At 41.8% G+C, this 144,179-nt stretch overlaps 3 protein-coding genes across 3 annotated transcripts; 2 read left to right on the top strand and 1 right to left on the bottom strand.

Moving 5' to 3' along the window:
- The first annotated feature begins 12,095 nt into the window (after window positions 1-12,095).
- LOC139411608 (proprotein convertase subtilisin/kexin type 2) lies at window positions 12,096-90,371 on the top strand. The gene is made up of 12 exons (XM_071158185.1): window positions 12,096-12,540; window positions 17,061-17,165; window positions 31,832-31,945; window positions 32,382-32,490; window positions 34,543-34,580; window positions 43,140-43,216; window positions 47,160-47,248; window positions 47,863-48,038; window positions 62,125-62,340; window positions 64,069-64,169; window positions 66,240-66,467; window positions 89,054-90,371. Exons 1-12 carry the CDS (start codon window positions 12,346-12,348, stop codon window positions 89,538-89,540), a joined length of 1,935 nt encoding a protein of 644 aa, XP_071014286.1. The 5' UTR covers window positions 12,096-12,345; the 3' UTR covers window positions 89,541-90,371.
- A 1,339-nt stretch (window positions 90,372-91,710) lies between these two features.
- LOC139417263 (filensin) lies at window positions 91,711-107,827 on the bottom strand. Its single transcript, XM_071166526.1, has 8 exons — window positions 107,276-107,827; window positions 106,560-106,620; window positions 105,604-105,699; window positions 96,112-96,204; window positions 94,873-94,986; window positions 93,676-93,896; window positions 93,142-93,233; window positions 91,711-92,712 (listed from the first exon to the last, which is right to left on the bottom strand). The coding sequence occupies exons 1-8, from the start codon at window positions 107,644-107,646 to the stop codon at window positions 91,784-91,786; spliced, it is 1,977 nt and encodes a 658-aa protein (XP_071022627.1). The 5' UTR covers window positions 107,647-107,827; the 3' UTR covers window positions 91,711-91,783.
- An 18,790-nt stretch (window positions 107,828-126,617) lies between these two features.
- Window positions 126,618-140,852, top strand: LOC139417275 (prokineticin receptor 1b). Its single transcript, XM_071166535.1, has 2 exons — window positions 126,618-127,087; window positions 140,141-140,852. The coding sequence occupies exons 1-2, from the start codon at window positions 126,618-126,620 to the stop codon at window positions 140,850-140,852; spliced, it is 1,182 nt and encodes a 393-aa protein (XP_071022636.1).
- Window positions 140,853-144,179: the final 3,327 nt, after the last annotated feature.

Genomic DNA, 144,179 nt, shown 5'->3' on the forward strand with positions numbered 1-144,179 from the left:
GTTGCGTTTCAATTTTCTGTTCAGTATACTGTACATGGTCTAATTGATCAATGCTGTTCGAGATTCTGCACAGATTATTACAACAGTTGTGACTTGTGATGACCTATGCATGCTATCTTGAACATGCATGCTATATATGAGTACATAATAACAGATGTATAGTTACAGTAACTTAAAAATATGGCCATGGATGTGTTGATCATTGTAGGGTGGGGTTATATCCTTCCTGTTTGGCCCTGTCCGGGGGTGTCCTCGGATGGGGCCACAGTGTCTCCTGACCCCTCCTGTCTCAGCCTCCAGTATTTATGCTGCAGTAGTTTATGTGTCGGGGGGCTAGGGTCAGTTTGTTATATCTGGAGTACTTCTCCTGTCCTATCCGGTGTCCTGTGTGAATTTAAGTGTGCTCTCTCTAATTCTCTATTTCTCTCTTTCTTTCTCTCTCTCGGAGGACCTGAGCCCTAGGACCATGCCTCAGGACTACCTGACATGATGACTCCTTGCTGTCCCCAGTCCACCTGGCCGTGCTGCTGCTCCAGTTTCAACTGTTCTGCCTTATTATTATTTGACCATGCTGGTCATTTATGAACATTTGAACATCTTGGCCATGTTCTGTTATAGTCTCCACCCGGCACAGCCAGAAGAGGACTGGCCACCCCACATAGCCTGGTTCCTCTCTAGGTTTCTTCCTAGGTTTTGGCCTTTCTAGGGAGTTTTTCCTAGCCACCGTGCTTCTACACCTGCATTGCTTGCTGTTCGGGGTTTTAGGCTGGGTTTCTGTACAGCATTTTGAGATATCAGCTGATGTACGAAGGGCTATATAAATACATTTGATTTGGTTTGATTTGATTTGATTTAGGGTTGAACATTAGTTTGTAAAATAGGCTTAACTTCAGGTTATTTACTGTATTAAAAAAGTAATATTGAATTGTGTTTGGTTGACAACACAGCCACATATCAACATTTTAAAGGATAGGTTGCAACAAAGCATCCTTCACTCATGCTGCCAAACATACCCTCGTAAAACTGACCATCCTACCGATCCTCGACTTTGGCGATGTCATTCACAAAATAGCCTTCTACTCAACAAATTGGATGCAGTCTATCACAGTGCCATCCGTTTTGTCACCAAAGCCCCATATAGTACCCACCACTGCGACCTGTACACTCTCGTTGGTTGGCCCTCGCTTCATACTCGTCGCCAAACCCACTGGCTCCAGGTCATCTACAAGTCTCTGCTAGGTAAAGCCCCGCCTTATCTCAGCTCACTGGTCACCATAGAAGTACCCACCCGTAGCACGCGCTTCAACAGGTATATCTCACTGGTCAACCCCAAAGCCAATTCTTCCTTTGGCCGCCTGTCCTTCCAGTTCTCTGCTGGCAATAACTGGAACAAACTGCAAAAATCACTGAATCTGGAGACTCATATCTCCTTCACCAGCTGTCAGAGCAGCTCACAGATCACTGAACCTGTACATAGCCCATCTGTAAATAGCTCATCCAACTACCTCATCCCCATACTGTATTTATTTATTTATCTTGCTCCTTCGTACCCCAGTATCTCTACTTGTACATTCATCTTCTGCACATCTACCATTCCAGTGTCACATTGCTATATTGTAATTACTTCGCCACCATGGCCTATTTATTGCCTTACCTCCCTTATCCTACCTCATTTGCACACACTGTATACAGACTTCTTCTACTGTATTATTGACTGTATGTTTGTTTACTCCATGTGTAACTCTGTGTTGTTGTGTGTGTCAAACTGCTTTGCTTTTTCTTGGCCAGGTCACAGTTGTAAATGAGAACTTGTTCTCAACTAGCCTACCTGGTTAAATAAAGGTGAAATACATATACAGTATACACTTCAACTATATATATATATATATATATATATATATATATATATATATATATATATATATATATATGTATAAATGGTATCTACTGCTTAGATAGTTCTGTCTGAGCCAATGTCTTTATTCCATTATTTAACTTTTATTTTTGATTGAGTTGGAGACGTGAATCCAACATATCATTTGGTAAATTTTTGACAAGTTAATATGCTATGTATTGTATTTCAACAGTGATATTGAATTGTGTTTGGTTTTCAATATCAATCAACAATAACAATCCAAGCAGAAGATACTCCTTCAAATGTTGATATTTACATTTAAATCAACCAGAGCTTGAAACACTAGGCCTATTTTTTGCCTATTTTTAGTTGAATTCAGGGTTGAAGTGAAACAATAGCTGTTGATGACTTTGCAAATGCTATGTAGGCCTAAATAACCATCATTGATTATATATGAGTGACAAAGTATGGTCACATTTCTTTATTTTTGATAAGATTATTATTATTTGTTTTTTTTACAACACATAACATACAAACGACAACATCACACAAACAGTAACATCACACCTGCCCAGACCCACATGCTCACATCTCTAGTTCCCGCATTACTCTCTGCCATATGGCCTCCATTGTGTTAACGACAGATGATTGGTTGATTTCCAGTTTTTAAGTATACCTTTTTTCAAGATGGTTGACGAGAAGAGCATCGTCCAACCCATCAGATATCTCACTTCACCCTTATATGCCATGTCTTGAAATATACAGACAGATGGGATTAAAATAAAATGTACATTGTAATACTTTCTAACTCCGCCCATAACTTTTGGAACTTTATATAATTCCCAGAAGGCATGGATCATTGAGTCATTGTTCGTTTTACACTTAAGACATGACTCTGGCGTTGTGCTGTAGAATTTGAGAATTTTGTCTCTTGTATTATACATTCTATACGTTATTTTATACTGGATTAAGCATACATTTTAGTTAATTGTAATTGTATTATTTATGTTCCAACATTCCCTCCATCTTGTGCCAAAATCAGTTATTTTAAATTCTTGGTTCCAAAAGTTTGTATTTGTTTCTAAGAGATAGTCAGTTGGATAGGCTCTCTGCAAGATTTTGTATAGCTTACCTATCATATTAATATCATTTTCTGACTCAAATAGGATTCCTTGAAGATTGCTCTGATGTCCGAAAGATTTCAAATCGACATTATATCGACATCGATATAACATTTTTAAGTAGCTTTTTCCTGTTTCTCCAAGTTGCATGTATTTTGAAAACATCTACATTGTTCAATCCAAAATGGCTTATTAATGCTCTCATGGAAATAAATTAATTTCCTATCACCAAAATTATGGGTGAATTCAGAAAAGCTATCCAAGGATTGTTCCATAGGGTTATGTTTAGGGAGTGATATTGGTACTTGTACAATATGTTGGATTTTCTTCCATGTTGTAATAGTGTTCTCAACTATGAAGTTATTCATGTTCTTATCTTTATCCTTTGAAAATAGATGCATGAAAACATTCTGGGGATGATCATGCGCATCTTCATTAAATACCCATTGATCCTCTTCAGTGTATTTATCTATATGTCACAAGTAAAAGCCTTGGGCGGCGAGTTGATACAATTCCAAGACTGGAAGGTCACATTTCATTTGCTCTGTTACCTACCCTTTGGAATTATTTTGATAGCAACAGTGAGCAAATCTATTTACTTTTAAAGCGGCGATCTCTCAACAATAATTCTCACGCTAGCACATTGGTAATAGTCAGTGACAACCGACTGGGCACACACTGGTTGAAACGACATGGTTCAAAAATAAACATATCCAGGTGTTAGAATGGCCAAGTCAAAGTCCAGACCTGAATCCAATCGAGAATCTGTGGAAAGAACTGAAAACTGCTGTTCACAAATGCTCTCCATCCAACCTCACTGAGCTCGAGCTGTTTTGCAAGGAGGAATGGGAAAAAATGTCAGTCTCTCGACTGATAGACTGATAGAGACATACCCCAAGTGACTTACAGCTGTAATCGCAGCAAAAGGTGGCGCTACAAAGTATTAACTTAAGGGGGCTGAATAATTTTGCACGCCCAATTTTTCAGTTTTTGATTTGTTAAAAAAAGTTTGAAATATCCAATAAATGTCGTTCCACTTCCTGATTGTGTCCCACTTGTTGTTGATTCTTCACAAACAGTAAATACAGTTTTATATCTTTATGTTTGAAGCCTGAAATGTGGCAAAAGGTCGCAAAGTTCAAGGGGGCCGAATGCTTTCGCAAGGCACTGTATATGTACTATCGGGGATACAACCATCCCAGCTCTGCAGATTTTGCTGCGAAGAGACAGAATCATTAGACCACTTGTTTTGGTACTGCCCATATGTAGCTTGTTTTTGGTCGCAGGTTCAGAAATGGCTATTAAAATGCAACATTTACTTGGAGCCAACTCTGCAATAGCACTGCTGGGTGATTTGATTAGTCACTGTCAATCGATCAATATTATAATAATACTCTTAGCAAAGGTTTTTTATCTTTAATTTACAATCTGTAGAAACTATGAGAATAGAAAGGTTCTGAACTTTTGTGAAACATCACAGCACAGAGGAACAATATATGACAGCTAGAAATCAAAACTGTATGGTCTTCAGAGATAGATGGGAGGGGTTGAGGGTAGCTGAAGGCTGGGACTAAAAACAAACAAAAGGCAACTAACATAAAATACACTGTCAGTGTGTGTATAAGCTGGAAGTCTAAACCTAAGGAATCGATGTCCGTTTGTTTATTCCAATTAAGGGAGGGGTAGTAGGGTTAGGAGAAAATAATAAAGAAGGAAAATATATAACAAAAATATATGTTAAATAATATATTGACAAAAAAATATATACAGGGGACTGAAAATTATGCAGACGATTACATCGACAGAAGCCACAATCTATCTAAAATATTAAAGCTGATCCACCCATAGAAAATAAATAAACAAAATAATAAAGAACAGTCTTGGAGAGCTGCAGGCTAGGCAATCAGTTAATCGAGGTCTTTTTGATTTAGTTGAATGAGTTGACCACTGATCTAAAGGCTCCTGTTCTGTTGTTGCTCCTGGACACTGTAGTAGTTAATGACTATGTCATTGTCAGATGCAATCTTAGCCACTAGTAGCAACTGAACTCCCATCGTTTTTTGTTCATCTTTGCTTATGCCTCCTTTCTAGCTGACAGTCATAATGCACTTTCATCTGGGTACTTTTATTTTTGGAGGGTTATTCATGGTTTCTCAGGCAACAGAAATGAAACAGTTTGATTATTTTGACTTCTCTTTGGTGTGTTAGGTTCTTTTCACTATGAGTTCAAACAGCAGTCAGTCATGTCTGTATGAAAAGCAGAGAGGCAGAAAACTCATAATATGGGGTGTAGAAGCTATTGGTAAACTTCCATTTAAAATATATATCCTTTGGTGAAGACTTAGCGACACCTTGTAGATAGACAGGTAACATTTGAGAGTTATTTGTGATATTGAAATAATATTTTAAGTGTTTGATGGAGTAATGTCTGCTTTTTAAATCACCCATTCAAACGTAATTCTCGATAATCGAGAATTTCAATAAGCATTTCTCTACGGCTGGCCATGCTTTCCACCTGGCTACCCCAACCCCGGCCAACAGCTCTGCACCCCCCGCAGCAACTGGCCCAAGCACCCCCCGCTTCTCCTTCACCCAAATCCAGACAGCTGATGTTCTGAAAGAGATGCAAAATCTGGATCCCTACAAATCAGCTGGACTAGACAATCTGGACCCTCTCTTCCTAAAATTATCCGCCGCATTGTTGCAACTCCTATAACTAGTCTGTTCAACCTCTCTTTCATATCGTCTGAGATTCCTAAAGACTGGAAAGCGGCCACGGTCATACCCCTCTTCAAAGGGGGAAACACTCTAGACTCAAACTGTTACAGACCTATATCCATCCTGCCCTGCCTTTCTAAAGTCTTCGAAAGCCAAGTGAACAAAGAGATCACCGATCATTTAGAATCCCACCGTACCTTCTCCGCTATACAATCTGGTTTCCGAGCTGGTCACGGGTGCACCTCAGCCACACTCAAGGTCCTAAACGATATCATAACAGCTATCGACAAAAGACAGTACTGTACAGCCGTTTTCATCGACCTGGCCAAGGCTTCGACTCTGTCAATTACCGTATTCTTATTGGCAGACTCAACAGCCTTGGTTTCTCTAATGACTGCCTCGCCTGGTTCACTAACTACTTCTCAGATAGAGTTCAGTCTGTCAAATCGGAGGGTCTGTTGTCCGGACCTTTGGCAGTCTCTATGGGGGTGCCACAGGGTTCAATTCTCGGGGGCGACTCGTTTCTCTGTATATATCAATGATGTCACTCTTGCTGCGGGTGATTCCCTGAACCACCTCTACGCAGACGACACCATTATGTATACATCTGGCCCGTCTTTGGACACTGTGTTAACAAACCTCCAAACAAGCTTCAGCGCCATACAACACTCCTTCCGTGGCCTTCAACTGCTCTTAAATGCTCGTAAAACGAAAGGCATGCTCTTCAACCGATCGCTGAGATTTGACAAATCAAGCCTGGGAGTTGTTTGGAAGTTCTGACTTAGAATATATGGACAACTATAAATACCCAGGTGTCACGGCTGGCTACATTGTAAACTCTCCTTCCAGACTCACATTAAGCATCTCCAATTTAGAATCGGCTTCCTATTTCGCAACAAAGCCTCCTTCACTCATGTTGCCAAACAGACCCTCGTAAAACTGACTATCCTACTGATCCTTGACTTCGGCGATGTCATTTACAAAATAGCCTAAAACACTCTACTCAGCAAATTGGATGCAGTCTATCACAGTGCCATCCGTTTTGTCACCAAAGCCCCATAAACTACCCACCACTGCGACCTGTATGCTCTCGTTGGCTGGTCCTCGCTACATATTCGTCGCCAAACCCACTGGCTTCAGGTCATCTATAAGTCTTTGCTAGGTATAGCTCCGCCTTATCTCAGCTCACTGGTCACCATAGGAACACCCCCGTAGCACGTGCTCCAGCAGGTATATTTCACTCGTCATCCCCAAAGCCAACACCTCCTTTGGCCGCCTTTCCTTTCAGTTCTCTGCTGCCAATGACAGGAACGAATTGCAAAAATCACTGAAGTTGGAGACTTATATCTCCCTCACTAACTTTAAGCTGTAAATAGCCCATCCAACCAACTAACTGCCTCATCCCCATATTTAGTTTGAGTTTTTCTGCTCTTTTGCACACCAGTATTTCTACTTGCACATCCTCATCTGCACATCTATCACTCCAGTGTAAATTGCTAAATTGTAATTACTTCGCCACTATTGGCCTATTTATTGCCTTACCTCCTTACTTCATTTGCACACACTGTATACAGATTTACCTATTGTGTTTTTGACTGTACGTTTGTTTATCTCATATGTAACTGTGTTGTTGTTTTTGTCGCACTGCTTTGCTTTATCTTGGCCAGGTTGCAGCTGCAAATGAGAACTTGTTCTGAACTGGCCTACCTGTTTAAATAAAGGTGAAATAAATATGTATATATATATATATATATATATATATTTTTTTTTTTTAAGTGGCAGTCTGCAGTTCAAACAATTGGCCAACCCACTAGTATATTGCTTAAACACTGAGAGATTGAACTGGAGAAATGTCAAATTCATAGACAAAGCTAAATATTTGAGGACTGACCATCCATGAAATAAAAATTACAGTTTCAACCGTGTTTTGAGGCTATATATGGTTTGTTTACAATTGCATTGTTAACAAACAATGGAGTAAAGCTCATATTTTGTAAGTTATATTCTTCACGAGTCAGTGGGGATATATTGTTATGGTTTTACTAGAGCATTATGTCATCTAGAGATAGCATCCCATTTAGATGACAACTAATACTTACAGGAGGCGCAATATCACACGACAATGTAGTATACTAACACAAATCTATGTTTTTTTTTATATACCCTCACTTCTACAGGCAGGTGCTGTAACTCTAGCACAAAGGGACATTATCCACCATCATGCACTGCCATGCGAGCATAATTTCACCTTCATTCAGTCGGATAACAACTCTCCCAGATAGGATACAGTACACAGATAGCAGACATGAACACGTGTGACCTATGACTGTAACATATCATTCATTTAAAAGTAAAAAAATGTGTGTACCAATTGTAGATTGCTCCTTTAAAAAAATGACTGTGTGTACCAATTACAGATTGACCCTTTTAAAACGATCTATAGTCTGTCTGAAAGGTCAAACCTGGAGGGTTCCAGTCTTGAAAACAACAGCAGGGGTTTTGGTGTGTGTGTAGTGTGTTTACTGTGTGTGTGTGTGTGTGGTGCAGGTCTGAGGCAGTGCTCTTCCTGACGATCGAAGGCCAGGATTGCCAGGGTGAGACTTCCCCCCCACACACACCACAGACGCACGTACAAACACACACATGCGCGCGCACAAACACGCACACACACATGCACACATACAGCTCCACCAAATACAGCCATGCACCAGAGCTAGCATCTGAAGTGTTGTTCTGAGGGATGCCATGCATTTCAATGACCTCATACAAGTTGTATGATCTTTTTGGAATGACATGGGCCGTGTTGAGGCTACACCCAGTTAATAGGCTAGGGTTATAACCGTGCAATGTTCATACAATGCTCTCTAATGGAACAGTAAAAAGGTGATGACTGAGTCATTAGATAGCATTATATGTTCTGCATTATCTTCTCTATGACGACATCGTTGGCATGTTTTATGCATGCTTCAGTATGCATAAAACGTCTCTTTGAGGTGGTGAGTTTATTCACAGGACTGAGTTCTCTGGGGAAGGCTGCATTAGCCCCCCAGCTCAGCTGGTCTCCGAAAAACTATAGCCTTTTGAGACTTAGGGCCCGATTCAATCCGTAGAGCTGAAGTTCAGTATTATAGTGCGATTGAAATGTAACGGTTGATCCAAAATATCCAACGTTTACCGTGAACGCATTCTCCGCTGACGTGGGAAGCCAGGAACATTGCCTTTTCATTTCTATCGCCCTGTAGTTCAGCGCTTTTTATCGCAATGGATTGAATCAAGCCATTGTAGTATATGTAACCATCACACACAGTAAGAGAAAGCCATTTGTCCTACCTAGAGAAGAGGTCATGGTATACTGACGTCATCCTCAGAAACAAATGTATTCCTAGAGGTGGCATGAGAGAGGATTTGAGAAAGATGAGAGAACTAGGCTGTCATGTGTTATGTGACTGAGGCTTTGCATCCATGGGGATGACGTCTTATCTTCACCTTGATTAGACATGAATGAACACCCCCACGCAATGTTAATTGAACACTGTATTGTTGTCATTATAATCAAATAGCTTTTTTAATGAAAGGATTAAGGGATTTCATTCATCGATTCAGTCTTTTAATGAGAAATAGACTGACATTTTGTGAGACAAAAGAGTCAAAGAGTTGCTATTTCAGACCTACAAAACAGAATGTACTGTACTCTCCCTGGCAGGTTTGTCAACACTGGCTTGCAGCTGCCTGGTGTGCCTAGTGTGTAACCAAAAGTACAAGAGGATGTGCCAATCAAAATGGAAGTGAGCATCAATCAATGAGGAAACCAAGCAGGGGGGGTTTTGCCGCAGGAAGAAGTAAGGAGGTGTAACGGAGTGCGTACTGGCCGCAGAGAAGTCAGGCGCAGGAGAGCAAAAACTGATTTACAACGGTGTCATTTAATAAACATAAAATCCACCGTAAACAGAACAATCAATGAATGGGTCAAACAAAACCCGGTATCTACCAGCATAACGTACACAAGCACTACAAGAAACAATTCCGGACAAGGACATGGGGGGAACAGAGGGTTAAATACACAACATGTAATTGATGGGATTGAAACCAGGTGTGAGGGAAGACAAGACAAAACCAATGGAAAATGAAAGGTGGATCAGCTGATGGCTAGAAGGCCGGTGACGTCGAGCGCCACCCAAACTAGGAGAGGGACCGACTTCGGCGGAAGTCGTGACAGGAGGCTTATCTTGTCTGGCTAAATAAATCATTGTCTCACCAATGTAAAAAGGCAGGTGTGTGGAAGGGAGTCTGTAGGGATGATGGAAACACTGATTAATGGAGAAGATCCTATACTGTATATATATATATATATATATATATATATATATATATATATATATATATAAAATAAAAAAATGAGTAGGATCTAGTTCTTTCCCTATGATGATATCAGGCCAGTCTCTGTCTAGGACAATACTGCATAGGTATTCTTTTTCATGATCCATCATGCCAACCTTTATGTGATATGTTGCTTTTTAATGGTATCTACTGAAATTGCCACAGCTTTACTTTAGGTGATCGATAGAACACCTGTGTGATGATGTAATAGAAAGTCAAAGAAATAAGATTATAGCAGTCCAAGATGACACATGTCTGGTTTCCTCTGTATTGATTCTCAGATAGCCTACACCTTTGGGATGAGGTCACTGTACCTGAGAGAAATACTGCTACAGATATCATGGAATCATTCAATTGAGAATCATGACACACATTTCGGGTTGTCCTTATTTAAGATTGCGTCTGCGAATTGTAATGAGAGAAGTAATCATTGGGTAAGCTTGCAGAGCATGAAAACCAATCGCCATTCGGCGTGCGCTCAACTCCAAATATCCCCAAACATGCTCAGCAGATAATGCTCTCTCTTTGAGAAAATCGACTTTTCCATGGGCAGTCACATTGTAAGATGTGGCCAATTATAAAGCAGTGTGGAATTTCGCTGATCTACGGCATGTCGTGTACAACACAGCTCTGGAATAATGTGCAAGATATGGTGAAAAGATTGCTTTGACTGTTTGTTGTGATGTTGCAATTACATTGTCTCCATTCTCTTGTTGATTCCAATGCAAGGCCAAAGGAGCACCATTTTGTCTGCTCTGGGCTATAAAGAGTCAAAGACCTGATATGCTCTATCGACCGACAAGCCTCCTTTCAATGACATGTAATGAAAACAACCACATTTTCATGGCTGGTTTTATATGATTCACATCATCTTGTCATTGCAATGAATTGTCTACATGGTATTGTGTTATGGACTCAAAGACCTGTACCCTGGTTTGTTTTGGGTCCAGACCTAGAATCAATGCCCACTTTAGAGAGCTGAATGACCAGTTGTGGTTCATATCACACAGTAGAAGATATAGCCTGGGACCCATCACACAGCAAGCAGAGAGAAAGGGAAATATCATCAGTCTGTATCTGGGAGCCCAATCACAAACACACATTCACAAATCTCCTCCACAAGTACTTGCACTCATATCTACAAAGAACGTTGATACCAGATGGGCTATGTATTTCATAAAAACAAATTTGATCATATTTTTTGTTGTTGTATCCTTTTGCCTCTCATTGCAGTCTTCTCTTCTCTGTTCCACCATTTTCATTCCTTCCTCTCTGGTGCTCAGCTGCAGGAGAAGCTGCCATGTTCCCCTGTTTCTAAGAACCAGCTGCTCACATAGAGACCACAGCCCTTCACCATATTGCAGTAAAATATGTTGTCCATTCAAGTATAGGCTACAGTCTACATACTTGTGCATAAGACAAATAATTGAGGCACTACCTATTTTATAACCAAGGCTACTTGGGATAGTAGCCTAGCAGTTAAGAGTGTTGGGATAGTAGCCTAGCAGTTAAGAGTGTTGGGATAGTAGCCTGGCAGTTAAGAGTGTTGGGATTGTAACCGAAATGTCACTGATTCAAATCCCAGTGCCAACTAGGAGAAACATTGTCGATGTGCCCTTGAGCAAGGCACTTAACAGTAATTGCAGCTGTAAGTCGCTCTGGATAAGAGCGTCTGCTAAATGACTAAGATGCAGCAAATGTTTATGCCTGGCGCTGTACTTGGACACTGGTATAATTTTCTGCACACCAGGGGTCTAATAAAGCAAGGAATCATTCACAAAGTTATTTAAGGAGGACCATGTAGAACTAGTTGCTGTAGGTGTTTCTATTCAGGGATTTCCTACCAGACTTTTCCTACTTAGGTATTCACCACCAAATCTGACCAGAGAAGGAATTCTCCGGTGTCCTGGAAGTGTCCTACTCCTCTCCACTAAGACTCGCTAGAGCTGAGAGAGAGGAAGAGAAGAGGGAGACACACCCGCCGGCGCCGATTGGTGGAACGTCACGCGGAGAGGACCTGAACGGAGGAGCTGATAAATGATAGATGAAGAAGGAGAGAGAGCTGAGGATGCAGGTTTGGTCTGAAACACAACCACCCGTCGACTGGTCTCGTAGCATCGCCCACACAGCAAAGAGACGCTAAAACCCGAAGGACGGTCCAACTTCCACTAGCCCTCAGCAGCCGAGGAGATGTATCCCCAAAAGGTCTGATTCAGACATCTCTTCAGAGGAGCATCCCGCCCGAAGAATTCACTCCGACAGGCACCCTGATACATGCCAGACATGATGCTCGGATCTCTCAGATATGGGACAGCAGTTGGATTGATATTACTAAACTCGCTGGTTCTTGCAACACAAGCCACGGAGGAAGGGATATTTACAAATCATCTCTTGGTTCAATTGCATGAAGGCGCACACGATGAAGCGCACCAACTTGCAACGGAGCACGGGTTTCAAAGCTCCCGGAAGGTAAATCGTAACGTTATGTGCAGAAAATTAGGATTATGTAGGCTAATTCGATTTTCATTGATGAACATGCCCAGTTTTTGTCGCTAAACTCCACTTGAAAAAAATAATATTCTTATTGTTATTTTTCTTTTCTAAATGGCCTAGAATATTATACATATTATTTGGGCTATTATTTTAGAAACATACATATTTGTTTTGACTTCAGTTACATGTTTTTAATTTATAGCATATTATTTGAATTATGCCTAGGCCTATTTGTTTTGTTTTTCAGACGACCGTCAATTAAGTTGATCTCGATAATTTATTTGGTTACATAATATATCGGTTTATGTCGCCTAATCTTCATATTCGATACATAAATATGTCTTGAGCCCAAATTGCTGCTGTAATCTAACATTTTCTTCGAATGCTATCACTGAAACTGTCAATCAGTTACATTTGTTCCAAAACTGCCACCATATTGCCAGTACATTTCTTGGTCCCCAGTAATTTTGGAAATTATAAATGTGGCCTGAATAGATTATGTGAATTAGGGCAGGCTAATAGCAGCCTAACATCAGTAACACTGGGATCATCCTTGAGGACTCTGCCCACTCAAGACATCATTGAAAACTAATTTGGTTAGTTGATGACCTGTAGCCTCAGCCTAAAAATATAGTTGTTGTCAGTTCCTAAATATAGGTCTCTGTCAAACACTGTAATCAATCGATCACTCAATCAAATGTATTTATAAAACCCTTTTTACATCAGCTGATGTCACAAAGTGCTATACAGAAACCCAGCCTAAAACCCCAAATAGCAAGCAATGCAGATGTAGAAGCACAGAGGCTAGGACAAAACCCATAGAAAGGCAGGAACCTAGGGAGAAACCTAGAGAGGAACCGGGCTCTGAGGGGTGACCAGTCCTCTTCTGGCTGTGCCGGGTGGAGATTATAACAGTACATGGCCAAGATGTTCAAACGTTCATAGATGGCCAACAGGGTCAAATAATAACAATCACAGTGGTTGTGGAAGGTGCTACAGGTCAGTTGCATAACTGAATTCATTTAAATGAAATCAAATCAACATCAAATCAAATTTATTTATATAGCCCTTCGTACATCAGCTGATATCTCAAAGTGCTGTACAGAAACCCAGCCTAAAACCCCAAACAGCAAGAAATGCAGGTGTAGAAGCACAGTGGCTAGGAAAAACTCCCTAGAAAGGCCAAAACCTAGGAAGAAACCTAGAGAGGAACCAGGCTATGAGGGGTGGCCAGTCCTCTTCTGGCTGTGCCGGGTGGAGATTATAACAGAACATGGCCAAGATCTTCAAATGTTCATAAATGACCTGCATGGTCAAATAATAATAATCACAGTAGTTGTCGAGGGTGCAGCAAATCAGCACCTCAGGAGTAAATGTCAGTTGGCTTTTCATAGCCGATCATTAAGAGTATCTCTACCACTCCTGCTGTTTCTAGAGAGTTGAAAACAGCAGGTCTGGGACAGGTAGCACGTCCGGTGAACAGGTCAGGATTCCATAGCCGCAGGCAGAACAGTTGAAACTGGAGCAGCAGCACGGCCAGATGGACTGGGGACAGCAAGGAGTCATCATGCCAGGTAGTCCTGAGGCATGGTCCTAGGGCTCAGATCCTCCGAGAGAAAGAGATAATTAGAGAGAGCATACTTAAATTTACACAAGACACCGGATAAGACAGGAGAAGTACTCCAGATATAACAAACTGACCCTAGCCCCCCGACACATAAACTACTGCAGCATAAATACTGGAGGCTGAGACAGGAGGGGTCAGGAGACACTGTGGCCCCATCTGATGACACCCCCAGACAGGGCCAAACAGGAAGGATATAACCCCACCCACTTTGCCAAAGCACAGCCCCCACACCACTAGAGGGATATCTTCAACCACCAACTTACCATCCTGAGACAAGGCCGAGTATAGCCCACAAAGATCTCCGCCACGGCACAACCCAAGGGGGGGCGCCAACCCAGACAGGAAGATCACGTCAGTGACTCAACCCATTCAAGTGACGCGTCCCTCCCAGGGACGGCATGTGTGTCTTCCTCATTTAGACCACCCCATCTGAATCAGAGAGGTGCGGGGTGCTGCCTTAATCGACGTCATCGGCACCCAGGGAGCAGTTGTTGGAGGTTAACTGCCTTGTTCAAGGTCAGAAAGTCAGATTTATCCACCTTTTTGGCTCCGGGATTCTAACCAGCAACCTTTTGGTTATGGGCCCAAAACTCTAGGCTTCCTGAGCTGACACACACCCAAAAATGTTGTAGAGTTACTGACTAACGGAGGGTAGCTATAAAAAGAAAGAAAGAAAGTTTCACGCTCTGAATATGCTCTCAACAATTTAATGGGTACACCTAACCACCGTATCGGCACAGAGTGCCTTCTTCAGGGTTGAATAAACATACGAATATTATCCAAGGAATACACATAAGGATTCTGATGAGGTCACTATGTTCTCACACATGCACACCTGCTAACAGAATATGCAACACTTTTTTGGGATAGTCCATCTGTAGATGCTCTACAGACCATCAGTAACATTTCAACTAACTATCTACTAACCCTAACCGTAACCCTCATCCCAACCCTAAACTTAACCCTTACCCTAACCCAAACCTTAGTCTTTAACCTTATTCTAAACCTAACCCTAACCGTAATCTTAGCAAGCAGTTGCTTATCAAAAAATAGTTTGTTGACCGTATCACCATCTGTAGAGCATCTACGTATGGAAAGTCCGGACTATCCAAATAACGTGTGACCACAGAAGATCCTTTCACTTGCTATGTGAAAGCCTGAGTAAGTTCTTATCCTTGAGCCCATTCATTGAGCGTATAGTGCACACACATGTTCAATTGCTTGGGCACTGGTGCTTTGTTTTGGAATTACATGCCAAGGTGTCAAGCACGCCTACACTGCATTTATGTGTCTGTTCCATACATTTAGACCGAGCATTGTCCGGGTCAGCAAGATGATCTAAATAAGAGTCCGTTTCTAAAGTCTGTATACTCTTCATACACTTTATCATGAATCAATTCACTGAATTCTCAATGTAGAAAACAATTTGATCAGAAACCAGCAGAATACTTTGTCTTCAGACATGGCAGTTTATACTTATCATTTTAGTAATTTAGCAGACACTCTTATCCAGAGCGACTTACAGGAGCAATTAGGGTTAAGTGCCTTGCACAAGGGCACATTTTTCACCTAGTTGGCTCAGGGATTCAAACCAGCGACCCTACAGTTACTGGCCCAATGCTCTTAAACAGCCCAGTGAATGCAGGCCCTGTCATCACACATCAAACACCTTAAGCAGCCATTGATGTCTCAACAGGAAAAATGATCCCCCTGACTGAACTGCCTTGTCAGATGTCAGAATAAGAGCGTGGGTGCAATTGGCTGGGGAGCAAGGCATTGAGGCGAAGCATAAAAAATCGAGGTTACTGTGGTTTTGTGAATTAAAATTCTCACTTCGGCATTCAAAATAATGGCATGTCCCTCTTGGCTACTGAAGATTTGATGTGTAGTTTGACAGGGATGATTAGATACTGAATGTGTGTTGTTTTGACTGAGGTTTAATTGCAGAATCTCTAACTGGTTTCTGAAAGTGTCTGCTTGCTAGTCTTTCTCCTTGTAGACACTTCCATACAGTAGGCTATCCCCCTCCATCCACTCTTTCACTGCTTCACACATACACCTTCTCTAGATTATGTAATATCCAGCTATGTTTGTCTCCATAGCACACACACCATTAAACAATATCTGTGCAGTGACACACACACATTAAGCCAATTCCCTAATGTTTACTTTGAATCACCAGCATTTACTGTACATAACATCCTGTGAAAAGGGAAGCCAGGATTTACTCTTGAACATCCTCTCACATCGGCTATTTACTGCAAGTCTTACTGTATTGTACGATGGCTGAGTGCAGTGGACCCTGGTAACCATACATTACCATAGCTGCATAAACAATACTGATTCACATAGATCAGACAGGCACATTAGACTGTGTTTCATTGAAAACTGTGACCTGGCACCCCAGCCTTTATTACAGCGTATGGAGGTCTTTAATCTTACTAGGGAGCCTTAGGCACTGCTCGTACCATGCATCTCATTTCTTCCCCCTGTGATTTATGGTAGTTCATTCCAGCAGTGCACACTTTCTTAAAATAGACCCTGTGATTCCACAGAATGGAGTGATGCTCTCTCTCTCTCTCTCTCTCTCCCTCTTTTTCCATTCTGCTATTCTGCCATTCACTCCATTACTTTCTATATATATATTTCGGTCCATTGCTTAATCTTTCCTCTCTCACCTGTCTCCTTCCTCCATCATTCTCTGTGCCTCCATCAACCGCTCTCTCTCATTCCCCAATTTTTCTTTCCATAACTTCATCTCTTTCTTCTCCCACTCTCTACCTTCCTTCTCTCTCCAACACTTTCTCACTCAATCCTTCCCTCTCTCTTTCTTTCCTTGTCTCACGCAATTATTCTCTCTCTTTTCCAGCTTCCCTTTGGAGAGGGCCTTTTTCACTTCTACCCCCAGGACACCCCTCAGAGGAGGAGCAAACGCAGCCTTCGGCACAGACAGCGTCTGGAGAAAGACCGCAGGGTAAGTAAAACACACACACGCGCACGCACACACATGCACACATGCACACACACGCACAACACACACGCACACACGCACACACACAGACACCCAGGTTCCCATGGAAACGGGCCTAGTTCCACCCCGAAAAAATGATTACAATTTGAGGCTGGCTCCTCAAGGGACATACTAGCCCCTAACAAGTTTATCTATCAAAGTTATTATCTTGTCTTTGCATACAGTGTTATTTTTTTTTAAATCACTCATTCTTTTGCAGTATGAATATGATGATTAGGAGAGGCTTGGGCTGTAACAAGCTATGATTAAAACTGATGTTAGTCATGCCACTTGTATGTTTAGTGCTGAAGTCCATGTGATTTCTTATAGTAGCCTACATAATCACTTCAGAAAGCTACACAGCATTATTCCATCCAGCCCGTGCCACGAGGAAAGTATTAATTCAGTTCTTAAATTAAATATAACACTTAAACATAATGCACTTCTTTTTAATCTCATGTTTCATGTCAAACTGAGAAATTGGTTTTGCACCTTTCTTTCAATCTAGCCACATTTATTCACATAGATATAAAGGTAAAAAAGGCATAGACAGCCCCTGGTTACTGACTTGGATATACTGTATAATGCCTACAGAAAATAGGCACCAAAAGTAGGTTATACCAAGCATATGGTAATGATCTCAAAACTACTGCAGATTTCATTCAGAAATGTAAAAGAAGAGCAGAATATCAATACTTCTTCATGAATGGGATGCTTTTATCAGGAAGATAGCATGACAATTTTCCATCTTTATATCGCATGAAATTTCTATGTTTATGGGTGAAAGCAATTTTGTTGAAGGTGAACCAAATCTAACCACAGAGTTTCTAAACCCAGAGGCGCAACCTCACAAGACTTCCGGGAATGCTTGAGAAACAAACCAAGCAGCTTCGGACACTTGTGGGGGTCGTAGATAGTCTCACCATAATAGTTTTCGGGATGTCTTATGGTCTGACAAACACCGCTCTAGCTCTGTCATCTTTCACCCCAGATGCGGAAGTGCAACCTCACAAGGATCCCCCCATTTTTCCCCCTATTTTTTCCCCCACCTAAAATGACAACCAAATCTAACTGCATGTAGTTCAGGACCTGAAGCAAGGATATGCATATTATTGAAACCATTTGAAAGGAAACACTTTGAAGTTTGTGGAAATGTGACATTAATGTTGGAGAATATAACACATTGAATCTGGTAAAAGATAATACAAAGATAAAAACATGTGTTTTTGTTGTTGTTGTATGGTGAATCTTTGAAATGCAAGAGAAAGGCCATATTGTATTATTTTGTCCACTAGATGGCAGCAGTATATGTGCAAAGTTTTAGACTGATCCAATGAACCATTGCATATCGGTTCAAAATGTTGTATCAAGATTGCTCAAATGTAGATAATTGGTTTATTAATACATTTTCAAGTTCATAATTGTGCACTCTACTCAAAGAATTGTATGGTATTATTTCACTGTAATAGCTACTGTAAATTGGACAGTGCAGTTAAATTAAGAATTGAATCTTTCTGCCCATAGCAGATATGGCTATGTCCTGGGAAATGTTCATGATACTTACAACCTCATGCTATTCACATTAGCGTACGTTAGCTTAACCGTTCCATGGGGGACACACCGATCCTATATTAAACTGACAGATGTATATGGGATTTTTTTTATGTTAATTAGATTCCCGCAGGGCAGAAATATAGTGTAAACCCCGTAAGCTCTACATCTGGGATGCTCTCTGCTCAACATGCTCATATTTTCAGCTTTCTGTGGTTCTGAAATGGTGGGAGAGGTTAGCTGCACATTGTTGCTGCCTCTGCTCTTTTAAATTATTACTAGCTTGTTCTCCTGTTGTGCTTTGAGTGTTTCTCCTAGGACAATGGGTTGTATTGTGGAGGATGACCCAGATAGAATCCCCTTCGATTACTTTGAAAGCAATTTTCTATAACTTTCTTTTTGCCACTCTTGTGCTAGGGAAGACCACATAAAATTCTTCTAGGTTCTAGTTATTATTCTGAATGATAAAAAATGGATACCTAAGAAGGTGCAATTTTGTTGAATTTATGAGCCTTTTAAAATACATTTACGACGACATAAGGAGTAATCATGATCTTACAGGTTCCTTAGAAAACCAACAGATTGTCTAGTGGCCCTATTGACTGAAGTAGAGTATTGATTAGATTCTGTTTATGTCCTCGGGTAAAAAGTGGAGGTTGGTTTATACACACAGCTCTGTTATCTCTGAGTTTTCCCTAACCACTGATACAGGATCAGATAGTTTTCCATCCCTCTAATAGAAACGATTAGGATTGGGGGTAGGACAATGTTAACCTAGATCTGTGGTTAAGGGCTACTCCTTCCTCAAGCCAACTACAGACAGATCTGTGACACATGTCTGCTTGTGTCTTCATTTTGACATTATCCCTCTTCCCTATTCATTCATGTCTTGGTATAAACCTCTCATTTGTTCCACCTGGGGAACATGACCTTTGAGTTATAATCCATAGGGCTACATTTCTGACCATGAATATAAAATGTGCTCTATCTTTGTAGTTTATCCTCTTAAATGTAAAGGACCCTATTTGATTTTTTAAAATTAAATTCAGTCTGGTATGAGAACGATCTGCAAAAGCAGGGTGTCTGCGGAAAGCGGAGTATCTTGGCTATTGATTTGTGCCTTAAAATCTTTGGTATGACTTACTATACTGTATATGAATGTATAAGAGCAGGCCGAGCCGATGACCTCATTTCAAAATGGCTGCTACCTACATTCCGGTTTGTATGGTGAAGCATACATCAAATCAAATCAAATTGTATTGGTCACATACATATATTTAGCAGATGTGTAGCGAAATGCTTGTTTTCCTAGCTCCAACAGTGCAGTAGTATTTAACAGTAAAGTAGTATCTAAAAATGATTCACAACAATACACACAAACCTAAAAGTAAAAGAATGGAATTAAGAAAGATATAAACATTAGATCAAGCAATGTCGGAATGGCATTGACTAATGTACAGTAGATTAGAATACAGTATATACATACAGTACCATTCAAAAGTTTGGACACACATACTCATTCAAGGGATTTTAAAAAAATTTTAAAACTATTTTCTACATTGTAGAATAATAGTGAAGACATCAAAACTATGAAATAACGCATATGGAATCAGGTAGTAACCCCAAGAAATTTTAACAAATCAAAATATATTTTATTTTTGAGATTCTTAAAAGTATCCACCCTTTGCCTTGATGACAGCTTTGAACACTCTTGGCATTCTCTCAACCAGCTTCACCTGGAATTATTTTCCAACAGTCTTGAAGGAGTTCCTAATTATGCTGAGTAGTTGTTGGCTGCTTTTCCTTCACTCTTTTAAAAAATTTATTTCACCTTTATTTAACCAGGTAGGCTAGTTGAGAACAAGCTCTCATTTGCAGCTGTGACCTGGCCAAGATAAAGCATAGCAGTGTGAACAGACAACACAGAGTTACACATGGAGTAAACAATTAAGTCAATAACACAGTAGAAAAAAAGAGAGTCTATATACATTGTGTGCAAAAGGCATGAGGAGGTAGGCGAATAATTACAATTTTGTAGATTAACACTGGAGTGATAAATGATCAGATGGTCATGTACTGGTGTGAACAAGAGCAGAAAAGTAAATAAATATAAACAGTATGGGGATGAGGTAGGTACAATTGGGTGGGCTATTTACCGATAGACTATGTACAGCTGCAGCGATCGGTTAGCTGCTCAGATAGCAGATGTCTACGATCGAACTCATCCCAAACCATCTCATTTGAGTTGAGGTCGGGTGATTGTGGAGGCCAGGTCATCTGATGCAGCACTCCATCCCTCTCCTTCTTGGTCAAATTGCCCTTACATAGCCTGGAAGTGTGTTGGGTCATTGTCCTGTTGAAAACAAATGATAGTCCCACTAAGCGCAAACCAGATGGGATGGCGTATCGCTGCAGAATTCTGTGGTAGCCATGCTGGTGAATTGTGCCATGAATTCTAAATAAATCACTGACAGTATCACCAGAAAAGCATCCCCACACCATCACACCTCATCCCCCATGCTTCACGGTGGGAACCACACATGCATAGGTCAAAGACACAGCGATTGGAACCAAAAATCTCAAATTTGGACAAAGGACAGATTTCCACCGGTCTAATGTCCATTGCTTGTGTTTCTTGGCCCAAGCAAGTCTCTTCTTATTATTGTTGTCCTTTAGTAGTGGTTTATTAGCAATAATTCACACAGTCTCCCCTGAACAGTTGATGTTGAGATGTTTCTGTTACCTGAACTCTTTGAAGCATCATGAGAGCCATTTTCATCATAGCGCATGATGGTTTTTGCGACTTCACACAAGTTCTTGAAATTTTCTGTATTGACTGACCTTCATGTCTTAAAGTAATGATGGACTGTCGTTTCTCTTTGCTTATTTGACCTGTTCTTGCCATAATATGGACATGGTCTTTTACCAAATAGGGCTATCTTCTGTATACCCCCCCCCCTACCTTGTCACAACACAACTGATTGGCTCAAATGCATTAAGAAGAAAATACATTCCACAAATTAACTTTTAAGAAGGCTGTTAATTGAAATGCAATTCCAGGTGACTACCTCATGAAGCTGGTTGAGAGAATGCCAAGAGTGTGCAAATCTGTCATCAAGGCATAAGGGTGGCTACTTTGAAGAATCTCAAATATGAATTTGTTTAACACGTATTTGATTACTACATGATTCTATATGTGTTATTTCATAGTTTTGATGTCTTTACTGTTATTCTACAACATAGAAAATAGTAAAAGTAAAGAAAAACCGTGGAATGACTTGGTGTGTCCAAAATTTGGACTGGTACTCTATATACATATAAGATGAATAAAGCATTATGTAAACATTATAAAAACATTAAACTAAATAAACACGGAATAGGTTGATTCACACCGAAAGCCTGGACACCACAGATCATGTGGATGTCTTCTTTGTCTGCCTGTGACCTACCGTTATTCATCACCAGCCCAGAGAGTCAAAACATTTTTACCAAACAGCATACATCTTACAAGATAATGTTTGATTTGGTCTGTGTTTGAGCTATAACTATATGAAATTAATCCTTAGGTTGGTAATGGCAACATTGAATGTCCAACGAGTGACTATATCTTTGCGCATGAAAAATATGATGAAAACATTTGGATATATGTATGTCCTCCGACACCACCACAGTGTTTGAGAGAGGTTGGTGTTGTGGGAATTTAGTTTTTATAGTTAACAATAACTTTTTGGCACATCCAGTGTGCAAAACAGTGCAATTACCACATTCGTACACTTTGGAGAGGTTGTGTCATGTCGTGTGTGTGAGTGAAGTCAGAAGCAGGAGATTTGGTATAATGGAGTAGTTTAATAACGTAAAACAAAACTCCAAAACCAAAGTACATAATAAAATAAACATGGGTACAAGAACCCGTCGCACACCAATCCATAAAACACGAGCATAACAATAAACAATCTCTGACAAGGACATGAGGGGAAACATAGGGTTAAATACACAACAATAAATGAATTGGATTGGAACCAGGTGTGTAGGAAGAAGACCGGTGACGTTGACCGCCGAGCACCGCCCGAGCAAGGAGAGGCATCAACTTTGGTAGAAGTCATGACAGTACCCCCCCCCCCCCCCCCCCCCCCCCCCTCCCCACCGGCCTCGGGGATGATCCGGAGGACGCTCCAAGGCGACCAAGCACTTTGCGCACCAGGGACACATGGTTGGCGCGTGTAGCGGAGTATATTAGAATGTCATCAATATACACCACTAAACCCTGCCCGTGCAGGTCCCTGAAAATCTAGTTTACAAAGGATTGGAAGACTGAAGGAGCATTCATTAACCCGTACGGCATGACGAGGTACCCATAATGCCCTGAGGTGGTACTAAATGCCGTCTTCCACTCTTCTCCCTCTCGGATACGCACCAGGTTGTACGCACTCCTGAGATCTAGTTTAGTGAAGAAGATCGCCCCGTGCATTGACTCAATCGCCGTGGCAATAAGAGGTAGCGGGTAACTGTACCTCACCGTGATTTGATTGAGACCTCGATAATCAATGCACGGGCGCAAACCTCCATCCTTCTTCTTCACAAAAAAGAAACTCGAGGAGACGGGTGAAGTGGAGGACCGAATGTACCCCTGACGCAGAGATTCGGAGACATATGTCTCCATAGCCACCGTCTCCGCTTGCGACAGGGGATACACGTGACTCCTGGGAAGTGCAGCGTCTACCAGGAGATCTATCGCACAGTCCCCCCGTCGATGGGGTGGTAAACTGGAAACACTTATCTCCCTCACTAGCTTTAAGCACCAGCTGTCAGAGCAGCTCACAGATTACTGCACCTGTACATAGCCCATCTATAATTTAGCCCAAACAACTACCTCTTTCACGACTGTATTTATGTTATTTTATTTATTTATTTATTTTGCCCCTTTGCACCCCATTATTTTTATTTCTACTTTGCACATTCTTCCACTGCAAATCTACCATTCCAGTGTTTTACTTGCTATTATGTATTTACTTTGCCACTATGGCCTTTTTTTGCCTTTACCTCCCTTATCTCACATCATTTGCTCACATCGTATATAGGCTTGTTTCTACTGTATTATTGACTGTATGTTTGTTTTACTCCATGTGTAACTCTGTGTCGTTGTATGTGTCGAACTGCTTTGCTTTATCTTGGCCAGGTTGCAATTGTAAATGAGAACTTGTTCTCAACTTGCCTACCTGTTTATATAAAGGTGAAATAAATGTTTTCAAAAAACATTGAGTCGCCTTCGTTTTACAGAAGGCGAGAGCCAAATCGGCATATTCTGGGGGAATGCGCATGGTGGAGACCTGGTCTGGACTTTCCACCGTAGTAGCACCTACGGAAACCCCTAAACACCTACCTGAGCTCTATTTCGACCGTCCCGTGAGAGCCCTCTGTGGCCAAGAAACAGTGGGGTTATGATAAGCTAACCAGGGTAGGCCTAGCACCACGGGATACGCAGGAGAGTCAATAAGGAAAAGACTCACCTTCTCCGTGTGACCCCCCTGCGTCACCATTCTCAAAGGAGCGGTGGCCTCCCTGATATGCCCTGACCCTAATGGTCGGCTATCTACGGCGTGAACGGGGTAAGGCACATCCACAGGAACAATAGGGGTCCCTAAACTATGAGCTAACACTTCATCAATGAAATTCCCAGCCGAGCCTGAATCTACTAGCGTCTTATGCTGGGAACGAGGGGAAAATTCAGGAAATGTAACAGACACAAATATATGTGTGACAGAGGGCTCTGGGTGAGAATGGTGCCGACTCACCTGGGGTGACGCAAGAGTGCCCTGCCTGCTGCCTCGATTCCCAGAGGAACCAACCCGGCACTGACCAGCAGTGTGCCCTCTGTGGCCACAGATGGTGCACGAGCGGGAACCGTCCCTCCCAGCTCCATGGGTATCGGAGAGGGGGTGTGGGAGGATGGAACCACCAGAACCCGATCTGGATGTCCGCGAGTAGCCAGCAGGTTGTCGAAGGTGAGGGTGGTGTCTCTGCAGGCCAGCTCCTGACGGACGTCCTCGCACAGACTGCAGCGGTAATGGTCGATCACGGCCCTGTTGTTCCATCCCGCGCCGGCAGCCAGGGTCTTAAACTCCAGGGCAAACTCCTGGGCGCTCCTCGTCTCCTGCCTCAGATGATAGAGACGCTCACCTGCCGCTCTGCCCTCAAGTGGGTGGTCGAAGACTGCCCGGAAACGGCGGGTGAACTTCTCAAAATGGTCCAACGCCGCATCTTTTGTGTTCACACACGGAGCTGGCCCACTCCAGTACTCTCCCGGTGAGGCACGAGACGAGGGCGAAACCCTTCTCACGGTCGATGGAGCTGGTTGGACCGTGGCCAGATAATGGTTTAATTGGAGGAGGAAACCCTGGCAGTTGGCAGCATTTCTTACGTACCCCTGTGGCATGAATAGACGGATCCCACTGGGTTCAGGCGGGAAAGGGGCGCTCAGGATAGACCCCGGTTGTGCTGGTGGCGGCCTTGGAAGAACTCCCTGTCTCTCCCAGCGGTCCATATTCTAGAGCACGTGATCCATGGCGACGCCCAGATAGTAAAGCTTCTCCGTATGCTCTTGGACGCGTTTCTCCACCTCCATGTCCGGGGTACTTACTCCTGCTGACTTCATATTTATGGTCAGAGATTCTGTCATGCCGTGTGTGTAGGTGGCAGGGAAGTCAGGCGCAGGAGAATCAAACTTGGTATAATGGAGTAGTTTAATAATGTAAAACAAAAACTCCAAAACCAACGTCCATAATAAAATAAAACACGAGCATAGCAATAAACAATCTCTGACAAGAACATGAGGGGAAACAGAGGGTTAAATACACAACAATAAATTAATGGGATTGGAAGCAGGTGTGTAGGAAGACAAGACAAAACCAATGGAAAATGAAACATGGATCAATGATGGCTAGAAGACCGGTGACATCGACCGCCGAGCACCGCCCGAACAAGGAGAGGCATTGACTTCGGTAGAAGTCATGACAGGTTGAAAGGACATTTGAAAGTACCCTGGATATCCATTAACACCACCACTATTTGAGTGAGGTTGATATGGTAGAAATTGTGTTTTTATACTTAACAAATAGCATTTAGGGATTACAAATATGTAATAGTACTGGAATTATCTCATTTAATATGCCACTTTGGAGAGGTTTAGGGATACCTGGAATAGTCCCGTGACCACACCTGACACCACTTACTAAAACAACGTCCCATTTCTAGTTGTTAGGTCTATCAATCCCATTTTTTTCTGATGTTATTCACATGTTGTGGAAGCCATCTGATGTGTTTCCTGTTCTGGAGATCAGTAATTCACTTACAGCTTGTCAATGAAAGATTATTATTAAGGTTATTTTGTGTGTGCTTGATATTGTGTATTCTGAACTATGTAACGCCTACCTATCGTCTGATAATTTCCTCATAATCTCCCAGATGTGTTCTTTCCAGATATACCATGTTTTGGCATGTCGGAATCATGTAATTACACATGAATAGCAGTTACTTTTGGGTATATCTATTTAGGTGGAAATCTAAATTTTGCCATTACATCTAAAAATCCACTTCGTTGTTAAGACAGTACCATGTTGGAAGGGAATTAATCCATCTAAATGTGCTGTATCTTGGTGCTCTGAAATAGAGATGATTTAGAGAGAGAGGGAGGGAGAGAAAGATAGAGAAAGATGGAGGACAGCTCAGCCCTTTGAAATGAGGTGGCGTTTGAAGCCCTGCTTGGTGGTGCTTCTAGTTGGCAGGCAGGAACAGGGAACAGGCAGAGAGCAGGTGGGGAGCAGAGCGCGGGGAGGGTGATTGTGCACGGGCTCCTTCTGATGATGTGAGTGGGCGACATGAGACACTGGGTCGAGGGCTGTCTCGAGGGGAAACACCAGTGCTAGTCATATAATGGAGGGTACGGATGGAGGGGTATGGAGGGAGGAAGGAGGAAGGAAGAGGGAGGGAGGGAGGGAGGGAGATAGGCGATGGAAGGAGAGAGGGAGAGAGATGAAGGAAGATGGATGGTTATTTTACGTTCCCTTGTACGTCACCAGGTTGAGATGTGCTATGTGGCTCCATTAAATGGCTATATAGTGCACATTAGTCCATTTTCCATCTATGTTGGACAGTTTAGCAAAATGAAAAGGTATACAGGATAGAAAACACAATGCTCTGAGTCTGAAAATTGTTTTGTGACAAAATGCAAAACGTTTTGCTCGCATCTATCTGTAACATAGGATCGTCAGGGGTCCACACTGACTGCTATATCTGTCGCAGGTACTTAGGCAGTGAAAGAAGAGATGTGTTTTATGGGCTTGGTCCCTTTTAAAGCCAACAATAAGTGTCCTCTAGCCTTGTAAAGAGCATGCTTAACGGCGGATCCCTTATATACGGTGGTAAAACACATCGGACAATGCCTAGTCCGCTCTCCATCATGTGTGTTTACACATGTAAGCTCAGGAAGGACTTTCTTTCATTGCATATCTGACTCTATTTCAACAAGTATGCAGTTGAAAATAAAATATTGACTCAATATTATGAACTTAACATCAATGTGATAAGTAACCTAGCTGTGGTTGAATTGCTATTTGGCCAAATTGAGCCACTAGCTGCAAGTTGTTATATTTTTAAGTCTGTAAAGGGAGTTGAAAGATTTTGGAATTCAATAGTAGTGCCTTGATGGAAACTTACCTTGACATTATGCAAAATAATGTAAATTCCATCTGAGGATGAGCTATTAGCTGGAGAGAGGTACATTTATAGAGCTCATCTTAAGACAGCACCGTGTACTTTACCAGTCATTCTGAGCAAGGAGTTCCAACTAAATTAGTGTCCTTGAGCAGCTAGTGACAAGTAGAGCAAGGTCCTTTACTCTCCCTAATAACTTCCAGATAGAGAGCCCTACTCCAGTCTGAAAATGAGGCTGTAGCCCAGGCTGTAGAGAGAATATAAAGCATTACTGTACAGGCACTTGATTTGGCTCTGGTCACTGTCTGAGTCATATTTCATTGCTATATACCTTTATCTTAGTTTAACTGCCTCAGAGTCGCTGAGAATGATAGGGAGAGTGAGAGGATTCAAGGCTTTGAGCCGTTAGATGATGTCTAATATAATATTCAGCCAGGTCACAATTTCATGTAGCAATATTGGTTATGTTATTTTCAGACTCAATTTTATTAACTTGAGCTTTATATTATATTGTGCATTTTGCTGTACAGTAAATGATAGACAAAGCATGTAGATTTTAATACATTTGCCAATGTGGAGATACCTGCTTTTTATGCTTGACTGTTCAATTATTTCCTAATGGGATTTTTGGATTTAAAGCCAGAATCCTTTGTTGCTACATAAAGTTTTGGATGTATAAATTAATTTAGTATACCATTGGTTCTTGAAGAATATAACTTCTAAATGCCTCATGAGCTTAGTTCAACTGTCATACCCATCAGAACGCAACGCTTTCTTTAATGCAATGTTTGTAAACAATGTAAATCTGAACAAAGACTGTATAGCCTCAAAACATGGTTAAAACTATAATTTTGATACCATGGATGGTCGGTCATTGAATCCATTGCTCTGTCTATGAACTTGAGTGGTTACACTTCTCCAGGCCCATCCCTCAGCTTCTTACCGAAACAGAGGCGAGATGGCCTTTTGTTACTGTTTCAATTCTACTTGAATTCAACTCCAGCTTTTATATTAAATAGGCTTAAGTTACATTGCCTCTAGTGAAACACACTGCCCCCTCACTAGATCATTAATGTCTCCCTTTCATCTTGAATACCGTTTGTGTCCACATTTAGTTTATCTTGATTAGATCAGACCATATAACCCAGATATTAACAAACCACTCCTTTAGAAACACCATTGTAAATCTTTATGAAATCATGAGAAAAAATCCACCCTCTGTTGTTGATCCTGTTTTTGCAAAAGTGTCCCTGTTGCAGCAGTAAATAAGCTCTTTAGTCAAAGTGTCTTTGATGATGGGAACAAACACAAGGACTTTGTCAGGCTAATTGGGGAGTTCTTTTGTCTGCTAGGGCACCCTCTGAAACAGTCTCTTTCAAATCCCCCTGTGTGTGTGTGTGTGTGTGTGTGTGTACTGTAGGGACCCAGCTGCATGGCATGTATGATTCAGATGATTCAGACTGAGACAAATAGAATTAGCCTGTTGATTTATGTGACGCCCCCCTCCATCCCTACACTAGAGACACAGGTGGACGGGGTAGGGCATTATGAATGTACAGTGCCTTCAGAAAGTATTCATACCCCTTGACTTATTCCACACTTAGTTCTGTTACAGCCTGAAATCAAAATGGATTAAATAAAAATATATCCCATACTGACAAAGTGAAAACATGTTTTTAGAAAATGTTCTATTCTAATCTATTGAAAATGAAATACTGAAATATCTAATTTAAGTAAGTATTCACATCAATACATGTCATATCACCTTTAGTAGTGGTTACAGCTGTGAGTCTTTATGGGTAAGCCTCTAAGAGCTTTTCAGACCTGGATTGTACAATATTTGCACATTATTCTTTTAACAATTCAAATTCTTCAAGCTCTGTTAAGTTGGTTATTGATCATTGCTAGACGGCCATTTTCAAGTCTTGCCATAGATTTTCAAGACGATTTAAGTCAAAACTCTAACTAGGCCACTCAGGAACATTCGATGTCGTCTTGGTAAGCAACTCCAGTGTATATTTGGCCGTGTGTTTTAGGGTATTGTCCTGCTGAAAGGTGGACTTGTCTCCCAGTGTCTGTTGGAAAGCAGACTGAACCAGGTATTACTCCAAGGATTTTGCCTGTGCTTAGATATATTCTGTTTCTTTTTATCTTAAAAACCTCCCTAGTCCTTGCCGAAGATAAGCATACCCATAACATGATAAAACCACCACTATGCTTGAAAATATGAAGAGTGGTACTCAGTGATGTGTTGTGTTGGATTTGCACCAAACATAACGCTTTGTATTCAGGACATGCTGTAACATTAATTTCTTTACCACATTTTTTGCAGTTATACTTTCTATCTATCCTCAGTTTTCTCCTATCACAGCCATTAAACTCTGTAGCTGTTTTACAGTCACCATTGGCCTCATTGTGAAATCCCTGAGTGGTTTCCTCCTCTCTGGCAACTGAGTTAGGAAGGACACCTGCATCTTTGTAGAAAAGGGTGTGCACTGATACAGCATTCCAAAGTCTATTTATTAACTTCGTCTTGCTCAAAGGGATATTCAATGTCAGGTTATTATTATTATACATTTTTAGATATATTTTTTTTAGTCTCCCAATAGGTGCCCTTCTTTGCGAGGCAATGGAAAACCTCCCTGGTCTTTGTGGTTTACAGATAATTGTATGTGTGGGGTACAGAGATGAGGTAGTCATTCAAAAATCATGTTAACCCCCTAGAGTCGATTGCTACACCGGTGTGTCAATCTATGTTACATAATTAAAAAATAAAGCTTGTTTTGTACCTACCCCAAAACAGGGGTTCATTAACTATGTGTAAAAAAATATGCGGTATATCTCTTGGATTTAGGACAGGCACTTCCAAACCTTGTTCCTTATGATGTATTTTTTGACTGTCCTTTTTGCCATTTATGAATGTATTATTCAATGCGTTTTTATGGGCTTTAGTAGTAAAGGCCAAAATCTATATTTGATCCCCCAAAAATTATATACAGTACCAGTCAAAGGTTTTGGCCCACCTACTCATTTTTTTTTTCTACTATTTTGTGCATTGAGAATAATAGTGAAGACATTAAAACTATGAAATAACATATATGGAATCATGTAGCAACCAGAAAAGTGTAAAACAAATTAATATTTGAGATTCTTCAAAGTATCCACCCTTTGCCTTGATGACAGCTTTACACACTCTTGGCATTCTCTCAACCAGCTTCATGAGGTAGTCACCTGGAATGCTTTTCAATTAACAGATGGCCTTGTTAAAAGTTCATTTGTGGAATTTCTTTCCTTCTTAATGTGTTTGAGCAAATCAGATAGCCCTATTTGGTAAAAGACCAAGTCCATATTATGGCAAGAACAGCTCAAATAATCAAAGAGAAACGACAGTCCATCATTACTTTAAGACATGAAGGTCAGTCAATCTGGAACATTTCAAGAACTTTTATAGTTTCTTCAAGTACAGTTGCAAAAACCATCAACCGCTATGATGAAACTGGCTCTCATGAGGACCACGACAAGAAAGGACGACCCAGAGATACCTCTGCTGCAGAGGATAGGTTCATTAGAGTTACCTGCCTCATGTGTTTTTCAACAGGACAATTACCCAACACTCCTCCAGGCTGTGTAAGGGCTATTTGTTCAAGAAGGAGAGTGATGGAGTGCTGCATCAGATGACCTGGCCTCCACAATCACCCGACCTCAACCCAATTGAGATGGTTAATGATTAGTTGGACTGCAGAGTGAAGGAAAAGCAGCCAACAACTGCTCAGCATATGTGGGATCTCCTTTTAGACTGTTGGAAAAGCATTCCAGGTGAAGCTGGTTGAGATAATGCCAAGAGTGTGCAAAGCTGTCATCAAGGCAAAGGGTGGATACTTTAAAGAATCTAAAATCTAAAATATATTTTGATTTGTTTCACAATGTTTTGGTTCCTCAATGATTCCATATGTGTTATTTCATCGTTGTGATGTCTTCAATATTATTTTAGAATGTAGAAAATAGTAAAAAATAAAGCAAAGCCAATGAATGAGTATGTGTGTCCAAACTTTTGATACCTAAAGGGGCCCTAAAATTAAAAATCATATAGCTAAATAATCTATAGTATGTATATCTCTAACAATTTCATATGTCAGCTAATATTCCCTTTGAATGGATGTTCAGTTCAAACAAATTAAAAGTAGTTCCCTCCAATGTACACTTTGCACAGTTATGCAAATTACTTATAGGTAAAGTGTTTATGAGTGGGTTTCTTGTATAGTCACCATATACACCTGAAGAACATTGTAATGATACATTTTGACTATATTGATTCAGATTACTCTGAATATAAAGGGCTCATGGTGTAATATTTGCATTTCCTTTCTCAGGTAAAGAATGTGTTGGACCAGGAGGGCTTCGGCCGACAGAAGCGAGGCTACAGAAGCATCAACGAAATTGACGTCAAAATTACCGACCCCCTATTCAGCAAACAGTGGTATCTGGTGAGTTGTCATCAGCGTCCGTTATACTTGTTCACTCACTGACCACTGATCACAGACATATTCACTGCTGCTCCTCCTATGGAGATGAAGTCTTCTCATTAGGCCAGTCAATATTGCCCACACCATCTCATCTCCCTGTTTATGTCAGTCTCCTCCCCCAGTGTTTACCCTAGACTGGCAAGCGTGACTTTCCTTTCCGCCAGGGCCAACGTGCCTTCCTTTGTTCCACTTGTCAGATTAAACGCTCTGCAGTAGGATCCCAGCTAAGTGCCATATCTGTGACATTTACTCCCCCTCCCTCCCATCCTCCACACCTCATCTCTTCCTCCCCCTTCCTTACCCCTATCTTCCTCCATGTTGACTAATTATCTAATGGCCGCTCGGCCGGGTGCCCTGCGTCACGGACTGTCTCCATATTGTTTGTGTGACTGATTAGATCAACACGGGCCAGGCTGATGGGACCCCCGGACTGGACCTCAATGTGGCTGAGGCTTGGGGACTGGGCTACACCGGGAGAGGCATCACCATAGCCATCATGGACGATGGTAGGTACCAGTATAGACCTTACGGTTGAAGTTGTATCACTATCTTTTTATTTTTTATTTTATTTATTTCACCTTTATTTAACGAGGCCAAGATAAAGCAAAGCAGTGCAAAAACAACAACACAGAGTTACACATGGGATAAACAAACGTACAGTCAATAACACAATAGAAAAAGCTGTATATTGTGTGTGCAAATGAAGTAAGGAGGTAAGGCAATAAATAGGCCAATAGTGGCGAAGTAATTACAATTTAGCAATTAACACTGGAGTGATAGATGTGCAGATGAGGATGAGCAAGTAGAAATACTGGTGTGCAAAATAGCAGAAAAACAAAAACAAATATGGGGATGAGGTAGGTAGTTGGATGGATGGGTTATTTAACGATGGGCTGTGTACAGCTGCAGAGATTGGTAAATTGCTCTGACAGCTGATGCTTCAAGTTAGTGAGGGAGATATACTGTAAGTCTCCAACTCCAGTGATTTTTGCAATTCGTTCCAGTCATTGGCAGCAGAGAACTGGAAGGAAAGGCGGCCAAAGGGGGTGCTGGCTTTGGGGATGACCAGTGAAATATACCTGCTGGAGCGCGTGCTATGGGTGGGTGGTTCTATGGTGACCAGTGAGCTGAGACCTGGAGCCAGTGGGTTTGGCGACGAATATGTAGCGAGGACCAGCCAACGAGAGCATACAGGTCGCAGTGGTTGGTAGTATATGGGGCTTTGCTGACAAAACGGATGGCACTGTGATAGACTGCATCCAATTTGTTGAGTAGAGTGTTGGAGGCTATTTTGTAAATGACATCGCCGAAGTCAAGGATCAGTAGGATAGTCAGTTTTACGAGGGTATGTTTGGCAGCATGAGTGAAGGAGGCTTTGTTGCGAAATAGGAAGCCGATTCTAGACTTAATTTTGGATTGAGGTGCTTAATATGAGTCTGGAAGTAGAGTTAACAGTTGAGCCAGACACCTAGGTATTTATAGTTGTCCACATATTCTAAGTCAGAACCGTCCAGAATAGTGAGTAGTCCAGAGTAGTATCTTAATAGAGGTCATCACTGGGATTGTAGTTCTGGGCTAAAGCCCTATACATTCGGCCTCCAGTTCCAGATGTTCACTCTGAAAATGTGTTATATTTCCTCACCGTCAAAATTTGCAATAAACATAAGGTCAGCTATCCATGTTTTTGTGGGGATTTTTTGATTCTCTCTGACTGTTTAGCTTTTAATCAGGTGACTGTTAGTCGGCTGGACAGAGTGAAGATACTGTATAATGTAATTTATACACAGTTTCGATTTGGTTCTAGTCATTTAAATGCACAGTAGATTGAGGGCTTTTTTTTGTCATACCACCCGCAGGGGCTGTGTGTTTGATACCCCTACTTTATACCCTGTAGCCAGTGTTGTTAAGGAACTAAGTAAAAAAACTTGAAGTACTACTTAAGTAATTCCTGTAGTTTTTTTGACTATTTAAAAACTTTTACTTTTACTTCACTACGTTCCAAAATAAATTCTGTACTTTTTACTTTTTACTACTTCTTACATTTTGCATGCTCAGACAGGACAGCAATATGGTCCAATTCACGCACCTATCAATATAACGCATTGCCATCCCCACTGCCTCTGATCTGGCGGACTCATTAAACACAAATACTGTGTTTGTAAAGTATGATTATTGGGTACTTTTTCCACCACTACCTGTAGCTATTCAGGACCAGAGTTGGTAGCCATTCATAACAATTGGTGGCCACTACACAGTATGTGTCAATTATAAATACAGATTTAAAGGTATTAGTCATCCACTTATTAATGTGGTTATTTATAGTTCATGACGACAAGGTATCTACACATGGTTAATGAACTAAATACCATTTGAACAAATGACATGTACAAGTACCGACCAGCTCCACATTAGAATGTAATAAGTACAACGTACAATAAGTGACCATTTATTGGTTGACATCTTCTTATAAAGGTCAAAACCTCCCCTCAAGACCTAAATTCCTTTGGGGAAAAATGTATAGCATTATCTCACTAATTTATGTTGAAATTATGTTTCAGGGATCGACTATCTCCACCCAGATCTTGCATCAAACTACGTAAGTGCTTAATCTTTGTTCTCATTTCACAATCCTCTCTGTTAATTCCCTGTATTGCTGTTTTGACATAAATCAGGCCTTGAAATGGCACTTGTCACAGGTCTGTTGTTGAGTGCCAGTGGCGGTGCCAGTGGCAGGTGTATTCCAAGTTTCCTTCATGGTTGGCAAGTCTCCTTGAATCCTTGGAGGACGGGGAGACAGGCATCCGGCCAGCCAAGCTGTTTAATGTTAATGTGTACAGCACTGTGGCAGGCGGGATGGCAGGCCGATCTGTCACTGGTACAGATAATGCCAGGGTAGCTAGCACCGCATATTGTGATATTCCAACTCCAGAATACTGATAATAACACCTCAAAAGACTGCCAGTGTTGCTGGCCAGAAACAGGAAAAAGACTAAGGAGTAAAAGTAAGGAACTCACATTACAAAATATATTATTTAACTATTAACACTGCAGTACTAGTGAACATCTATTGACTATGTACTCAATAAGCTCAGTGTTCAGTGGTAAACAGAACTGGCCAACTGCTGAAATTCTGAAATGGCTGTTGTTGAAATGGCTGTTGTTTTGACTGATAGTGAGAGTTGTGAATGTTATCGGATCTGACAGAATCGTTTACAGCAGGGTGCCCAATACTGATACAGGAAACCAGTCATGTCTTTTGTAACACAGCACCATCCAGTAATATGTTCTCTCATAGAGACACAGTAATGAACAGTACTGAAAGGCTATGCTGCATCTCTGCTGTGGGATGCAATTAGACACACACAAACACACACACATACACACAGTGCTGTTCCTCCATCCCTTCATCTCTGCTTCTCCTCCCTTCTCTTTCCTCTCATCTTGGAAAGATTTCAGAGCTTCAGAGAAGGTGAAAGATGAGACGGCAGAAGAGGGAGAGAGTGAGAGATGATTAAATGTAAACTATTTCCTTTCAGTCGGAGGATATTGGAAAAAGGGAATTATTTTAAGATAGGCAAGGAAACTTGATACTGTGTGCAGTTCTGTTCAGCTTTTCAGCTTTTTGACATAAGCTCTGTGGTTCCTGTGTGATGCCTGTGTGTTTGTGTGTATGTTTCTTGCCTGTTAACTGGGATGAGTCTTGCCCCAAAAATAGCCTGTCGTGAGCGTGGCAGTCAGGATGATGCAGGACATGCATGCTCTACTGGGCTGATGGATCACGCTGTGTAACGATCTAAAACTGACTTAGTGCTATACACTTCCTGTGGGTTTGTGTGTGTGTGTGTGTGTGTGTGTGTGTGTGTGTGTGTGTGTGTGTGTGTGTGTGTGTGTGTGTGTGTGTGTGTGTGTGTGTCTGTGTGTGTGTGTGTGTGTGTGTGTGTGTGCGTGTGTGTGTGTGTGTGTGTGTGTGTGTGTGTGTGTGCGTGTGTGTGTGTGTAGGAGGCTGATAATCTCATTTATTGCATCTTCACTCTCTTCCAGGGCCGAAGCTGTTGTTGGTTTATGTATTCCTATTTTTCAGAAGACTACAAACACTGCAATCAGCCACTATTGATTGGTCTGCATTAGTATGTGCAAGAGCGCACGATTATACAGTGCATTTGGAAAGTATTCAGACCAATTCCCTTTTTCCACATTTTGTTATGTTACAGACTTATTCTAAAATGTATCAAATATTGTTTCCTCCTCATCAATCTACACACTGCCCCATAATGACGAAGCACAAACAGTTTTTTTGACATTTTTGCACATTTATCAAAATTTAAAACAGAAATAAGAAATTATGGTGCCGTAGTCATCATTATAATATGATGCCATTATCAAAGGGCAGCAGATGTCAGGTAAAGCCGGGCCAATCTTGTTTAGCGCCTCTTACGCATCGTTCCGACAATGTAACTAACTTAAAGCAGTTATCAATGTTATCATCTGAAGGACTTTTGACAATGTGATTTTTTTTCTCCTATCTGGTCTTTGGGAAGTCTCTAGCAAGCTGGAGGTTTGTCAGTGCCCCTATCTGCACTGGGATGTTGCATTGGGATGTTGTTACTGCAGTATTATTGGATGTTGTGTCTTTATATTGTTCAAGGATTACTTTCTTTCCTCCAAGGGAAATTACCATGCCAACGCCCGGTGATGTCACATAATCACAAGGGTTCATCTCGTACAGTGTGTGTTTTAGTGTGCGTGTGCCTGTATTTTATTAGGTTGTTAAGGGATTCTGAGTCTCTTGTATTGGCAAGTACTGCATGACGAAGATGGTGTGGTAAAGATAATCATGACGAATGAGTTTAATAAGGAACCAGAGAGAACTCTTTTTTTATTCACACTTAGGATATCAATTAGTAGGCTATTGATGTAAATTAGTCTACAACAAATTTCACAGTATGTGTTTCCAAACTGGTATATGAGGACACTCGATATTCAAAAGCTTTGGGCCAAGCTTTGGAATATTTATACTTTTTTAATATCAAACGACCTTCCTTTGTTCATAATGAGAATATCATAAGTGGTACTCTGAGAGAGGCATGAGAGCATTTCTAGTGCATAGTTAATTTGAGGATGTGGTAATATTCAATACAGCAGGGGATTGAAAATCTAAGCAGGGCTTTGACTTTATATAATATAAGGGGCCTATTGCAACGAACATTGGCCAGTGTACTAACACAAGGTAATCTCTCGTTAAACCATCCATACGTGGAAAAATCACCCACACAGCTGATCTCAGTTGCACTACTTTTTGGCGTTGTCTATTCTTATTATAATTTTATGTAATCCATTAATTACATATTGTTTTAAAAATAAAGTTATTGTTGAATAGTATGGTCGTTTCTTATCAAGCTTGGGGAAAACTATCCCGGACTGTCCATATTTGAAATGTGTATTGAATCAAGTCAATCATGATGAGTTAGGTCTATATTATCTATTTTATTCCATATAAAAGGCTGTCTAATAAAGTTATTTCAAACAGCACACATATTATTTTGTCATTTAAGGTGAAACATTTAAATGAAATATAGGCCTACTCCTTCTATATTCTTATACTCGAATAAGTATACTTTTTTTACAGTTTAAAATACTCCTGATAGGTTGATATTTCATTGTGGGTGGGAGTAGAGAACCTAGACGCAGCTGTCTAGTATCATAATCACTTGACACGGTAACAGCAAGAGATCAACTGATCTCCTTGTTTATTATTGTGGGTGGTTGCAATCAAGTTTTAATAACACACATGTAATCTCCCGTGTGTCGCGTTTTAAGAAATCCAGCGGAAGCCTGCACGAGCACTTTAAGTTCTGCCTGTCCTAAGTTGGACTTTTTGTGAGTGGTTTGAATACAACCACCAAGTATTTGTATTATGTTGAATGATCTGTACATTTTGTGCTGACGTATACTCAAAAGGAACACCTATGTGAGAATGATGTTCATTGACTACATCTCAGCATTCAACACCATAGTGCCCACGAAGCTCATCACTAAGCTAAGGACTCTGGGACTAAACACCTCCCTCTGCAACTGGATCCTGGACTTCCTGGCGGGCCGCCCCCAGGTGGTACGAGTTGGCAACAACTCTTCTGTCATGCTGATCCTTAACACTGGGGCCCCTCAGGGGTGTGTACTTAGTCCCCTCCTGTACTCCCTGTTCACCCATGACTGTGTGGCCAAACATGACTCCAACACCATCATTAAGTTTGCTGACGACACAACAGTGGTAGGCCTGATCACCGACAACGATGAGATGGACTATAGGGAGGAGGTCAGAGAACTGGCAGTGTGGTGCCAAGACAACAACCTCTCCCTCAATGTGAGCAAGACAAAGGAGAAGATCGTGGACAACAGGAAAAGGCGGGCCAAACAGGCTCCCATTAACATTGACTGGGCTGTAGTGGGGCAGGTCGAGAGTTTCAAGTTCTATGGTGTCCACATCAACAATGAACTATCATGATCCAAACATACCAAGACAGTCATGAAGAGGGCACGGCAAAACCATTTCCCCCTAAGGAGACTGAAATTGGTTCCCAGATCCTCAAAAGGTTCTACAGCTGCACCATCGAGAGCATCCTGACCGGTTGCATCACCGCCTGGTATGGCAACTGCTCGGCATCTGACTGTAAGGCGCTACAGAGGGTAGTGTGAATGGCCCTGTACATCAATGAGGCCAAGCTTCCTGCCATCCAGGACCTATATAATAGGCGGTGTCAGAGGAAAGCCCATAAAATTGACAGAGACTCCAGTCACCCAAGTTATAGACTGTTTTCTCTGCTACCGCATGGCAATCGGTACTGGAGCACCAAGTCTAGGACCAAAAGGCTCCTCAACAGCTTCTACCCCCAAGCCATAAGACTGCTGAACAATTAATAAAATCGACCACCACCCCTCCCTTTTGTACACTGCTGCTACTTGCTGTTTATTATCTATGCATAGTCACTTCACCCCTACCTACATGTACAAATTACCTCAACTAACCTGTACCCCCCCGCACACTGACTTGGTACCGGTGCCCCCTGTATATAGCCTCGTTATTGTTATTCTTATTGTGTTACTTTTAATTATAATTTTTTTTACTTTAGTCTACTTGGTAAATATTTTCTTAACTCTTCTTGAACTGCACTGTTGGTGAAGGGCTTGTAAGTAAGCATTTCACGGTAAGGTCTACTGCACTTGTTGTATTTGGCGCATGTGACAAATAAATTAACACCAGTAACTTTTTGTCCTAACACCAACCTTCAGCCTCAACCCTCTCTGTATACAGAGCAGAGGAGGCTGATGGAAGGAAGCTATAGGAGGACAGGCTCATTGTAATGGCTGGGATGGAATAAATGGAACGGTATCAAACACATCAAACATATGGAAACCAAACGTTTCCATTTATTCCATTCCAGCTATTACAATGAGACCTTCCTCCTATAGTGCCTCCCACCAGCCTCCACTGATACTGAGGTATCAACCCCTCCAGACAATCTTACTCACACTACAGCCACGGTGCTGGAAGTCACCTTGTTACTACCTGGTTTCCTGCTCCACTCGGCTGATACAGCAGAGCAGCAGAGCAGAGCAGCAGGGTGCAGTGTTTTGGCATCTCTTTGTCCCTCACTGAGTCATCCCTATATCCTCGCTGGGAAATGTCAGCTGGTATCTTGCTAAGGTCTGACCTGGCCTGTCCACCCGGTAAAATCTGATGGGTTTAGCTCTATACTTCTAATGATCACCACCACACTTTCACCGCCATCTCCCTCGTGTCTCTGGTGACCGGGCACACTGCTCTGTAAAAACTCCACGAGTCATAAATGCCATTCAGACAGACAAGCTACAAATAGAGAAATGACGGGGAATGGTGATTAGAACGACAGGGGATTTTGAATGTGACTGAGCTGAAGGAGAGAGGAAGATGAGAGAGACAGCAGTGGAGAGTTAGAGAGAGAGAGACTGGCTAACATAAAAACAGGGGAAACACAGTGACAACCCACTGGGCACAGACATAATTTCAACATTTAGTTTTGATTTGGTTGAGTTGTCACCTAATGTGAATTCAATGGGAAATCAACAAAAAATGTCACCATGGATTTAGGTTAAAAGTTGGATGAAAAATATATGAAATTCCCTAACATTGATGACTCAGTTTTCCATGTTGATTCAACATCATCAATCTCTCCTTGTCCCAGTCTGTAATCCCAACATGTTTCAAGCTGACCACAATTGTCTCTGTTCCCAAGAACTCCAAGGTAAGATAACCTGCCTAAATGACTATCGCCCTGTAGCACGCACATCTGCAATTAAGAAGTGCTTTAAAAGGCTGGTCAAGAAACACATCAACACCACCCTCCTAGACACCCTGGAATCACTCCAATTTGGATACCGTCCCCACAGATCTACAAATGACACCATCGCAATTGCGCATCACACTGCTCTCTCCCACCTGGACAATAGGGGAAATAACTATGTGAGAATGGTGTTCATAGACTACAGCTCAGCGTTCAACACCGTAGTCCCCACTAAGCTCACCACCAAGCTAGGGACCCTGGGACTGAACACCTCTCTCTGCAACTGGATCCTGGTCTTCCTGATGGGTGGGCCCCAGGTGGGGAGGGTAGGCCACTTTCAGGGGTGCGGTGGGGCCTTTCGATCTGTCGAGTTAAGTGGAGCCTTTCAAGCTGTTTTGGTTCCTGACTCAAAGGGAATAATACCCTGCCATCTCCCTCAGAACATTAAAACGTATTGTATCCTTCACCAGCTCATATCTGTGTGAAGCTGGAATCAGCACTGCTCTTGTCTGCATTAAAACCAAATATCAAACCAGGTTGAATGTGACAGCAGAGATGAGATGCACACTGTTGATCACAGCCCCTGACTTTGAGAAGCTCTGATGTGACATGCATCAAGCATACCCATCTCATTAGTGGTGGTCAGATAATGATGCTTTCAAGACAACTGGAAACTCAGAAAAACACTAGGTCAAATCATGACATCAGTGATCTTCAGGTCGGAAAGTCTGAGCTTTAGAAAGAGGCCCGAGTTCCCGACTTGGAGTTGGATGACTGTTCAAAGCGATTTTTTTTTTCTCCCCAAGTTCCAGTTGTCTTGAATGCACTGAAGTCGGAAGTTAGAGATTCATGAGTTCCCAGTTTCCAGTTGTTTTGAACGCGACAGAGACATTATGTCAGACACATTTGAAATTGACCGTCATAGCCCCACATTAAAAAAGTAAACATTGGTTGTTAATTACATAATGGTTTTCACATGGTTGAGGTCGCTATAATTTTGAGATATCAAAATGGGGTTGTGGACTAAAAAATTTTGGGAACCCCTTGCCAAAGACTTGGCAATGTGGTGCCATGACAACAACCTCAACGTCAGTAAGACCAAGGAGCTGATCGTGGACTACAGGAGAAAGAGGGGAGTGAACGCCCCCATCCAAATCGATGGGGCTGTCGTGGAACAGGCCAAGAGCTTCAAGTTCACATCAATACGGACTTAACATGGTCCACACACACCCGCACAGTTGTAAAGAGCAGCACCTCTTCCCACTCAAGAGGCTGAAATTGGCCCTTGGATCCTCAGAAGGTTCTACAGCTGCACCATGATGAGATTCTCATCACTGATTGGTATGGCAAAAGCGTTACCCAGGGCATCACTGGGGCCGAGCTCCCTGCCATCCAGGACCTCTATCATGCGGTGTCAGAGGAAGAATTGCCAAAGAATTCAGCCATCCAAGCCTAGACAGTTGAATCTGCTGCCGTCCGCCAAAGCATCAGATCTCAGACTAACAGGCTCCGAAACAGCTTCTACCCCAAGCCATAAGACTGCTAAATAGTTAATGAAATGGTTACACGGACCTTCTTCATTGACAATATCTTGCACTGACTCTATGCACACTCACAAGACTATGAGCTCATAAGCAAGCATTTCATGGTAAAGTTGACACCAGTTGTATTCGGGGCACGTGACACATTTGTCTATTTGATTTTGATCAGTTTACATTTTGTTGTTGTAGAAAATGACGTGAAAACAACATTGATTCAACCAGTTGTTGCCCAGTGGGAAGAGACTTGAAGGTGACTAGTTGACTGTTTTGGGTTGAGAAAAGTGGAAAATAGAAAGAGGAGTGGCTTCCAGACAACAAAGTTTGAGAGAGACATCCTTTCAAGATGGCTTCTGAAATGACAATCTCAAAGGGAAGCAAGTGTTACAGAAAAGAGGGAGGGGTGTATAGAGAGAGAGAGAGAGAGAGAGAGAGAGAGAGAGAGAGAGAGAGAGAGAGAGAGAGAGAGAGAGAGAGAGAGAATAAATCAGGGATTGAGATTCCTGTAATGGTTGGTGGATTTGTAGATTTGTTTGTGTGTGCGTGCCTATGTGAGTGAGTGTGGCTGCAGGGCAGGCCATTTGCTGATTACGCAGCATGGATTGATGACTCTCCGACAGATGTGCTTCTAATGCATCTGTTTTCTCCTGCTTTTCCGCTGTTAATTCCACTTCTATTACTTTTGGCCACGTGGAATTAAATGGCGGGAATAATTGGTGTGTCAGTGTCTCAGCCGCTGTTCCCTGCTGTGACCATGCATTACCATCATATTAGTACTGTGTGTGTGTATGTTTGTGCGAGTGAGTGTTTTGGATATTTTCTTCATATTAATCTGTTCCACGTGACATGCTTCCATCAGACTGAAAGGTCTTCATTATAGCATGTTTTTGCATGAGGACATTCTACAAGAAAATTCTCGAAGCAATCGACCTTTTAATTATTCTGCCAGGTTAAGAACAATTGAACTCAGTGTTGTCCAGAAAAGTGTTTTACTCACACATGTTGCGTAACTGAGAGGAAAATGAATAGAAGAATCTGAAACGTCACAACACAGTGAACCACACCCAATATACAGAGGCTGCAACAACAAGAACATCAGCTGAGTCGTTAGTAAAGCGCCATCTCACAGCGGTCTAGGTTGGGACTGGACAAGACAAGACTAGATTTGAGAAGGTCACTGCACCTCTATTGGATGCTCTGTAGTTTTGTGTTACCGTTACCTTCTTGTTTCTCTCACTCTCTCTTCCTGTTGTGTCTTGTAGCCTGTCTGATTAAACTGTTTGTGTTCGGTCTTTTCAGAACGCCGAGGCCAGCTATGACTTCAGCAGCAATGACCCATACCCATACCCCCGATACACTGACGACTGGTTTAACAGGTAAAAACCAGCTGCCCCTCACCCCTCTAAAGTAATCTGCCCCATAAGAATTCATCACACAGTTATAGTTTTCTTACTGTTTTTCCATTTGTGTGTGTGTTTGTGTGTGTGTGTGTTTGTGTGTGTGTGTGCGCTACCTGTTAGTGTATTCAATTATATGTGTGTTAATGTGTATACTTGTGTGGGCATGTGTGTGCTACCTGTCAGTGTATTCAATTATGTGTGTGTGTGTGTGTGTGTGTGTGTGTGTGTGTTTGTGTTTGTGTGTGTGTGTGTGTGTGGTGTGTGTGTACGTGTGTATACGTGTGTGGGCATGCATGAATGTGTGTTTTGCAGAGGAGTGAGGCAGAGGAGTGAGTTTGAGCTTTGTGTCTGATAAACTCTGTTCTCCTTGGCTTGGCCAGGGTGTAGCAAGTCCCCTTGTCTGTATTGATTTTGTGCTGCCTTTAACCAGCACAAAAACACCCTGTGGCGAACTGCACTAGCATCGAATAGTCCCCGCGATATGCAACTTTTCAGGGAAGTTAGGAACCAATACACACAGTCAGTTAGGAAAGCAAAGGCTAGCTTTTTCAAACAGAAATTTGCATCCTGCAGCACTAATTCCAAAAGGTTTTGGGACACTGTAAAGTCCATGGAGAATAAGAGTACCTCCTCCCAGCTGCCCACTGCACTGAGACTAGGAAGCACTGTCACCACTGATAAATCCATGATAATCAAGAATTTCAATAAGCATTTCTCTACTGCTGGCCATGCTTTCCACCTGGCTACCCCAACCCCGGCCAACAGCTCTGCACCCCCCGCAACAACTGGCCCAAGCCCCCCCAGCTTCTCCTTCACCCAAATCCAGACATCTGATGTTCTGAAAGAGCTGCAAAATACGGATCCCTACAAATCAGCTGGGCTAGACAATCTGGACCCTCTCTTCCTAAATGTATCTGCCGCCATTGTTGCAACCCCTATTACTAGTCTGTTCAACCTCTTTTTTTGTATCGTCTGAGATTCCTAAAGATTAGAAAGGGGCCGCGGTTATCCCCCTCTTCAAAGGAGGAGACACTCTAGACCCAAACTGTTATAGATCTATATCCATCCTGCCCTGTCTTTCTAAAGTATTCGAAAGCCAAGTGAACAAACAGACCACCGACCATTTTGAATCCCACCGTACCTTCTCCGCTATGCAATCTGGTTTCCGAGCAGGTCACGGGTGCACCTCAGCCACACTCAAGGTCCTAAACGATATCATAACCGCCATCGATAAAAGACAGTACTGTGCAGCAGACTTCATCGACCTGGCCAAGGCTTTCGACTCTGTCAATCACCAAATTCTTATCGGCAGACTCAACAGCCTTGGTTTCTCCAATGACTGCCTCGCCTGGTTCACTAACTACGTCTCAGATAGAGTTCAGTCTGTCAAATCGGCGGGCCTGTTGTCCGGACCTCTGGCAGTCTCTATGGGGGTGCCACAGGGTTCAATTCTCGGGCTGACTCTTTTCTCTGTATATATCAATGATGTCGCTCTCGCTGCGGGGTGATTATTTGATCCACCTCTACGCTGATGCCGCCATTCTGTATACATCTGGCCCTTCTTTGGACACTGTGTTAACAAACCTCCAAGCGAGATTCAGCGCCATACAACACTCCTTCCTTGGCATCCAACTGCTCTTAAATGCTAGTAAAATTAAATGCATGCTCTTCAACCGATCGCTGCCTGCGCCCGCCCGACTAGCATCACTACTCTGGACGGTTCTGACTTAGAATATGTGGACAACTACAAATACCTAGGTGTCTGGTTAGACTGTAAACTCTCCCTCCAGACTCACATTAAGCATCTCCAATCCAAAATTACATCTGGAATCGGCTAACCTATTTCGCAACAAAGCCTCCTTCACTCATGCTGCAAAACTTACCCTCGTAAAACTGGCTATCCTACTGATCCTTGACTTCAGCGATGTCATTTACAAAATAGCCTCCAACACTCTACTCAGCAAATTGGATGCAGTCTATCACAGTGCCATCCGTTTTGTCACCAAAGCCCCATATACTACCAACACTGCGACCTGTATGCTCTCGTTGGCTGGTCCTCGCTACATATTCGTCGCCAAACCCACTGGCTCCAGGTCATCTATAATTATTCGCCGTATCTCAGCTCACTGGTCACCATAGCAGCACCCACCCGTAGCACGCGCTCCAGCAGGTGTATTCCACTCGTCATCCCTAAAGCCAACACCTCACTAGCTTTAAGTGTCAGCTGTCAGAGCAGCTTACCGATCGCTGCAGCTGTACACAGCCCATCTGTCAATAGCCAGTCCATCCAACTACCCACCTCATCCCCATATTTGTTTTTGTTTTTCTGCTATTTTGCACACCAGTATTTCTACTTGCTCATCCTCATCTGCACATCTATCACTCCAGTGTAATTTGTAATAAATTGTAATGAATTATTTGCCACTATTGGCCTATTTATTGCCTTACCTCCTTACTTCATTTGCACACACTCTATACAGATATTTATATTGTGTTATTGATTGTACGTTTGTTTATCCCATGTGTAACTATGTGTTGTTGTTTTTGTCGCACTGCTTTGCTTTATCTTGGCCAGGTCGCAGTTGTTAATTAGAACATGTTCTCAACTGGCCTACCTCGTTAAATAAAGGTGAAATAAAAAATATATATAAAAGAATCTCGCCACGTAGCTCTAGTCATTAATATCTTTGGGCCCTCATAGCTGCTGCATTACTGCAGTCCACAACACATACCGCCCAGACTAGTTATTAAGGAGATATATCATGGAAGGTAGGTACTGTGAGTTAGAAGATATTGTGTGTTGCAATTTATTCCTGCATATCTGTATGAGTGGAAGTGAAGATTGGCTGATAAATTATGGATTCATTTAGTTTGATAGCTTGTCATCTGTAGAGTATTTAGACACAGTTTAAATGTACTCTTTATTTGGATGAGTTGCCTACCTTGCTTTACATTCCGGTGATGTAAATCTACCTAGACAATGCACTCTGTGAGATCTTCTACAGGTATGAGAGATACACAGAGATACGGTGGCTAGATTGGCATTTGTCCACTCGCTCCTGTCTGCAGTGTTCACAGGGGCGACCTTATGTCCGATAGCGTCGTATCTTTCTCCCATCGCCAACTCAGACTTCATGACCCACTGCTGCCGAGGGCACCTCAAGGACTAGACGATTAAACATAGAGAACACCATCTACCCTCACTGCTCTCCATTCTCCACCACACGTGTGTGCGTGTGTGTGTGTGTGTGTGTGTGTGTGTGTGTGTGTGTGTGTGTGTGTGTGTGTGTGTGTGTGTGTGTGTGTGTGTGTGAGTGTGTGCGTGCGTGTGTGCGTGTGTGTGTGTGTGTGTGGTGTAGCGTCGCTGCTGCTGAATTAGTGCAGTGCAGGACTCTGTGGCTAATTAGCTGTTTGTTTATAAATAGCAGACTTTCTGTGGCAAAGCATGCTGGGAAAGCCGAGAGGGCTCACTGCAGCTACCCTGTGGGAAGCCCCCACACACACAAACACACAGGCACATAGGCATGTGCACACACACACAACGCAATTTTGCCTTTGTATGACCTTTTAAAATGCCATCTCCTCAACCAACCATCGGATTTTAATGCAAATCGGAGATTCTACCAATTTCTTAATCTTCTTTCGAATGAATGTGGTAGGAATTGTTGAAGCTAATATTATCCAGGTGGCGCAATGGGCTGATTCCTCATTCTAATTCTTATTGATTTGTGCCCCAACCGGTAATTTGTGTCTTCCAACCGGTAATCCTATTCCTGATAGGCATAATAGGTTTACACAGAAGTCACAAAGTCTACAATAGGTGGTTAAAGACCTGGTACATTGACCTAATACATCGATTCCCAATATGTTTTCCAACCTTAGCCCATTCCCCAATCTATCTGTGTGTTTCTGTGTGTAGTCATGGAACAAGGTGTGCTGGTGAGGTGTCTGCAGCAGCCAACAACAACATCTGCGGAGTGGGAGTGGCCTACAACTCTAAGGTGGCAGGTATGTAGACTACTCTAATACTGTGGTAAATAACAGCTGGCTTGGATGTAAAAGTACTAGTGATCACAGTCATCTTTGAAAACTTGTAAAAGTGGCAGTCATAATAACCTATCCAATGCTTTTTAACTTTAGTAGTAGATGTAAGAAGAATCAAGTTGGCTACATAGCCATTTTTTCAGCCCTTGTAGCTAGTGATAGCTGGTGACAGTGATTTTTGGAACCTGACAAAAAAAACATTATTTTCTTGGTATTTCATTTACGTTTCCTAAAAGTTAAAAAATGTATACGTTTCATTTCAATGTTGATAACCTATAATTTCCATTCTCAGAGTGTTAATAAAACCTCCCAGGAAGACTTTCAAGGAACCATAATAAACGTTCTCAGAACCTCCCTGCAAACTAAAAAGAAACATTCTCAGAACGTTTAAAAAACAGATTTACCAGTCAGGAAATGTATGGTTTGTTCCCACAACCAATTTGAAACCAAAAACAGGAACCAAATGTGCTAGCTGGGGATATTCAGTCAACAGTGGCTTAGAATTGTAATAGTGTGTACCTTACACTCTCTGTCTCTCCACACCTGCCTACTGTTCTCCTCCCCCCCCTCCCCCCCAGGTATCCGCATGCTAGACCAACCCTTCATGACGGACATTATCGAGGCATCGTCCATCAGCCACATGCCCCAGGTCATTGACATCTACAGTGCCAGTTGGGGGCCCACCGATGACGGCAAGACAGTAGACGGACCCCGAGAGCTCACTCTGCAGGCCATGGCTGACGGAGTCAACAAGGTACTCACACACGCACATGCACACACACACACACACACACACACACAAACACAAAAACACTGGTCTAACTGTGGATAGCAGGGTTGTAGAGTACTTGTCTTACTCAGATAACTGAGTTCTTTGAATAGGCACACAGTATATAAGACTCGAGTCACAAAATTGGAAAAAGAACAGCTTTACACAAGAACAGCCTTACTGTTAGACACTTTCAGAGACACCCTGGAACACACAGTTATTTAGCATACTGCCTGTGCCAGTGACAATTAGCTGCTTGATTAATCATAATACCACATGCAGAGGGGTAGTCTGGTCTGCTCTGACCAGATCTCAAGCAGCATTACTGAATAGGTGCAAAATGTGTTCTAAGCCTGGCTAAGATAAGCACAACTAATCAAGCAGTATTTCACTCAGCCTTCTAATATATATATAATATATATATATATATATATACAATATGTACACCATTACGTAGGTTAGGCAGGATGCACATTGTAAAACAACAACCCAAGATGAGAATCATTCAATTAGCATTTTTTCCATTGAGCAGCCATGCATGTTTCCTCAATTTTCTTCAACAGTTAGGGAACACTTGTCACCCCCACCCTGGTCCAATCACTTCACTCTAAACGAGTCACTTAGTTTGCATCTTGAGCGAGGCGGCTTCGTTTCGCAAATTGACGTGGATAATGGAAACAAATCACACGGAATGTTCCGGGACGGCGCTAGATATATGAGAGTGCTTGTTGGAGCGCCGGAGACAGAAGCCGTGCACATAGGTGATCTCACCGTATTTCAAACAGCACTTTGCAATGTAAATGGAAAGGGAGGTATAGATGTGAAGAGAGGGACGCGTACGTAACTCTGGTGAACCTAGATCCTCCACAAGTAAACCGAAGGGATTTGAGATGCAGACACCTCTCGTGCTAAATCTTCAACTGGAGTGGAATACTAAGTGTTTCATATCACCCAACTGGGCACAAACTGGCTGAATCAACATTGTTTCAACGTCATTTGTCAACATATTGTGATGTGGAATCTAAGTGGAAAATACTGTACATTGGATTTGAAAAAGGTAATCACCGTAAACTGTTGTTCCGAGGATGACATTTAAACCACAGGATTATGTCATTATGGTAACCAAATGTCAACATAGACAAACCTTTTACAACATTTGTTGAATTAGTACTTTGAAACCAGATTTTCTAAATTATATCTCATTCAGAAAATAAACTATAGGCTTGGCAGCACCTCCTACTGGATCTACCAACATCTACCCTTTAGTCTCCCATTCAAGGTTTTAACCAAGCCCAACCTTGCTTAGCTATGATATTTGTTACTGACTATTACCAATGTACTATCGTGAGAATGATTGTTGAGCTCTCCCCACTTAAAAAATAATAGATTCACTGTTGCTTTCGAAGCCATTCCAAAGGGTAGGTTTAACAGAGCCAATTAAATGTGCTATTTAGTCCTCTAGCATTTGTAAAGTCATCAACAGCAATCACTTCAATTCAACCCAGAATTCAACTAAAAATAGACAATACAATAGGTCTAAGGTTTCAAGCTCTGATTTACATTTAAAATGTGATACTATTTAGTGATGTTGAATTGTGTGTCGTTGTCAACGCAACCAAATATTAACATTTGAAGGATCTGTATCTTCTGCTTGGAAAATTCCATCTCTGCCAATAATTAGCCTGGCTTTAATTCCAGTTTGTCTCCAAATTAATCATTAGATTTCCATCTCCATCTCAACCAAAAATCCAAGTTAAAGAGTAGGACTAAATTAAATCTTTATTTAAAAAGGAATTTAAAGTTTGATTTAATTTGATTTAGTCCCATTCTTTTGAGGACTAAGTCAGTGGTTACTGTAACTATACATTTCTTTTTATGTAATCATATAAAGTGTGCATGTTCAGGATAGCATACAAATATCGTCACAGGTCTTTGGATCTTCACAATTGCTCCAATAATCTGTGCAGAATCTTGAACGGCATTGGTCATTTGAACCATGTAATTTTAATGTAATCTCAACTGCAATCCAGGTCATTTGGTTCTGCTATTAGATGAAGCACAGTGATAACATTTTCATCTGTTGTACAAATAAACAAAATATCTGGAATTTGTTTGTGCATTCAGTTGGCTGAAAGCATAGTGATACACATTGGAAATTCAACTAACTTTGGCTGTCTTTTTGAGTGGGTGAGTTCTAGGCTGTAATCTCTGTGATAAACGTCTCAACCAAATATTACCCAATGATCCATGTTGAAATGACATAGTGTGCCCAGTGAGAGCCCATTTGTCATCCCAAAACTGTTTTATGATATGAATATGTTGTTTGCTCTTTTCAATTCACATGGTGTATCTGTTTCGTATCTGATTGTTATGGTCGAGAAGAGAGTTGCTATAATAGAGAGAGAGAGAAAAAATAAGATGGTTTGGAACAATATAATACAATGCAATACCTTGTTCAGAGAACAGATAATGCCCTATTGGAACACTTAGTCCCCTTTTCTTAGCCCCTTTCTCAACCCTTTACTGAAATGATCAACCAGTATGCTAATTCGGATTAGATTGGGATTGGGTTCAACAGGGCTCAATCAGATTTGTAATTTTACATCCATGGACAGATTCCATATTCAATTGCATTAACCGGAAATGGAACTGACCCTGGCTTTGATGCTGAGGGTCAAGCTCAGTGGCTTTTCCACCACATTACCTCTCTGTATCCACTCCTATGAGCTCAGTGGCTTTTCCACCACATTACCTCTCTGTATCCACTCCTATGAGCTCAGTGGCCATACGTGTAAGGAGAGGAGAAAATGAAAGCAATCAAGAAAACTAATAGCATCCGACTGGGCACACCACATAATTTAAACCTGGATAATTGGATAATATTTGATTGAGACGTTGATCAATGAGATTAAATCAAATCAAATGTTCTTGGTCACATACAGTACACATATTTAACAGATGTTATTGTGGTTGTAGCGAAATGCTTGTGTTCCTAGCTCCAACAGTGCAGTAGTATCTAATAATTCACAACAATGCACACAAATCTAAAAGTAAAAGAATGGAATTAAGAAATATACTGAAAAATATTAGGACGAGCAGTGTCGGCCTGGCATTGACTAAAATACAGTAGAATACAGCATATACATATGAAATGTTTAGAACAGTATGTAAACATTATTAAAGTGTCTGGTGTTCCATTATTAAAGTGACCAGTGATTCCATGTCTATGTACATAGGTCAGCAGACTCTATGGTGCAAGGATGAGTAACTGGGAGTAACCGGGTGACAGTCTGATGGCCTTGAGATGCTGTTTTTCAGCCTCTCGGTCCCAGCTTTGATGCACCTGTACTGACCTCGCCTTCTGGATGATAGTGGGGTGAACAGGCCGTGGCTCGTGTGGTCGATGTCCTTGACAATCTTTTTGGCCTTCCTGTGACATTGGGTGCTGTAGGTGTCCTGGAGGGCAGACAGTGTGCCCCCGTTGATGCGTTGGGCAGACCGCATTACTCTCTGGAGAACCCTGTGGCTGCGGAAGGTGTAGTTGCCGTACCAGGCATTCATACAGCCCAACAGGATGCTCTTAATTGTGTATCTGTTTGGCTTTCTTCACCACACTGTCTGTGTTGTGGAGAATTTCAGATTATCAGTGATATGTACGCAGATGAACTTGAAGCTTTTCACCTTTTCCAATGCAGTCCCGTCGATGTGGATAAGGGCTTGCTCCCTCTGCTGTCTCCTCAAGTCCATTATCAGCTCCTTTGTTTTGTTGACTTTGAGGGAGAGGTTATTTTCCTGGCACCTCTCCGCCAGGGCCCTCACCTCCTCCCTGTGGGTTGTCTCGTCATTGTTGGTAATCAGGTCTACTACTGTTCTGTCGTCTGCAAACTTGATGATTGAGTTGGAAGCGTGCGTGGCCACGCACCCATGGGTGAACAGGGAGTACAGGGGGGCTGAGCACCACCCTTGTGGGGCCCCTGTGTGGAGGATCAGCATAGTGGTGCTGTTTCCTACCTTCACCACCTGGGGGCGGCCCGTCTGGAAGTCCAGGACCCAGTTGCACAGGGCAGGGTTCAGACCCAGGGCCCCAAGCTTAATGATTAGCTTGGAGGGTACCATGGTGTTTAAGGCTGAGCTATAGTCAATGAACAGCATTCTTACATAGGTATTCCTCTTGTCCAGATGGGAGAAAGCAGTGTGCAATGCGATGACGATTGCATCGTCTTTGAATCTATTGGGGCGGTAAGTCATTTGAAATGGGTCTAGGGTGTCAGGTAAGGTGGCGGTGATATGATCCTTAACTAGCCTTTCAAAGCACTTTATGATGACAGAAGTGAGTGCTACAGGGAAATGGTAATTTAGTTCAGTTACCTTTGCTTTCTTGGCCACAGGAACTATGGTGGGCATCTTGAAGCAAGTGGGGACAGCAGACTGGGATAGGTAGAGTATGTCTGTAAACACTCTGCGCATGCTCCGAGAACATGGCTAGGGATTCCGACTGGGCCTGCAGCCTTGCGAGGGTTAACACGCTTAAATATCGTAGTCATGTCGGCCACGGAGAATGAGAGCCCACAGAAGGTGTTTAGCTTGTCTGGGAGCAAGACGTCAGTGTCCGCGATGGGGCTGGGTTGCCCTATGTAACCCATGATTGTCTGTAGACCCTGCCACATCTGCAGTATTTCTTTAGTGCCTTTTTGCAAACAGGATGCATGTTTTAGAATATTTTTATTCTGTACACGCTTCCTTATCTTCACTCTGTCAATTAGGTTAGTATTGTGGAGCAATTAAAATGTTGTTGTTCCATTTTCAGTTTTCTCCTATCACAGCCATTAAACTCTGTAACTGTTTTAAAGTAACCATTGGCCTCATGGTGGAATCCCTGACGTTTTCCTTCCTCTCCAGCAACTGAGTTAGGAAGGACGCCTGCATCTTTGTAGTGACTGGGTGTATTGATACAACATCCAAAGTTTAATTAATAACTTCACCATTCTCAAAGGAATATTCAATGTCTGCTTTTGTTAACCCATCTACCTATAGGTGCCGATCTTTGCGAGGCATTGGAAAACCTCCCGGATCTTTGCGGGGTAATCTGTGTTTGAAATACACTGATCCACTGACCATAAAGATTATTGTATGTGTGGGATACAGCGCTACGGTAGTCATTCAAAAATCACGTTAAACAGTATTATTATACACAGAGTGAGTCCATGCAATTTATGTGACATGTTAAGCCCATTTTTCCTCCTGAACTTATTTAGGCTTACCATAACAAAGGGGTTGAATACTTATAGCCCCAAGACATTTCAGCTTTTCAGGTTGAATTGAAACAATAGCTGTTGATGACTTTGCAAGTGTTATATACAGTAGTCCTAAATAAAATCATTGATGATATACTGTCTGAATGATAGTGTATGGTCAGATTTAATTTGCTCTGTTAAACCTACCCTTTGGAATGACTTTGATAGCAACAGTAAACCTATTGAGTTTTTAAGTGGAGATCACTCTACAATTATTCTCATGCACATTGATAGCACATTGTCCAGTAGGAGGTGATGCCCAGCCTATATACAGTTGAAGTCGGAAGTTTACATACAGTGGGGCAGAAAAGTATTTAGTCAGCCACCAATTGTGCAAGTTCTCCCACTTAAAAAGATGAGAGAGGCCTGTAATTTTCATCATAGGTACACTTCAACTATGACAGACAAAATGAGGGAAAAAATCCAGAATATCACATTGTAGGATTTTTTATGAATTTATTTGCAAATTATGGTGGAAAATAAGTATTTGGTCAATAACAAAAGTTTATCTCAATAGTTTGTTATATACCCTTTGTTGGCAATGACAGAGGTCAAACGTTTTCTGTAAATCTTCACAAGGTTTTCACACACTGTTGCTGGTATTTTGGCCCATTCCTCCATGCAGATCTCCTCTAGAGCAGTGATGAAATTTACAAATGCCTGAAGATCTGTACACAAAGTAGTACGCAAGTATAAACACCATGAGACCACTCAGCCTTCATACCGCTCAAAAAGGAGATGCGTTCTGTCTCCTAGAGATGAACGTACTTTGGTGTGAAGGGTGCAAATCAATCTTAGAACAACAGCAAAGGACCTTGTGAACATGCTGGAGGAAACAGGAAGGAGAATTATTTGGATATATTGAAGCAACATCTCAAGACATCAGTCAGGAAGTTAAAGCTTGATCAAAAATGGGTCTTCCAACGGGACAATGACCCCAAGCATACTTCCACAGTTGTTGCAAAATGGCTTAAGGACAACAAAGTCAAGGTATTGGATTGGCCATCACAAAGCCCAGACCTCAATCCCATAGGACATTTGTGGGAAAAATGAAAAAGCGTGTGCGAGCAAGGAGGCCTACAAACCTGACTCCGTTACACCAGCTCTGTCAGGAGGAATGGGCCCAAAAAAATTGTGGGAAGCTTGTGGAAGGCTACCCTAAATGTTTGACTCAAGTTAAACAATTTAAAGGCAATGCTACCAAATACTAATTGAGTGTATTTAAACTTCTGTCCCACTGGGAATGTGATGAAAGAAATAAAAGCTGAAATAAATCATTCTATCTACTATTATTCTGACATTTCACATTCTTATAATAAAGTGGTGATCCTAACTGACCTAAGACAGGGAATTCTTAAATGTCAGGAATTGTGAAACTGAGTTGAAATGTATTTGGCTAAGGTGTATGTAAACTTCTGACTTCAACTGTATTGTTTTTTTTTCTTTTCTGATAGTGGATATAACGTTGAAGATCTGACGTTGTTTTAAGGAACAAATTCAACATATTTTATATAAGGTTTGTGTATGTTGACATTTGGTTACCATAATGACACAATCCGGTGGTAGAAATGTTACCATTTTTTCAAATCCAATGTATTTTCAACATAAATTCCACGTCACAATACGTTGACAAATTAAGCAATGTTGATTCAACCAGTTTGTGCCCAGTGGGATACAGCTCTGGTATGTTTGTACAACCAGGAATGGCTCCCTCCCACATCCTTTCACATTATTAGCTCAACAGCTAGAGCTAATGAGTAAACAATTATAGTGCTTTGACTAAACCTGAGATTTGTTTTGGTTGGTTTGTGACACTAGCACTAAAATACACTATCTGTACTGTTGCTGGAGTGAATAAAAGACGGTCTTTCTCTCCCTCTCCAAAATGCATTTTTTTCCCCTCTAACATCTTTCCTCTGCACGACTCTTCAAACTCCCACCTCTTTCTCGCGTTCTTTATGTAACCGATTGTCAGCAACAGAGGATGAGAGCTATCATAGCACAAATATGTGTCAGGTATTAGAGATTGAGGAAAATAAACCACAAACTAAAAGCTTGACACTGGTGATTCTCTACATGATACCGTTATGGATGTCTCTCTGACAAGGTAGCTACAGGTCTTGGTATAAAAACCATAAAATATGATCATCCAGAGGCGGAAATAACTTAACCCAACTATGGAAGCTGTCAGAGAGCAAGAGAACATTGCTTACATCTGCTATGACAGGCTCATTGTCCACCTTCCCTCCCAAATGCCTGGGAGGAATGAGAGAGCCTCAGGGTCAGTATTTTCAGCCTTACATCAGACATACACATTTATGTTGTCTCCAATGTATATCTATCGCTGATAAACTACCAAGGAAAGGACTAATAATAGCCCATATTAATATATGTTGCCTTTGAAATTATGTTAATGAAATCATTAACTTGTTAACATCAGATAACATTAATAAACGTGCCATCTCTGAAAGTCACTTAAATCATTCCCTTGATGACACAGCAGTAGCAATACAAGGATATAACATCTACAGAAAGGAATGCCTTTAGGGGAGGTGTTGCTGTATATATTCAGAGCCTTATTCCTGTGAACTTAGAGAAGATCTCCTGTCAAATGTCGTTGAAGTGTTGTGGTTGCAAGTTTACATCTAAAGCCTATTTTTTTGGCGTGCTGCTATAGGCCACCAAATGCTAACTGTCAGTATTTGAATAAAACTGTATGTGTGCAATGCTTGATAATGTGTGTGATGTTAACAGAGACGTCTATTTCCTGGGTGACCTGAATACTGACTGGTTAGCAACTAGCTGTCCTCTCAAGAGGAAGCTTGTAACTGTGACCCAAGAGGAAGCTGCAATATGACCCAGGTTATCACTCAACCAATTAGAGAGCATGCCAATAGTGTTGCATCTGTGACATCCACTTGTATTGATCATATCTTCACTAATGCTGCAGAGCTTTGCTCCAAAGCAAAATACATTTCCATTGGCTGAAGTGACCATAACATTGTGGAAATAACAAAAAAAGCCAAAGAGTTGTGCCAAAGGTGGGGACTAAAGTAATTTATAAGAGATCATACAAAATGTTTACTCAGGATTATTTTGATGAAAATGTAAAGTTTGTTGGTCTGATGTGTATGAGAAAGTGAATATAAATACAGCACTGGAAGTATTTGTAAAATGATTCACACCAATTGTTGACAAGCATGCACCTGTTCAAAAACTAACTGTGAGAACTGCTTAAAGAAAAATGCGAAAGAGGTGGCAAACAATTCAGGCTGCTCAACATACTGTAAATTGAGAAATGTTGTGACTGAACTTAACAAAAATTTGAATCAATAATATTACCAAACAAAGAGAAATGACATAAAACACAATGGAAAAATACTTTGGATTACTTTAAATTATATCAGCTGCAGAAAACCCAGTTCATCTCTATCATTCGTTGAAGTTGATGGGTTATTTATGTTGCCAATCATTTCAATCACTATTTCGCTAATCAAGTGGAAAAACTCAGAAGTGAGATGACAACATTGATCATTTAACAATCATATTTTTGTATAAAATATTTACTAATGAAAGAGAAGGATTACTGTTTTGAATATGGTCAAATTAGTATGGAAGAGGTGGAAAAACTATTGTTATCCATCAATAATGATAAGCCACCAGGTATAGACAACCTTGATAGGAAACTATTTAGAATGGTAGCAGACTGTCTTGCCACCACTATTTGCTATTTATTTAACTGAAGCCTAAAGGAGTGTGTGTGTCCACAGGCGTGAAAGGAAGCTAAAGTAAATCCACTGCCGAAAAATAGGAAAGCACCCTTTGCTGGTTCTAAAAGCCACCCAATCAGTTTGCTGTCAGTTCTTTGTAAACTGAAGGGGATTGTGTTTGGCAAAATACAATGCTATTTTCACAGAACATGTTAACTACTGACTTTCAGCATGCATACAGAGAAGGTCACTCAACTTGTACTGCACTGACTTAGATGACTGATGATTGCTTAAAATAAATGCATAATAAGATGATAGTTTTAGCTGTACTGTTAGATTTCAGTGCAGCCTTTGATATTATTGATCATGAATTGTTATTAAAAAACTCACTTGCTATGGCTTTACATCACCTGCCATCACATGGTTGGAAAGTTATTTATCCAATAGGACGCAGAGAATGTTTTTCAATGGAAGTTTCTCTAACATCACATATGTACAGTGCGGTGTCCCTCAGGGCAGTTCCTTGGGCCATTACTCTTCTCTATTTTGTTTTATTTTTTTGTTACAAAGGACTTACACAAAGCTAGAATGACACACTCTACAAGTCAGCACCCAAAGCCAGTGAACTCACTGAAATTCAAAATAAGGAGATACAGTCAGTATCAGAATGGGTGATTAATAATAAACTGGTCTTAAATACATTTAAAACATTCTCTTAAGATCTAAAGCTCAACTGGAGTTGTACATAAAGTGTATGCCCATTGAGCAAGTTGAGGAAGCTAAACTCCTAGGTTTAACATTGGATGGTCAATTATCATGGGCAAGTGATTTTGACAACGTTGTTGTGAAGATGGGGAGCGATACTGTCATAAAAAGATATTCCGAATTTTTCACACAAAAATCAACTACTAGTTGTACAGGCTCTGGTCTGGTCCCATCTGAGTTTTTTTGTAAATCGCTTTGGTACTGTTTTCACAAGTATGTGATACATTTTCACAACTCTTAGTACAAAATTTCAAACTGGCCATATTTGTAACGCAGCCAGTCTTTCATTCAAAACCTGTCATTGTGCATTCATTTGGATTGTAAACATCTCTCCCCAGACAACCATTGATTCAAAATATGCCTGTATTGTGAAATGTAATGAGAAAATTGTCTTAATCATCTAAATGCAACATAATGATATCTTTTCAATTTAGTCGTTTTAATGACCATTTAATCAAATAGCAAACAATGCAAGATACATGTTTCAAATTTCCCTTAGAAGTGTTGAAAGTAATATGCTACAGAACTGTAAATTTGACCATTTTCACATTAGGCAATACACTTACATTACCCAACAAAATTGACAGAAAATATATCATTTCCGTAATATCTATACAATGGGAAATCAAAGGTGTGGTCATTGAAGACATCCTCTACAATTATTCATGCCAGTTTTTATATATATTTTTCAGATAGAATTGAAACTGTCTGTAATCAAATGTAAGAAATTAAATGAATGAAAGTAAAACACAACGTTTAGCACGCATTCATTTGTATCAAATAAGTTCATATTCATTTTTAAACAACACCATACTAATGTTTTAACTTAGGAAGAGTTCAGAAATCAATATTTGGTGGAATAACCCTGATTTTCAAACACAACTTTCATGCGTCTTGGCATGCTCTCCACCAGTCTTTCACATTGATGTTGGGTGACTTTATGCCACTCCTGGTGCAAATTCAAGCAGCTCGGCTTTGTTCGGTGGCTTGTGACCATCCATCTTCCTCTTGATCACATTCCAGAGGTTTTCAATGGGGTTCAGGTCTGGAGATTGGGCTGGCCATGACAGGGTCTTGATCTGGTGGTCCTCCATTCACACCTTGATTGACCTGGCTGTATGCAGAATTGTCCTGCTGGAAAAACCAATCTTCAGAGTTGGGGAACATTGTCAGAGCAGAAGGAAGCAAGTTTTCTTCCAGGACAACCTTGTACGTGGCTTGATTCATGCGTCCTTTACAAAGACAAATCTGCCCCCATTCCAGCCATGCTGAAGCACCCCCCCAGATCATCACCGATCCTCCACCAAATTTCACAGTGGGTGCGAGACACTGTGGCTTGTAGGCCTCTCTACGTCTCGCACCCACTGTGGAATTTGGTGGAGGATCGGTGATGATCCTCCACCAGACAACCATTGATTCAAAAATGTCCACCTCTTTGACGGGTCCAATGCCCACCTGTTTGATGGGTCCAATGCCACCTGTTTGATGGGTCCCATGCCCACCTCTTTGACTCCTTTGATGGGGCCCATGCCCACCTGTTTGATGGGTCCCATGCCCAACTCTTTGACCCCTTTTATGGGGCTCATGCCCACCTGTTTGATGGGTCCCATGCCCACCTCTCTGACGGGCCTCTTGTCCACAATCTTTTTGATTTATTCCTTCTATCCTGCTCCATGTTGAAAGACATTGCAAGTGTTCACACACACCCTTTTATTTGATGACCCAGTGTGCTTAGCACAATGTTAAGTCAATTAGCAAAATAACCAGTAGTCATTATGTATGTTAATCATCTATCATACATGTCATTTAGATGTTTATACTTTACAAACACACATTTTATTTCTATAGTTCTCAATTTACATTTATAGTAGACACACCAGTTTAAAATCTATAGGTTTACCAAACAGTTAAGTGATTAACCAACCATTAAGCACAGTTGGATTAAGTGACAGTCAAATGTATTTCAACAAATGAGAAGAGAATCATATGAATAGTATTGTGAGCATTGCATTGTGAAAGGCAATTACTTTGTATGAAAGTTATTTCTAGATGAAACACTGATTAGGTTTGCTGAAAAAGTTACTGTATGATGTTGTGTGTTGTGCTTAACGTTTAGAAAAAAAACAGACTTTTGTTGAGTTTTGTACTAATAGTTGTGAAATTTTACCACATACTTGTGGAAATAGTACCAAAGCGAGAGAAAAAATAACTAAGAATTACTGTCCGGTAATATGGTCAAGTACAGCAAAGAAAGACATAGCAAAGCTGCAACTGTCTCAAAACAGAGCAGCGCACCTTTCCCTTAACTGCTGTCGTGGAAATGACCACCAGGGACACCTGAAGTCAATATTAAATGAATCATACGTTATTGACAGCAATCTGGAGAGGTTCCAACAAACTTAATGCACCATATTACACGTTGGTCGGGAGCTCCGTCGGGGCATTAGTTCTCTTATAAACTGCTTACGCAGACAAGTTATATTTGCATGATTTACAGTATTCATTATTCATTCAAAATTAACTTTTGGATCATGCATGTGACCGACCAATACCTAACGAGGCTTCTTCTCTCAAAGCTGAGACCTTAAAACTGAGATATCCCGTTCCGTTCTCAAAGCAATGTTCTGGACGTACTGCCAAATTGCTTGTACTGATAGTGAGGATTCCTCCCAAGCACGATCAATCAGTCACTTGCATGAACCCAGTCGAATTGGTTATTAGAAAGCACAAACATAAAATGTTCATTCACACTGCACATACAGAACTAACATCAACAACATGCATGCCAGTCTTTTCTGGTTGATGGTTGACAAGAGATGAACTTCTCTTAGAGTTTTTATGAGAAATAATACTGTGATGAAATTTCCAGATTGTCTGCATAATCAAATAACATTCAGCCCAGACACCCATACATACAGTACACGACAAGACATGCCACCAGGGGTCTCGTCACAGTCCCCAAGTCCAAAACGAATTCACAGCAACTGACATTTTTATGCAGAGCCATGATCGCATGGAACCCCCTTCCATCTCCAATTACTCAAGCAAACAGCAAAAGAACCTTTAAAAAACGGATTTAAAAACAACTCATGGAATGGAGGGGACTGTGAGGGGGGGGGGGGGGGTCACAAACACACGCACACACAGACACACTCTAACACACACTATGATTTAGTTGTATTGTTTGTATACTTTTTTATTTTAAATTTGTGTGACTTTTCTTTTCTATCAGTGTATCAGTGTTTTGTTACTTGTCATGTATTGTGATTTTTGTGGACAACAGGAAGAGTAGCTCTGCTTGCTTAAAAGCTAATGGGATCCAAATAAACAAATAGGCAATTGCAAATTTTTTGCTGTATTATTTGATAATAGTAGCAGTGGTAATAGTCATAGTAGCAGTTGTAGGGATAGTCAGGCAATGTTTAATTATACTGAACAAAAATATAAACGCAACATGTAAAGTGTTGGTCCCATGTTTCATGAGCGGAAATAAAACATCAATTTTTTTGCCATATGCACAAAAAGCTTATTTATCTCAAATTTTGGGCACAAATGTATTTACATCCCTGTTAGTGAACATTTCTCCTTTGCCAAGATAATCCATCCACCTGACAGGTGTCGCATATCAAGAAGCTGATTAAACAGCATGATCATTTCACTGGTGCACCTTGTGCTAGGGACAATAAAAGGCCACTCTAAAATGTGCAGTTTTGTCACACAACCCAATGCCACAGTTTTGAGGGAGCGTGCAATTGGCATGCTGACTGCAGGAATGTCCAACAGAGTGTCATTTAATGTTAATTTCTCTACCATGTCAGTTTTAGAGAATTTGGCAGTACGTCCAACCGGCCTCACAACCACAGACCACGTGGGGCTGAGAAGTATTTCTGTCTGTAATTTAAGCCCTTTGAGAAAAACTCATTCTGATTGGCTGGGGCTGGCTCCCAAGTGGGTGGGCCTATGTCCTCCCAGGCCCACCCATGGCTGTACCCCTGCCCAGCGATGTGAAATCCATAGATTATGGACTCATTTATTTATTTTTATTGACTGATATCCTTCTAGGAATTGTAACTCAGTAAAATCTTTGAAATTGTTGCATGTTGCGTTTATATCTTTTTTTCAGTATAGCATGATTGTAGTCTTCATTATTAGCAGTTTTTATGATCATTGTTGGAACATTGTAAAATAATGTAACTAGTTTTACTACTACAGCACTACTGCTAATGTACTGCTTCCACTACCACTACCACTGTTTCTACCACTATCACACATGCTGAAGTCAGTTGATGTGTTGTCTCGTAGGGCCGAGGAGGGAAAGGCAGTATCTACGTGTGGGCATCTGGAGACGGCGGTAGCTATGACGACTGTAACTGTGACGGTTACGCCTCCAGCATGTGGACCATCTCCATCAACTCAGCAATCAACGATGGTCGTACGGCTCTGTACGACGAGAGCTGCTCCTCCACCCTCGCATCCACCTTCAGCAATGGGCGCAAGAGGAACCCTGAAGCTGGCGTGGTGAGTGTGTGAGAAAGAGTGTGAATGACAGAGAAAGAGAGAAAAAGAAAAAGAGAGCATGTGTGTGTGGTTGACCAAGTTCATCTCATTGTTATCCTCAGTCTGAGTACATTGAGAACACTGAGTGCTCAGATTTGTATGATTTCTATCCCTGAATCCAACCCTACAAAGACAAGGTTGCATAATGATGTGGTCTTTTCAGCCAACTTTCCATTGTTCTGTGTCGTTACGAGACATTAACTATTCACTGAAGACTGAATACCTATCCCTAATTGTATGCACTCTTTCTCTGTGATTGATTGAGGGATTGTTCTATTTTCTTTCATTTGAACAATCCCCAGAGATGGAAACACGGCACTCAATCTATTCCTTATTTCAATGTATGTCAGCCCATTCAGCAGAAGAAAAGCTCTGGGATGAGACAGGGGAGGTTATAAGCCTGTGGGTTCACTGTGGGTGTGACATATCAGGTGGAGATTGAGGGGGCAGATGTGTGATCAGTTATACATCCCACTTTCTAACACAGTGTAACAAAGAACATCTGGGGTCCTCGAAGTATCGGGCACTGAGATAGACAGCTCACAATCTAGTGGTCCCCGATTTAATGTCTCCTCATGGTCTAGTTTTCATGGATAATGAAAGAAGATAGAAAAGAGGACTGGAAGGAGGGAGATTGTTAAACCCTTTTCATCTCTGCTTACTGTCAAACAGGACATACAAGTATAAAATAGGATTTTACTATAAGGAAGATGTAGGCAGGACACAGTATATTTTACTATTGTTCCCCATTTGTAGATTGTATGTGGTCTGGGATTTGTTCAGGTTATTGTTCATTTTAGAATACATAGAATATATATTGAGAACAAACTCTGTCCCTGAAATGATCTGTGGGTCTAGAAGACAAGCCAGTTGCTCAACAACCCTGTGACTGTTTCATATCTGTCATCAGAGTAGAGGATTGGGACAATGACTTAGCAGAGACACATGGGCTACAACTGTCTGCTTTGTTGTTATTTCAGTATTTATCTGGGGAATTATGTCACCGGGCAGAGTTATCACAAGACAATGTGTGAATCATCTGTGCCTTAGATAAATGCTCTGCGAGAGAGAGAGAGAGAGAGAGAGCGAGAGAGAGAGAGAGAGAGAGAGAGAGAGAGAGAGAGAGAGAGAGAAAATACCATCTGACCTTGATGGTCATACTACAGTCATTCTGGTCATTTTGGTCATACTAATCCGTTTCACTCACTCCTTTGAGTTTTCTCTTGCCACTTTGCCCCACGGTAGCTTGTTCTTCCGTTGTTTTGTTGTTCTGTAATTCGTAGGCAACTTTTTAAGAAAGCACTATATGAATACAATTTGATTTGATTGTGTTCAGTCAAGGCTATTCAATCAGAGAATATTCTGACAAATAAATCCCCCTCTCAGTGTATTGATTTTCAAGAGATGTCTCTCTCCAATATGAGAACCATATTTGGTATTTTGACTTTCACCAGGAAGCCAATGACGGTTGAGAGAGACAGGAATTCCCTCGTGTGCTTCTCTCTCTCTCTGACTAATTGTATATTATCTCTGATTATCTGTAATTAAATTACATATTATGAATCACATGTTTACTGAATCATTTGCATTTCTGAAGTCTTCTCTTCTCCACTTTCCACTCCACTCCTCTCATTGAATGTTGTTATTCCACTGATATGATTACAGTCTTCCATGGTTGTGTTATACCAGGCCACCACGGACCTGTATGGAAACTGCACCTTGCGCCACTCTGGAACATCAGCAGCAGCTCCTGAAGCAGCCGGAGTGTTTGCCTTGGCATTGGAGGCCAAGTATGCACACACACACACACACACACACACACACACACACACACACACACACACACACACACACACACACACACACACACACACACACACATTACTGGTCAGTGCCTGAAGGTCTTACAATCAGAGGAGAATATGGCTGTTCTAACTCTGTTAACATGGACAAGATGTGGTTCATATCTTCAGCTCCACACTGACTGAAACCTTGGCTGTCTCATTACATACGACCTATTCCCTTCACTGTCTTTCTCTCCCATATTCTCTCTCACCCTCCCCCCTCCGTTTCTATCCTTCTCTCCAGAACACTTCATATCTTCCCTCTTCACAGAATAATTTATTAAACAAAGCTACCATTAGGCCAACAGACCTACTCCATGAATAAAAGGGAAAGTTGTTTGTTGTCTTGCCCAGTTATTACTAAGTCTCTGTGTTCGTGCCAGGGATACAAATCATATTTGGCCTGGCGTGTGTTCTTTATACCTCGTTACATGGCTGAAACACAAGGTTTCTATTGTAGATTTGGCCCAAAGTGCACGTTCATGTTTTATGAATTACCAAATGGCCCATATACATGAACCAGAGCAACTCAGCGCTAGCTGGTGATGTAAGATGATGGTGAAGTGTTCTCCCAGCATAGCCAGCCGGGACGCGTATGTCACGATGTTGCCCAGTGAACCGTACAAATACCTCAGCCCATTTAGACGATGATAAAATCCATAATTAATAATGCAACGTTTTGTTTTGGGGTTTTATTATGTTCAACAAAGATTGCACTGTGGCAACAGCAACATTTACAAGTCTTTCATTTCATACATCATGAATTCACTGCGGATGTGAAAACTTAGCTTAATTTGGTCCTTATGGTCTCGAAAATGTAAAACATATGCTAATGAGGTCAAATGGCACATTTGATCTGAATAATATAATACATTTGACTTGATAGTTACTTTAGATACTATGGAAGCATGTAAAGTGAAGTCCTGTGAGCTAGGCCAGGCTCCAGCTGCTCCAGGAAGACCAAAAAACGATATAAAAGTAGTATATTCTGAACATTCTATCTCACGTACAAGATGCAAGTAGAAGGGTTTCTAGACAGGTTTCACCCACTGTCCCCAATCGTTTTCAATCCTTTTAACTCAGACAGCCCTTTTGCCATATTAAGGGCTGGTGTTTTTGTTCTCTATGCCATTAGCCAATGGCACAGACCAGGACTGTGTAAAGAGAAGCTGTTTGCTTAATACACAATAATGATGTTAGTGTCAGGGGCAGCGGATGCTAGCACTGGCTAGAGGTATAAAGCTGGTGTGTGTTAGTGAGTGCCGAGACCCTTTTTACTGGCCAAACACACTTGGACTGTGTGGTGTCAGGATTCAGTGAGTCAGCACAGAATAAAGCTGTTGTTCCACAGTAGAGATAAGCAGTAGAGACGTGCGGCCAGCCGTCTCAAAGCAGACCCTTTAATGTTCACACATCTGAGGCGTTATCATCAAAGTGTATCAAGAGATCAGACCTTCATTCCATTCATCACTTTTATGACAAAATGCACCAGAATCCATTCAGTCTCTTCTATTGGATGTGTTGATCATTTCCCTTACTTTGTGACTTAGAAGGAGATCTAGCACATGATTTGCTGGATTTGATCTTTATTTAACTAGGCAAATCAATTAAGAACAAATTCTTATTTTCAATGACAGCCTAGGAACAGTGGGTTAACTGCCTTGTTAAGGGGCAGAATGACAGATTTTTACCTTGTCAGCTCGGGGATTCGATCATGCAACCTTTTAGTAACTAGTCCAGCACACTAACCACTAGGCTACCTGCCGCTCCACTCCATCTGATACTTTCCTGTACTGTGCTGTGCTGTGCTGTAGATGGGTGGTTTGGATAGCTTGCTTGTCAAGGTGAATAGAATAGATTCATTAACATGTTATCATCTACTGCCCCTGTCTGTGAAGTACTGTAGTGTTGAACGTGTATATTATAACCATAATCCCTGATCAGACACCTGTGTCCACCTGGTACACACATCTAACTCTCCTCTCCCTCCCTCCCTCTCCCCTCCTCACCCCACAGCCCTAACCTGACATGGAGGGACATGCAGCACCTGTCTGTGCTGACCTCCAAGAGGAACCAGCTTCATGATGAGGTGCACCAGTGGCGGAGGAACGGCGTGGGCCTGGAGTTCAACCACCTGTTTGGTTACGGTGTGCTGGACGCTGGCGGCATGGTCAAGATGGCCAAGGAGTGGAAGACCGTCCCTGAGCGTTTTCACTGCGTGGCTGGATCATTGCAGGATGTCCAGTAAGTGACTGGGTTCTCTTCAGACTTAGCAAATTACCGACCAGGCTGAAACTAGAATTAGTACTAAGATGTTAGTTTGTTTTGATAGGTTTGTTTGTATTTAGCTAAGTCTGCTCCAGTACCTGACTGTGTGGTTCATCTGCAGTTAGACTCAAATTGTTAGCTCTATCTGTCTGTAGAATAGGCCTGTGTGTTACAAAGTGCTTTGATGCTGATTACAGTGGGTTTATCTGGTCTGTGCTGTGGGGTGATAGCCTCAGTGATATGATCCATACCTACCTGTTACAACTGCATGTCTGCCCTTGGTCTCCCCCTACCTCCCTCTCTCACTCCCCCTCACTTTCTCATTCACTGTACCCTCTGCATCAGCCCGTTTCTGGAGCTTTGGACTTATGTCCTCCAGTGTGTCCCTGCGTGAGGCTCACAAGCACCCACCCACACACACACACACACACACACACACACACACACACACACACTATAATTAGACCCCAACACATCGCTTGGCACAGCTTGCCCTAGCAACCCTGTCAATAAGACCGAGTAACAGGCGTGGAGGGACGTCATGACTGTCTGTGGGTGTGAAGGTGGATTCTATGTGTGTGTCTGGGGGCGAGGTCGGTGTGTGTGTGTGTGTGTGTGTGTGTGCATACATGTGTGTGCGTGTGACTGCCCACATCTTCCTATGCTGACCTTTCAATAGATATCACCCCTCTCATTTTCCTTCCTAATCTGTGGTCCACAGTTGGGATGGCCATGGCAACACAGCAGAATGGCAACCAGAGTGTGTGTGTGTGTGTGTGTGTGTGTGTGTGTCAGAGGAGCCCAGTCATGGCAGAGTCAGTCGCTGGTGTGTGTGTGAAGATAAGGTGTGTATCTAAGCTCCTGTAATGACAGCCTTTAAGTCCAGTGTAGAGGAGGCTGCTTTTACACAGCAGGCCTGAAGTAGGACATACCCAAATCTAAATGCCAGTAGCTCAGGACCTGAAGCAAGGATATGCATATTCTTGGCACTATTTGAAAGGAAACACTTAAGTTTGTGGAAATGTGAAATTAATGTAGGAGTATATAGCACATTAGATCTGGTAAACTTGTTTTTTGTTTGTTTTTTTGCATCATCTTTGAAATGCAAAAGAAAGGCCATACATTGACCTATGAATCTACTTTAGATGTTGTCCACAAGAGGGTGGCAGTGTGTGTGCAAAGTTTCAGACTGATACATTCAAGAATGACAGCTCTACATAATATTTAGTATCAAGTCTCCCAGGTGTCCCTCATGAGTTTGCCCAAATGTACCCAAGTGGCCGAATTGGTCAACTGATACATTTCCAAGTACATAACTATAGAGAATATACACAAATGCTATGGTAATAAAACATTTAAGTTTACATACTCCCAGGAATGTGATACATGATGGATCATTAGCTTCGCTACAAAAAAGGTACTCATACCTCTAGATGGCCGGGTGGGGTGGGTGTGGAGCTAGAGAGAGCAGAGGGGTCAGACTGGAGAAGCCAGTTCCTACATTTGAATGAGTGGGGGATGGACTTGAATGTGGTGTTGGAAGTTGGCTCCCACAAGTCATCTTACTCCCTACCACTATTGAACAATTCTGTTAGAACACAAGTTTTCTGTTACTTATTTTATTTAACCTTTATTTTTTATTATAGCAGGGGGTGAGCACTGCATCAATACATCAAATACACAACACATATCTATAAACATATATTATATAGAGTATGGGGAACACAATCACTATAATGAAATATGTGTATCAATAGGCAATAAGATGCATAGACTATACTAATATATTGAATGCCTCAGGTCTATATATTATATAAACATATATAGAAATCAAATACAAATATCTTACATGAATATGAAACCATTTTAAAAAAATGGATTAGCACGAGAAGCAAAAACTTATTTGACTTTTTACCGATATAAAAAAGTAAGGTTACCTTCTCCTTCCAATCTTTCTTGTGCGCAGGACTCCTCATGTCGCTCTCCTGGTCAATTTCTACAATAATCTCATCCAAATGTGTATACTTGAAGTTCGATTCAGCGTTTTACTCTTAGTAGCCATGTTGTACTTTTTAAATTTTGAGAAAACTTTGTAGAAGAAAACGAGTGCTGCGCAACGTAAACTGAATTAATCGCATTGCGGCAGCCATAAGTCATTGGCCGTTACTCCTACAAAGGGACATCACATACCCATGTAAAGCCCAGCTCATTGGCTATCTAGCTAGCTATGTTTCAAATGATAGGTGGTCATTGAACCAAGAGACTGTCAATCAAGTGACCACCGCCCGTCTCATTGGTGCGTAATGATGTCTGTCCTTCGTGAGCTAATAGACGTGTTGTGTAGCCAATACGTAATGTGGAATAATGAAACAAAGTTTGGTTGCATTCTAGAGTGTCTGAGGATTACACAGAAAACGAACTTGACTGGGTGAAACAAAGTTTAGCCATTTAGATTTCATAGATTGTTTTGTTGCATGTTGAAATAGTCGGAATTCATACGAAACTCTCTATACAAAATGGATCGTGTATAAAAATTGATTTTATTAAACAAAGCTACGCTACATTGTATCTCTGGGAACCCCAGGATGACAAATCAGAGCAACATTACTGAATGTACTGTCAGAGGTGAATGTATCAAACCAGTTGCCTTGATAAAAGTGGCTTGTTGTTGTGCACTATCCTCAAACAATTGCATGGTGTTTTTGTTGCTGTAATAGCTACTGTAAATTAGACTCTGCAGTTGAGAGAACACACCACTGACCATTTTACTCTCACTAGCAGAGCTAGTTAGGCAGTTTTCATGTTATCCAGAGCATTGGTGGCTGTAACTGTGCTACTGGCAACAATTTAATTACGTTTTTTTGACGACGTTTACCGACACCTGCCATATTCAACGGGTGTTGTGCGCTTGTAAATTCATCAGTTATTCTCCACTCTGGCACACTCAGACAAGAGTGCTCAACACCCCGAGATGGCCCGACTGAATTTACATATGCACAGAGAGATGACACAAAGAGAGTCTGCCCTCACACATGTAGACACACACACATGCACGCACACACACATACACACATCTCTAGTGAATAGACATGTGGGTGGAATGTGCTCTGTTCATACGTGGGTTGTTTGAGTCAAATACAGTGGCATGGCCATCGTTTGAAATGCAGAGGGTCTTTGATAAGAACGTTATTTTGGGCTGATATGAGGCAAAGGGAAAGTGGGGTACCTAGTCAGTTGTACAACTGAATGCATTCAACTGAAATGTGTCTTCCGCATTTAACCCAACCCTTCTGAATCAGCACTGCAGCGCAGTACAACCAGGACTCCATCTAGTACCAGTGCTACATCAAAGTGCAGCAGTCCCCATTGTGACAGTGAATTAATTTTAATACAGAGCATCAGGACTGGATAGCCCCTATGATAATGGAGAATGTATCACGTCACACACACAGATGCACGCACACACGCACACACGCACACAGACACACACACACCACTACTTAACATCACTTACTGCTGTGTGCGTTTTGGTCCGGCTATCTGGGTCAGAACTTCTGATTATCAGTCCTGCTGTTGTAGTGTCCTCGGCTCGGCTGAGTTTGGGTTTTACAATCTCGCCTGGTGTCTCATTTCAGATACCTCTTCTCTCCTCTATTCTCCTCTCCTCTGTGTATTTGTATTTATTATGGATCCCCATTAGCTGCTGCCAAAATTAAGGAAGTTATATAATTGTAAAAACATTACAACAAATTTCACAACATATTAAGTGTGTGCCCTCAGAACCCTACTCTACTACCACATATCTAAAACACAAAATCCATGTGTACGTGTGTGTATAATTCGTAGGTTATAGTGTGTTTATTTTGCTTCACAGTCCCCGCTGTTCCATAAGGTGTATTTGTATCTGTTTATATTAATCTAATTTTACTGCTTGCATGTGTTACTTGATGTGGAATAGAGTTCCATGTAGTCATGGATCTATGTAGTTACTGTGCACCTAATAGTCTGTTCTGGGGACTTGGGGACTGTGAAGAGACCTCTGGTGGCATGTCTTGTGCGGTATGTATGGGTGTCCGAGCTGTATGCCAGTAGTTCAAACAGACAGCTCGGTGTATTCAAGTAGTGATGGATTCTATCTACTTTGAGGCAGGATGATATTGACATAATATTCATGCATATTATTAATGTTAGCTCTCTGTGTACCTCCAAGGGCCAGCCGTGCTGCCCTGTTCTGAGTCCCTCTTTGTGACACCTGACCATATGACTGAACAGTAGTCCAGCTGCGACAAAACTAGGACCTGTAGGACCTGCCTTGTTGATAGTGCTGTTAAGAATGCAGAGCAGCGCTTTATTATAGACATGACTCCTCCCCATCCTAGCTACTGTTGTATCAATATGTTTTGACCATGACAGTTTATAATCCAAGGTTACTCCAAGCAGTTTATTCTTCTCAACTTGCTCAATTTCCACATTATTCATTACAATATTTAGTTGAAGTTTAGAGTTTAACGAATGATACAGTGCTTTTAGTTTTAGAAATATTTAACCATTTGATGCGTACAATCACGTATTTGTGATCATTGTTGAGTGGTCCCTGCAGCGTACGATCTCAAATACGTGATTGGAAGAGTAGCAACAGAACGTATGACACAACAAACGCGTCTGAACACCGTTGTTGTCTGAACAGCATCTGAATATTTTTTGTACTGATGGAAAATAAAGGTCTTAAACTCTATTCCTCAATTTGACCTTTTATTGTAAAAGATAAATGCGAACTTCATTATCCAAGCATCACACAGAACACATCCACAGCCAAACTGTGACCAGTCTAAATAAATAACAGGCGGCACTGACAAAAAAACTAAACATAAGTTAGCGACCTAACAGCTAGACTTGTTTACAATGTACCACATCTCTGGTAAGCACAAGATACTAATATAATGTTGTTTAGAAAATAAACATGTGTCAGCTAAGCTAGCAGCAGCTAAATTCTTTATGATGGCAGCCATGTTTGTTTACATTTGACAAGCGAAAACTCCCCAATCCCAGAATGCCGTTCACTATAAAACGTAAATAAACAAAGTCAAAGCTGGCTGTGCTCATTGCCTGAAAAATATGAACTTAGTTTAGCCACTTTCAGCATATTACAAATCGTCAATGTACTTGTTATAAAATCACAAAGCAAATAAAATGTTTTCACCTCACAGATCATCACATCGAATACAAGCGTACTGTCTAGCCTAAGCAATGCGCGAAACAAAACAGGGATGAAAGCATTTTAGGGCGGTTTGTGGTGGGGGTTAATTTAATTTGGTGGGGGAGTTTCAAGTCCTTGGGGGGTAGAAATGGGGGAAGATGTCGTGGGGGGATATGATGCAGGAAATATTACTATGATTGAGGAATTATCAATAAACGGGGGGAAAACACAATAAGTTTATACGCTAAATAAAAATAAACGTCTGAGCTGGCAACCCTGAGGTACCAAAGTTACAACTGGGAACTCTGGAAAAAATGAGCTCCGACTGGGAAAAATCCTTTTGAATGGTCATCCAACTTGGAATTCAAACTGGGGAGCTCGGGCCTCTTTCTAAAGCTCCGAATTTTCGACCTGAAGATCATTGACGTCATGATTTTACCTAGTATTTTTCCCATTTCACAGTTGTCTTGAAAGCACCATAAATCAGTCAAGTGAACTATCCCTTGTTATAACATCTTTGGTCTGACGGACACTTATATGACAAAGAGAATGCATTGTATGATGTCAAGAAACATGGCACCACAAATAGCCGGCAAATAGCTTAGCATTAGCTCATCATAATCAGTACAGCATTCAAGTATTTTACACACATCATATGTGTCCATTACAATCTATTCAAGAATCGGAATGCATGATTTGTCAGCAGTACTTGAACATTTGAATAAAACAGTAAATAAATGATGATCCATACATACGTGTGCTACAGCAGAAATGACAACACGCTATACTGAAAATAAGCCACTTACTTTGATAAGAAAGCACACATGTCACAAAGTCCAATTTGTAAGACAAACAACCATGAAGGCAATGCGGGCTCCAGTCAGAAAATGTGCTGGGGGAAAACGTTTTTGCAAGGCCTGTTCTGACTAGAGATCTGCAATGTCTTCATACTTGATCTGGGGAAACACTAGGGAAGTGCTTGGGCTCTCGTTGAAGAGAGAAGTTTGTCCACTCAGTAAAACCTCAAACATAAATTGTCCACAAGAGTGATATGCGCAACTTCGTATACGAATTAACAAGGAGGCGGAACACACCTCAATTCAAACTGTTGTTCTAAAATAAAACTTATTAGAAAATAATTTGAAATTGACTAATTGAAACATAGCCTATTGATAATTAGCAGGCAGCGTGCCTTGGTTTGAGGGCAGCACGGGTGACTGTCCTATTGCAGTAATTTCAGTCGGCTGTAGTAGCTGACGTGTATAGTGTTGAATCATCCGCATACATAGACACACAGGCTTTACTCAAAGATTAGTATAGACTGAAAAAAGTAAGGGGCCTAGAGAGGGAATTCCTGATTCTACCGAGATTTTGTTGGAGAGGATTTCCTTAAAGAACACCCTCCGTGTTCTGTTAGACAGGTAACTCTTTATCCACAACATAGCAGGGGGTGGAAAGCTTTATCAAATATGTTTTTCCAGCAACAGACTATGATCGATAATGTCAAAAGCCACTCTGAAGTCTAACTAAACAGCCCCCACAATTCATTTATCATCAATTTCGCTCAGCCAATCATCAGTCATTTGTGTAAGTACTGTGCTTGTTGAATGTCCTTCCCTGTAAACATTCTGAAAGTTTGTTGTCAACTTGTTTACTGCAAAATAGCATTGTTTCTGGTCAAACACATTTTTTTTCCAAAAGTTTACTAAGGGTTGTCTATTGGTTGTCTATTTGAGCCATTAAAGGTGGATTTACTATTCTTAGGTACGGAAATACATTTTACTTCCCTCCAGGCCTGAGAGCACACACTTTCTAGTAGACTTAAATTGAAGATATAGCAAATAGCAATGGCAATATCGTCCGCTATTATTTTCAGTAATTTTCCATCCAAGTTGTCAGACCCCGGTGGCTTTTCATTGGTGATAGACCACAATAATTTTTTCACTTCTTCCACACTTACTTTTAAAATTACAATGCTTGTCTTTCATAATTTGGTCAGATATACTTGGATATGTAGTGTCAGTGTTTTTTGCTGGCATGCCATGCCTAAATTTGCTAATCTTGCTAATGAAAAAATCATGAAAGTATTTTTTAACATTTAATTTATCCGTTATTTTACCAGGTAAGTTGACTGAGTACACATTCTCATTTGCAGCAACGACCTGGGGAATAGTTACAGGGGAGAGGAGGGGGATGAATGAGCCATTTGTAAACTGGGGATTATTAGGTGACCGTGATGGTTTGAGGGCCAGATTGGGAATTTAGCCAGGACACCGGGGTTAACACCCCTACTCTTACGATCTTTAATGACCTCAGAGAGTCAGGACACCCGTTTAATGTCCCATCCGAAAGACGGCACCCTACACAGGGAAGTGTCCCCAATCACTGCCCTTGGACATTGGGATATTTTTTTAGACCAGAGGAAAGAGTGCCTCCTACTGGCCCTCCAACACCAAAGTAGTTGTCAATATCAGTGGGTTTTGTGATGAATGAGCCATATGATTAAATTATTGGTAGCGCAGAGATTGACTTTTTGCCCAAAATGTAATTTAAGGTGCTCCAAAGCTTTTTACTATCATTCTTTGTCATTTAGCTTTCTTATGTCATTTATCTCTCATAATTTAGTTTATTATTCTCTTTATTCAGTTCACTCACATGATTTCTCAATTTGCAGTACGTTTGCCAATCGTTTGTACAGCCAGACATGGGTGCATGCTTATTAGTAACTGGGATAAGCAATTTCATAAATGTTTAAAGTGTAGCATCTGGTTACTCCTCATTACACACCACGGACCAACAAATATTATTTGGCAACGCAGTCGTGGGTGAACAGGGAGTACAGGAGAGGGCTCAGAACGCACCCTTGTGGGGCCCCTGTGTTGAGGATCAGCGGGGTGAAGATGTTGTTACCTACCCTCACCACCTGGGGGGCGGCCCGTCTGGGAGTCCAGTACCCAGTTGCTCAGTTACCTTAGCTTTCTTGGGAACAGGAACAATGGTGGCCCTCTTGAAGCATTTGGGAACAGCAGACTGGGATAAGGATTGATTGAATATGTCCGTAAACACACCAGCCAGCTGGTCTGCGCATGCTCTGAGGGCTCGGCTGGGGATGCCATCTGGGCCTGCAGCCTTGCGAGGGTTAACACGTTTAAACGTTTTACTCACCTCGGCTGCAGTGAAGGAGAGTCCGCATGTTTTGGTTGCGGGCCGTGTCAGTGGCACTGTATTGTCCTCAAAGCGGGCAAAAGACATCCTGGTCTGTGACTGGGCTGGTTTTCTTTTTGTAATCCGTGATTGACTGTGGACCCTGCCACATGCCTCTTGTGTCTGAGCCATTGAATTGTGATTCTACTTTGTCTCTATACTGACGCTTAGCTTGTTTGATTGCCTTGCGGAGGGAATAGCTACACTGTTTGTATTCGGTCATGTTTCTGGTCACCTTGCCCTGATTAAAAGCAGTGGTTCACGCTTTCAGTTTCACGCGAATGCTGCCATCAATCCACGGTTTCTGGTTTGGGAATGCTTTAATCGTTGCTATGGGAACGACATCTTCAATGCATGTTCTAATGAACTCGCTCACCGAATCAGCGTATTCGTCAATGTTGTTGTTTGACGCAATACGAAACATATCCCTGTCCACGTGATGGAAGCAGTCTTGGAGCGTGGAATCAGATTGGTCGGACCAGCCTTGAGCAGACCTCAGCGCGGGAGCTTCTTGTTTTAGCTTCTGTCTGTAGGCAGGGAGCAACAAAATGGAGTCGTGGTCAGCTTTTCCGAAAGGAGAGCGGGGGAGGGCCTTATATGCGTCGCGGAAGTTAGAATAGCAATGATCCAAGGTTTTACCAGCTCTGGTTGCGCAATCGATATGCTGATACAATTTAGGGAGTCTTGTTTTCAGATTAGCCTTGTTAAAATCCCCAGCTACAATGAATGCAGCCACAGGATATGTGGTTTCCAGTTTGCAAAGAGTCAAATAAAGTTAGTTCAGAGCCATCGATGTGTCTGCTTGGGGGGGAATATATACGGCTGTGATTATAATCGAAGAGAATTCCCTTGGTAGATAATGCGGTCGACATTTGATTGTGAGGAATTCTAAATCAGGTGAACAGAAGGACTTGAGTTCCTGTATGTTGTTGTGACCACACCACGTCTCGTTAACCATAAAGCATACGCCCCTGCCCCTCCTCTTACCAGAAAGATGTTTGTTTCTGTCGGCGCGATGCGTGGAGAAACCAGCTGGCTGCACCGACTCCGATAGTGTCTCTTGAGTGAGCCATGTTTCCGTGAAGCAAAGAACGTTACAGTCTCTGATGTCCCTCTGGAATGCTACCCTTGCTCGGATTTCATCAACCATGTTGTCAAGAGACTGGACATTGGCGAGAAGTATGCTAGGGAGTGGTGTGCGATGTGCCCGTCTCCGGAGTCTGACCAGAAGATCGCTTCGTTTCCCTCTTTTACGTAGTCGTTGTTTTGGGTCGCCGGCTGGGATCCATTCCGTTGTCCTGGGTGAAAGGCAGAACACAGGATCCGCTTCGGGAAAGTCATATTCTTGATCGTACTGATGGTGAGTTGACGCTGCTCTTATATTCAGTAGTTCTTCTCGACTGTATGTAATGAAACCTAAGATGACCTGGGGTACCAATGTAAGAAATAACACGTAAACAAAAAACTGCATAGTTTCCAAGGAACACGAAGCGAGGCGGCCATCTCTGTCGTAGCCAGTTATGGAGGGCTAAAACCATTTTGAACCATTCATTGACACGATTTAGGGAGGGCAGAGGGACAGATATTATGGTGCGTTTGTCAAATCAAATCAAATTTCATTGGCCACATACACATGATTAGCAGATGTTATTGCGAGTGTAGCGAAATGCTTCTACTGTAGATCCGCCAGTGCAGCAGTACCTAACAGGTAATATCTAAAATTTCTACAACAAAACCTAATATCTAACAAATTCCACAACCAAACCTAATACACAATCTAGTAAAGGAACGGGATGAGAATATATAAGCATAAAGTATATGGATGAGCAGTGACAGAGCGGCTAAGATGCAATAGATAATGAAGGATACAGTATATACATATGAGATGAGTAATGCGAGATATGTATTTATTTCTTAAAGTGGCTGATGATATCAAGTCTGTAGGTAGGCAGCCACCTCTCTGTGCTAGTGGTGGCTGTTTAACAATCTGATGGCCTTGAGATAGAAGCTGATGCGCCTTCTTCACCACACTGTCTGTGTGCGTGGACCATTTCAGTTTGCCAATATGTACACCAAGGAACTTAAAACTCTCCACCTTCTCTACTGCTGTCCCGTCGACATGGATAGGGGGGTGCTCCCTTTGCTGTTTCCTGAAGTCCACGATCATCTCTTTTGTTTTGCTGACATTGAGTGAGAGGTTATTTTCCTGTTACCACACTCCTAGTGCCCTCACCTCTTCCCTGTTGGCTGTCTCGTTATTGTTGGTAATCAATCCTACCACTGTAGTGTCATCTGCAAACTTGATGATTGAGTTGGAGGCGTAAATGGCCATGCAGTCGTGGGCGAACAGGGAGTACAGGAGAGGGCTGAGAATGCACCCTTGTGGGGCCCCAGTGTTGAGGATCAGCGGAGTGGAGATGTTGTTTCCTACCTTTACCACCTGGGGGCGGCCCGTCCGGAAGTCCAGGACCCTGTTGCACAGGGCGGGGTCGAGACCCAGGGTCTCGAGCTTGATGACGAGTTTGGAGGGTACTATGGTGTTAAATGCTGAGCTGTAGTCGATGAACAGCATTCTCACATAGGTATTCCTCTTGTCCAGATGGGTTAGGGCAGTGTGCAGTGTGATGGCGATTGCGTCGTCAGTGGACCTATTGGGGCGGTAAGCAAATTGGAGTGGGTCTAGGGTGTTAGGTAGGGTGGAGGTGATATGATCCTTGACTAGTCTCTCAAAGCACTTCATGATGCCAGAAATGAGTTCTACGGGGCAATAGTCATTTAGTTCAGTTACCTTTGCTTTCTTGGGAACAGGATCAATGGTGACCATATTGAAGCATGTGGGGATAGCAGACTGGGATAGGAATTGATTGAATATGTTCGTACACACACCAGCCAGCTGGTCTGTGCATGCTCTGAGGACGCGGCTAGGGATGCCGTCTGAGCCGGGGTTAACACGTTTAACCTCTTTCAGCTAGGGGGCACTATTTTTATGTTTGGAAAAATAACGTTCCTAAAGTAAATGGCCTATTTCTCAGGCCCATATGCTAGAATATGCATATAATTGACAGATTAGGATAGAAACACTCTAAAGTTTCCAAAACTGTCAAAATATTGTCTGTGAGTATAACAGAACTGATATTGCAGGCGAAAACCTGAGGAAAATCAAACCAGGAAGTGCCTTCTATTTTGAAAGCTCCATGTTCCATAGCCTACCTTCACTCCATTTAAAGGGATATCAACCAGATTCCTTTTCCTATCGCTTCCTCAAGTTGTCAACAGTCTTTAGACCTAGTTTCAGGCTTTTATTTGGAAAAATGAGCGAGAAAGATAACATTGCGTAGTGTATAGCTGGGTGTTCGTATGAGTTTTGCTTGCGCAACACAGTGGGGCAGCCATTGACTCTCTCTCCTACTGAAAAAGAGACAGTGCCGGTTGATATACACTGCTCACTAAAATAACACATCCTAGATCTGAATGAATGAAATATTCTTATTAAATACTTTTTTCTTTACATAGTTGAATGTGCTGACAACAAAATCACACAAAAATTATCAATGGAAATCAAATTTATCAACCCATGAAGGTCTGGATTTGAAAAATAACGTTCCCGTAGTAAACTGGATATTTTATCAGGACAAGATGCTAGAATATGCATATAATTGACAGCTTAGGATAGAAAACACTCTAAAGTTTCCAAAACTGTAAAAATATTGTCTGTGAGTATAACAGTACTGATATTGCAGGCGAAAGCCTGAGAAAAATCCAATCCGGAAGTGCCTCATGTTTTGAAAGCGCTGAGATGACAGGGTGATTAACAAAAGGCTAAGCTGTGACTCAATATATTTCACTTGTGATTTTCATGAATAGGAATATTTTCTCTGAATATTTATGTCCGTTGCGTTATGCTAATTAGTGTCAGTCGATGATCACGCTCCCTCATGTGGGATGGGGAGTCAAAATGAGGCTCAGTAGTGTGTGTGGCCTCCACATGCCTGTATGACCTCCCTACAACGTCTGGGCATGCTCCTGATGAGGTGGCGGATAGTCTCCTGAGGGATCTCCTCCCATACCTGGACTAAAGCATCCGCCAACTCCTGGACAGTCTGTGGTGCAACGTGGCGTTGGTGGATGAAGCGAGACATAATGTCCCCGATGTGCTCAATTGGATTCAGGTCTGGGGAACGTGCATAGCATCAATAGCATCAATGCCTTCCTCTTGCAGGAACTGCTGACACACTCCAGCCACATGAGGTCTAGCATTGTCTTGCATTAGGAGGAACCCAGGGCCAACCACACCAGCATATGGTCTCACAAGGGGTCTGAGGATCTCATCTCGGTACCTAATGGCAGTCAGGCTACCTCTGGCGAGCACATGGAGGCGTGCGGCCCCCGAAAGAAATGCTACCCCACACCATGACTGACCCACCGCCAAACCGGTCATGCTGGAGGATGTTGCAGGCAGCAGAACGTTCTCCACGGCGTCTCCAGACTCTGTCACGTCTGTCACGTGCCCAGTGTGAACCTGCTTTCATCTGTGAAGAACACAGGGCGCCAGTGGCGAATTTGCCAATCTTGGTCTTCTCTGGCAAATGCCAAACGTCCTGCAAGGTGTTGGGCTGTAAGCACAACCCCCACCTGTGGACGCCGGGCCCTCATACCACCCTCATGGAGTCTGTTTCTGACCGTTTGAGCAGACACATGCACATTTGTGGCCTGCTGGAGGTTATTTTGCAGGGCTCTGGCAGTGCTCCTCCTGCTCCTCCTTGTACAAATGCGGAGGTAGTGGTCCTGCTGCTGGGTTGTTGCCCTCCTACGGCCTCCTCCACATCTCCTGATGTACTGGCCTGTCTCCTGGTAGCGCCTCCATGCTCTGGAAACTACGCTGACAGACACAGCAAACCTTCTTGCCACAGCTCGCATTGATGTGCCATTCTGGATGAGCTGCACTACCTGAGCCACTTGTGTGGGTTGTAGACTCCGTCTCATGCTACCACTAGAGTGAAAGCACCGCCAGCATTCAGAAGTGACCAAAACATCAGCCAGGAAGCATAGGAACTAAGAAGTGGTCTGTGGTCACCACCTGCAGAACCACTCCTTTATTGGGGGTGTCTTGCTAATTGCCTATAATTTCCACCTGTTGTCTATTCCATTTGCACAACAGCATGTGACATTTATTGTCAATCAGTGTTGCTTCCTAAGTGGACAGTTTGATTTCACAGTAGTGTGATTGACTTGGAGTTACATTGTGTTGTTTAAGTGTTCCCTTTATTTTTTTTAGCAGTGTATTATCAATTATATATTTTAAAAACAACCTGAGGATTGTTTATAAAAAACATTTGAAATTTTTCTGTGGACATTACGGATACTATTTGGAATTTTCGTCTGCGTTGTCGTGCCCGCAGATTTCTGAACACAACGTGCCAAAAAAACAGAGGTATTTTGGATATAAAAATAATCTTTGTGGAACAAAAGGAACATTTATTGTGTAACTGGGAGTCTCGTGAGTGAAAACATCCGAAGATCATCAAAGGTAAGCGATTCATATTATTGCTTTTCTGATTTTCGTAACCAAGCTACTTTGATGCTAGGTGTTCATAATGTTTTGTCTAGTGATCGATAAATTTACACAAACGCTTGGATTGCTTTCGCTGTAAGCATATTTTCCAAATCTGACACAACAGGTGGATTAACAAAAAGCTAAGCTGTGTTTTGCTATATTGCACTTGTGATTTTATGAATCTAAAATATTTTTAATAATATTATTTGAATGTGGCGCTCTGCAATTTAGCGGTTGTTGATGACAATTATCCCGCTAACGGGATGGGTTGCGTCAAGAAGTCAATTACTCAAGTTTTACTCATGCCGGCCACAGAGGAGAGCCCACAGCCTTTGGTAGCGGGCCGTGTCGGTGGAACTGTATTGTCCTCAAAATGCGCAAAGACGTTGTTTAATTTGTCTGGGAGCAAGACGTCGATGTCCGCAACGGCGCTGATTTTCTTTTTGTAATCCATGATTGTCTGTAGACTCTGCCACATACGTCTCATGTTTGAGCCGTTGATTTGCAACTCCACTTTGTCTCTATACTGACGCTTTCCTTGCTTGATTGCCTTCCGGAGGGAATAACTACAAGTTTGTATTCGTTCATGTTTCCAGTCGCCTTGACATGATTAAATGCAGTGGTACGTACTTTCAGTTTTGCGCAAATGCTGCCATCAATCCAATTTTTCTGGTTAGGGAAGGTTTTAATTGTCACAGTGGGTACAACACCTCCTATACACTTCCTTATAAACTCGCTCACAGAGTCAGCGTATATGTCAATGTTATTATCTGAGGCTACCTGGAACATATCCCAGTCCACGTGATCAAAGCAATCTTGAAGGGTGGAACCCGAATGGTCAGACCAGCATTGGATATACCTAAGTACGGGCACTTCCTGTTTTAGTTTCTGCCTATAGGAGGGGAGCAACAAGAAGGAGTCGTGGTCAGATTTGCCAAAAGGAGGGCAGGGAAGGGCCTTGTATGCATCGCGGAATATCTACAATAAATGTAGCCTTAGGATATATGGTTTCCAGTTTGCATAAAGTCCAGTGAAGTTACTTGATGGCCGTCTTGGCATCCGCTTGCGGGGGGAAATACACGGCTGTGACGATAACCGAGGAGAGTTCTCTTGGGAGATAATACTGTCAGCATTTGATTGTGAGGAATTCTAGGTCAGGTGAACAAAGGACTTGAGTTCATGTATGTTGCTACAATTACACCATGAGTCATGAATCATGAAACATACACCCCCGCCCTTCTTCTTACCAGAGAGATGTTTGTTCCTGTTGGCGCGATGCACTAAAAATCCCGTTGGCTGAACGGACTCTGACAGCATGTTCCCAGCTAGCCATGTCTCCGTGAAACAGAGTATGTTACAATCTCGGGTATGTCTTTGGAAAGCAACTCTTGCCCTAATTTTTTTGACTTTGTTAACTAGGGACTGGACATTATCGTGTAATATACTCGGAAGCTGTGGGTGGTGTACGCTCATCCGAAGCCTCACTAGAGGACCGTTCTGCACCCTCTCCTCCTTCGACGGCGTTGTTTTGGGTCAGCCTCTGGAATCAGTTCAAATGCCCTGGGAGGTGCAGGCAAAGGATCCGCTTTGGGAAAGTCGTATTCATGGTTGTAGTACTGGTTGTGTTGGTAAAGTTGACATCTCTCTGATGTCCAATAATTATTCCCTGCTGTATGTAATAACACTTAAGATTTTATGGGCTAACAATGTAAGAAATAATACATACAAAAAACAAAATGCTGCACAGTTTCCTAAAGACTTGAAGCAAAGCTACCATCTCTATCGGCATCATCTTTTTGGTGTCAAGGAGTAGCCCAATCAGTTATTTTAAATCCAGCTTCAGCTGTTCTGAGCTGCCCTTCATAATGTCATTCAACCCCACATGAACCATGACAGTATCAGTCCCGGGTGACTGACGCACAGTCTCGGGAAGCAACCTGGTGATATCCTGAACTTTTCCCCCAGGAAAACACCAAGTATTTGCCCCAGGTACAGATATATGCCTCACAATTAAACTCCTATCACAATCGCCAGAATGATCCGGCCTCTACCATGTCTCGAAGCAGATTGCGAGGCCAGAGTCACAGAACTCCCCTGAGAAGAGAGCTGCTGAGACGCCAGCTGCGTGCAGGCCACAACAGCCAAAGGCATCAAGAGAGCACAACCTAGCGGAGGGGGGCCAAGGTGGACCAGGCTGTGCCCAGACAATTGATTGACTAGGACAGGGAGAGGTTGCTGGAGTGGCATCCACAGCCATGGAGCATCTAAGTCCACGGCAGAAGACAGGTGGTACAGGGGCTCTAAGCAATTTGAAAGTCCTAAGTCTGGATGCTGGGTAAGAAGGCAGGCACGCCGAGAACGATTATTCTACTTCTTTCTGGTTTCGACACGCATCCATTCACGCTCACCTGGAGTCGAACAATGAGCAGTCGTTTTCTGGTTCAAGTTAGTAGAGGGGTGCAGTGTGGGAAATTGATCATAGTCTAGGGTGGTCCCATTATGATCCTCTTGGATGTTTTGATTGGAAGCATTTAAAGATGCCGATAGTCTCATAGAATCCTTATTCAGTTCAAGGTGCTTGGTTAAATGTTTTATTTTTTCATGAAGAGTAATAATCCTTTCTTTAGCTGCGTCAAGTTCAATACATTTTACCCGTGACAACTACGAACATGTCGCAGATTATACACTTAATAGCACGTGAGTCCCCAGCAGATTCAAAGGAGTTTTCACTGCTGAACGGCGACAATCAAAGGGAACAAACATTTCCCGGCTTCGCTATAATACCTGTCTCGTACCAACGCTTCATTGTGCCTCGCAAAACTATGTTGTTGTCGGTTTCTCGTTGAATGTGAAGAGCGAGAGAGAAGCGCAGGGGGCCAGGTGATGCTACGTCGGTTGTCAGTGGCAGGACGCCGGCTGTTCCTTGCTACGCACCGGTCCGGCTGCGTGGTAGTGTTTGGTGTAGCCTCTCACAGCCGTGTTGGGCGTGTCCTCAGTATCTATAGTTGTGGGGAACACAAAATATACAATTACAGCATGTCCTGGCCAACAATTGTAGTCACATTCACATGCTGGAAATAGTTCTATAGAGAGCGTTATATGATTGGAGCTCTTGGTTGCCTGGTTTGATTGTTGGTATCCAGGTACTAAAGTGTTTGGGTGAAAAAGTTGAATGAAAAAAGTGAAGCGAGGAAAAAACAAAAAGTTGGCAAATGTGTTAAATGCAGAGTTTGGATTAAACGTTTATAAAAAATGTAAAAAACGAAAAGTTTGCAGGTAACCAAGACGCATCAAACAGCACAGCAGCATGGAGACAACGAGGAAGTGAGGAAGTGTGACGTTGCTGTGATGAGGTGTGGGAAGCACTAGTGGTGGGGTTTATGACCATAGGGAGTCATTATTCTCATACATTATCTGATGAGATTGCTGCACCTGCTGTTCAGGAAAATCATTTTGGCGACAAATTGATTTCTGCACACATTCATGAGCCCAGACACACACAGAGCAACACATATTATGTACTCGTGCACACACATGCACAGACAGACACACACACATACACACATTCTGCTTTTCAATGATAGATACTGTCATATCAGTGCAGAATGCAATATCCCTCCTGTCTCAGGATGTGATGTGATCCGGTGACATTTTGGTGGTGGACAGAGGCCACCAATGAGGTTCACAGTTCGACTCATTAACTTCCCAGCTGGGCCACCTGGCTGAAATGTATTCTGGGTTATGGATCTACAGGATACAGTTACATCAAAGCATCTACATATTACATAGTGGCCTTAAACATTAACTTTCAATTAATTTGTATTTCTATTGTAAAGGTATATTGGAATACAAAACATGTATGAATCTACACATATAATGTATTTATTATTATCTATGATAACATCTTTGAAAAACAGTTTTGAAGGTATTGTTGATAATCTATCATATGAATTATCAGAAAACAAGAAAAGCTCTCAACTAATTCACTGTTAAAACTCATTAACTTCTCTGGGATATGTGGGACGGTAGCATCCCACCTCGCCAACAGCCAGTGGAATTGCAGGGCGACAAATTCAAAACAACAGAAATCACATAATTAAAATTGCTCACACATACAAGTATTTTACACCATTTTAAAGATAAACTTCTTGTAAATCCAGCCACAGTGTCCGATTTCAAATAGGCTTTACAGCAAGAGTACACCAAATGATTATGTTAGGTCAGCACCTAGTCAAAGAAAACCATACAGCCATTTTCCAGCCAAGGAGAGGGCTCCCAAAAATCAGAAATAGCGATTAAATTAATCACTAACCTTTGATGATTTTCATCAGATGGCACTCACAGGACTTCATGTTACACAATAAATGTGTGTTTTGTTCTATAAAGTTAATCTTTATGTCCAAAAACCTCATTTGAATTTGGTGTGTTATGATCAGAAATGCATTGTCTCAAACAAACATCCGGTGAAAGTGCAGAGTGCCATATCAAATTACAGAAATACTCATAATAAACATTGATAAAAGATACAAGTGTTATGCATGGAAATATAGACAAACTTCTCCTTAATACAACCGCTGTGTCAGATTTCAAAATGGCTTTATGGCGAAAGCACACCTTGCGATTATGTTAGGTCAGCGCTAGTCACAGAAAAACATCCAGCCATTTTCCAAAGGAGAGGTGTCAGAAAAGTCAGAAATAGCTTTGTAAATATTCACTTACCTTTGATGATCTTGATCGGAATGCACTCCCAGGAATCCCAGTTCCACAATACATTTTTGTTTTGTTCGATAAAGTCCATAATTTATGTCCAAATACCTCCTTTTTGTTTGCGCATGTAGCGCAGTAATCCAAATGCATAATGCGTGATCACTTGTTCAGACGAAATGTCCAAAAAGTTATATTACAGTTCATAGAAACATGTCAAACGATGTATAGAATCAATCTTTAGGATGTTTTTAACATAAATCTTCAATAATGTTCCAACCGGAGAATTCCTTTGTCTTTAGAAATGCAATGGAACACAGCTACCTCTCACGGGCACGCACGTGATCAGCTCTTGGCCTTCTGCCAGACACCTGGTTGAAACAGCTCTCATTCTCTCCTCCTTCATAGTAGAAGCCTCAAAAAAGGTTCTAAAGACTGTTGACATCTAGTGGAAGCATTAGTAAGTGCAATATGACCCCATAGACACTGTATATTCGATAGGCAATGACTTGAAAAACTACAAACCTCAGATTTCCCACTTCCGGGTTGGATTATTCTCAGGTTTTTGCCTGCCATATGAGTTCTGTTATACTCACAGACATCATTCAAACAGGTTTAGAAACGTCAGAGTGTTTTCTATCCAAATTATATGCATATTCTAGCTTTTGGGCCTGAGTAGCAGGCAGTTTACTCTAGGCACCTTTTTATCCAAGCTACTCAATACTGCCCCCCAGTCCCAAAGAAGTTAACTGTAGGTCAGAGCCGTAACAGACTACATCTGGTTTTCAATGAAACCACATGACAGTGTATTGTACTGAATCCCATTGACCCACTAAATTCCACTAATTTAAACACCTCACCATCAGACAGCACACCTCTCTGCTCAGGATAATATCTAACCAATGTGCTTCCCAGAACATACCTCTCCTTCTTTCTTTCTCTTTCCCCCCCCCCCCCCTCTCTCTCTCTGTCCTTCTCTCTTGTGTGCTGTGCTAATCTGAGAGAGCTGTAATGGTCCAGAGATTTGGCCCCTGACTCTAATAATGCCATTAGGTCCACTTTACCCCCATCGTCCTCTCCTCAGCTCAGCTTCCCCATCTCTCTAGCTACCCAGTGGTCCACCCCTGCCCGAGTGAGCTCTTAACACCCTCACCGCCTCACCACAAAGCAAGGAGTCAGCAGGGTTCCTGTGTGTGCCTCTGAACCAGAGAATAGCAACAGAACATCCCTGCTCCTAAGCCTTTGGCTTGGGACCCTCAATCTGGACAAGGCAATCTCCCTGCACCAGCTCTCTGCCATGAGTTGAATAGGAAGGAAGATAATATAATTCTTAGGTGGTCCAATGTGACTTTGGGTTGCTATAGTGGTTCCTCCTTTAAAAGTTGCGTCATACTGCGGCAGACCTTGCGTGCTGCCGCAGCATTCTGTGGCACGTCATTTGATTTTCAGCCATTTTTTCTGTTACTGCTAGTTTGACCACCAGAGGGCATCTTTGAGAAGCATTTGATGGTATTCCGTATTGGCATTACCAGAGAATTTAAAACCTTTTGTTGTACTAACATAGTACATGGGATTGATTTGAAGAAATTTGGCTTAATTCATTTGATTAATATTATGGTGTTTCTATTCAGAGAAAAACAAAAAATGAAACCCCCAGGGTTTCCGTTAGGATGGAATGGAAAATATGGCGCTGTACAATGTGAAGGTCGGGAGTAGGCTACAGGATTGGAGGATTCTAAATTGTTTTCCTTCATTAGACAGCTTTGTTCCAATATTTCTGCAAATCAGTGATATTTATTGCCATAGTAATTTGTTATGGATCCATAACTAAATCAACATCTGTATTTTGAAAGAGTATTTGTTTATCATTATTTATTAACAAAATGTGATTATTTTTTATTAAGCTACTGTGCTGTCTACAATACATACTGTGGTAAACATGGGAAAGTGCCTAATTCCTTACATAAGGGAAAGCAGGCCATGGCTGTACTACAGAATGCGGGGCACGCGGGAGACCGGTGTTATTTCATAGTTGTGATGTCTTCACTATTATTCTACAATGTAGAAAATAGTAAAAATATAGACAAATCCTGGAATGAGTAGGTGTGTCGAAACGTTTGACTGGTACTTACTTAATTTGATTAATATTATGGTGTTTCTATTCCATGAAAAATGAAAAACCCTCAGGGTTTCCTTTAGGATGGAATAGAAATATGGCGCACTCGTAAATTCAGTGTTGTCAGATTGTCCGTTTGTAAATTCAGACCGCTTCGCTCTCGGAGCGCACACTGGACGTTCGGGCCGAGGAGTAGGGTTGATTTGAGCGTTCTGGCCTTACAACGGCAGTCAAGCGCCCAAGCTAACGTTGGCTAGTTTGCTAGCTACTGTAGGCCCTTGTAATCCTGGAGTGAACAGTGAAATTCTGTGGGCGTGATTGTGTAGTAGAGCCTGTTGCTTTGGGCAAGATGGAGAAAAAAACTGTTGAATAGAGTGACATTTAGTTTATGTAAATGTTATTCTGTCCTTTTCTTGTTTAATCTATGTTCCTTTTGAAATACAAGTTCAATAGTAGGATGCAAGTTCAATATCTGAAAGGAAAATAAACCACAAGTCTTTTTTCATCCTAAACATTACATAGCATAGTAAGAATAAATGGCATGAGCTTTCATGACATGACATATTATTCTGAATTACATATCATGAAGATGACTGGCAGATTTCTGAAATGGACCTAGATTGTTTATCCATCCATTTATTAATATATGTTAGAACTACATGGTAGGCAATAGGAGACAGGCTCTGTCATAGTATTGTTCTTTCTAGGGTGGTCCTAGTGCCTGTGGCTGGCCTCAGGGCGACTCCATGGAGTTCTACTGTGCTACACACTTTCTCATTCTCCTCCATTCAATATTCAACACTAGTCATTAACATTTTCATAACAGTTCTTGCTTATTCAAAAAGGGCTAGAATATTAGGTGTATTTTTCAGCCGGTCTCTCTGGGCAAGGGTAATGGTGTTGTCGATGGTATTTTCTTGGACACAAACAGTGATGTGTCCTTGAGACAAACATCCTCAAAGCATTTTGAAATGCATGAGTTATTTCAGGTACTAGCCATAGTATTTAAGTTCATACAATCACATCAAAATTACGTATAAATGCTTTATTTTGATGTATCAAGTGAATCTCAATCTGTAATAAAGATTGGCAGCTAAGATAGTGGTCGCAGGAAGGTAAGATATTAGTCTAAGTCAAAAAGCCTGCACGCTTCGGTTTATTCTAATAATTGAATGGCAAAGAAAGTGTTGTTTCTGTCATTGTTGTGTTGCCGTGCGGGATCAGGATTTGAGGCATCACCAGTGCTGTATCAGGGTCTACTGGGTCCATGCTAAGTAGGTCAGGTAATAGCAGGATATTTGAGGGTGGAGGCGTAGACAGAACTAGACCGACTGGGCTATGGTAAATACTCTGCACCCCCAGGCTAAATCTCAGATTGAATTAGATACAGGGACACCAGCTTTCTCAAGGAGCTGACCAGAATACTGATAATGTTGCTATTTTTCTCTCTCTCTCTCTCTCCTCTCTCTTCCTTAATACATCTTTATATTAGCCTCTTTTTTTGCGACCTCCATCTTCCTTTTAATTTATTTCTGTACTGTTTTTAATTTCTCCATTTTCCAGGGTGTTTCTCTCATTCTCTGACCCTCCCTTTCCGAACTTTCGTCTTCTGTCTCCCTTTCACGAGTCTTGTTAATCCCTCTTTCCATCTCTCTTTCTGTTGTCCCTTATCATTGTCCTACTTGTATCACTTTCTTATTTCCCTTTGGGTCTCTCTTGACTCTTCTTCTGCCTTCACCTTCCTAATCTTTCTCTCTCCTTTCTCCTCCAACCCTCTCTCCCTGCAGTAAGATCCAGTCGGGTGACAAGCTGATCCTGGCCATCTCCACTGACTCCTGCCAGGGGAAGGACAACTTTGTCCGCTACCTGGAGCATGTTCAGGCCGTGATCACCGTCAATGGCAGTCGCCGTGGTGACCTCAACATCAACATGACCTCCCCCATGGGCACCAAGTCCATCCTACTAAGCCGCCGGCCCCGGGACGACGATGCCAAGGTGGGCTTCGACAAGTGGCCCTTCATGACTACCCAAACCTGGGGAGAGGACCCCCGCGGGACCTGGGTCCTGGAGGTGGGCTTCCAGGGAAACGAGCCACAGAGGGGTGTCCTGAAGGAGTGGACCCTCATGCTGCACGGAACACAAAGTGCTCCTTACATAGACCAGATAGTGCGTGACTACCAGTCTAAATTAGCCATGTCCAAAAAGGAGGAGTTGGAGGAAGAGCTGGACGAGGCGGTGGAGAGGAGCCTGAAGAGCCTGCTGAGTAAAAACTAGCTGACGTAGCTAACTAAACACCGTCTGGTCAGGTCAGCATGCCGGGCCACTCTCTCTCTCTCTATTTCTTTCTCTCACTCCCCCTCTCTCATCTCTCCTATCTTTCTCTCACTCCCCCTCTCTCATCTCTCCTATCTTTCTCTCACTCCCCCTCTCTCATCTCTCCTATCTTTCTCTCACTCCCCCTCTCTCATCTCTCCTATCTTTCTCTCACTCCCCCTCTCTCTTCTCTCCTATTTTTCTCTCACTTTCCCTTTCTCTCACTTTCCCTTTCTCTCAACAAATGACTTTCTCTCCCTCTCTTGCCCTCTCTCACACTTTCTCTCCTCCCTCCTTTCTCTCCTCTCTCATTGACTTTCTCTCCTTCTCTCCCCTCCCTCCCTTTTCTCTGCTTTTTGTTTTTCTGTGTTTATATTAGCCCTCCACTTTCGATAGATGTTTCTTGTAATCCGATTATGATAAAAGTGTAACCTTCAAATAATCTGTTCTATAGAGAAAACTAAAAGATCCCATCTTGCTTTCTGTCTATGTTTTTTACACTTTACTAAAATGTATATAAACAGAATATATCCACTATATGGTGTTATTGCATTTCCCCGCCCCTCCACCTCTGGTAAAACAACTATTGTACAGTTTGTGACTGTAAACGATTTTCTGTGTCATTCTTAAAGTTGAATATCTTGCAATCAGAGCAGTGATACTTCTTTCTGTTTATATTTTTGTGACAAGCAACTGTTTCTATATAAACAAGACAAGGAACGTGTGATTAATTTTGACGCCTGTGCACCTAAAAAGGAATACCATAATAAATCTATTCAGCTGTTTGTTAAAGTGATTTGCCTCACTCGGCAATGCACATTCAGGTAGCAGACATGTCTTCAATCTCTTTGTCATTTGAATAAGGATGAGAAATAAGACCAGCAGAGAGATAGAGGTCAGAACCTGCGTACGTGCCTCTGTATTCCAATTCCACTTTTTAAGGTAAGTCATTTTGCCTTACAATGGTCATTGCCAGTCAACTGAAGTCTATGCGGTAATGGGAAGCCCTTATCTGTTAACTCGAGAGCACAAAGCACAGGGACATTTAGATCACACACTGTGTAAAGAGACTATATCGTATAAAACACTATTAGCTTCTCTTTCTCTCCCCTTTTTGTCTTACTTTTGTCTCTCTGTCACACGCACACACACATGCTCTCTCTCGTTCTCTTTTTCTCTCTCTTGTCTGTCCCTCTAAGGGAGAGTGGATTATGCAGAGTTCAGAGGTCGCTGTCTGCTCCTCCAGATCACCCCAATGAAACATTTATGTCTTTCCTTCAGTAGCTGCAGAGTTCAAGGTAACATCTTTCACTCTGGGCTGGGAGACTCCCGATGTTTACTAAACACTGCACTAGCTTACTTAGTGTAGTGTCCTCACTTTGGTGCAATTAATATTCCTCTAGTATCTAAGTAAAACAGGATCGCCTCTACCCTTCAATCATCTTTATAAAGCAGGTAAAGAGTGCTTAAACTGCATACAGTACATAGAAAGTACAAGTATGAAACATCAGCTGTTATTATTCAAAGAATATAATATGAATCGTTTCATCTTTCTTGGAACTACATGAGATGATGAGAAGGACTGGGGGCGGGGCGTTTGTTTGTAAAGCAACCGTGTGTCATAACAGCGGTCTTAACATTAAAACACAAAGACAGGAGAGCTTTATGCTTGTGAAATGTGATTATTTTTTATTATTAAAGCAGTTTTATACACAGCAAGACTGTGTCGAGGGAGGTCAATGGCATTCAATTGAGCAAATTAAGTCTTGGGTGGAGGTTTGGGTTAAGGTTTGATTTGGAAGGGTGGCAAACATCCATGAGGGCAGTAGCATGTAATCCATTTTTTTTCACACATCAAAGTCATGTTTTTATTCACTTTATTTTTGGGGGGGGGGGGGCGAGAGGGCTTGTTCTGTTGTTTCGATGCTGGTACTTTGAGTTTTCAGACAGTAAAGGCATAAGGTATTGGCGTAGGTAGAAACAACAACAGCAGCATTATGGAACCAGCTAACTCTTGCTTTAGCAGTTTCCTATGTGAGGACTGGCTCATAGCAGTTGGTCTCATCCACGGTTGAACAGTGTTTTTAGAATGTCTTTAGCAGAGTCTCATATTGGTCTCATTGTTTGTTCTTGCTGGCATAAGGTTAGGTGGAACTTGTGAGGAGTCTGTCCAGCTCTTTTGGTCGAGGCCAATCTCCTCAGACTCAGTGCTTCTTCTTGCTGGTCTTCTCAATCATGGTCTCCACCACCATGGCTGTCTCCTCATAGCCCTTGGTCTTGCGGTCGTTGGAGAACCTTTCCACTGACTCCACCATCTCCACCTTCTCGTAGCTCATGGAGTCAGGGGGCATGCTGCTAGCGCCACGGGGGGAGGGCATGGGAGGAAGGCCCCTACGGCGACTGTCATCTTTACCCCCCTTGGGTCCGGAGGGATTGCTGGGGCATTTGGGGTCTTTGGGGTCAGGGCCTGGAGCTGGGGCAGGGTTGGGCTGTGGGGGGGGAGTAGGATCTACGTCCCTAGATTTCCCCTTCCCACCACCTTTTCCGCCCTTATCGTCACCCTTGCCACCCTCTCCATCGGAAGGTGGGGTGGGAATACAGGGGCAAGGGGGTGGCATGGGCTGTGGATGAGGGGGGTCAGGGGAGGGGGTGTATGGGCTGAAGGGGTCATAAGGGGAGACCATGCCGTCACAGATCGTGACAAAGACGTGTCCAGCGGAGGGGCTGGAGGTGTAGAAATGGGGGTGGGGGTAGCTGCCGTCGCCCGTCACCAGCACATAGCGCCCCTTAGTATAGAAGTCAGCAATTGGCTCTGGCTTCTTGTACTTCCTCATGCGGTCTCTGACGATGTTACAGAGCGTGTCGAAGGCCTTGCTGATCTGAGCTCCGTCTGGGACGTCCTGGGGGGACACACCCGTGTACAGCGAACTCTGCTTCTCCCTATTCACCTCGTCCTCCTCCTCCTCCATCCCTCCCTTCTCATCCTCCATGTGTTCAGCTCCACCGACTCTTTCGTCCTGGCCACTGTCCATCACGTCTTTGGGACTGATCTCCTTCTTCTTCATGACCTTCTTGGCCAGGTTCTTCTGGCGAGGCTTGACACTGCTGATGTCCTGGATGGCTTGGGTGATGTCTGGCAGATAAACAAAATAAACATCTTATATGAGACAAAACACTTAAAAAATTCTAAAAAATATTATTGAAGGGGGAAAGGACTTCCGCGGGACCTGTATCATCCTAACCTGGATCATGAATAGAAACCTTTATATAAGACAAAACACACTTTAAAAATTCAAAACACATTATCGAAGGAGGAAAGGACTCCTGCAGAACCTGGATCCTCCTAACCACGATCACCATTATCCATGTATAGACCTCAGGAGGATCCATTGTTTGTTGTTTTAACTGGGTGGGAATCACATCACTGTGTGGCTGTATTCATTAGGGCTCTAGCTAGTGTGGTTATAGCCTATGATGACAATGGGTTGTTACGTGTCTGCTCTGTATGTATGGAAACTATCAGCGTGAAGAAGCTGTGGAATGAGACGTGGCATGTCCTCACCTCTGCCCCTGCTCGACACGGTGGGTGTGTGGGTAAAGCGGTAATTGGTGGTGAACAAGGTAATGGGAGTCCCAATTATCGCTGAATTCAACCTGTGGAAGAGAATGAGGAAGAAACATCAGTTAGGACACCACCACAGAAGCAGCATGTGATAGTGTATTTGTATGTGTTAGTACTAAACATTATATTAGTAATTCTAAGAGGAAAATTCCTTTGTCCTTTTTCTAATTACTTTCCCATTTTTGTATTGTGAGTCTGTAAAGAAAATGTGTATTGATAAAGTAAACAAAATAAGGATTAGGCCATATTAAAGGGGATTAAATATTACATTAAAAATAAATAACCTTCCTGAAGAGATATTCAACCATGATTGAACAAATCTGAGGTGGAAAACACACAGAATATAATATCCAACGTTGCCACCATGTGGCTGATATATACTACTACAAGATTTCGTGAGAGTCAACACATTGAAGTGCTTCCTAATATCCAGTAGCAGGACACTGGTCACTGTGTGTTGTGGTTAGTAATTACCTGTTGTCCTCATTCTCAATGATCCTCTTGTACCTCTCCAGCTCATTCTCCAGAGAGATCTGGTACATGGCCAGGTGGCGGCACTCGTTGGTGTATTTCTCCAGGGACCTCTCGGCCTCCTCAATGTCCTTCCTCAGAGACTCAATTTGCTCGTTGTACAGCTGGATCTCATCGTCATAGCTCTCCTGGGTGCTCTTGATGGAATTCTCCAACACTGACGTCTGACACACACAGAGAGAGAGAGAGAGAGAGAGAGAGAGAAATCTGATTATCATTTCAATATAGAGGTGGGAAACATTTTATCATATGGTATGCTACTGTACACTGCTTATTAAAAAAAATAAACTAAAAAAAGAATAGATGTCATATAAAAAAGTTCAACTTAATTTTTTATTATTTAAGCGATCGTTGTCATTCCTGCTTGGTCATCGAACTATGCTAACGTGCCAGCTGTCTGACTACTGTACTCTCTGAGGATGTTGTGGTGACAACTGTAGTACTACACAGGTGTTCAACCCACGTACATATTCAACCTTCATGGCAACCTGTCTCCGAAATATATGATAATTATTTCATTAAAATATTCAGATTTCTTGCAATTATAGTCACAAATGTAAAAAAAAGTCTGAGTTATAGAATGCCATTTGAAAATGTTTTGCTAGGAAACACAAACAGTCATGAGGTACAGGCTACAGAAAATGAACAAAGTGAAAAGCATAATTTGGGAAGAAAGCAGAGGTAGGGACCAAACAACTAAAATGAAGGGATGCTCATTTAAGAAATGATTCAATAGATTCACAACTTTTGGAGAAAATAAACATGGACTTATGCATCAGTTTGAGGTAGACATTGAGAGTTGTTTTTTTGTCCTTCTATGTCTTTTAGTTTTTACTAGTATTTTTCTAAGAGATACACTTGTATTTTCCCGCTTCTCTGTTGCTTGTATCGTCTTTACTCACTAATCTAAAGGTGATGACTGACACCTACTGGCGCCCCTGTGCAACTACACCCAATTTATGTACTGTCCTCCATGGGTACATGTAAACTGTCTTCCTCAATTCAAGTGGCTACCTCATCTCCCTTCCTCACTAATATGCATAGAGAGTAGGGCCTAGGGGTTGATTTGGAATGTGACACTTTCAAACACTTGAGCATGAGATGTTCGCTAAGTTATCATAGTAATGGACAGGAACCTACCTCGGTCTGCAGATGCAGCTTCTGTGCCTGGAGCTGGCAGAGGGCGCTCTTGTACTCCTCCAGCTGGCTTTGCAGGGCTGGAACTCTCCTCTGGGCCAGCTGCTTTTCCTGCTCCTTCACACAGAGACAGTTATAATACACAATGATCACACAGAGACAAGACAGGCCAGTTATAACACATAGCGATCACACAAAGGGACCACAGGCCAGCTATAACACATAGTGATCACACAAAGGGATCACAGGTCAGTTATAACACATAGAGATCACACAAAGGGACCACAGGTCAGTTATAACACATAGAGATCACACAAAGGGACCACAGGCCAGTTATAACACATAGCGATCACACAAAGGGACCACGGGCCAGTTATAACACATAGCGATCACACAAAGGGACCACAGGCCAGTTATAACACATAAAGATCACACAAAGGGACCACAGGCCAGTTATAACACATAAAGATCACACAAAGGGACCACAGGCCAGTTATAACACATTGAGATCACACAAAGGGACCACAGGCCAGTTATAACACATAGAGATCACACAAAGGGACCACAGGCCAGTTATAACACATAGAGATCACACAAATGGACCACAGGCCAGTTATAACACATAGAGATGAAACAAAGGGACCACAGGCCAGTTATAATACACACTGAACAACTAGACAGGCATTCAACATGTACATTGAGTATACCAAACATTAGGAACTTCCTAATATTGAGTTGCAATTGTCTCTAGGCTTAAAAATACATCTTTAAGCTGTCTGCTTCCCTTTATCTACATTGATTAACGTGGATTTAACAAGTGACATCAATAAGGGATCATAGCTTTCACCTAGATTCACCTGGTCAGTCTGTCATGGAAAGAGCATGTTTTGTACACTCAGTGTACATTAGATTACAGTGCTTTACTTGCAACTTCATAGACAGACAAGCAAACAGCTTACAGACTGACAGCATCAACATACTTTCTATAAAGGGACAACATGCCACACAGAGCTGGGATTAACTGTCATAATAATAAACAGAAGAATATTATTTCACAGAAATGTCAGTACACATTAACACATTGGAACATATCACAACACATGTTCCATTCAAAGACACAAAGTTCAGCTCACATAGCTGATTCCACTGGTGGTCCTTGGGGCTTTATTGTTATCTGGTCTGACACCCCTGGTCTGACTCAGCTGGTTCCCCTGGACACAGAAAGATGCCTGGTGACCTTACCTCAGAGATGCCCACGGCCACGTTGGGCACCAGGGATATTGTCTGGTTGATCTGGTGCAGGATGTTCACGTAGGTCTGGATCTCTGCCAGGTTCTACAGTGAGAGGGTGGTGGGGTGAGAGGAATAGAGGAGGAGAGGGGATGAGTTAACATGATATTTTACTTGAAATGATCTTGTATACATACTGCTGCTGTATCAAATGAAAAATAAACTTAGCCTTTAAAACACAAACATTGCATTTAAGACGTTCCCCAATACAATATTAGATCCTGGACTATAACAAATAAAGAGGACTGCGTTACAGGGTGGGTGTATTTAATATGGTTGGGATTAGAGTAAAGTGCACAACGTCTATGTACTCTAATCCTAACTTTATTAAATATACCCACCCTGTATGTCATCCCTTTATTTTCCTCAGTATTACATGTGCGTGCACTGTGTATTTTGAATCCAGGGTCTGTAGAGAACACAATATCCATAACCAACTCAGTGTCCGTGTGGTTAGGGTCCGCCCTGATATCGAAAGGTTAGGAGCAGGATCGGTCCTTGCCATTCTGCCGCCCTAGGTGAGACCAAAAAAAGTCACCCCTACAAAACTAGAATAGTGTATTGTATGTATCTTGTATCTCAAATATAAATTATATTTTGATTTGTTTAACACTTTTTTGTTATTACATGATTACATATGTCTTATTTCATAGTTTCTACAATGTAGAAAATAGTAAAACTAAAGAAAACCCTGGAATGAGTAGGGGTATCCAAACTTTTGACTGGTACTGTATGTTAGATCATATTTTTGACAGAACGTTGGTGGACGCCGCAGCGATACGTCTCTAGAACAGCACACTGGAGAGGCACGCTGGGAATGGAGAAGCAAAATATTTTGTGCCCCTGCCTTTGACAAAGTGGGCCCTGCATATCACAGGTTTGCATCAGCACTCACCTAAAAAGCCCATATGCCACAGGATGAGAGAAATTGAAATTGTTTTTCGATAGAATTACGTGAGGCTTTATTTGTACTTGTTGGAGGTGCGTCTTGGTCCGTTTAGCTCAGAAAATGCTGCCCTCGTCAATCTGCCGCCATTGGTGGCCGCCTAATCCTGCCTGATAGAGGGCTGGCCATGGTTGGGAGTTCAATCCCTGGCCAAGTAATACCAAAGACTGTAAACATGGAACCATTCAGCTTAAGTAGCTAATGTAGATTGGGGGTAAGGCCCTGTGATAGACTAGCGTTCCCTGTCCAGGGGGTGTACTACATCAAGCTGCCTCACACTACAAAAACAGGAGGTAGGCTCCTGCTCCTATGAGCTGTTCCAAGCTAAGGCTTGTGCAAGACAACTTACTTCCCAGCTACCATATTTGAAATCTGTAACTAATTCTAGTAAATCAGGGGGATTTACATTTACATAATTTAGCAGACGACTTATAGTGAGTGCGTACATTTTCATACTGGTCCCCCGTGAGAATTAAATCTTAAACCAAATCAAATCAAATTTTATTAGTCACATACACATGGTTAGCAGATGTTAATGCAAGTGTAGCGAAATGCTTGTGCTTCTAGTTCCGACCTGTGATATCTAACAAGTAATCTAACAATTTCACAACAACTATCTTATACACACAAGTGTAAAGGAATGAATAAGAATATGTACATATACAGTGCCTTTGCGAAAGTATTCGGCCCCCTTGAACTTTGCGACCTTTTGCCACATTTCAGGCTTCAAACATAAAGATATAAAACTGTATTTTTTTGTGAAGAATCAACAACAAGTGGGACACAATCATGAAGTGGAACGACATTTATTGGATATTTCAAACTTTTTTAACAAATCAAAAACTGAAAAATTGGGCGTGCAAAATTATTCAGCCCCCTTAAATTAATACTTTGTAGCGCCACCTTTTGCTGCGATTACAGCTGTAAGTCGCTTGGGGTATGTCTCTATCAGTTTTGCACATCGAGAGACTGACATTTTTTTCCATTCCTCATTGCAAAACAGCTCGAGCTCAGTGAGGTTGGATGGAGAGCATTTGTGAACAGCAGTTTTCAGTTCTTTCCACAGATTCTCGATTGGATTCAGGTCTGGACTTTGACTTGGCCATTCTAACACCTGGATATGTTTATTTTTGAACCATTCCATTGTAGATTTTGCTTTATGTTTTGGATCATTGTCTTGTTGGAAGACAAATCTCCGTCCCAGTCTCAGGTCTTTTGCAGACTCCATCAGGTTTTCTTCCAGAATGGTCCTGTATTTGGCTCCATCCATCTTTCCATCAATTTTAACCATCTTCCCTGTCCCTGCTGAAGAAAAGCAGGCCCAAACTATGATGCTGCCACCACCATGTTTGACAGTGGGCATGGTGTGTTCAGGGTGATGAGCTGTGTTGCTTTTACGGCAAACATAACGTTTTGCATTGTTGCCAAAAAGTTCAATTTTGGTTTCATCTGACCAGATCACCTTCATCCACATGTTTAGTGTGTCTCCCAGGTGGCTTGTGGCAAACTTTAAACAACACTTTTTATGGATATCTTTAAGAAATGGCTTTCTTCTTGCCACTCTTCCATAAAGGCCAGATTTGTGCAATATACGACTGATTGTTGTCCTATGGACAGAGTCTCCCACCTCAGCTGTAGATCTCGGCAGTTAATCCAGAGTGATCATGGGCCTCTTGGCTGCATCTCTGATCAGTCTTTTCCTTGTATGAGCTGAAAGTTTAGAGGGACGGCCAGGTCTTGGTAGATTTGCAGTGGTCTGATACTCCTTCCATTTCAATATTATCGCTTGCACAGTGCTCCTTGGGATGTTTAAAGCTTGGGAAGCTTGCCGTACCAGGCGGTGATACAGCCCGACAGGATACTCTCGATTGTGCATCTGTAAAGGTTTGTGAGTGTTTTTGGTGACAAGCCAAATTTCTTCAGCCTCCTGAGGTTTAAGAGGCGCTGCTGCGCCTTCTTCACCACGCTGTCTGTGTGGGTGGACAATTTCATTTTGTCCGTGATGTGTACGCTGAGAAACTTAAAACTTTCCACCTTCCCCACTGCTGTCCCACCGATGTGGATAGGGGGGTGCTCCCTCTGCTGTTTCCTGAAGTCCACGATCATCTCCTTTGTTTTGTTGATGTTGAGTTTGTTCTCCTGACACTACACTCCGAGGTACCTCACCTCCTCCCTGTAGGCCGTCTCGTCATTGTTGGTAATCAAGCCTACCACTGTAGTGTCATCTACAAACTTGATGATTGAGTTGGAGGCGTGCATGGCAAAGCAGTCATGGTTGAACAGGGAGTACAGGAGATGGCTGAGAGCACACTCTTGTGGGGCCCCAGTTTTGAGAATCAGCAGAGTGGAGATGTTGTTTCCTACCCCCACCACCTAGGGGCGGCCCGTCAGAAAGTCCAGGACCCAGTTGCACAGGGCGGGGTCGAGACCCAGGGTCTTGAGCTTAATGACGAGTTTGGAGGGTACTATGGTGTTAAATGCTGAGCTGTTGTCAATGAACACCATTCTTACATAGGTATTCCTCTTGTCCAGATGGGTTAGGGCAGTGTGCAGTGTGATTGTGAAAGTGTCGTCTGTGGACCTATTTCGACGGTAAGCAATTTGGAGTGGGTCTAGGGTGTTAGGTAGGGTGGAGGTGATATGATCCTTGACTCATCTCTCAAAGCACTTCAGTATGACAGAAGTGAGTGCTACGTGGCGATAGTCGTTTAGCTCAGTTACCTTAGCTTTCTTGGGAACAGGAACAATGGTGGCACTCTTGAAGCATGTGGGAACAGCAGACTGGGGTAGTTATTGATTGAATTTGTCCGTAAACACACCAGCTAGCTGGTCTGAGGATGCGGCTAGGGATGCAGTCTGGGCCGGCAGCCTTGCGAGGGTTAACATGTTTTACTCACGTTGGCTGCGGTGAAGGAGATTCCGCAGGTTTTGATGGCGGGCCGTGTCGGTGGCCTGTATTGTCCTCAAAGCGACAGAAGAAGTTGTTTAGTTTGCCTGGGACCAAGACATCGAGGTCCGCGACGGAGCTGGTTTTCTTTTTGTAGTCCGTGATTGACTGTAAACCCTGCCACATTCCTCTCGTGTCTGAGCCATTGGCATTGCAAGCGCCATGCTCTACCAACTGAGCCACACAGGACCAGTTATTTGTGCCAGAAGGGCATGGGCCGGAATCAAACCCACGCCGACACCTATATGTGGGTGTGGAAGGCAGCAGCCCTAACCGCTAGACCACCCCAGGCCACTATTGAACTAAATGTTGACAGTTCAATCAAAACCTTAATTTCATTGCGACATTTTTATGTCGTAGCCTAGTGGAGACCAATATCTAGCTTGTGTCATTAAGCTATATAAAACAATGGTTGTTGATGTGTACGGCTGCATTTCAGATAAATGTTTGTACATTTGAATGTTGCAGTAATAGGATCTAGGCCTAGCGTTTGAGTGAGTGAGAGAGAATCTTATTTTGAAAGCAAGTTCTGATCCCAATGACTCGACTTCCCCCGCATGGAGAAAGAGAACTGCTCATTTTCAGAGAATCACAAGGCTCATTTGAATTTCCTGATGCATCAGGAAAATTATCTGTGAAAAACGAGTGATCAAGTTAAAATCCGACATCTGTAGCCTACTTCAACAAGGTACGTCCATTAGAAAAAGGTTTAGCAAAATGTGGTACAGTATGTGGTAATATTGTCTATTTACAAGGGGCTGTTAATACCAGCAGCCTATGTAGCCTCTGTAAATGAGGGCAGTGGTGTGAAGAGTTTGGTAGACCACTGGGCTCATCATTACAGCCTTTAAATGTGTCTAAATTGTTTGACTCTCTGAGGTGTTCTACCTGACCTACATCAGTACAGGCCTAACCTGATTAAGAATTTAAGAGTAAATATGTGTGCAATTACACATTTAATAGCCTCGTTAAGTATGTTTCCTAAGCAAATAAAATGTGTTTGCAGGATAAACACCAACACACTGAGGTGGGTTGTTAAATTCACTAGTCATTGATTTAGTTTCAGTATTTATTAATTGGATTTATATGGTCCATCTGGTGGATGTAAACAAAGCATTACGGATGTGGCATCTTAATTTGATCACAGAAAAATCAAATAATCCTTGTGATTTACCTAAATTCACTGAAAACCTCCAGTTCTCTTTCTCTCTTGCTCGCTCAAAAGCTAAAGAAGCAGACAGAATAAAAATCCTACTACTGTACATCCTACTGCTGCCACATTCAAATGTAAAAATGTTTACCTGAAATGCCAGCGTGGTCTCATAGACTAGACATAACATATTAAATGTAAACGCGGGACACTTAAAATAGTATGGTTTGTAGTACGTTTGGTATTGTTACATATGCCAGAAGGTTACTTAAGGCAAAACAAAAGTAAGGTTGTTGGTCGGGGTGCAGAGGTGGCGAACGTCTAGCATCCCAAAGGTTGCATATTTGAATTTCATCACGGACAACTTTAGCAAATTTGCAACTACTTACTACTTTTTTGCTACTTTGCTACTTAGCATGTTAGCTAACCCCTCACCTAACCTTAACCTTTTAACCTAACTCCTAACCTTAACCTTAACCCTAACCTTAAACCCTAACACCTAGCCTAGCTAACGTTAGCCACCTAGCTAACATTAGCGTTAGCCACCTAGCTAACGTTAGCCACCACAAAATTGGGATTCATAACATATCATGCATTTTGAAAATTCGTAACATGCATATCGACAACTGTTGTTTTATATAGCTTAGTAACACAAGACAGATACACTCCTTTCCATATATATGTGACCGACCAGCTCGATTCGGTCTTATGTATCAAAATTTTAAATTGTAGAGACTCAGAGACTCAGAGAAAGAAAATGGTATATCATACACTACAGTTGAGGAACAATGGGAAAGTAATTCTGCTTTGAAAGTTGATAAACTTGTAACCTCACATTTGAGAAAATGGTATTTGAATGTTTTAGTACACCTACTGGAGAGCTCTTCTTTGTCTATACCCATTCAGCATCACACCCTGTTAAGTTTTAGCCTCACCCATCTCTTTAAGGATTCACATGTGAATACTAAACAACAAACGATTTTAAGACTAAAGGCTGGTTTATACTATGGGTTTGTAAATTTAATCTGGAGTGCCAGAGTGTGCTCTGGGCATTCATAAACTCAGAGCGTTTTCAGATTGTCCATTTGTAAATTCAGAGCGTTTTGCTCTTTGATCACACTGGACACTGTGGCCAAGGAGTAGGGTTGATCCGAGCGTTTTGACCTAACAACAGCAGTCAAGCACCCAAGTTAACTGGCTAACGTTGGCTAGTTTGTTAGCTACTTCCAGACACAAATGAGAGAACAGCTCACTCTGACCATTTTACTCACCCTAGCAGAGCTGGTTAGGCTGCTTTTATGTTATCCAGAGCGTTGGTGACTGCAACTGTGCTGCTGGCAACAATTTAATTACGCTTTTTTGCCAACATTTACTGACACAACGCATGTTGAGCGTTCGTAAATTCGTCAGTTATTATTCTGCGCTCTGCTACACTCAGATGAGAGTGCACTGAAATCAGAGTAGATAGCCAGAGAGAATTTACCAGCTATGTCTATAGACAGTTGTCACAGTGACATCATGAACATTCTATTGAAATGGTTACTTGCATAGTGGAGTCTTTTGTTTAGACATGTAGCTAACTAGCTAAACAATAAACCATAATACCAACTCATAACGTTACTACCCTGCATGAATTTGCAGGTAGCTAACCAACCAGGTTCAATGTTAGCTAGCTAACTTTGGCTACAACTAGCAATGCAAATGGCTCTGGGAAACAAATAATATTACTACACAGATCATACATGTAAGGTTAGCTAGCGAGCCAGCCAGCTAACGTTAGATAAATGTAGCTAGCTAGACTCTCTTACCCGTATAAATGGATGGACGCTTCTCCCTCTCTGTCATGGATGCCATGGTTGCCCTTAGTTTGAAGATGTAATCCGGAAACAGGTGTTTTATACAACAGCCTTCTGTGTGTTCTCTTTTCGACTCTGTCTGCATATTTGCAATCAAACACCAGAATTTCCTCCATCTCCTTAGCTATCATACTCTAATTCCACTGATTTCAAAACTCGGTCCTCCAGAAAGTGGAGAGCAACACTTGTGCAGTTCTACTATGTGATATCTTTCAAAAAAGCTGGGTTGGAAAGGATTACCTACACATACTGACAGCTCATGTAACAGCTCATGTTATAGACAGAAGCCTGCTACACGACAGACCAATCCGAACTCATCTCTCGGCATGTCCAGCCCACTCATTGTCTCAGTTGACTTTTTCCGTGGCTAAACCAACTAGGCTCGTTATTTAACAATTTTATTCGTATTTACAGATATTTTATTCGTATTTACAGCAGACAAGTTTGTTTTTAAGGCACATGAAAGTTCACATGTTCCAGAAGGCTCTCCTGTGAAGTTGTGATGTGCGAAAAATGCCCTAGTTTCCTGAAACTAGTCACATATTGACAGTGAGGCTAAAATGTTTAATTTGGCTCTATACACCAGCATTTTGGATTTTTACTTTGTGATAAAGTCACAGACGGATAAATATCATAACCCCCCAAAATTCTAATCTCCCCTGTTATTGGTAATGGTGAGAGGCTAGCATGGTTTGGCAGAATGATCTTTGTACCTCTGTAACTTTCTCATTCATCATTATTCACAATTCATTCATGATTATCCGAAATCATGTTAGCATCCACATGAATGTAGAAGTGTTCAGAAACATATTCTGTTCTTATTTACAATAAAAGTGAGTCCAAAATTAATTAATATATATTTGGCACAACATAATCCATAACCCAACCAAATCTAACTGCAAATGCACCCAACAAGTATGTAGAGTCGTAAGCTTGATGTAGTCATTACATGCTAGGATTATGGGACCAAATACTACACTTTTGACTACTTTAATACACTATAAGTGAATTTGTCCAAATACTTATGACACCTTCAAATGGGGGGACTAGATACAAAAAGTGATCTCAAATCCAAAATGCTGGATTATAGAGCCAAATTAAAAGTTGTAGCTTCACTGTCTAAATAAATACAGAAGGGAGTGTATTGGTCTCCAGTGCGACATGCAAGTGTATACAGAAATGCAGCGCTAGGCTACACCTAATAGCCTACTGTGGCCTATGAAAACAAATATTTTTTATAATCAAATCCTCTTGCTGCAGGATTATGTTACTCCTGTTGCGAGACTGGTCAATTTAACCTTTTGCGTGTAGGGGGCAGTATTTTCGTTTTTGGCTAAAAAACGTACCCATTTGAAACGGCCTATTTCTCAGCCCCAGAAACCAGAATATGCATATAATTGTCTGATTAGGATAGAAAACACACTAAAGTTTCCCAAACTGTAAAAATATTGTCTGTGAGTATAACATAACTGATATTGCAGGTGAAAACCTGAGGAAAATCCAATCAGGAAGTGCCTCTTATTTTGAAACCTCTCTGTTCCTATGTATGCCTATCCTCCATTTAAAGGGATATCAACCAGATTCCTTTTTCTATGGCTTCCCTAAGGTGTCAAAAGTCTCTAGACATAGTTTCAGGCTGTTATTTGGAAAAATGAGTGTGAAAGATCACATTGCGTAAGTGGATAGGTGGGGGCTCTCAGAGTGAATTTTGCGCTACAGAGTAAAGTGGCCATTGTTTCTCCCGGTGTTATTGAAAAACCTACACACCCGGTTGATATATTATCAAATATATATTTTAAAAACAACCTGAGGATTGATTATAAAAAACGTTTGACATGCTTCTGTGGACATTATGGATATTATTTGGAATTTTCGTCTGCGTTGTGATGACCGCTCTTTCCTGTGGATTTCTGAACATAACGTGACAAACAAACAGAGGTATTTTGGGTATAAAAATAATCTTTATGGAACAAAATAAACATTTGTTATGTAGCTGGGAGTCTCGTGAGTGAAAACATCCGAAGATCTTCAAAGGTAATTGATTAATTTGATTGCTTTTCTGATTTTCGTGTGCTAGCTACTGAACGCTTAGTGTACATAATGTTTTGTTATGCTATCGATAAACTTACACAAATGCTTGGATTGCTTTCGCTGTAAAGCATAATTTCAAAATCTGAGACGACAGGTGGATTAACAAAAGGCTAAGCTGTGTTTTGCAATATTGCACTTGTGATTTCATGAATATTAATATTTTTTAGTAATATTATTTGACTGTGGTGCTATGCTATTCAGCGGTTGCTGACGAAAATAATCCCGCTAACGGGATGGGTAGCGTCAAGAAGTTATGATCCTACATCTGCAGGTTGAAAGGCGATATGCTATGCACACTGTACCGGTTTCCTTTCCAATAAGTATTTTTTTAATGATTAGTACACTCCACTGACCTAAAATACTTCCCCCAGGGCTAATTGTATGATTGTACAATATAAAGGCAGAATGAGTTTGTAATAGACTGCAGATGATATGTAGGTTGTATACCTCTTACCTTCCTGTGTCTGTCTTTGGTGGAGTTGATGTCGTCCTGAAGGAACTGGGACTGGATCTGAAACTCCAGGTTCCTCAACAGGGCATAGTCAGCCTCCTAGGAGAGGAGAGGAGAAGAGGGGAGGGGAGGGGAGGGGAGGGGAGAGGAGAGGAGAGGAGAGGAGAGGAGAGGAGAGGAGAGGAGAGGAGAGGAGAGGAGAGGAGAGGAGAGGAGAGGAGAGGAGAGGAGAGGAGAGGAGAGGAGAGGAGAAAAGAGGAAAAGAAAAGAGGGAAGAGAAAATAAAAGAAGAGAAGAAGATGGGAGCAAAAGAGAAGAGAGAGAGAGGCAAGTCGATAGGTAGATATCCACTCCTCATAAAGCCTCACACAGTATTACACTGCGGTTATTATTCATCTGAACACCACACAAAGCCTTTTCTTCACTAGTACATTCCTCCATTATGTCTAAAGCCTCTGATATCACTAACCCAGAAAGACAGCGATATGATAAGACATTTTAATTCAGTTCCATGAGCTCACTGTATTGTCCTGATCTCTTAAGCTTTGTCTCTCAGCCCCAAAGTCCTATCAGGATTGCAGTTACACAATATAATTATGATTCTAATTATAATCTACAAAGCTTGTAGATTATTAACCAGACAGAAAATATATTTGATATTTTTGTTTTTCCACATTGCAAAGCCGCTTTCATGCACAGGGCTTATGCAGAAAACTTTGCTCACAAGTTGTGTTTTATGGTTAGGGCGCTAATAATGCAGCAGGACAGTTTAGCAGTTGTATTACAGTTTAACATTTTAGGAGGTTTCCCGCAAACAGATTAGGCCTAGTCCTGGTCTAAAAAGCATGCCCAATGGAGAATGTCCATCAAATATTTTTTTTGTCTGGGAGTAGGTTTAATTTAGTTTTTTTTTACATTAAATTAAACGGGTGAAATTGTCATAGGACTCACACACATACCTTGTTGAGTTGTTCCAGTGTACCCCGCAGCTGTTCTTGATACTCACATTCATTTCTGTATCTTTGGAGTACAAAAACATAGTCACAAAACATACATTCAAGAATTTTGTGTGACCTATCTTCTATTGCTCTGTTTTACATGAGTTTGTGTATTGAGCACATTGAGAGGATCGACTTTTCTCTATCTGGCTTTTCTGACTTTACAATGTCTGTAAAACAACACATTTCACTACACCTATCTGTGTGACAATAAAACATTATTTTTTTCGTTTTTATTAACTCTTAATTTTCCTAAATCAACCTGACTCCCCTTGAGAGCACTTGAAAGGGATGTTTGTTATCTTTTCTTAGTACTGTCTTGGTGTTAGAAGATAAAAATCCATGACACTTACCATGACTGAACTCACAGCACCTGCCATTTCCATGTCAATAAACCCCTTTATTGAAGACAGACTTTCAACAGGTGGACAATGTATCACAATGTATCACAGTCAGATTATCTGGGAAACTAAGCCTTCACCAGCATACAAACAGTTTACTCTGCATCTGGTCTAGAGAAGGGCACCTCACCCCTGCACTGGTTACTCACAGGCGGTGGCCCATCCACACTTTCCTTCTCTCTGACCCACACATCAGTTTAAAAAACACACTACCCTTACTGACGCACGCACACAAATACAAGCACGCACACCTTCAAACTCACGGACATTACTTACTTGTTGGTGAACTCGTCCAGCATGCGGCATGAGTCCTTCAGCTCTCGCTCAAGCTTGGCACGGTCAGCGGAGAGCTCGCGGATGCGCTGCTGATTCAGGCCGATCTGTTCCGTAAAGGCCTCCTCGAGCCCGCTAGCCTCCTCCATCCGCTGCAGCGTCTCTAGCTGCTTCCGGAACACGGCATTGCGCTGCTCCAGCACGCGTGCCCGGTTGATGTAGCGGGCGAAACGGCTGTTGAGTTCCTGCAGGCTCTCCCAGCCCTGGATGGCCGAGGCGCCCGCCGACGCGTCAGGGCCGTAGGGCTCCTCGAAGACATCGGAGCGCTCATACTTCTCCTTGCGCACCTCGTGCATGTAACTGGTCTGGTGCATGGTGGTGGTTGTCGCTCTCCCGCTGTCTCGGTTGGTGTTATCCCCGGAGTGCGTTCTCCCCTTCGCACCTTTAGTGTGTGAAAACTCGGGTGCTCACCCTTGGCTGTCTCATGCTAGACTAAAGGCTGCCCGGCCCCTGCCGGCTGCGAAATAGACCCCCACAAATCTCCTGCTGGCCTGATCCCACGCAAGCCGCGCGCATAGGGCCTTCCAGAGTTTGTTAGCCTTTGTGGCTGACATTACAAAAGCTCTGCCAATGATGATCGAGCAAAAAGACAAAAACAAACGACAGACAGGCGAGGGAGAATATTGCTGTGTCAAATGGACCATTATCAGAAGCCTCATTGTTTCCAATCAACTGTTTTTTCTAGATCTCGGTTTGATTTATGGGGAATTTTGGACTATGGACTAGTTTTACCACATGACCAAGTGGAAATAGCATGCTGTGCAAGTTTTTGTTACAGGCCATAGCCAATTACTAATGTGCCAAAAGTACCCTAGTAACCCCTAAAGCAGATTTTAGCTATGTTGTTCTCCTACTGATTATTATACAAACGGTTACAAATTGGCAAACCCTGTCACATTATTCATCACACAAGTGAATTGAATATTCATAGATCCGCAAACATTAAATTATTACACACAATAACCCACAGCATTGGCCAAGATCCAGCTCAAATAATGAAAATGGTCAGTCATACATTATACAAACCGTTCCAATTGCATAAAGATTATACGAAATTACAATCCCACTGATGGGAGTCACAACAATTGAATAACTGTCCCATGGGTAAAAATAAATACATTTTTATCAACTGCATGAGAAAAATACATATGGGACCAAAGGGCTTGGTCTTATGTAAACTGCAGACGATCTTGGAATGTTTGGTTTAGCTCTCCACTTGTCTACTGAATATTCTGAATGGATTGACTGTACACAAATCGACAGCCTGCTTCTGTTTCACATATGGGGATTGGTGTTACTGTAAAATGTGTATTCCTCTGTGGAATTAGCCAATTCAAGGCCAGGTGCAGCCACAGTAACACTAGTATCTGTACAAATTAGCTTATGTTGCATCCACCCTCACCTCACAACAACACACCAAAAGCCAAAGAGCTCTCTCTCGCTCACCTAAGTTTATATGCGGATGGTGTTGCTGCTCCCTTAAGGAAAGCTCTCAACCTGAAATACCTCAGAAATTCACTGAATGTTTACATAAACTGTAAAAATGTCAAATAGAGCCCAGACAACAGCTTTTTTTCAGGGAGGCTGATAAATGCTTGTGCCTCAAGCAATGCTATTTAAACTGTGTCTGGTGGGTGGTGTGTGTGTGTGTGTGTGCATGTGTGACCTCACTTCACATTGCAGCAGACCAGTGTTGGTTGAGTAGCACAGGTTGAGTGCATAAATTACTCATCTTGTTCCAGGGCGGTAGCAGTGCTCTGCTATGTACGTTTTCATGACTTCATGACCTCAAGACCTAACCCAACTGTGTCAGTTTGTGTGTTGACATATATTGTATTTATATATTGTATGTGTATTTTGTTCAAATGGTGTGTATGTGCATTAGGGCATTGTCCTGTGTGGTGGGTGGTCACACTCGACAGATCTAGAGGGGCTGTCTGCCCATATAAGGCTGAATGGAGCACATGCCACAATGTATTACATCAGCACTTCTGACCCTAGAAAAGCCAGGGGTTCAGAGAAAAAAAGGCATAGGCTCTGAGTTCTGTTAAAGATATGTTAGTATTAGTATTACTGAACAAAAATATAAACACAACATTCAACAATTTCAAAGATTTTGAGTTACAGTTCATAGAAGAAAATCAGTAAATTGAAATAAACTAATTTGGCCCTAATCTATGTATTTCACATGACTGGACAGAGGCTAAGACATGGGTGCCCCCCCCCCACAAAATTTGAGAGAAATAAGCTTTTTGTGCATATTTATTTAAACTCATGAAAAATGGAAAGAACATGTTGCTTTAAAATCTTTGTTATTAATTTGTTATTTATAGATTTTCAAGTTCAGTCCACTGTAGGCCCCTATTGATTTACCTTACTATAACACTGTCACACTGTATAATGATAGGAGACAAGCGCAGGAATACGTAATAGGGTTTTTTATTTTCTCCACCCAAACAAAAGAGTGAGGTGTAAACCTCTAAATAATACACAGGACGAGACCTGTAAAACAAGTGCACAATAACACGCAGCATGGAAGCCGATACAACACAGGTACTCACAAGACTAATGGACACGATAACAATAACTGACAAGGACAATGGGAAAAAGAGGGCACATATACACTAATCAGGGGGAATGGGAATCTGATGTGCGTAATGAGACAAGACAGTCCGGGGTTGATGGTATTTTTTTTATTTATTTCACCTTTATTTAACCAGGTAGGCCAGTTGTGAACAAGTTCTCATTTACAACTGCGACCTGGCCAAGATAAAAAACAAAGCAGTGCGACACAAACACAGAGTTACACATGGAATAAACAAATGTACAGTCAATAACACAATAGAAACATCTAGTATATACAGTGTGTGCAAATGTAGTAAGGTTAGGGAGGTAAGGCAATAAATAGTCCATAGTGGAGAAATAATTACAATTTTCCATTAACACTGGAGTGATAGATGTGCAGGAGATGTGCAAGTAGAGATACTGGGGTGCAAAGGAGCAAACAAAAATTAAAATAACATGGGGATGAGGTAGTTGGGTGGGCTATTTACAGATGGGCTGTGTATGCTGCAATGATCAGTAAGCTGCTCTGACAGCTGATGGTTAAAGTTAGTGAGGGAGATATAAGTCTCCAGCTTCAGTGGTTTTAGCAATTCGTTCCAGTCACTGGCAGTAGAAAACTGGAAGGAAAGGCGGCCAAAGGAGGAGTTGGCTTTGGGGATGACCAGAGAAATATACAGTTGAAGTCGGAAGTTTACATATACTTAGGTTGGAGTCATTTTTAATTCTCCACAGCCAAATGCAACCTCCAAAGAAAACTGCTGGCAACAGATACTGTATATAGTGTGTATTGTCTTTTTAATTATGGCATATTTTGCCATGTTAGCTGTCAGTCAAACTGTGCAAAAGTTAAAATGAAACATAAGTTTAGGCATACATTCCTACTAGTGAAGGTTAGCTTTAACCCCTTAGCTTGTCGCGAGACTACTAAATGGTAACTGGCACTTTCAACAAACTAAATATGGCTGGACAGCACATAATCCACTGGAGTTTGGGCTGCTTCAGCCACTGTTTGTTAGAGTTTCATTCTCCTCTGTTCAACATTGGATCTTCAGCTTGTCAGAGCACTCAGAAGGAAATGCTCACGTACATTATACCTCTTACCTGCAGAGAGAGAGAGATGATAGGTGAGAGATGATAGGTGTTCAGTTCATCCAGGTAACTCTGCTTTCAGCCACTAAATAGGACTTCACAGAGAAGGACACTCACACACAATCCAATATAGTCTTTAAATGCGCTATCACTGGTCACTGCAGACACACTCATAGCGCACGCACACACACACAAACTCTGCATACACTCCCAACATTAACAGAGTGTTGCAAAATCAGCATCCCGGAACAAAACAAAATCCAAGCCAACGGGCTGCACAGAGCCACAGTCTGGCCATTTTTACACTGGATATACTGTATATCTGTGTACACCACTGATCTCTATCCTCAAAGTGGCCATAAATACACCAACTATCCGCAGGATTCATTTCAGAAGGAATTTATGTTGTTTGCATAATGCGTCCACGTGAGAAATGGGATAAGGTGCAGGCTAGGTTCCCGGACACTTGTCCTTCATATATATTAGATAATAGTGGTCGTAAATCTAGAGCCTTGCCTAAGATTAGAAAGCTGGTGGAAATGAGAGCCTTGTGTTTATACTGCCCGTCAGGTTTGCTTGGCTCTAACAACAGACTTGACCTGAGGCTTTGGCTGTGTTAGTGGCGCTGTAAATTTTAAGGGTGTTAAAAAGAACAGAAAAACCCAGCGGCTACTTTATTGTGCGTCAGGCCTTAAAAACAGTCTGTCGATACAAGAAGATGACCAAAATAGGTAGATGCACCTAAGCAGGGAATCATATAATGCTTTACTCTATAGTTAAAATGAAACATGAAATAGACCCATTTATTTTCCCTCCTTGACTCTCAGTTTAAAAAGTCGATATATCCAAAGGAATAAGATTTTTGAAGCCGGCCTGCAGCTCTTGACGTCTGAGAGAGGGATAGAGCATGATGAGCGAAGCGGGGACAGTGACAATGATGATTGATTTTCAAATCCCACAGCTGCCATCTGTCCATCTGTTTATCTGGTCTGTACGATGGATTACTATAGAAACATTTCTGTTAAGGCTTTCTACAGCTTGGTCAATGCTATGCCTCCAGAGAATCAGAAAAGTTCCAGCAAAGTAAAATCAAATCAAATCAAATTTTATTTGTCACATACACATGGTTAGCAGATGTTAATGCGAGTGTAGCGAAATGCTTGTGCTTCTAGTTCCGACAATGCAGTAATAACCAACGAGTAATCTAGCTAACAATTCCAAAACTACTACCTTATACACACATGTGTAAAGGGATAAAGAATATGTACATAAAGATATATGAATGAGTGATGGTACAGAGCGGCATAGGCAAGATGCAGTGGATGGTATCGAGTACAGTATATACATATGAGATGAGTATGTAAACAAAGTGGCATAGTTTAAAGTGGCTAGTGATACATGTATTACATAAAGATGCAGTAGATGATATAGAGTACAGTATATACGTATACATATGAGATAAATAATGTAGGGTATGTAAACATTATATTAAGTAGCATTGTTTAAAGTGGCTAGTGATATATTTTACATCAATTCCCATCAATGCCCATTATTAAAGTGGCTGGAGTTGAGTCAGTGTGTTGGCAGCAGCCACTCAATGTTAGTGGTGGCTGTTTAACAGTCTGATGGCCTTGAGATAGAAGCTGTTTTTCAGTCTCTCGGTCCCAGCTTTGATGCACCTGTACTGACCTCGCCTTCTGGATGATAGCGGGGTGAACAGGCAGTGGCTCGGGTGGTTGTTGTCCTTGATGACCTTTATGGCCTTCCTGTGAATTCGGGTGGTGTAGGTGTCCTGGAGGGCAGGTAGTTTGCCCCCGGTGATGCATTGTGCAGACCTCACTACCCTCTGGAGAGCCTTACGGTTGTGGGCGGAGTAGTTGCCGTACCAGGTGGTGATACAGCCCGACAGGATGCTCTCGATTGTGCATCTGTAGAAGTTTGTGAGTGCTTTTGGTGACAAGCCAAATTTCTTCAGCCTCCTGAGGTTGAAGAGGCGCTGCTGCGCCTTCTTCACGATGCTGTCTGTGTGGGTGGACCAATTCAGTTTGTCTGTGATGTGTACGCCGAGGAACTTAAAACTTACTACCCTCTCCACTACTGTTCCATCGATGTGGATAGGGGGGTGTTCCCTCTGCTGTTTCCTGAAGTCCACAATCATCTCCTTAGTTTTGTTGACGTTGAGTGTGAGGTTATTTTCCTGACACCACACTCCGAGGGCCCTCACCTCCTCCCTGTAGGCCGTCTCGTCGTTGTTGGTAATCAAGCCTACCACTGTTGTGTCGTCCGCAAACTTGATGATAGAGTTGGAGGCGTGCGTGGCCACGCAGTCGTGGGTGAACAGGGAGTACAGGAGAGGGCTCAGAACGCACCCTTGTGGGGCCCCAGTGTAGAGGATCAGCGGGGTGGAGATGTTGTTACCTACCCTCACCACCTGGGGGCGGCCCGTCAGGAAGTCCAGTACCCCGTTGCACAGGGCGGGGTCGAGACCCAGGGTCTCGAGCTTGATGACGAGTTTGGAGGGTACTATGGTGTTAAATGCTGAGCAGTAGTCGATGAACAGCATTCTCAAATAGGTATTCCTCTTGTCCAGATGGGTTAGGGCAGTGTGCAGTGTGGTTGAGGTTGCATCGTCTGTGGACCTATTTGTGCAGTAAGCAAATTGGAGTGGGTCTAGGGTGTCAGGTAGGGTGGAGGTGATATGGTCCTTGACTAGTCTCTCAAAGCACTCCATGATGACGGAAGTGAGTGCTAATTGGTCCACCCACACATTACCAAAAAAGGCAGTCGTTTAGCTCAGTTACTTTAGCTTTCTTGGGAACAGGAACAATGGTGGCCCTCTTGAAGCATGTGGGAGCAGCAGACTGGGATAGGGATTGATTGAATATGTCCGTAAACACACCAGTCAGCTGGTCTGCACATGCTCTGAGGGCGCGGCTGGGGATGCCGTCTGGGCCTGCAGCCTTGCGAGGGTTAACACGCTTAAATATTTTACTCACCTCGGCTGCAGTGAAGGAGAGTCCGTGTTTTGGTTGCGGGCCTTGTCAGTGGCACTGTATTGTCCTCAAAGCGGGCAACATTTTTATTTAGTCTGCCTGGGAGCAAGGCATCCTGGTCCGTGACTGGGCTGGTTTTCTTTTTGTAATCCGTGATTGACTGTAGACCCTGCCACATACCTCTTGTGTCTGAGCCGTTGATTTGCGATTCTACTTTGTCTCTATACTGACGCTTAGCTTGTTTGATTGCCTTGTGGAGGGAATAGCTACACTGTTTGTATTCGGTCATGTTTCCGGTCACCTTGCCCTGATTAAAAGCAGTGGTTCGCGCTTTCAGTTTCACACGAATGCTGCCATCAATCCACGGTTTCTGGTTTGGGAATGTTTTAATCGTTGCTATGGGAACGACATCTTCAATGCAAGTTCTAATGAACTTCGGTATTCGTCAATGTTGTTGTTTGACGCAATACGAAACATATCCCAGTCCACGTGATGGAAGCAGTCTTGGAGCGTGGAATCAGATTCATGCATGGGGTAGTGTAGCTATATCTAGCTAGCACACTATGAACTATTGTAATATTGTAAAATATGAAGTGTATTCTTACTGAAGGACCAACATTGTCCATAACACATGTCATCAAAATAATGCATACAAAAGATATTGTGAAACAACCTTGTGTTGCTGAGGACATGTTGAGAAAAACTAGAAGGAACATTGTAAACAGGAAACACAACATTATCACACAGTAAATGTTCTCTCAAGGCTGCCTTTGGAAATGCTTTGCCACGGAGGTTGCTCATTCTGCTTGTAGCAGATGAAGGTAAGACTTCTCAGTGCCAAAATCCATGGACATGGCTCTATGAAAGTTACAGTCATTATTCTTTCCAACATAATAGAATGGACAATATCCCCAAACCTAGTACCATTTGTACAACTGACAATGGAATCGTTTAGTCACTGCTGTCAATAGGAATCAGAAACATACAGCTTTGCTTAAAAGGGGGACTTGGGGAAGTAATCTATTACTGAACAAAAATATAAATGCCACATCTAAAAGTGTTGGTCCCATGTTTCATGAGCTGTTTGATAGAAAAGTTACATATTTAACTGATCTATTTGATATTGATGGTTAACAATTCATATTTAACTAATAGAAATACATTTCTGTCCTACTAGTGTCTGTGTTTTCATGGGCTCCACTCTAGTTCCCTGCAGCCAATCTGGGCGTATGGTCACCAGAGATGGCTTGAGCTGACAAATGAGTTAAAGACTGCATTACATAGACAATAATGTGTTTTACTAGAGATAGTTTAGGAGCAGAACAATCCCTCATTGTCTCAAAATCATCTTTGCATCTGGGATACTCAGCCAGGGAGGGGATAAGACAACAACCTACGCGCAGATAATGATAGGATGAACCCAGAGTGGCTTATGATGCTCCTTGGTCTGCATGAGGGGGGTTGAACCAACCATGACTGAACATTGTTAGTGTCAGCTATATATAGTAACATGCATTTGTGTTACTCGGTCCAACACTCAAGGGTGGTGGGTTGACCAGCCTCATTATTGCAATAATTCATCAATATTAAATACAGATGATTGTTTGAAGAAATGACCAAGTCTCTCTCAGTACTGAATTTCCACCACAGCTGAAATACAAGATCCCAGAAATAGTCCATACGCACAAAAAGCTTATTTCTCTCAAATTTTTAGCATACATTTTGTGCACATCCCAGCTAGTGAGCATTTTTCCTTTGCCAAGATAATCCATCCACCTGATAGGTGTAGCATATCAAGAAACTGATTAGACAGCACGATTTCTTCACAGGTGGACCTTGTGCTGGGGACAATAAAAGGCCACTCTAAAATGTGAATTTTTTTAAACAACACAATGCCACAGGTGTCTTAAATTGAGGGAGCATGCAATTGGCATACTGACTGCAGGAATCTCAGTTCACTGGTCACGATGGCAACACCCACCCGTAACACGCGCTCCAGCAGGTGTATCTCACTGATCATCCCTAAAGCCAACACCTCATTTGGCCGCCTTTCGTTCCAGTTCTCTGCTGCCTGTGACTGGAACGAATTGCAAAAATCGCTGAAGTTGGAGACTTTTATCTCCCTCACCAACTTCAAACATCTGCAATCTGAGCAGCTAACTGATCGCTGCAGCTGTACATAGTCTATCGGTAAATAGCCCACCCATTTTTACCTACCTCATCCCCATACTGTTTTTATTTATTTACTTTTCTGCTCTTTTGCACACCAATATCTCTACCTGTACATGACCATCTGATAATTTATCACTCCAGTGTTAATCTGCAAAATTGTAATTATTCGCCTACCTCCTCATGCCTTTTGCACACAATGTATATACTCTCCTTTTTTTTCTACTGTGTTATTGACTTGTTAATTGTTTACTCCATGTGTAACTCTGTGTTGTCTGTTCACACTGCTATGCTTTATCTTGGCCAGGTCGCAGTTGCAAATGAGAACTTGGTTAAATAAAGGTAAAAAAATAAATTAAAATAAATAAATAAAGGAATGTCCACCAGAGCTGTTGCCAGATAATTGAATTGTAATTTCTCTACCATAAGCCACCTTCAACATAATTTAAGAGAATTTGGCAGTATGTCCACCCTGCCTCACAACTGCACACCAAGTGTAACCATAACGCCAAGTACTAAGACATGCGTTTTCTGGATTTTTGTTGTTGTTATTATGTCTCTCACTATTCAAATAAACCTACCGACTGATAATTTCTTTGTCAGTTGGCAAAAGTACAAAATCAGCAGGGGATCAAATACTTTTTTCCCTCACTGTATCTACTACTGTCATGTTCCAGCACAACTTGACCTGATATAATAATGGAAGCATTTCCTCATCACGTACAGTACTGTACAGGTGTTGTAACTTTTAATGGGTTACAGAGTTAATGTTTACAGTTAATTCATTGAGCTGTGTCTAAATATATTTTCTTTACAGTTATTTACATATGTATTGTATTAGAATTCATGTGATGGAGATTGAGAGAACTACATACATATTTATATTGTATTGGTAGGTACTGGATTAGGCTATTGACTGCAAGTACCAGAATGCCTTGCGACAGGTAGTAGAAAAGCGAAGACTGCGCCAGTTATGTGACAACTGATTATCCGGACTTTCCCTAACAACTTTATTGTATTGTTTGTAGAATCGAAAGTTGTTAAATGTAATGTGAACAAGTATTATTACTAAAAGAAGAGTTCACTTCACAACCCGACGTCCAGAGTCATTACTTTGAAGATAGTTATTTTCGGTGCCAAAACCTGGGAAGAATGAGCTGCAACGAAGATCATAGGGATGAAGAGGCTGAAATGGCTGAGGAGGAACGTCAGCATAATGCAGAAAGAATGAGACGAAAGCGGGGTACCAATCGAGGTGCCTCAACACGGATTTTGAATCAGATTGACGTGGAAATAATCCAGTCAAGTCCGGATACCGATCACTTGAGTACATTGTTGGAATTGCTGTCAGCTAAGGAGGACAGCTTGTTTGAACTTGATCATGGAATTGAACAGTTAACGCCATTGGACGGATTGGAGGCGGAGATTGCATGCATGGAGGATTACAAAGAGCGTGTTATCATGCTGAAGAGCCGTACACAATGGGTGATCAAAACAGGACCTCAATCAACTATCAGCATGGGTGATTGATGCTAACTCAAACAGATCACAGAGACAATCAGTAAGGCTACCAAAGTTGACTATTGAAAAATTCTATGGAGATGTCAGTATGTGGCAGGAGTTTTGGAGCCAGTATGAGACTGCTATTCACAACAATGATTCACTGTGTAATAAAGAGAAGTTTACCTATCTGAAAACGTATCTCACTGGACCAGCTGCTGAGGCAGTAGCAGGACTGATGTTAACAGACAGAAACTATGATGATGCAATCGCTCTGCTCAAGAGCAGATTTGAAAGGAGAGATCTTGTGATTAGTGCTCACATGGTAAAGCTGCGGAATCTTAATCCTGAAAAAATCCTCTGTTCTAAATGCATTGAGGCAGCTATATGATGAATGTGCAATTCAGATTAAGAGCTTGGAGTCACTGGGTGTAGTGTCAGAAACCTATGGAAGCCTACTATGCCCAATCTTACTGTTGATGATTCCAGAGGACATAGCTCTTGACTATAGTCATCCTAGGTGAGTAGATGATGGATGGAATCATCAGTTTCCTACAGAAGGAGGTTCAGAGCAGGGGGAGAGCACTACAAATGACAAGATCATGCAACCAACAGAAAGAGAGCAAACCATGGAACAAGTCTTGCTCCTCCAATGAAATTAAAATAAAAAGACCCAACTGTGGGCTGTGGCACTGCATACAGCCAGCAAGAAGGAACAAAACTGTCTATTCTGTGATAGTGCAGACCACAAACTGCCCTGACCACAATATTGCTACACGCAAAGAGAAACTAAAGAATGGGAAGATCCTTTGTATGTTTAGGACAGAAACACATAGCAAAATTCTTTAAATTCAAAGATGTGTCATGTGAAACAAGTGGAAGCATTGCTGTGTGTACTGTTAAGAGGAGTGAGGTGCAACCCCCTACTGTTTCTGCAGATGCTGTTGTTTCCTCAGTTATTCCCCATTCAGTGAAGATGAAACTAGATGGACAGAACACTGTGTTGCTACAAACGACAAAGGCATGGGTAGAAGGCTCATCGGGCAGGAAGATAGCTCATTGCTTACTAGATGGAGGCAATCAGAGAAGCTTCGTACATGAAAACCTTGTGAAGGGCTTGATGCTACCAGTAATCAGACAAGAGGCACTCACTCTTCACACGTTTGGCTCCTCTGCTTCAGCAACGTCCCAACGCAACACAATGAAAGTCGTCTTGGAGAATGTCTGGGACACACAGCAGAGAATAGTAGTAGAGGCAATTGAAACCACACAAGTGTGCACAGCTGTGATGAAGGTTCCCGGTGAACAGGTTAAACATGAGCTCAATAGAAAGGGACTGCAGCTCGCAGACTTTCCAGGAGATGACAATGATCCTGAACTCTCTGTCCTGATAGGAGCAGACTACTACTGGCAGATGGTATCAGGCAGAGTGGAGCGACGGACGGAGACGCTGGTTGCTTTAGAGAGCACCTTTGGATGGTCGGTGCAGGGACCAGTGTCCATGTCAAGTGACGCCGAGGCAACATGCAGGTTCATCCCACTTGATGAAGACACACTAGTCTCCAAACAACTGCATGCATTCCGGGAGCTTGAGTCTCTGGGTATTATAAGCGAGAAAACCCAGAACCTAGAAGAAAACAAGGCTCTACAGAGGTTTGAGAAAACAACCACCTTCAAAGATGGACGATACCACATGGTTGCCATGGAAATGAGACAACGATAGAATCGCCAAGAAACGGTTGAAGGACTGAATAAAAGACTGAAGAAGGATGTGATGCTGTATAGCAGATACAATGAAGTAGTAGAGGACTACTTACAACAGGCAGAGGATGTGCACAAGGACAACGCATCAAGCACAGACAACGTAAAATACTACTTACCTCACCTCACCATCTGAGAAGGTAAGGTTATGACAAAACTGAGAGTAGTGTTTGATGCCTCGTCCCATGAAGATGACTGTCCATCCCTCAATGACTGTCTACTCACAGAAACGAACCTGAATCTTGATCTGCTCAGCGTTCTGATAAGGTTCATACTACATGAGATCGCATTCATGGCAGACATCAAGAAGGCTTTCCTGCAGATATCCCTAGCAGAGAGGGACAGAGACGCCATGAAATTCCAATGGCTCACAGGCCCACCAAGGGGAGAAAATGAAGAGGAGCTGCGTGTGCGTAGGTTAAAAAGAGTGATATATGGAGCTTCCCCAAGTCCATTCTTGCTGGCAGCTACAATCAGGAAGCACCTGAAACAATATGAAACAAAGTAACCAGAAGTTGTAGACATATTAAGAGAGTCACTCTATGTACATGACTTCATTGCAAGTTCACGAGATGTTGAAGAGGCTTACCTTGTGACAACAACTGCAAAGCGAATGCTGCCGATTGCAGGCATGGACCTCTGCAAGTGGATGACCAACTCACCTGAACTGAAAACAAAATGGGAGAGTACGACAACTGACCACCCGTTGGCGCTAGAAACACATGGATTAGTGCTGAAGGTTTTAGGTTTAGTATGGAGACCGGGAACAGATTACTTTGTGTTTGAACCTCAGGCCGCTACTGCACATTCTAAAGCAAAAGGAAAACACAAAGAGAAGTGTTCTGCAGTCGTCTGCACGTATCTTCAACCCACTTGGTTTCCTGACCCCCTTCACCATCAGGATCAAGTGCATGTTCCAGGAAATGTGGGAGAGGGGACTCAGCTGGGTTGAAGAATTACCACCTGATCTAACACGAGAATGGCAACAGTGGTGTTCAGAACTAACCCAGTTACACCAGCTCGCCATACCAAGGAGTTACAGAACAGACATGCGGCCACAGAACAGCCACACACTGAAACTACACGTGTTCTGTAGCGCAAGTGAATGGGCTTACGGTGCAGGGTGAATCACAAGACACGGAAACAATGACAAGTCTAGGCGCATCCAAGTCCATTCAAGAAAATGAATCCGCCACGCCTGGAGCTCATGGGAGCTGTGATTGGAGTGAGATTAGCAAACAACCGGATGATCACACTGCAAATGGAACAAAAACAGATCTCTCTGCTAGGGATATCTACATCCTCTCTGTTAGGGATATCTACATCCTCTCTGCTAGGGACATCTACATCCTCTCTGCTAGGGATATCTACATCCTCTCTGCTAGGGATATCTACATCCTCTCTGCTAGACACTCAGCATCCAAAGGAGAAAATCACACGCAGATGGAATACAGGCAGAGGTTTGTGACCAGCTTCTGGAACAGCTGGCGAAGAGGCTACTTGCTGGATCTAAAGTCAGCACACCGCTGTGACACACCACAGCCCACCCCACTGGAAGTGGGTGACGTTGTACTCATCGGAGAAGATAACACACCCAGACAAACCTGGAAACTAGGAAAGATTGAGGAACTGTTTCCAGGCCCAGATGGCCTGGTTAGGTCATATTCAGTTCGTACTGCTTCAGGTACTTTGTTGAGAAGACCTATTCAGTTGATATACTGCTTAGAGATTTAGTTGAAGACAGTTTTTCATCAGTGGGAGGATGTTGTAACTTTTAATGGGTTACAGTGTTAATGTTTAAAGTTAACCCATTGAGCTGTATCTAAAGATATTTTCTTTACAGTTATTTACATATGCAATTGTATTAAAATTTGTGTGATTGAGATTGAGAGCACTACATACATATTTATGGTGTATTGGTTAGTACTGGATTACGCTACTGACTGCAAGTACCAGAATGCCTTGCTACAGGTAGTAGAAAAACGAAGAACACGCCAGTTATGTACAAGTGACAAGTGATTATCCGGACTTTCACTAGCAACTTTCTTTTATTGTTTGTAGAATCTAAAGTTGTTAAATGTAACGTGAACAAGTAGTATTACTAAAAGAAGCTTTCACTTCACAACCCGGCGTCCAGAGTCAATACTTTGAAGATAGTTATTCTCATCACTGGTACAAAGGAAAACTAATACCCTCACTAACTTGCTTTCCAAACAAGATACATTCACAAATGAGCTGTGAACATGTGAAACATATTCAGCAAAGAGGACAGTGGAACTTTCAATAGAATATAATAAAACTTTATTGTCCATCCAGGATGGACATTTTTCTTTGGCATCACCTTCATTGAAAGAATCACATACACACACATTCTCACATCATACACATTTAAATATGCATATTCATTATCAGATGCATGTTCATTATCAAAACTAATGAGTTAAAATGTATATGCTTCATCTGTATATTTTCACATTTATTCAACCACCAGTGCATGTATTTCTAATGGAATTGCTTCCAAGGGTAACATGCAGTCTGGCCATTGACATAACTGATTGCTAAAATACGTGCTCTAATGCCAAAGTGTTATTCGGAAGGACATTTTGTGATTATACAAACTAGCTAATTTGTTAAAATGTCACTTAGAGAATAGAAATGTCACCCATTAGGCCTATGAATAGTCTTGAATTTGTCTTTTAGAAACGTATTAAACAGTGTGGCCCCATGAGTGAGCAAACTGTGACCTCTGCCAAGGTACTGGAAAATCTCCCCATTGACTATAACGTTATAACAGGTGCACCACAATTCAATTAGCAAAGCCAGTGATGTCATGTGTGGTGGTTAGTTTCTTTACTATCAAATGAGAGACAAACTTATCACGCAAGTCAGAGTTATACTTAAACTAAATCTTGAATCACTTAAGTGCTCTACGGTAATGATGGCTGGTCATGGCTGGTCGACGATTCACACTCAGATGATTCGTTGAGAGCCCCGAGATTAAAGTACAAAGGTCTTTTATAGCCAAGATACACCCCTTTCAACCTACATGACGAACAGATATATAGAATGGGTCACAAGTTTAAGATTTGTATGAAAGATACCTATAATACATAGCAGATAGTATATGCTGTGTTAACAGTTTTCATTGTGTCTGTGTCTGGCCCTCTGACTCCAAACTGGAACCATCTCTTCCTGGTACGGTATAGAGCAGAAACATTAACTCATGCACTGGAATGCTCTTTAGGTTTTATCACCCAAAATACATTGTAAATCTCTCCTGTCAGTGTTATCTCCCAGAGGCCAATCCTCAGTAGAACACACTCACAATAGTTAAGAATACTCTATTCTGTTGCATAAAACAACCATTTGATGCAATACAAGTATTATAACATAGTCTTGCAATTTTCCACCATACGTGCTAGCTGTCAATACAGGGAACTGGACAAGATGTATCCAACCCTGCATTCAAGACTTGAGACAGGACACCTTTATAAAACACCTTCTCAGCTAGAAAGGAAGCCTCTCTGCTAGAAAAGAAGAAACAGTATGTGTCACATTGCCAGAAGAGGGAGAGGAGGAGGAAGCATCATTTTTTATTCTCTAGGAGCACGTTGGTGGAGAGGAGTGAACAGCAGGAAGGACAGGAGCGACAGTGCATTTGGAGGGATGAAGAGGAGAGGACCTGTTGTTTTCTTACAATAGCCTACGGAAAGTAATTGCCTGGGGACGTGGGCTAGACTACATGCTAAATACATGAACTGCTCAAGATGAGATTGATAATGCGAAAAGACAACACTTCCTGGGATCTTCTGAACGCAAGTCAGTATTCTGGATATATTTTCAGTTTCTTATGTATCAAATTGGTGATCTTTTTGAGAGACGAGTTTAAATGTTACTTTCCACAACGGTAAATCTTAGCAAAATGTAATTTACACTGCGTTGTTGAATAATGTACCCACAGTGACGGATTTCTTTGTTTTTCTCTAGCCCACGTCCACTTGCTTATTTCATTCAAAGAGGTTTAATGGGATGGAATCCATTTCACATGTTGAAAACGCATGTAGGAAAATACCTTGTGCGTGCATAGTCGGGTGTTTGTAGCCTATCAGTCAGGATAACTCAACACAGTGGTGCAGCTTCAGCTCATTAAATGTTATATAGACCAATAACATTTTGAAAGTTAAAGCTTTAATCTTACATGTCTGTGTGATGCTTAATTGGACAGTGCATAAGTCCGAATTCATATTGTTTTCCATTGGTGTGAGAGAAAGATCGGATGTTTTCTGCACTTGATAATTCGACATAGCCTAACAGTCTAATCATGGAAGAGCACAGATGTAAATTGAGTCAGCTGGAACTCCAAAGGTGACAGGTATGCCGTGGTTCATTGTAAAGTAGGGCTAAATGATCTAGTCCCAGTGGTTTGGTTAAATAGAGACGAGCCTGTTTGTATGAGAAAACATTTAATGCAATATACCACCTCCTCACTTTTTCAAGGTGCAATTAGCAAACTCAGTTTGCATTTAATTGCAACAAGTGATTATTTAATTTGTTGATTTGCATATGTGTGCATGATTGTTGCTTTATTTTCCCAACAGCTTTAAATTGTATTATTTGCGTGATTGTACTCTCTCTCTCTCTTCCTCTTTCTCTCTCTCTTTCTGTCCCTCTCTCGCTATCTCTCTCTTTCTTTCTTTCTCGCTATCTATCTCGCTATCTATCTATCTATCTATCTCATACAAGTGATATTTCTTCCCCCGACCACTCTGTCACTTGCTTCCTCTGCCCTCCACACACACTCTCTCTCCCTTGCCAAGAGTGTTGATGTTGTTTGTGGAGGGCTTGTCTATTGAGTCAGTGTTAAGCCTTTTTTCTGAGTGTTTCATAACACTCTATTGTGTGTCGGATGGTGTCCAGGTTATTACAGCTGGCTCTTATTCCACATTATTATTCTAACAATGAGAGTAAATTGGCTAATTCTCTTTCAGCTTTGTCATGGTTATTCTATGTCCTGACCACAAATCACTCTGACGCAAAGTCCATTCATGTGGATTGAAGTGAATAATTTTACAACAAACTTGCTAGGTACAGTGCCTTGCGAAAGTATTCGGCCCCCTTGAACTTTGCGACCTTTTGCCACATTTCAGGCTTCAAACATAAAGATATAAAACTGTATTTTTTTGTGAAGAATCAACAACAAGTGGGACACAATCATGAAGTGGAACGACATTTATTGGATATTTCAAACTGTTTTAACAAATCAAAAACTGAAAAATTGGGCGTGCAAAATTATTCAGCCCCTTTACTTTCAGTGCAGCAAACTCTCTCCAGAAGTTCAGTGAGGATCTCTGAATGATCCAATGTTGACCTAAATGACTAATGATGATAAATACAATCCACCTGTGTGTAATCAAGTCTCCGTATAAATGCACCTGCACTGTGATAGTCTCAGAGGTCCGTTAAAAGCGCAGAGAGCATCATGAAGAACAAGGAACACACCAGGCAGGTCCGAGATACTGTTGTGAAGAAGTTTAAAGCCGGATTTGGATACAAAAAGATTTCCCAAGCTTTAAACATCCCAAGGAGCACTGTGCAAGCGATAATATTGAAATTGAAGGAGTATCAGACCACTGCAAATCTACCAAGACCTGGCCGTCCCTCTAAACATTCAGCTCATACAAGGAGAAGACTGATCAGAGATGCAGCCAAGAGGCCCATGATCACTCTGGATGAACTGCTGAGATCTACAGCTGAGGTGGGAGACTCTGCCCATAGGACAACAATCAGTCGTATATTGCACAAATCTGGCCTTTATGGAAGAGTGGCAAGAAGAAAGCCATTTCTTATAGATATCCATAAAAAGTGTTGTTTAAACTTTGCCACAAGCCACCTGGGAGACACACCAAACATGTGGAAGAAGGTGCTCTGGTCAGATGAAACCAAAATTGAACTTTTTGGCAACAATGCAAAACATTATGTTTGGCGTAAAAGCAACACAGCTCATCACCCTGAACACACCATCCCCACTGTCAAACATGGTGGTGGCAGCATCATGGTTTGGGCCTGCTTTTCTTTAGCAGGGACAGGGAAGATGGTTAAAATTGATGGGAAGATGGATGGAGCCAAATACAGGACCATTCTGGAAGAAAACCTGATGGAGTCTGCAAAAGACCTGAGACTGGGACGGAGATTTGTCTTCCAACAAGACAATGATCCAAAACATAAAGCAAAATCTACAATGGAATGGTTCAAAAATAAACATATCCAGGTGTTAGAATGGCCAAGTCAAAGTCCAGACCTGAATCCAATCGAGAATCTGTGGAAAGAACTGAAAACTGCTGTTCACAAATGCTCTCCATCCAACCTCACTGAGCTCGAGCTGTTTTGCAAGTAGGAATGAGAAAAAATGTCAGTCTCTCGATGTGCAAAACTGATAGAGACATACCCCAAGCAACTTACAGCTGTAATCGCAGCAAAAGGTGGCGCTACAAAGTATTAACTTAAGGGGGCTGAATAATTTTGCAAGCCCAATTTTTCAGTTTTTGATTTGTTAAAAAAGTTTGAAATATCCAATAAATGTCGTTCCACTTCATGATTGTGTCCCACTTGTTGTTGACTCATCACAAAAAAATACAGTTTTATATCTTTATGTTTGAAGCCTGAAATGTGGCAAAAGATCGCAAAGTTCAAGGGGGCCGAATACTTTCGCAAGGCACTGTACATAACCCAGGGTTGCTCTTCAGTAGAGTGCAGACTGGGGGCAAGAATCTGTGTCATTGACCAATAATAAAACTGAGCTGAAAATAAATTGTCATAGCGGTTTTCATTATTATTTTACCAGCTCTGCAATGTCAACAGCGGCACCCACAAGATGCTACATTTATTCATGCTTATTTGATCTGGGGAGCATGTTTGAATCTGAAATCAATGTTTAATGAATTTTCACACATTCTCTGGTCTCTCTGTGAGTCTAAGTTGAGAACAACTGTGTTGCAGGTCAGTCGAAGATGTTCTCTTGGCTGTCTGAGTGACAAGTGGGATCTTCTCTACACTCAAAAAGACCCTCCCTCATCCACCTCCATAGTTCCTGCAATACACTGACACCATGACCCAAAAACCTTCTGAAATGGTTCCTGGAAGACACTGAAATAATTTAGAAAGAAAACACAAATTAAAACAAGAAATCTAACACTTATTGGGAATTCACCATGGGAGATCCCAACATCAGCCAGCTGGCTGCAGTGTACGCTGAGACCCCTGGCCACGTGCTGGGAGGAAGCGAGCTGGACCCGTTTACGGATAACTACGACACAGACTATGGTATTCCCGACAATGAGATTCCCGACACTACGCAGGGCACAGCCTTCTTCGTTGCCACCATCGTCATCGCCATGGTGCTCATCTGCATTATGCTCGTCTGTGGTGTAGGCAACTTCCTGTTTATCGCTACTTTGGCACGGTACAAGAAGCTACGTAACCTCACTAACCTGCTCATAGCTAATCTGGCTATATCAGACTTCATAGTGTCAGTGGTGTGCTGTCCGTTCCTGGTGGATTACTATGTGGTGAAGCAGTTGTCCTGGGACTATGGCCTGGTGCTGTGTGCCTCTGTCAACTACATCAGGACTGTGTCTCTCTACGTGTCCACTAACGCACTGCTGGCTATCGCTGCAGACAGGTGGGTCAGTGCCTTATCCCCTTTTATTAGCATCTTTCAATGACAGGTGTGTGTGTGTGTCCACTAATTGCCTTGCACTTGTCAGGAGTTTTATCTTGTTGAAGTTACCTTGCCCCTTGTTTCAGCCTTGTAGCAATCAATAAGTGACTTAGCTAGCATAGTCTGCCATCAAAGTCAGTGTCAATGTCTCAAAATATTCCCCTGTAAGTGTCTTCCTTCCTTTTTTGCAGCTTCATTAAATAGTACCCGCAAAACACCAGTTTCAACGTCAACAGTGAAGAGGCGACTCCGGGATGCTAGCCTTCTAGGCAGAGTTCCTCTGTCCAGTGTATGTGTTCTTTTGCTCATCTTAATATTTTGTTTTTATTGGCCAGTCTGTTGACATTGAGACTGGTGTTTTGCAGGTACTATTTAATAAAGCTGACAGTTGAGGACTTGTGAGGCGTCTGTTTCTCAAACTAGACTCTCTAACGTTCTTGTCCTCATGCTCAGTTGTGCACCGGGGCCTCCCACTCCCCTTTCTATTTTGGTTAGGGACAGTTTGCTCTGTTCTGTGAAAGGAGTAGTACACAGTGTTGTATGAGATCTTCAGTTTCTTGGCAATTTCTGCAATGGAATAGCCTTAATTTCTCAGAACAAGAATAGACTGACGAGTTTCGGAATAAAGGTCTTTGTTTCTGGCCATTTTGAGCCTGTAATCGGACCTACAAATGCTGATGCACCAGATACTCAATTAGTGTAAAGAAGTCCAGTTTTATTGCTTTTTTAAAATCCGAACAACTGTCGCGTATACTCCCTCTTCGGCCTCTAGGTCATCAGGCTGTTGATTATCCCGCACACCTGTCACCATCGTCAAGCGCACCAGCACCTCATGACACTCACCTGGACTCCATTACCTCCTTGATTATCTTCCCTATATATGTTACTCCCCTTGGTTCTTTCTTCAGGTGTTATTGACTCTCTTTCATGTCAGTGCGTTGTTTGTGTTTCATGTTTATTGTTTTCTTTACTTATTAAAACACTCACTCCCCGTACTTGCTTCCCGAGTCTCAGCGCACTCATTACAGAATAACACCTCACCTAAGAGAAGCATCAGGGAGTGTTTTTTTTGTGACAGTGTAAATTACTTTGGGTCTGGGAGCCGTTACAGGCTCTCATGCCTCAGCCAGATTGCCAGACTCCCCTGCCTCCACCGGCTTGTCAGGCTCTCATGCCTCAGCCGGATCGCCAGGCTCCCCTGCCTCAGCCCGGCTCATCGGGCTTTCATGCCTCCGCCAGATCGCCAGGCTCCCCTGCTTCCACCGGCTCGTCAGGCTCTCATGCCTCAGCCGGATTGCCAGGCTCCCCTGCCTCAGCTGGTCTGGCAGGTTACTGCGCCCCAGCCGGCTCGACAGGTTCCCATGCCTCAGCCGGTGTGACAGGGTCCCGTGCTTCAGCAGGGGTGACCGGTCCACTCCTGATCCCTGGGTTCGTCCCCTTTGTCAGCGTCCTGCGACATGAGCTGCGTGTCGGGGAGGGTTTACTGTCACCTATACACTCTCCGGCCTCAAGGTCATCAGGCTACTGATTACGCCGCACACCTGTCACCATCGTCAAGCACACCAGCGCCTCATGACACTTACCTGGACTCCATCACCTCCTTGATTATCTTCCCTATATCTGTCCCTCCTCTTGGTTCTTTCCTCAGGTGTTATTGACTCTGTTTCATGTTGGTGTGTTTGTGTTTCGTGTTTATTTATTAAAACACTCACTCCCTGTACTTGCTTCCCGACTCTCAGGGCACACAACAACAGTTTTCAGCTGTGCTAACATAATTGCAAAAGGGTTTGCTAACGATCATTTAACCTTTTCAAATGATAAACTTGGATTAGATAAGACAACGTGCCATTGGAACACAGGAGTGATGGTTGCTGAAAATGGGCTTCTGTACACCTATGTAGATATTCCATTAAAAATCAGCCGTTTCCAGCTACAATAGTCATTTACAACATTAACAATGTCTTCACTGTATTTCTGATCAATTTGATGTTATTTTAATGGACAAACAATGTGCCTTTCTTTAAAAAAACAAGGACATTTCTAAGTGACCCCAAACTTTTGAACGGTAGTGTACAAACTTTCCACAAACCCACAGGTTACATACAGTTTCCAACTTTCAAATATTTTCTAAACAAACTAAAAGAGAGAGGAGGAAGGTAAGTTATTGGGGCACATCTTTAATAAAAGATCAGCCTGCTGTACAGGAAATAATCGACTACCCTCAAGCGGCATTTAGCTGCTTTATTTGTTGTCTCATGTTTTCTTTGCTTGAACACCATACTTTAAATCCAAAACTGTATCAAAACGCAATTATGAAAGAAGAATGTTCTATAAAATGCTGTTAATGTCAATAGCTTGTCTATATTTATAGTCCTCTGAATTAGCCACAGCAGCAACCATTGCAATTGTACCTCAATGTACTTTGAACATTTCATGACTCTAGGACCAAATGTCTTAAAAGAAAGCTTCTGAAGTTTCATAATTGGCCCTGCAAAGAAGGGCATCTATAGGTAGATGGAAAAAACAAAGCAGACATTTTGAGCATGGTGAAGTTATGAACTACACTTTGGATGTTGTATCAATATACCCAGTCACTACAAAGATACAGGCATCCTTCCTAACTCAGTTGCTGGAGAGGAAGGAAACCGCTAAGCGAATTCACCATGAGGCCAATTTTGACTTTAAAACAGTTACAGAGTTTAATTGTAGTTACTCTACAATACTAACCTAATTGAAATAATGAAAAAATTAAGCCTATACAGAGTACAAATATTCCAAAGCATGCATCCTGTTTGCAACAAGGCACTAAAGTAATACTGCAAAAAAAGATGACAAAGCAATTGTCTTTTTTGTCCTGAATACAAAGTGTTATGTTTGGGGCAAATCCAATGTAACACATTACTGAGTACGACACTCCGTATTTTCAAGCATAGTGGTGGCTGCATCAGTTAGGTTATGCTTGTAATCATTAAGGGATGGGGAGTTTTTCAGGATCAAAAAAATACAAGGAATGGAGCTAAGCACAGGTAAAATCGTAAAGGAAAACCTGGTTCAGTCTGCTTTCCACCAGACACTGGGAGATTAACCTCTTTGATCTCTAGGGGCGCTATTTCATTTTTGGATAAAAAACGTTCCCGTTTTAAGCGCGATATTTTGTCACGAAAAGATGCTCGACTATGCATATTCTTGACAGTTTTTGAAAGAAAACACTCTGAAGTTTCAGAATCTGCAAAGATATTGTCTGTAAGTGCCCCAGAACTCATTCTACAGGCGAAACCAAGATGATGCGTCAACCAGGAAATGAGCAGAATTTCTGAAGCTCTGTTTTCCATTGTCTCCTTATATGGCTGTGATTGCGCAAGGAATGAGCCTACACTTTCTGTCGTTCCCCCAAGGTGTTAGCAGCATTGTGACGTATTTGTAGGCATATCATTGGAAGATTGACCATAAGAGACTACATTTTCCAAGTGTCCGCCTGGTGTCCTGCGTGGAATTCGGTGCGCAATTGCCAGCTGCTTGTACTTTTCCATTTGATTGAGGGGAGAAACCATGCTTCCACTAATACACAAATAATATTTTTGGGAAAAACTGAGCATCTGCTATCTAACTGAGAGTCTCCTCATTGAAAACATCCGAAGTTCTTCAAAGGTAAATGATTTTATTTGAAGGCTTTTATGTTTTTGTTGAAATCTTGCGTGCTGGATGCTAACGCTAATGCTAACGCTAAATGCTACGCTAGCTAGCCACTTTTACACAAATGATTGTTTTCCTATGGTTGAGAAGCATATTTTGAAAATCTGAGATGACAGTGTTGTTTACAAAAGGCTAAGCTTGAGAGATGGCATATTTATTTCATTTCATTTGCGATTTTCATGTATAGTTAACGTTGCGTTATGGTAATGAGCTTAGGTCTGTAAATAGAATCCCGGATCCAGGTTTGGTAGACGCAACAGGTTAAGGAGAAGTATATCTTTAATTCCATGTATAACACTTGTATTTTCATCAACATTTGATGAGTATTTCTGTAAATTGATGTGGCTCTCTGCAAAATCACTGGATGTTTTGGAAGCAAAACATTACTGAACATAACGCGCCAATGAAAACTGAGATTTTTGGATATAAATATGAACTTTATCGAACGAAACATACATGCATTGTGTAACATGAAGTCCTATGAGTGTCATCTGATGAAGATCATCAAAGGTTAGTGATTCATTTTCTCTATTTCTGCTTTTTGTGACTCCTCTCTTTGGCTGGAAAAAGGCTGTGTTTTTCTGTGACTAGGTGCTGACCTAACATAATCGCATGGTATGCTTTCGTCGTAAAGCCTTTTTGAAATCGGACACTGTGGTGAGATTAACAACAAGTTATCTTTAAAAAGGTGTATAATACTTGTATGTTTGAGGAATTTTAATTATGAGATTTCTGTTGTTTGATTTTGGTGCCCTGCACTTTCACTGGCTGTTGTCAAATCGATCCCGTTAACGGGATTTCAGCCGAAAGATGTTAACAGCACGATTGGCCAAGGCAGGATACTCTGAGCGCAGCCCAAACCAGAAATCTGGCAGCCGCTTCTGATTAAATTACATTTTCACAGAACCGTTTGCTGCAATTTTGTTACAAGTGAAAATTATAGTCATTAAAGAAAACTTTTTGCACATTTCTCAATTAAAAAAAAAACATGTCAATACTTTGCCCCCCAGCGCACTTCTGTATGTTGTAAAAGTGTTGCATGGTCGCTGCCCATATTATTGCATTCAGCAGAAAATAGAACATTTTGTAGAAAATTTAGAAAATTTCAAGCTGTCAGACATTCCTTTGGCAGTAAGAGCCTCTCGGTAGATGCTGCAGTGTACCCAAGCGGCGTCAGGAGCAACTTCTTTAACGCTCGTTACCACTCCACTATGACTCCCTGTCATGGCTTTTGCGCCATCAGTACAGATACCAACACATCTTGACCACCAAAGTCCATTTGATGTCACAAAGTTGTCCAGTACTTTATTAAACATTTCTTCTCCTGTTGTCCTGGTTCCCAGTGGTTTGCAGAAGAGGATGTCTTCCTTAATCGATCCCCCATAAACGTAACGGACATATAACATGAGCTGTGCCAGGCCCGCCACGTCTGTTGACTCATCCAGCTGTAACGCATATAATTCACTGGCTTGTATGCGAAGCAGTAATTGTTTCAAAACATCTCCTGCCGTGTCACTGATGTGTCATGAAACAGTATTGTTTGATGAAGGCATTGTCTGTATAGTTTTTTGGGCCTTTTCACCCAGCATTGTCCCAGTCATATCGCGGCAGCAGGAAGAATTAAGTCCTCCACAATAGTATGGGGGTTCCCTGTCCTAGCCACTCGGTAGCTCAACATATAAGACGCTTCAAGCCCCTTCTTATTAATGGTATCTGTTGCTTTTATATATGTTTTATATACTACTCGAAAGTATTTTTAATTCTTGCTCAAAAACTCCTGTGGCTTATTTTTCAAATTGGCATGTTTTGTTTCTAAATGTCTGAGCAAGAGTGAAGATTTCATAGAGTTGTGAGATAGTACTTGTCCACATATAACTGTGGCTGAGAAAAAGGCACTAATCTAAATATAAGTGAACCCCAAATCAATGTAGTTCTCATCATATTTGCATCTCTTCGATGGTCCAACGTCCATGTCTGTTGTTCGATGCTTTCCCGGGTAAGGGGGCAGTAACTCTTCGGCTGCATCAGATTCACAACTGTCAGTGTCCATGCTAGCTGGGCTAACAGCAAATGTACAATTACTGATGCTAGCATTGGATGTGTTCGTGGAAGCAGAACAACTTGTGTCGTCGACAGGTGCAGGTGTAGTACTGCTGGTAGTAAGAGTACTTCCAGTAGAGCTGGTATGTGTCTCTATGGACGCGGGTCTTACTTTAACCATTTATCAATTTTCGAGCAAACAGAATGAGCAGCAGCTACGTTTGGCTACATACAGACCGCTATTGGACTTCCTGCGAGAGAGTAACAGTTCATGTGATTGGATGTTAATTATTTAACTAGGCTACCTGTATTTGACATTGTGTTGTTGTTTTGCTGAACACTAGATGGTTTCATTTTATTTTTCACAGTGAAATGAGGTTACTCAGGCGAGAGAAATAACCTCACTCAAATGTATAGCCCTGTTGGAAAATATAAATGCACTGTTTGAAAATGTGAGAAAAAAAACAAAAAAAACATAATAAAAAATATATATATTGTGAGTCACATTTTATTTGGCGTACCCCCTACAGCTACTGCCCCATTATGCGTACCCCAGTTTGGGAATACCTGGTCTACTGGTATCATTCTTAAAATGAGAACATGTAGCTCAACAAAATGTAAAAAATGTATGAGTTAAGCTATTCTCTGCTTCAGATGCACAATGTCAAGGGGTGCATTGCAAATGCCCATAAGGCTAATCTCACGGTTTCCTAAACTCAGTCCTCGAAGGGGTGCGCATTTTAGATTTTGCCTTAGCACTACAAAGCTGAGCTGATTCAAATAATCAACTAATCATAAATCAATCAAATGTATTTATAAAGCCCTTTTTACATTGGCATATGTCACAAAATTCTGTACAGAAACCCAGCCTAAAACCCCAACCAGCAAGCAATGCAGATGTAGAATCAGGCTAGGAAAACTACCTAGAAAGGCAGGAACCTAGGAAGAAACCTAGACAGGAACCAGGCTCTGAGGAGTGGCCAGTCCTCTTCTGGCTGTGCCAGGTGGAGATTATAAGAGTACATGGTAATTTAAGGCCAGATTGTTCTTCAAGATGTGCAAACGTTCATAGATAACTAGCAGGATCAAATAATAATCAGTGGTTATAGAGGGTGCAACAGGTCAGTACTCAGGAGTAAATGTCAGTTGGCTTTTTATAGCCGAGCATTCAGAGGTCGAGACAGCAGGTGCGTTGGAGAGAGATCAAGCTTGGATCATTTGAATCAGTTGGGCAGTGTTAGTGCAAAACCAAAACATGCACCCTTTGGGGTCCCGAGGACAGAGTTTGGGAAACTCTGCGCTGATGCCATCATACTGTAGGGCCAGTGGTCCGGTCCTCAAGTACCCCCAACAATACACAGTTTATTGTTTTCCCAGACAAGCATACCTGATTCAACTTGTCAACTAATCATCAGACTCTCAATGAGTTGAATCAGGCATGTTTGTCTGGGACTGCAACACAAATGTTCTGTTGAGGTACTAAAGGACTGGAGAACCACTGCTGTAGGCTTATGGCTGTATTGGCATTGCACGCCATTATCAGCTGCAAAATGGGTTCACATGGCTGATATCCGGAAAAAAAGAGTGGTAATCAAACAACACTATTAGGAGCGTTTACAACTATACAAAAAGTTAGTTAATGTTAATTTGAGAATACAACACAGACATTAGTGGCAGATTCCCTTACCCGCTTTACTGCAGAATTGTGAGCTGTGATGAATCAACAATGACGCTGTTCACCTTGAATAATAGTTTTAAGTTAACATTGGTCTTCAAACATGGTGCCTGGTACGGTTTCTAGGTGATTTGTGACACAACTACAAGCCCTCTATTATTTTCACGTCTATCTTCTTCTTCAACCAGGGTAACAGCAGTTGGCATCAAATACATGTTGCATTACCGCCACCTACTAGACTGGAGTACAACTCCTTTATACATTGCTTAATTTTTTTTTTTAAAGCAGATCAACAAAATCAACAAATACCCTACTATCTAACCCTACTGTCTATCCCTACTATTTAACCCTATTATCTAACACTACTGTCTAACCCTACTATCTAACCCTACACTAAAAACCCACCACACCTTACTCCACTATTTAAATCTACCTAGTCCTACCTCAGGTCAACAGCCTGAAAGGACGGGACACCACCACTCAAAACACCCTGTAACTCTTCTGACTCGTACACCCAAATCCCTCTCTGCAGCTGCCACCACAACTTCAAATTTCTGCCATTTATGTTCCATCCCTGCAGTACAGTTGATAAGCATTGCTATAATCTCTAAAAATCAGATTTTACTGAAGCCTATATGACTTGCATGTATCCCTCTGTACTGGTACAGATCTACTACTCACACCACCCCTCTCAAGATCCTTCCCCCTTGATCCTTCTTCCTCTACTTTCCTCACTGCCTCAGCATACGACAACTTCTGCACTAGTCTAACCCTGGAAACCTCAACCGGCCCCTCTCGCACCGGACATTTCTGATCCCCAGCCCATGGTCACCCCTACAATTAACACATACCACTACTTTCCCCAATGCTACACATTCCTTTGTCTCATGCCCTTCTGCACACTTCTCACAGCTACAGTAGGGACCTTCCTCCTACAAACTGCTGCCACATGCCCATAAGCTTGACACCTGTAACAATGTAATGTATTTGGCACAAAAACCTGTACGGGATAACTTATGTATCCTAACATGCATATGTCGGGCAAAGACTCAACATCAAAACTCAAAGGAACAGACAATTACTTTTTTGTTTCACCACTCACGCCCCTCTGTCTGCATCACACTAAACAACGAGCATCACAAACACCGGGAATCTTCCCGTTCAGTTGGTCAACTTTCACATTTACCGCTACCCCATAATCAGTCATTTCAATGGCACCCTTTTCTTGAGAGCAAAACAATTCACATCTCTTTTCCCCATTCGTTTAACATGAAGCGCCTGCGCCCTCTGACCTGCAGAAACACAAACAATTGATATAAGACCACTTCTGGATACCTTCACTGACTCCACAGCGTCCAAATCTGTTTTCACCCAGTCTGAAACCACAAATGGATCAGCCAAAAGGCAAGGATCCACTTTTTCCAAAAATGGCACAGAGGGTCTTTATCCTGACACTCGGTACAAGACCCTCGGAGTAAAACAAGGTTGTCCAATATCAGCATATCTATTTATTATGGTCATCAAAATGTTAGCTATTAAAATCATATCCAACAAAAATATATAGAGGGTCTAGAAATCCAGGGCTTAAAAACAAAGGTGGCATTGTATGCTGATGACATAGATTTCTTCTTAAATGTGCAATCTGGATCCCTGCACAACCTCAATGTGGATCTGGATTACAACCAAACTATGATAAGTGTACCATATTACGTATTGGATCTTTAGGTTACTGTGTAGTTTACCAATAAAATGGTCTGACGGTGAAGTGGACAGACTCGCTATTCCTATCCCTAACGAAATAAAGGAACATACTACAACTCATTTTTACAGAAAGTTAGCCAAAATAGATAAGCTCTTTCTAACATGGAGAGATAAATACCTGTCTATTTGTGGAAAAATCACCCTGAGTAAATATTTTGTCATATCCCGGTTTACCTATTTACTTATGGCACTGTCTACGCAAAACTATTTTTCTTTCGAATGATTTGGAATGGCAAGCCAGACAAAATAAAACGGGCTAATTGATATAATAAACATGAGTTTGGGTGGCAAAAAGTACTAAATATGAATGCATTAAACCTCTCACTAAAAGCATCAGTCATACAAAAGACCCAAACTGGTTCTCCAGTAGATTAGTAAGAATGTCTCATCCCTTGTTCAAAAATGGTCACTTTCAGTTAATTGAAAATGGAACCTTTTTCACAATATCACCCTTTCTAAAACAAGACATTCAAAGCTGGCTGCAATTCCAGTTTCATCCCCCAGAAAACACAGAACAAATAATATAACAAATTATATGGTTAATTTCAAATATACTAATTGATAAAAAAAATATATATATTTATGGAAATACATTTTGTTTTAAGTAATTCTCTTTGTTAAATATTATGAATAGGAAAGGTGGAGTTATGTCACATGTGAAGTTAACAAACATACTGTATACGGAAATGTTTGCTCTCTCCAAAATTAGATTTGGGAATAGATTTTTGATGTGCTGATTCCATGGCACCTGGTTAATAAACTGATACACAAAACAACGCTTGATTCAAACAGAGCTTTTCAAAAGAGAGTTTTTCTGTTTAAATTATTGTACAAAATGATTGCCACAAACAGAATGTTATCTATATGGGGCATACAACCATCTCAGCTCCGCAGATTTTGCTACCAAGTGATAGAATCATTTGATAATTTGATCACTTATTTTCTGGTCACAGATATGGGAATTTATCTCAAATTAATCCTGCAATAGTACTGTTGGGGGATGTGGAGAACCATTGTAAATCAATCAACAATATAATAATACTTTTAGCAAAAATAATTATCTTTAACTCACAATCTGTATATGGTATACTATGCAACTAGACAGGTTCAGAATTTATGTCAAACATCATAGCACAGTAGAAAAATATATGGCACATGGAAATCATAAGAGGGTGGTTTACAAAGAGAGATGGGATGGAGGGAGAATAGATGAGAGGTGGGTTTAAAAGCTCAGTTTGACCAAAAACATGATTTATAATATAAGTATAGATAATACTTATACTATATATCTAGATGTAACATATATCAAAATATCAAATACTTTTATTCTTGCTATGTAACTATTGAAAAAAAGGGCCATGTACGTATACCGCTACCCCATATACAGTGGGGAGAACAGGTATTTGATACACTGACGATTTTGCAGGTTTTCCTACTTACAAAGCATGTAGAGGTCTGTAATTTTTATCATAGGTACACTTCAACTGTGAGAGGCGGAATCTAAAACAAAAATCCAGAAAATCACATTGTATGATTTTTAAGTAATTAATTAGCATTTTATTGCATGACATAAGTATTTGATCACCTACCAACCAGTAAGAATTCCGGCTCTCACAGACCTGTTAGTTTTTCTTTAAGAAGCCCTCCTGTTCTCCACTCATTACCTGTATTAACTGCACCTGTTTGTACTTGTTACCTGTATAAAAGACACCTGTCCACACACTCAAATAGACTCCAACCTCTCCACAATGGCCAAGACCGGAGAGCTGTGTAAGGACATCAGGGTTAAAATTGTAGACCTGCACAAGGCTGGGATGGGCTACAGGACAACAGGCAAGCAGCTTGGTGAGAAGGCAACAACTGTTGGCGCAATTATTAGAAAATGGAAGAAGTTCAAGATGACGGTCAATCACCCTCGGTCTGCGGCTCCATGCAAGATCTCACCTCGTGGGGCATCAATGATCATGAGGAAGGTGAGGGATCAGCCCAGAACTACACGGCAGGACCTGGTCAATGACCTGAAGAGAGCTGGGACCACAGTCTCAAAGAAAACCATTAGTATCACACTACGCCATCATGGATTAAAATCCTGCAGCGCACGCAAGGTCCCCCTACTCAAGCAAGGGCATGTCCAGGCCCATCTGAAGTTTGCCAATGACCATCTGGATGATCCAGAGGAGGAATGAGAGAAGGTCCTGTGGTCTGATGAGACAAAAATAGAGCTTTTTGGTCTAAACTCCGCTCGCCATGTTTGGAGGAAGAAGAAGGATGAGTACAACCCCAAGAACACCATCCCAAAATGAAGCATGGAGGTGGAAACATCATTCTTTGGGGATACTTTTCTGCAAAGGGGACAGGACAACTGCACCGTATTGAGGGGAGGATGGATGGGGCCATGTATCGCGAGATCTTGGCCAACAACCTCCTCCCCTCAGTAAGAGCATTGAAGATGGGTCGTGGCTGGGTCTTCCAGAATGACAACGACCCGAAATACACAGCCAGGGCACCTAAGGAGTGGCTCCGTAAGAAGCATCTCAAGGTCCTGGAGTGGCCTAGCCAGTCTCCAGACCTGAACCCTATAGAAAATCTTTGGAGGGAGCTGAAAGTCCGTATTGCCCAGCGACAGCCCTGAAATCTGAAGGATCTAGAGACGGTCTGTATGGAGGAGTGGGCCGAAACCTGCTGCAGTGTGTGCAAACCTGGTCAAGAACTACAGGAAAGGTATGATCTCTGTAATTGCAAACAAAGGTTTATGTACCAAATATTAAGTTCTGCTTTTCTGATGTATCAAATACTTATGTCAAGCAATAAAATGCAAATGAATTACTTAAAAATCATACAATGTGATTTTCTGGATTTTGTTTTAGATTCTGTCTCTCACAGTTGAAGTGTAAGTGTACCACAGTTGAAGTGTACCTATGATAAAAATTATAGACCTCTACATGCTTTGTAAGTAGGAAATCCTGCAAAATTGGCAGTGCATCAAATAATTGTTCTCCCCACTGTATACCGCTACCCCAGTATACATGTAACAGCAAAGTTTACGGTACCGGAGTGCCAAGTCTAGGACAAAAAGGCTTCCCAACAGTTTTTACCCCCAAGCCATAAGACTCCTGAACAGGTAATCAAATGGCTACCCGGACTATTTGCATTGTGTGCCCCCTCCATGTACATACTACCTCAATTGGCCCAACAAACCAGTGCTCCCGCACATTGGCTAACCAGGCTATTTGCATTTTGTCCCTCCCACCACCCGCCAACCCCTCTTTTACGCTACTGCTACTCTCTGTTCATCATATATGCATAGTCACTTTAACCATATCTACATGTAGATACTACCTCAATCAGCCTGACTAACTGGTGTCTGTATGTAGCCTCACTACTTGTATAGCCTCGCTACTGTATATAGCCTCTCTTTTTACTGTTGTTTAATTTCTTAACCTACCTATTGTTCACCTAATACCTTTTTTGCGCTATTGGTTAGAGCCTGTAAGTAAGCATTTCACTGTAAGGTCTACACTTGTTGTATTGGGCGAACGTGATAAATAAACTTTGATTTGATCTACTAAAGATATTCAACCACTCTAGGTGGAGCATGGAAAACTGTTTCTATATTTTCATTTGAATTTTTGTTTGTTCCTTCAAGAGCAGCTCAAACTTGTTTGTAGATCCCATTAGGATTGGTTCGCTCATAATGTTATGCACCTTGGTTAAATTGCAAGGACTAGCGACAGTATACTTTTCATTTGCATGTGTCCTAGTAGCCTGATGAAAATATATACTGACAAAAATGTCCTTTTTGCTAATTTTTATGTACCTTAATACACCCTCTCCTCTGTCCTCAGGTACATGGCCATCGTCCATCCTCTGAGGCCTCGTATGAAGTACCAGACGGCATACTGTCTGATCACTGGTGTCTGGGTTGTACCAATCCTAATCTCCATCCCTTCTGCCTACTTTGCCTCCGAGACCATGTACCCTCATGGCGGTGCCAGCACCTCTCAGAACACCCACAAGACCTTCTGTGCCCAGATCTGGCCTGTGGACCAGCAGGCCTACTACCGCTCCTACTTCCTGTTTATATTTGCCCTGGAGTTCCTTTGGCCCGTTTTTGTCATGGCGATATGTTACGCACGGATCTCCCGAGAGCTCTGGTTCAAGAGTGTCCCGGGCTTCCAGACGGAGCAGATCCGGAAGAGATTGCGTTGTCGGCGGAAGACAGTCATGGTCCTGATCGGGATCCTGACAGCATACATTCTGTGCTGGGCACCATATTACGGCTTCACCATCCTACGAGACTTCCACCCGACGATCATCTCCCGCCAGAGGAACTCCCTGGTGGCCTTCTACATTATTGAGTGCATCGCCATGAGCAACAGCATGATAAACACCTTCTGCTTTGTCAGTGTCAAGAACAACACGGTCAAGTACCTGAAAAGGATTGTGCTGCTGCGCTGGAGGTCCACCTACGCTCCCAGTAAGACTGTGGACGAGGCAGATATCCGGACGTCCTCCATGCCGTTGACCGAGGAGGTCGAATGCATTCGCCTGAGATAAACGAGGAGACGCCATTTTGAAACATTCAGATCTTGTGATGTTGTCAGGGAGATAGATGTCTTTGTTGGTGTTTTGGCACAACAGAAACTTTTACAGAAACGACAGAAACTAATGTTAATATTATTTTATGACATCCTCACACCATCTCAGTGATCACATACACAATACTGTTGAAAAGGGATATTTCAATACCTGTTTTGGCAGCATTCAGTGAACACACGAGTCGGCCAGCTGCTCTTAACAAACATTTAATTTCAAATGTAAGAAGACAAAAAACGGTCTTCTCCTTTATTCTGCTCAAAATTGCAGCAATTAATCTACTGATCAAATAGCCTACAAGCCATCAGTGCATTTCCTGAAAATGAATAACACACTTCAGGGTTTATTTTCTCTAAACAGCCGATCAGTGACACTTCTGTTTGAACAAGCTCTGCTGCACTAAATTCTGAGATTGGTTGCACACGTTGGATATTGTTCTAAAGCTCAGAATCTCCTCTTTTCAACAATATACTGAGTCCAATATACATTTCTAATAAAAACTTAAGAAATACCTACTTATTCACAGGTTTTTCTTTATTTTGACTATTTTCTACATTGTACAATAATAGTAAAGACATAAAAACTGTGAAATAACACATATGGAATCATGTAGTAATCCAAAAAGTGTTAAACAAATCAAAATATATTTTATATTTGAGATTCCTAAAAGTAGTCACCCTTTGCCTTGATGAGAGCTTTGCATACTCCTGGAATTCTCTCAACCAGCTTCATGAGGTAGTCACCTGGAATGTATTTCAATTGACAGGCGTGCCTTGTTAAAAGTTAATTTGTGGAATTTATTTCCTTCTTAATGCGTTGAGCCAATCAGTTGTGTTGTGACAAGTTAGGGGTGGTTTACAGAAGATAGCCCTATTTGCTATAAGACCAAATCCATATTATGGCAAGAGCAGCTCAAATAAGCAAAGAGAAATGACTTACCATCATTACTTTAAGACACGAAGGTCAGTCAATCTGGAAAAGATCAAAAACTTTTAAAGTTTCTTCAAGTGCAGTCACAAAAACCATCAAGCGCTATGATTAAGCTGGCAATCATAAAGACCGGCACAGGAAAGGAAGAAGCAGAGTTACCTCTGCTGCAGAGGATAAGTTCCTTATACTTATAAATAAGTAACAGACATGTCAACATCAACTGTTCAGAGGAGACTGTGTGAATCAGGCCTTCATGGTCGAATTGCTTCAAGGAAACCAATACTAAAGGACACCAATAAGAATAAGAGACCTGCTTGGCCCAAGAAACACGAGCAATGGACATTAGACAGGTGGAAATCTGTCCTTCGGTCTGATGAGTCCAAATTTGAGATTTTTGGTTCCAACCATTGTGTCTTTGTGAGACGCAGGGTAGGTAAACGGATGATCTCCGCATGTGTGCTTCCCACCGTGAAGCATGGAGGGGATGTGATGGTGTGGGGCTGCTTTGCTGGTCACACTGTCAGTGATTTATTTAGAATTCAAGGCACACTTAACCAGCATTGCTACCACAGCATTCTGCAGAGATATGCCATCCCATCTGGTTTGCGTATGTGTTATTTCATAGTTTTGATGACTTCACTATTATTCTACACTGTAGAAAATAGTCAAAATAAAGAAAAACCCTTGAATGAGTAAGTGTGTTCAAACGTTTGACTGGTACTATATATGTCAGGGTCCATGCGACTGACAAGGATGGAGCAAGTCACATATAAGGTTGTATGGCCACAGGACGGATCATGGTCAGGTGGTAAGATTCCTTTTCAATTTGCTCATTTGCTGTTGATCAATGGAATGGGAATGAACTCAAAAAGCCAGTTGACTTTTTTCACTCTTATTTTCCTTGAATATGCTGTTTCACCCTTCAATTTATATTTAATTAAGTCTTTTGATATGACGCTTCGTAAGACAAAAAGTGACAAATGAATAGCCCGAGATTGACACAACACTTGGGCATAATGATTTTGTTATTACAAAGAATATAGCGCTCACATTTAACTGAAATACTGAAATGAAATGACTTTGTTTTTTTTGTTTTGTATTTTTTTTTATCTATGAAGGGTGTTTTTCCTTCTGTCTTCTTTTCCTTTTAATTTTAAGTGTTTCTCTACACTGCCTTATCTCAGATCTAGACTGCTAATCTTCTTACTCATTGTATATTAAATTAGGAGATAGATGCTAAGCAGCTCGCTATGCTGCAGCCCTGCATCTGTCCAGGGTGGGACCAATGATTTATAAAGACCCTGGATTGCGATGCTATGTATTGGCCATTGAGAGGCTTTGAAGCTGCCGGTCGATCGGCCATATTGGCATTCCTAATTGGGAGCAGTCCTCCATAGAAATAAATGGAATTCTACAGTATTTCAATTAAATACGACACAATTGTATTTACGTATTTTTGTGTTGTAGTGGAGAAAATAACATTAGTAATCTCAAAAAATTATACTTTAAGGAAAATGTTTCAGTATATTTTTTCAATTCTTATTTGTATGTTAAACTGACATAATATAATTTATAAGTATGCATTAAGGTGTCTGTGATAGAATAAATATAGCAAAAACAACAGAGATCATGCCCATATCTACCTTCAATCCCAAATCTTTACAAGACCAATTCAAATAGGATAATCATTTTTGGTTTTGATAGAACTCTCTGTAGAAAGGGTTCTTACAAGGAACTCAAAAGGTTCTATAGAGCACCTTTTTTCTAAGAGTGTACTTAGGAATTATATACCAGGTAATTTAAATGATTGAAAAGGTTACCAATGAGTGGAAAAGAATATACTTACTTCCTATTTATCTTATAATCAGAGTTAATATCATCAAAATATCAATATTACCAACATTTCTCTATTTGTTTCAGAATCTTCCAACTTCACATCCAGGTCCTGTATCATCCATATAAGGTGGGTGGTCTGAATTTATCAAACCTATAACGTATTTACTATTGGACAGCACAACTCGCCCAAGTTAAGCAATGGTTTTCAACCTGATTATGTTATTGGGCAAGAGTAGAATCCTTTGACATCTCCCCGTAAGAGGTAAAGGAGATTACTAATTACCCAGTCATTTTGAAGTCCATAAGTTTGGAAGGCATTTCGTAAGTTACTGGGTTACAATTACTGGGTCTTCCCTTTCGCGCCAATATTTTGAGATCCCTGCTTCTCATCTTGTTTTAAGAATGATGCAGTTAAATCCAGGATTGATAAAGGAATAAGGGAAATTAACCATGTCTTCCAGGATGGTACTTTTATTCTTTCAACCAAGTACGTAAGAAATTCAAGATTCTGTCCACCTATTT

This window comes from Oncorhynchus clarkii, chromosome 1 (assembly GCF_045791955.1).
Source record: "Oncorhynchus clarkii lewisi isolate Uvic-CL-2024 chromosome 1, UVic_Ocla_1.0, whole genome shotgun sequence".
NCBI classification, from domain to species: domain Eukaryota; kingdom Metazoa; phylum Chordata; class Actinopteri; order Salmoniformes; family Salmonidae; genus Oncorhynchus; species Oncorhynchus clarkii.

Coding starts and splice junctions, on each gene's coding strand:
- LOC139411608 (XM_071158185.1), top strand. CDS start 12,346: ATGCCAGACATGATGCTCGGATCTCTCAGATATGGGACAGCAGTTGGA. Junction 62,341..64,068: donor GGAACCCTGAAGCTGGCGTG/GTGAGTGTGTGA, acceptor GTGTTATACCAG/GCCACCACGGACCTGTATGG. Junction 66,468..89,053: donor GGATCATTGCAGGATGTCCA/GTAAGTGACTGG, acceptor CTCTCCCTGCAG/TAAGATCCAGTCGGGTGACA.
- LOC139417263 (XM_071166526.1), bottom strand. CDS start 107,646: ATGCACCAGACCAGTTACATGCACGAGGTGCGCAAGGAGAAGTATGAG. Junction 94,987..96,111: donor TGGCCGTGGGCATCTCTGAG/GTAAGGTCACCA, acceptor CTCTGTGTGAAG/GAGCAGGAAAAGCAGCTGGC. Junction 93,234..93,675: donor ATTGAGAATGAGGACAACAG/GTAATTACTAAC, acceptor TCTCTTCCACAG/GTTGAATTCAGCGATAATTG.
- LOC139417275 (XM_071166535.1), top strand. CDS start 126,618: ATGGGAGATCCCAACATCAGCCAGCTGGCTGCAGTGTACGCTGAGACC. Junction 127,088..140,140: donor CTGGCTATCGCTGCAGACAG/GTGGGTCAGTGC, acceptor CTCTGTCCTCAG/GTACATGGCCATCGTCCATC.